The sequence below is a fragment of the Colletes gigas genome, unplaced genomic scaffold (genome assembly GCF_013123115.1).
Source record: "Colletes gigas isolate AHSC1104 unplaced genomic scaffold, ASM1312311v1 Colletes_gigas_Sc00012, whole genome shotgun sequence".
NCBI classification, from domain to species: domain Eukaryota; kingdom Metazoa; phylum Arthropoda; class Insecta; order Hymenoptera; family Colletidae; genus Colletes; species Colletes gigas.
In genome coordinates this window covers 1254784-1383880 of record NW_025106641.1, presented here as the reverse complement: position 1 = coordinate 1383880, position 129097 = coordinate 1254784, and the positions used below count along the sequence as shown (strand labels likewise).

At 36.1% G+C, this 129097-nt stretch overlaps 31 protein-coding genes and 2 long non-coding RNA genes across 51 annotated transcripts; 15 read left to right on the top strand and 18 right to left on the bottom strand.

Moving 5' to 3' along the window:
- Nucleotides 1–7789: 7789 nt before the first annotated feature.
- LOC122399194 lies at nucleotides 7790–9290 on the bottom strand. The gene is made up of 3 exons (XR_006259250.1): nucleotides 9167–9290; nucleotides 8313–8692; nucleotides 7790–8242 (listed from the first exon to the last, which is right to left on the bottom strand). It is a non-coding gene; the product is annotated as an uncharacterized LOC122399194 (long non-coding RNA).
- A 2691-nt stretch (nucleotides 9291–11981) lies between these two features.
- LOC122399192 (E3 ubiquitin-protein ligase RNF34) lies at nucleotides 11982–14917 on the bottom strand. Of its 4 annotated transcripts, none has more exons than XM_043399679.1 (7): nucleotides 14880–14917; nucleotides 14630–14748; nucleotides 14366–14558; nucleotides 14044–14140; nucleotides 13440–13770; nucleotides 13160–13340; nucleotides 11983–13076 (listed from the first exon to the last, which is right to left on the bottom strand). In XM_043399679.1, exons 2-7 carry the CDS (start codon nucleotides 14675–14677, stop codon nucleotides 12904–12906), a joined length of 1023 nt encoding a protein of 340 aa, XP_043255614.1. In that variant the 5' UTR covers nucleotides 14678–14748; nucleotides 14880–14917; the 3' UTR covers nucleotides 11983–12903. The 4 variants fall into 4 exon arrangements, with proteins under 4 accessions (XP_043255616.1, XP_043255617.1, XP_043255614.1 ...); XM_043399680.1 differs by having other exon boundaries at nucleotides 14630–14713; nucleotides 14880–14909; XM_043399681.1 differs by lacking the exon at nucleotides 14880–14917 and having other exon boundaries at nucleotides 11982–13076; nucleotides 13440–13764; nucleotides 14630–14865.
- Nucleotides 14918–15437: 520 nt separating this feature from the next.
- LOC122399193 lies at nucleotides 15438–18907 on the bottom strand. Its single transcript, XM_043399683.1, has 6 exons — nucleotides 18875–18907; nucleotides 18610–18803; nucleotides 16520–16840; nucleotides 16120–16456; nucleotides 15911–16048; nucleotides 15438–15853 (listed from the first exon to the last, which is right to left on the bottom strand). Exons 3-6 carry the CDS (start codon nucleotides 16782–16784, stop codon nucleotides 15709–15711), a joined length of 885 nt encoding a protein of 294 aa, XP_043255618.1. The 5' UTR covers nucleotides 16785–16840; nucleotides 18610–18803; nucleotides 18875–18907; the 3' UTR covers nucleotides 15438–15708.
- Nucleotides 18908–21715: 2808 nt separating this feature from the next.
- Nucleotides 21716–30495, bottom strand: LOC122399191 (homeobox protein MOX-2-like). The gene is made up of 5 exons (XM_043399678.1): nucleotides 29016–30495; nucleotides 25183–25451; nucleotides 24854–25095; nucleotides 24605–24778; nucleotides 21716–24483 (listed from the first exon to the last, which is right to left on the bottom strand). The coding sequence occupies exons 1-5, from the start codon at nucleotides 29437–29439 to the stop codon at nucleotides 24222–24224; spliced, it is 1371 nt and encodes a 456-aa protein (XP_043255613.1). The 5' UTR covers nucleotides 29440–30495; the 3' UTR covers nucleotides 21716–24221.
- An 8666-nt stretch (nucleotides 30496–39161) lies between these two features.
- On the bottom strand, nucleotides 39162–43080 carry LOC122398981 (cytoplasmic tRNA 2-thiolation protein 2). Of its 3 annotated transcripts, none has more exons than XM_043399255.1 (3): nucleotides 42848–43080; nucleotides 40639–40949; nucleotides 39162–40559 (listed from the first exon to the last, which is right to left on the bottom strand). In XM_043399255.1, exons 2-3 carry the CDS (start codon nucleotides 40820–40822, stop codon nucleotides 39484–39486), a joined length of 1260 nt encoding a protein of 419 aa, XP_043255190.1. In that variant the 5' UTR covers nucleotides 40823–40949; nucleotides 42848–43080; the 3' UTR covers nucleotides 39162–39483. The 3 variants fall into 3 exon arrangements, with proteins under 3 accessions (XP_043255190.1, XP_043255191.1, XP_043255189.1); XM_043399256.1 differs by lacking the exon at nucleotides 42848–43080 and adding an exon at nucleotides 41383–41481; XM_043399254.1 differs by lacking the exon at nucleotides 42848–43080 and adding an exon at nucleotides 41116–41334 and having other exon boundaries at nucleotides 39165–40559.
- Nucleotides 41528–43075, top strand: LOC122398984 (39S ribosomal protein L40, mitochondrial). 2 transcript variants are annotated; one of them, XM_043399258.1, is made up of 5 exons: nucleotides 41528–41739; nucleotides 42061–42163; nucleotides 42239–42322; nucleotides 42403–42835; nucleotides 42939–43075. In XM_043399258.1, exons 2-5 carry the CDS (start codon nucleotides 42126–42128, stop codon nucleotides 43059–43061), a joined length of 678 nt encoding a protein of 225 aa, XP_043255193.1. In that variant the 5' UTR covers nucleotides 41528–41739; nucleotides 42061–42125; the 3' UTR covers nucleotides 43062–43075. The 2 variants fall into 2 exon arrangements, with proteins under 2 accessions (XP_043255193.1, XP_043255194.1); XM_043399259.1 differs by lacking the exon at nucleotides 41528–41739 and having other exon boundaries at nucleotides 41781–42163; nucleotides 42403–42573; nucleotides 42637–42835.
- A 449-nt stretch (nucleotides 43081–43529) lies between the features above and the next one.
- Nucleotides 43530–50402, bottom strand: LOC122398982 (RING finger protein 145-like). The gene is made up of 3 exons (XM_043399257.1): nucleotides 49630–50402; nucleotides 44145–44556; nucleotides 43530–44042 (listed from the first exon to the last, which is right to left on the bottom strand). The coding sequence occupies exons 2-3, from the start codon at nucleotides 44543–44545 to the stop codon at nucleotides 43550–43552; spliced, it is 894 nt and encodes a 297-aa protein (XP_043255192.1). The 5' UTR covers nucleotides 44546–44556; nucleotides 49630–50402; the 3' UTR covers nucleotides 43530–43549.
- Nucleotides 46431–49965, top strand: LOC122398985 (neuroparsin-A-like). The gene is made up of 3 exons (XM_043399260.1): nucleotides 46431–47451; nucleotides 47524–47701; nucleotides 47770–49965. Exons 1-3 carry the CDS (start codon nucleotides 47399–47401, stop codon nucleotides 47950–47952), a joined length of 414 nt encoding a protein of 137 aa, XP_043255195.1. The 5' UTR covers nucleotides 46431–47398; the 3' UTR covers nucleotides 47953–49965.
- Nucleotide 50403: 1 nt separating the features above from the next.
- Nucleotides 50404–50784, bottom strand: LOC122398908 (neuromodulin). The gene has a single exon (XM_043399173.1). It carries the CDS (start codon nucleotides 50782–50784, stop codon nucleotides 50404–50406), a length of 381 nt encoding a protein of 126 aa, XP_043255108.1.
- A 431-nt stretch (nucleotides 50785–51215) lies between these two features.
- Nucleotides 51216–56416, bottom strand: LOC122398980 (dentin sialophosphoprotein-like). Its single transcript, XM_043399253.1, has 3 exons — nucleotides 52739–56416; nucleotides 52547–52674; nucleotides 51216–52463 (listed from the first exon to the last, which is right to left on the bottom strand). The coding sequence occupies exons 1-3, from the start codon at nucleotides 55941–55943 to the stop codon at nucleotides 51696–51698; spliced, it is 4101 nt and encodes a 1366-aa protein (XP_043255188.1). The 5' UTR covers nucleotides 55944–56416; the 3' UTR covers nucleotides 51216–51695.
- A 160-nt stretch (nucleotides 56417–56576) lies between these two features.
- Nucleotides 56577–58169, bottom strand: LOC122398977 (diphthine methyl ester synthase). Its single transcript, XM_043399251.1, has 4 exons — nucleotides 57898–58169; nucleotides 57582–57758; nucleotides 57163–57487; nucleotides 56577–57088 (listed from the first exon to the last, which is right to left on the bottom strand). Exons 1-4 carry the CDS (start codon nucleotides 58030–58032, stop codon nucleotides 56886–56888), a joined length of 840 nt encoding a protein of 279 aa, XP_043255186.1. The 5' UTR covers nucleotides 58033–58169; the 3' UTR covers nucleotides 56577–56885.
- Nucleotides 58170–58441: 272 nt separating this feature from the next.
- On the bottom strand, nucleotides 58442–75671 carry LOC122398979. Its single transcript, XR_006259233.1, has 3 exons — nucleotides 75659–75671; nucleotides 63051–63054; nucleotides 58442–58575 (listed from the first exon to the last, which is right to left on the bottom strand). It is a non-coding gene; the product is annotated as an uncharacterized LOC122398979 (long non-coding RNA).
- On the top strand, nucleotides 58569–59534 carry LOC122398978 (39S ribosomal protein L17, mitochondrial). Its single transcript, XM_043399252.1, has 4 exons — nucleotides 58569–58798; nucleotides 58856–59066; nucleotides 59160–59296; nucleotides 59394–59534. The coding sequence occupies exons 1-3, from the start codon at nucleotides 58601–58603 to the stop codon at nucleotides 59294–59296; spliced, it is 546 nt and encodes a 181-aa protein (XP_043255187.1). The 5' UTR covers nucleotides 58569–58600; the 3' UTR covers nucleotides 59394–59534.
- LOC122398973 (2-oxoisovalerate dehydrogenase subunit alpha, mitochondrial) lies at nucleotides 59320–61443 on the bottom strand. The gene is made up of 8 exons (XM_043399243.1): nucleotides 61251–61443; nucleotides 60986–61174; nucleotides 60692–60887; nucleotides 60456–60617; nucleotides 60215–60359; nucleotides 59944–60147; nucleotides 59571–59834; nucleotides 59320–59476 (listed from the first exon to the last, which is right to left on the bottom strand). Exons 1-8 carry the CDS (start codon nucleotides 61311–61313, stop codon nucleotides 59398–59400), a joined length of 1302 nt encoding a protein of 433 aa, XP_043255178.1. The 5' UTR covers nucleotides 61314–61443; the 3' UTR covers nucleotides 59320–59397.
- LOC122398976 (dnaJ homolog subfamily C member 17) lies at nucleotides 61516–63179 on the top strand. The gene is made up of 7 exons (XM_043399249.1): nucleotides 61516–61834; nucleotides 61897–62025; nucleotides 62122–62289; nucleotides 62372–62587; nucleotides 62646–62726; nucleotides 62798–62965; nucleotides 63039–63179. The coding sequence occupies exons 1-7, from the start codon at nucleotides 61766–61768 to the stop codon at nucleotides 63156–63158; spliced, it is 951 nt and encodes a 316-aa protein (XP_043255184.1). The 5' UTR covers nucleotides 61516–61765; the 3' UTR covers nucleotides 63159–63179.
- LOC122398972 (serine--tRNA ligase, cytoplasmic) lies at nucleotides 63515–65441 on the bottom strand. The gene is made up of 5 exons (XM_043399242.1): nucleotides 64871–65441; nucleotides 64523–64807; nucleotides 64231–64452; nucleotides 63899–64155; nucleotides 63515–63761 (listed from the first exon to the last, which is right to left on the bottom strand). The coding sequence occupies exons 1-5, from the start codon at nucleotides 65330–65332 to the stop codon at nucleotides 63515–63517; spliced, it is 1473 nt and encodes a 490-aa protein (XP_043255177.1). The 5' UTR covers nucleotides 65333–65441.
- LOC122398974 (SAP30-binding protein) lies at nucleotides 65816–68745 on the top strand. 4 transcript variants are annotated; one of them, XM_043399247.1, is made up of 3 exons: nucleotides 65816–66234; nucleotides 66620–67749; nucleotides 68332–68745. In XM_043399247.1, the coding sequence occupies exons 2-3, from the start codon at nucleotides 66802–66804 to the stop codon at nucleotides 68356–68358; spliced, it is 975 nt and encodes a 324-aa protein (XP_043255182.1). In that variant the 5' UTR covers nucleotides 65816–66234; nucleotides 66620–66801; the 3' UTR covers nucleotides 68359–68745. The 4 variants fall into 4 exon arrangements, with proteins under 4 accessions (XP_043255182.1, XP_043255179.1, XP_043255180.1 ...); XM_043399244.1 differs by having other exon boundaries at nucleotides 66620–68745; XM_043399245.1 differs by lacking the exon at nucleotides 65816–66234 and adding an exon at nucleotides 66243–66353 and having other exon boundaries at nucleotides 66620–68745.
- Nucleotides 69022–70957, top strand: LOC122398975 (target of rapamycin complex subunit lst8). Its single transcript, XM_043399248.1, has 7 exons — nucleotides 69022–69545; nucleotides 69628–69780; nucleotides 69866–69927; nucleotides 70013–70163; nucleotides 70276–70478; nucleotides 70609–70751; nucleotides 70818–70957. Exons 1-7 carry the CDS (start codon nucleotides 69420–69422, stop codon nucleotides 70940–70942), a joined length of 963 nt encoding a protein of 320 aa, XP_043255183.1. The 5' UTR covers nucleotides 69022–69419; the 3' UTR covers nucleotides 70943–70957.
- LOC122398971 (ADP-ribosylation factor-binding protein GGA3) lies at nucleotides 71366–75047 on the bottom strand. Its single transcript, XM_043399240.1, has 11 exons — nucleotides 74474–75047; nucleotides 74211–74374; nucleotides 73906–74139; nucleotides 73650–73823; nucleotides 73366–73585; nucleotides 72754–73101; nucleotides 72442–72577; nucleotides 72029–72333; nucleotides 71759–71925; nucleotides 71570–71680; nucleotides 71366–71499 (listed from the first exon to the last, which is right to left on the bottom strand). The coding sequence occupies exons 1-11, from the start codon at nucleotides 74508–74510 to the stop codon at nucleotides 71407–71409; spliced, it is 1989 nt and encodes a 662-aa protein (XP_043255175.1). The 5' UTR covers nucleotides 74511–75047; the 3' UTR covers nucleotides 71366–71406.
- Nucleotides 75672–75769: 98 nt separating the features above from the next.
- Nucleotides 75770–78768, bottom strand: LOC122398783. Of its 2 annotated transcripts, XM_043398969.1 has the most exons (5): nucleotides 78279–78768; nucleotides 76457–77914; nucleotides 76251–76373; nucleotides 76088–76155; nucleotides 75771–76027 (listed from the first exon to the last, which is right to left on the bottom strand). In XM_043398969.1, exons 1-5 carry the CDS (start codon nucleotides 78331–78333, stop codon nucleotides 76022–76024), a joined length of 1710 nt encoding a protein of 569 aa, XP_043254904.1. In that variant the 5' UTR covers nucleotides 78334–78768; the 3' UTR covers nucleotides 75771–76021. The 2 variants fall into 2 exon arrangements, with proteins under 2 accessions (XP_043254903.1, XP_043254904.1); XM_043398968.1 differs by having other exon boundaries at nucleotides 75770–76155.
- A 560-nt stretch (nucleotides 78769–79328) lies between these two features.
- LOC122398800 (uroporphyrinogen decarboxylase) lies at nucleotides 79329–81659 on the top strand. 2 transcript variants are annotated; one of them, XM_043399004.1, is made up of 7 exons: nucleotides 79329–79433; nucleotides 79823–80173; nucleotides 80246–80404; nucleotides 80537–80698; nucleotides 80864–81001; nucleotides 81149–81322; nucleotides 81399–81659. In XM_043399004.1, the coding sequence occupies exons 2-7, from the start codon at nucleotides 79877–79879 to the stop codon at nucleotides 81537–81539; spliced, it is 1071 nt and encodes a 356-aa protein (XP_043254939.1). In that variant the 5' UTR covers nucleotides 79329–79433; nucleotides 79823–79876; the 3' UTR covers nucleotides 81540–81659. The 2 variants fall into 2 exon arrangements, with proteins under 2 accessions (XP_043254939.1, XP_043254940.1); XM_043399005.1 differs by lacking the exon at nucleotides 79329–79433 and having other exon boundaries at nucleotides 79911–80016; nucleotides 80127–80173.
- Nucleotides 81660–82419: 760 nt separating this feature from the next.
- Nucleotides 82420–85270, top strand: LOC122398692 (eukaryotic translation initiation factor 5A). 2 transcript variants are annotated; one of them, XM_043398793.1, is made up of 4 exons: nucleotides 82420–82511; nucleotides 83946–84238; nucleotides 84541–84675; nucleotides 85035–85270. In XM_043398793.1, exons 2-4 carry the CDS (start codon nucleotides 83963–83965, stop codon nucleotides 85104–85106), a joined length of 483 nt encoding a protein of 160 aa, XP_043254728.1. In that variant the 5' UTR covers nucleotides 82420–82511; nucleotides 83946–83962; the 3' UTR covers nucleotides 85107–85270. The 2 variants fall into 2 exon arrangements, with proteins under 2 accessions (XP_043254728.1, XP_043254727.1); XM_043398792.1 differs by having other exon boundaries at nucleotides 82460–82769.
- A 3728-nt stretch (nucleotides 85271–88998) lies between these two features.
- LOC122398652 (F-actin-capping protein subunit beta) lies at nucleotides 88999–91115 on the bottom strand. Its single transcript, XM_043398725.1, has 4 exons — nucleotides 90977–91115; nucleotides 90082–90293; nucleotides 89587–89959; nucleotides 88999–89475 (listed from the first exon to the last, which is right to left on the bottom strand). The coding sequence occupies exons 1-4, from the start codon at nucleotides 90977–90979 to the stop codon at nucleotides 89242–89244; spliced, it is 822 nt and encodes a 273-aa protein (XP_043254660.1). The 5' UTR covers nucleotides 90980–91115; the 3' UTR covers nucleotides 88999–89241.
- Nucleotides 91116–91790: 675 nt separating this feature from the next.
- Nucleotides 91791–95212, top strand: LOC122399151 (GTP-binding protein 1). The gene is made up of 11 exons (XM_043399591.1): nucleotides 91791–91939; nucleotides 92155–92544; nucleotides 92625–92736; nucleotides 92805–92985; nucleotides 93086–93264; nucleotides 93359–93511; nucleotides 93596–93845; nucleotides 93917–94061; nucleotides 94130–94448; nucleotides 94524–94801; nucleotides 94888–95212. Exons 2-11 carry the CDS (start codon nucleotides 92443–92445, stop codon nucleotides 95071–95073), a joined length of 1905 nt encoding a protein of 634 aa, XP_043255526.1. The 5' UTR covers nucleotides 91791–91939; nucleotides 92155–92442; the 3' UTR covers nucleotides 95074–95212.
- Nucleotides 95213–96321: 1109 nt separating this feature from the next.
- LOC122399150 (mediator of RNA polymerase II transcription subunit 9) lies at nucleotides 96322–97273 on the bottom strand. Its single transcript, XM_043399590.1, has 3 exons — nucleotides 97079–97273; nucleotides 96654–96759; nucleotides 96322–96595 (listed from the first exon to the last, which is right to left on the bottom strand). The coding sequence occupies exons 1-3, from the start codon at nucleotides 97180–97182 to the stop codon at nucleotides 96455–96457; spliced, it is 351 nt and encodes a 116-aa protein (XP_043255525.1). The 5' UTR covers nucleotides 97183–97273; the 3' UTR covers nucleotides 96322–96454.
- LOC122399146 (60S ribosomal protein L10) lies at nucleotides 97254–98530 on the top strand. The gene is made up of 4 exons (XM_043399586.1): nucleotides 97254–97379; nucleotides 97527–97554; nucleotides 97721–98026; nucleotides 98146–98530. The coding sequence occupies exons 2-4, from the start codon at nucleotides 97532–97534 to the stop codon at nucleotides 98477–98479; spliced, it is 663 nt and encodes a 220-aa protein (XP_043255521.1). The 5' UTR covers nucleotides 97254–97379; nucleotides 97527–97531; the 3' UTR covers nucleotides 98480–98530.
- Nucleotides 98531–98745: 215 nt separating this feature from the next.
- Nucleotides 98746–101578, bottom strand: LOC122399144 (probable E3 ubiquitin-protein ligase MGRN1). 2 transcript variants are annotated; one of them, XM_043399581.1, is made up of 9 exons: nucleotides 101273–101578; nucleotides 100983–101101; nucleotides 100543–100808; nucleotides 100322–100463; nucleotides 100043–100246; nucleotides 99729–99971; nucleotides 99448–99608; nucleotides 99086–99356; nucleotides 98746–98988 (listed from the first exon to the last, which is right to left on the bottom strand). In XM_043399581.1, exons 1-9 carry the CDS (start codon nucleotides 101358–101360, stop codon nucleotides 98812–98814), a joined length of 1671 nt encoding a protein of 556 aa, XP_043255516.1. In that variant the 5' UTR covers nucleotides 101361–101578; the 3' UTR covers nucleotides 98746–98811. The 2 variants fall into 2 exon arrangements, with proteins under 2 accessions (XP_043255516.1, XP_043255517.1); XM_043399582.1 differs by having other exon boundaries at nucleotides 100983–101097; nucleotides 101273–101369.
- Nucleotides 101579–101901: 323 nt separating this feature from the next.
- Nucleotides 101902–103256, top strand: LOC122399147 (pleckstrin homology domain-containing family J member 1-like). Its single transcript, XM_043399587.1, has 2 exons — nucleotides 101902–102361; nucleotides 102585–103256. The coding sequence occupies exons 1-2, from the start codon at nucleotides 102232–102234 to the stop codon at nucleotides 103064–103066; spliced, it is 612 nt and encodes a 203-aa protein (XP_043255522.1). The 5' UTR covers nucleotides 101902–102231; the 3' UTR covers nucleotides 103067–103256.
- Nucleotides 103257–103758: 502 nt separating this feature from the next.
- LOC122399148 (translocon-associated protein subunit delta) lies at nucleotides 103759–104961 on the top strand. The gene is made up of 2 exons (XM_043399589.1): nucleotides 103759–104474; nucleotides 104570–104961. The coding sequence occupies exons 1-2, from the start codon at nucleotides 104223–104225 to the stop codon at nucleotides 104828–104830; spliced, it is 513 nt and encodes a 170-aa protein (XP_043255524.1). The 5' UTR covers nucleotides 103759–104222; the 3' UTR covers nucleotides 104831–104961.
- Nucleotides 104962–104982: 21 nt separating this feature from the next.
- On the bottom strand, nucleotides 104983–107346 carry LOC122399145 (proteasome assembly chaperone 2-like). 3 transcript variants are annotated; one of them, XM_043399585.1, is made up of 4 exons: nucleotides 107148–107346; nucleotides 106319–106384; nucleotides 105594–105944; nucleotides 104983–105525 (listed from the first exon to the last, which is right to left on the bottom strand). In XM_043399585.1, the coding sequence occupies exons 3-4, from the start codon at nucleotides 105924–105926 to the stop codon at nucleotides 105109–105111; spliced, it is 750 nt and encodes a 249-aa protein (XP_043255520.1). In that variant the 5' UTR covers nucleotides 105927–105944; nucleotides 106319–106384; nucleotides 107148–107346; the 3' UTR covers nucleotides 104983–105108. The 3 variants fall into 3 exon arrangements, with proteins under 3 accessions (XP_043255520.1, XP_043255519.1, XP_043255518.1); XM_043399584.1 differs by lacking the exons at nucleotides 106319–106384; nucleotides 107148–107346 and adding an exon at nucleotides 106902–106993; XM_043399583.1 differs by lacking the exons at nucleotides 106319–106384; nucleotides 107148–107346 and adding an exon at nucleotides 106032–106255 and having other exon boundaries at nucleotides 104984–105525.
- Nucleotides 106963–116305, top strand: LOC122399143 (SR-related and CTD-associated factor 4). Of its 2 annotated transcripts, XM_043399578.1 has the most exons (18): nucleotides 106963–107131; nucleotides 107951–108079; nucleotides 108181–108472; nucleotides 108598–108785; nucleotides 108871–109149; nucleotides 109219–109365; nucleotides 109476–109726; nucleotides 109842–110051; nucleotides 110203–110336; nucleotides 110468–110676; nucleotides 110767–110944; nucleotides 111043–111348; nucleotides 111442–111669; nucleotides 111831–112099; nucleotides 112361–112609; nucleotides 112854–113320; nucleotides 113426–113706; nucleotides 113967–116305. In XM_043399578.1, exons 1-18 carry the CDS (start codon nucleotides 107102–107104, stop codon nucleotides 114551–114553), a joined length of 4434 nt encoding a protein of 1477 aa, XP_043255513.1. In that variant the 5' UTR covers nucleotides 106963–107101; the 3' UTR covers nucleotides 114554–116305. The 2 variants fall into 2 exon arrangements, with proteins under 2 accessions (XP_043255513.1, XP_043255514.1); XM_043399579.1 differs by lacking the exon at nucleotides 112361–112609.
- A 3982-nt stretch (nucleotides 116306–120287) lies between these two features.
- On the top strand, nucleotides 120288–122244 carry LOC122398834 (AKT-interacting protein-like). 2 transcript variants are annotated; one of them, XM_043399061.1, is made up of 7 exons: nucleotides 120288–120524; nucleotides 120615–120796; nucleotides 120884–120948; nucleotides 121197–121297; nucleotides 121371–121558; nucleotides 121638–121806; nucleotides 121881–122244. In XM_043399061.1, the coding sequence occupies exons 1-7, from the start codon at nucleotides 120510–120512 to the stop codon at nucleotides 121962–121964; spliced, it is 804 nt and encodes a 267-aa protein (XP_043254996.1). In that variant the 5' UTR covers nucleotides 120288–120509; the 3' UTR covers nucleotides 121965–122244. The 2 variants fall into 2 exon arrangements, with proteins under 2 accessions (XP_043254996.1, XP_043254997.1); XM_043399062.1 differs by having other exon boundaries at nucleotides 120598–120796.
- Nucleotides 122245–122700: 456 nt separating this feature from the next.
- On the top strand, nucleotides 122701–125599 carry LOC122399205 (cdc42 homolog). Of its 2 annotated transcripts, none has more exons than XM_043399705.1 (5): nucleotides 122701–122935; nucleotides 123362–123561; nucleotides 123639–123748; nucleotides 123828–124025; nucleotides 124105–125599. In XM_043399705.1, the coding sequence occupies exons 2-5, from the start codon at nucleotides 123384–123386 to the stop codon at nucleotides 124192–124194; spliced, it is 576 nt and encodes a 191-aa protein (XP_043255640.1). In that variant the 5' UTR covers nucleotides 122701–122935; nucleotides 123362–123383; the 3' UTR covers nucleotides 124195–125599. The 2 variants fall into 2 exon arrangements, with proteins under 2 accessions (XP_043255640.1, XP_043255639.1); XM_043399704.1 differs by having other exon boundaries at nucleotides 122702–122935; nucleotides 123353–123561; nucleotides 124105–125597.
- Nucleotides 125600–129097: the final 3498 nt, after the last annotated feature.

Below are 129097 nucleotides of genomic sequence, written 5' to 3'. Positions count from 1 at the left end.
GTAATCGATTATTTGAGGTTGGGTCGGTGAATATTTCCTCATGCGTATATTTGATTTTATAGCAAAGAATGTTTATTTAATATCAATTCAATAAATTCAATTTGTATTTGTATATTTTTCGCCTATATAGGTAAATATACCATGTTCAGTTTTATTGCATAAGTTGTTCCCACAAATGAGATTTTCTTGGTCTTTAAAAAGACCGGTTTTGTCCCTTGGCCGCTGCTCGTGAAACATCTTCTTGGCCGCCAACTTCGATTTTGATCGAATGTAAATCTTCAATTAAATTCTTCATCTCGATACGGTCCGTCTTGCTTGGGGGTTGAATACGAAGAATATTCGAAAAGTTGTTCCTTAACGTCGTAAAGTGACAAATTGCTCAGAAAAATTGTCAATTTTCAAACGATCATAACTTTTACAATAGTAAAACTTATATCATTGAAATTTTTTCTAGAAGTTGAGCTCATGAATACCTAGAAAAAAGTATTAGACAACATTTCATTTTGATTTCGATTAAAACTGAAATTTATATTGTTTTAAATTCGCAGCCATTAGCTCGGTGTTACCCATAATGAAGAAGTTCTTCTTGAAAGGTAACACCGATTACCAGGTCTCACCACGAGGAGGTTGCTGCGATTGGAGACCCAAAGTGAGATCGATGGAACAAAGTTCGATCGACCTTCCTTTTTACACACTTAGAAACTAGATTACGCAAAAAAAAAGATGCCAAGTAATTACTTTTCTAAAACAAAGGAGGAAGGTAAATTGCGGGAGACGCGACACGACGAAACGCGACACAATACTGCGCAGTGCAGTAGGAACATGAGGTGCGACACGTACCGAATAGCGGGTCAAAAGGGGCAGCTCGTTACCTCTTAGCAAGTCCAATTGAAGGGGAGGAGAATCGACGCACCAGACACGGGTTCCCCATTTCTCCAACGCGTCCTGCTGGGAGCCCGTAGGACCCAACCCGGGACGTCTTACACAGGAGAGAGATCCTGAGTCGGGGCTACCGCAGACAGGAACAGGTCCCCTCTACGGCCGATGACTCTTTCCCTAGAATTGTCTCACCAGAGGACGGCAACCGACCCTTCGAACCATCTAAACGGCCGATCACTTGCTTTTTACATCAAAGCAGCGGTGACCGGAGCTAGAAACGGGGAAACGAGACTGGAAAATAAGCTATTAATTAATTCATTACTTGGCAATCTACGCAGTAAATAAAATAATATACAATGTAAATTGAAAATTAACGTCGTAGGTGGAATTGAGAATTAATGTGAATTAATGAAATATAGGAAACATCGGAAAAAACAAGGAAAAGAAGGAAAAAGAAAAATTCGACGTTAATTTTTACATTCGCGCTGCGCCTTAAAATTAATCGCTTACGTGTAAATCCCGATGAATCCGACGTCATCTATTGATCTCCTCCTCCTCCTAGAAATTGATCTGGTAAAAAACTGAAATAAAAATTAGTAGTTATGTGTACATGTAGACAAATAATAAAACCTAAATAACAAATTAGTTTGAAATAAGGAATTGGAACAATCCAACGAAGTAAATTAACGAAACGAATCATTCGAAAAAAAAGAAACCAACGATGTGTACTTTGAATTATAGATTAATTTTGAAAATTAAAAAACCAACGAAGCGCAAGACGAATAACAAAATAAATCGTAAAAGAACAAACCAACGATGAAAGCGAGACGAAGATAGAATAGAATAAATTGAAAAATATCAACCCAACGATGTAATGAATATAGATAAAACTAGATGAACGAAGAACCCAAATATGAAAATACCTATATACATAAAAATGCAGAAAAACACAATATTTTCATTAGTTATATTAATATTAATTGTATCTATACCAAAACCAAAGGGTGATCCTTCCTTCCTGGTCAGCATCGCAGAAGATATCTGAAACAGAAAACAAAAACGCGTGACAGTACCCCCGGCGGCTCCAGGAGTACTGAAAAGAGTTGCCCAGCTGTGTCCACTTTTATGCAGTCAAGCCAAAGAATCAACGAGCCAATCAGCAGCCAGTCCGCTGGGGGCGACCATCGTCCGTCCTCCTTGAAACGTTATAAGAGCCCCCTGAGGCCCTCGCGCGGGAGTTATCTCCCAACCACCAAGCAAGACAGACCGCATCGAGATGAAGAATTTAATTGAAGATTTACATTCGATCAAAATCGAAGATGGCGGCCAAGAAGATGTTTCAAGAGCAGCGGCCAAGGGACAAAACCGGTCTTTTTAAAGACCAAGAAAATCTCATTTGTGGGAACAACTTATGCAATGAACTGAACAACTTTTATATTTAACAACTCAGAGACACTTTACATCTCTGTTTTGTAACAACTTTTATATTTAACAATTCAGAGACACTTTACATCTCTGTTTTGTAAAAACTTTTATATTTAACAACTCAGAGACTCTTTACATCTCTGTTTTGTAACAACTTTTATATTTAACAACTCAGAGACTCTTTACATCTCTGTTTTGTAACAACTTTTATATTTAACAATTCAGAGACACTTTACATCTCTGTTTTGTAACAACTTTTATATTTAACAACTCAGAGACACTTTACATTTCTGTTTTGTAACGACTTTTATATTTAACAATTCACAGACACTTTACATCTCTGTTTTGTAACAACTTTTATATTTAACAACTCAGAGACACTTTACATCTCTGTTATGGAACAAGTTATGCAATAAAACTGAACATGGTATATTTGCCTATATGTATAGGAAGGAAATTCGTCGTTAGTATTGTCGCCCGTCAATGCACTTAATTATGCAAGATCAGTATACTATCTAATTTTATTTTTTATTATACCGGTTTGTAATATCGTAAAGATCAATGCAAAAACATTATGCACAGCTCTTGTATTTCTTTGATTTATCCAAGTAGTCAAAGTATAATATTTAACAAACTTTTGATTCAAATAAAACAACGAAAGACACAAAATTTGTGTAAGTATCTGTTACATGCAACCTATGTATAAATGCATAATAACTAATATTGATATACGCATAACGAACTTAGTTTGTGATATGAAACATTAAGAAAAGTGTAAATTAATAAATAGGTTTCAAAATGGGTATTCCAGGTTTAACAATTTTCATAAACAATCGTTCAGATCGTTATTTGGAATATTTCGAGCCACGTGATACGTATTTAGTTATTTAGCTGTCAAATATATAATTCGTACAAGTGCAACTGTGTGTTTGGCGGTGATTACGATAAGATAAATACGCTCAACGAGTATCGGATTTTTTTGACGTTTTGTTAAAGTGCAATGTAGTACCATTAGTTTTGATCGATGGCGGTTGCAAGGATAAGAAACTGCAAACAGTTATATCTAGAACTAAAGAAAAGATTCGTACAGCATCATCTTTTTCTCCGATCTGTCAACAGAAAATGAAATTTTTTCCTTTACATATTTAGGAAGTTTTCAAAGATGTTACGAGAAAGAAGAATATTCGTCATGTGCAATGCTTATTCGAAACTGATAATGCTATAGCTACTGTAGCAAGGATATTGAATTGTCCTGTATCGAGTTATGATTCAGATTTTTATGTGTTTAGGACATTGTACATACCATTTGATACATTGGACAATTACCATTAGCTGCAATATTACTAGGCAATGATTATGTAAAACGTGGTACATTTAGAAACATCTTTCATTATTTAAAGTTACGACGAATAACAAGAAAAAGGTAAAGTAATCGACAGTATTGTATAGAAGCAACTTTACAATGGTTGAGCGGATTTTACATCTTGGACAAAGCAGTCATTGGAATACTATGTAGATCACCTAGAACCGTAAGACAAAAAATGGCTATACAAATGCATCTACAGAAATACTTGCTTACTTCCATTGGGGTTTTCACAGGAATATGCAGCTCGTGCCACAACACATTCCATAAACAGAATTTTTAAATTTGATGCAGATGTTAATAGTCTAATGTACATGGAAGAAACTGATAAAAATGGAGACTGAATCATCCGAAGAGGAAGAAGAAGAGGAAGAAAACGAAGTTGAAATATTAGACATGCTTAAAGGGGTCAGAATCTGCTACCACTAATGCACTAGCTAATGTACCTAATTTGTTTGTAGATGAATTTCTTATGGGCAATATCCTGCATATTTTATGGACTTGTTGGTTCGACGTTTATATATTTGTCCTGTACAAATACAGGATTATTCCTATCCATTGAGCAATGTAATAAGTTTAAAAATTATTAGAGTTATATATGCATTTCTGCAATCAGGAATGAATAGAAGGAGAGGTTTTATGAAATACATGATGAGAGACTGTAATAAAAAGCTTAAATGTTACGAACCAGAAGGCACTGACACTAAATTTTCTTCCCCATTACTGTCCTTATCTAATCTTAGAGAAGTACCATTAACGAGTCCAGGATTAAAAAATAATGTACGAACATGCGTCATTGATTTTTCATTACCATTTGAATTTAAATTCATGTTATCTAGACACAAATATATAAGCAAAGCTCATAATGAATGAAAAATTGACACGTAAATACACGTTTCAAGACCCTCTGATCATGTTTGACTTAAAACAATACTTTGGAAATAAATCGTTTGAATATAGTTTATCGAGTAAGACCTTCGAAATTATTTTCAAACGATTTATTTTCTAATTGTTCTACTATTTCAAATAATAATTTTTTGATCTTATACCAAAGAACGTTTACTTAATATCAATTCAATAAATTCAATTTGTATTTGTATATTTTTCGCCTATACAGGCAAATATACCATGTTCAGTTTTATTACATAAGTTGTTCCAAAACAGAGATGTAAAAAGTCTCCGAGTTGTTAAATATAAAAGTTGTTCAGTTTAGCGGTTCCCACAAATGAGATTTTCTTGGTCTTTAAAAAGACCGATTTGTCCTTTGGCCGCTGCTCGTGAACCATCTTCTTTGGCCATCTTCGATTTTGATTGAATGGAAATCTTCAATTAAATTCTTCATCTCGATACGGTCCGTCTTGCTTGGTGGTTGGGAGATAACTCGCCGATGAACGCCTCAGGGGGCTCTTATATCCTAGGAGCACGGACCCTCACGAGTGACCGAGCGACATCTGTGCAATTTCGATACACGAATTTTTCACAAATTGTCCCTCAACATAAAATTAAAGAATCATTATTTCGATAATGAAATATTTATAGGTATATATAAAGCATTTCTACATATTCTCCATCGAAACACGCGTTGTTTGCAACTTGAAACATTAAGATCCTTCAATCCGTTCAAAAGTTATAAATGTTTTAAACATACGCATGAAATTTCAAGCGAACATTTCTGCATCTTTAAAATATTATAACTTTTGAACGAATTGAAGGATATGATGAGAATATGTAGAAATTGAATATTGAACAACTCAGAGACTGAACATCTCTGTTATGGAACAACTTTTATATTTAACAATTCACAGACACTTTACATCTCTGTTTTGTAACCACTTTTATATTTAACAATTCACAGACACTTTACATCTCTGTTTTGTAACAACTTTTATATTTAACAACTCAGAGACACTTTACATCTCTGTTTTGTAACCACTTTTATATTTAACAATTCACAGACACTTTACATCTCTGTTATGGCACAAGTTATGCAATAAAACTGAACATGGTATACATATTTGCCTATATGTATAGGAAGGAAATTCGTCGTTAGTTTGTCGCCAGACAATGCACTTAATTATGCAAGATCAGTATACTATCTAATTTTATTTTTTATTATACCGGTTTGTAATATCGTAAAGATCAATGCAAAAACATTATGCACGGCTCTTGTATTTCTTTGATTTATCCAAGTAGTCAAACGATAATATTTAACAAACTTTTGATTCAAATAAAACAACGAAAGACACAAAATTTGTGTAAGTACCTGTTACATGCAACCTATGTATAAATGCATAATAACTAATATTGATATGCGCATAACGAATTTAGTTTGTGCTATGAAACATTAAGAAAAGTGTAAATTAATAAATAGGTTTCAAAATGGGTATTCCAGGTTTAATAACTTTCATAAACAATCGTTCAGATCGTTATTTGGAATATTTCGAGCTACGTGATACGTATTTAGTTATTTAGCTGTCAAATATATATTTCGTACAAGTGCAATTGTGTTTTTGCCGGTGATTACGATAAATACGCTCAACGAGTATCGGATTTTTTTTACGATTTGATAAAGTGCAATGTAGTACCATTAGTTTTGATTAAATAAAATTAGATAGTATACTGATCTTGCATAATTAAGTGCATTGTCTGGCGACAATACTAACGACGAATTTCCTTCCTATACATATAGGCAAATATGTATACCATGTTCAGTTTTATTGCATAACTTGTGCCATAACAGAGATGTAAAGTGTCTGTGAATTGTTAAATATAAAAGTGGTTACAAAACAGAGATGTAAAGTGTCTCTGAGTTGTTAAATATAAAAGTGGTTACAAAACAGAGATGTAAAGTGTCTCTGAGTTGTTAAATATAAAAGTGGTTACAAAACAGAGATGTAAAGTGTCTCTGAGTTGTTAAATATAAAAGTTGTTACAAAACAGAGATGTAAAGTGCCTGTGAATTGTTAAATATAAAAGTTGTTCCATAACAGAGATGTTCAGTCTCTGAGTTGTTCAATATTCAATTTCTACATATTCTCATCATATCCTTCAATCCGTTCAAAAGTTATAATATTTTAAAGATGCAGAAATGTTCGCTTGAAATTTCATGCGTATGTTTAAAACATTTATAACTTTTGAACGGATTGAAGGATCTTAATGTTTCAAGTTGCAAACAACGCGTGTTTCGATGGAGAATATGTAGAAATGCTTTATATATACCTATAAATATTTCATTATCGAAATAATGATTCTTTAATTTTATGTTGAGGGACAATTTGTGAAAAATTCGTGTATCGAAATTGCACAGATGTCGCTCGGTCACTCGTGAGGGTCCGTGCTCCTAGGATATAAGAGCCCCCTGAGGCGTTCATCGGCGAGTTATCTCCCAACCACCAAGCAAGATGGACCGTATCGAGATGAAGAATTTAATTGAAGATTTCCATTCAATCAAAATCGAAGATGGCCAAAGAAGATGGTTCACGAGCAGCGGCCAAAGGACAAACCGGTCTTTTTAAAGACCAAGAAAATCTCATTTGTGGGAACCACTAAACTGAACAACTTTTCTATTTAACAACTCGGAGACTTTTTACATCTCTGTTTTGGAACAACTTTTCTATTTAACAACTCAGAGACTTTTTACATCTCTGTTTTGGAACAACTTATGTAATAAAACTGAACATGGTATATTTTTGCCTATATAGGCGAAAAATATACAAATACAAATTGAATTTATTGAATTGATATTACGTAAACGTTCTTTGCTATAAGATCAAAAAATTATTATTTGAAATAGTAGAACAATTAGAAAATAAATCGTTTGAAAATAATTTCGAAAGTCTTACTTGATAAACTATATTCAAACGATTTAATTTCAAAGTATTGTTTTATGTCAAACATGATCAGGGGGTCTTGAAACGTGTATTTACTTGTCAATTTTTCATTCATTATGAGCTTTGCTTATATATTTGTGTCTAGATAACTTGAATTTAAATTCAAATGGTAATGAAAAATCAATGACGCATGTTCGTACATTATTTTTTAATCCTGGACTCGTTAATGGTACTTCTCTAAGATTAGATAAGGACAGTAATGGGGAAGAAAATTTAGTATCAGTGCCTTCTGGTTCGTAACATTTAAGCTTTTTATTACAGTCTCTCATCATGTATTTCATAAAACCTCTCCTTCTATTCATTCCTGATTGCAGAAATGCATATATAACTCTAATAATTTTTAAACTTATTACATTGCTCAATGGATAGGAATAATTCTCTATTTGTACAGGACAAATATATAAACGTCGAGCCAACAAGTCCATAAAATATGCAGGATAATTGCCCATAAGAAATTCATCTACAAACAAATTAGGTACATTAGCTAGTGCATTAGTGGTAGCAGATTCTGACCCCTTTAAGCATGTCTAATATTTCAACTTCGTTTTCTTCCTCTTCTTCTTCCTCTTCGGATGATTCAGTCTCCATTTTTATCAGTTTCTTCCATGTACATTAGACTATTAACATCTGCATCAAATTTAAAAATTCTGTTTATGGAATGTGTTGTGGCACGAGCTGCATATTCCTGTGAAAACCCCAATGGAAGTAAGCAAGTATTTCTGTAGATGCATTTGTATAGCCATTTTTTGTCTTACGGTTCTAGGTGATCTACATAGTATTCCAATGACTGCTTTGTCCAAGATGTAAAATCCGCTCAACCATTGTAAAGTTGCTTCTATACAATACTGTCGATTACTTTACCTTTTTCTTGTTATTCGTCGTAACTTTAAATAATGAAAGATGTTTCTAAATGTACCACGTTTTACATAATCATTGCCTAGTAATATTGCAGCTAATGGTAATTGTCCAATGTATCAAATGGTATGTACAATGTCCTAAACACATAAAAATCTGAATCATAACTCGATACAGGACAATTCAATATCCTTGCTACAGTAGCTATAGCATTATCAGTTTCGAATAAGCATTGCACATGACGAATATTCTTCTTTCTCGTAACATCTTTGAAAACTTCCTAAATATGTAAAGGAAAAAATTTCATTTTCTGTTGACAGATCGGAGAAAAAGATGATGCTGTACGAATCTTTTCTTTAGTTCTAGATATAACTGTTTGCAGTTTCTTATCCTTGCAACCGCCATCGATCAAAACTAATGGTACTACATTGCACTTTAACAAAACGTCAAAAAAATCCGATACTCGTTGAGCGTATTTATCTTATCGTAATCACCGCCAAACACACAGTTGCACTTGTACGAATTATATATTTGACAGCTAAATAACTAAATACGTATCACGTGGCTCGAAATATTCCAAATAACGATCTGAACGATTGTTTATGAAAATTGTTAAACCTGGAATACCCATTTGAAACCTATTTATTAATTTACACTTTTCTTAATGTTTCATATCACAAACTAAGTTCGTTATGCGTATATCAATATTAGTTATTATGCATTTATACATAGGTTGCATGTAACAGATACTTACACAAATTTTGTGTCTTTCGTTGTTTTATTTGAATCAAAAGTTTGTTAAATATTATACTTTGACTACTTGGATAAATCAAAGAAATACAAGAGCTGTGCATAATGTTTTTGCATTGATCTTTACGATATTACAAACCGGTATAATAAAAAATAAAATTAGATAGTATACTGATCTTGCATAATTAAGTGCATTGACGGGCGACAATACTAACGACGAATTTCCTTCCTATACATATAGGCAAATATACCATGTTCAGTTTTATTGCATAACTTGTTCCATAACAGAGATGTAAAGTGTCTCTGAGTTGTTAAATATAAAAGTTGTTACAAAACAGAGATGTAAAGTGTCTCTGAGTTGTTAAATATAAAAGTTGTTACAAAACAGAGATGTAAAGTGTCTCTGAGTTGTTAAATATAAAAGTTGTTACAAAACAGAGATGTAAAGTGTCTCTGAGTTGTTAAATATAAAAGTTGTTACAAAACAGAGATGTAAAGTGTCTCTGAATTGTTAAATATAAAAGTTGTTACAAAACAGAGATGTAAAGTGTCTCTGAGTTGTTAAATATAAAAGTTGTTCAGTTCATTGCATAAGTTGTTCCCACAAATGAGATTTTCTTGGTCTTTAAAAAGACCGGTTTTGTCCCTTGGCCGCTGCTCTTGAAACATCTTCTTGGCCGCCATCTTCGATTTTGATCGAATGTAAATCTTCAATTAAATTCTTCATCTCGATGCGGTCTGTCTTGCTTGGTGGTTGGGAGATAACTCCCGCGCGAGGGCCTCAGGGGGCTCTTATAACGTTTCAAGGAGGACGGACGATGGTCGCCCCCAGCGGACTGGCTGCTGATTGGCTCGTTGATTCTTTGGCTTGACTGCATAAAAGTGGACACAGCTGGGCAACTCTTTTCAGTACTCCTGGAGCCGCCGGGGGTACTGTCACGCGTTTTTGTTTTCTGTTTCAGATATCTTCTGCGATGCTGACCAGGAAGGAAGGATCACCCTTTGGTTTTGGTATAGATACAATTAATATTAATATAACTAATGAAAATATTGTGTTTTTCTGCATTTTTATGTATATAGGTATTTTCATATTTGGGTTCTTCGTTCATCTAGTTTTATCTATATTCATTACATCGTTGGGTTGATATTTTTCAATTTATTCTATTCTATCTTCGTCTCGCTTTCATCGTTGGTTTGTTCTTTTACGATTTATTTTGTTATTCGTCTTGCGCTTCGTTGGTTTTTTTAATTTTCAAAATTAATCTATAATTCAAAGTACACATCGTTGGTTTCTTTTTTTTCGAATGATTCGTTTCGTTAATTTACTTCGTTGGATTGTTCCAATTCCTTATTTCAAACTAATTTGTTATTTAGGTTTTATTATTTGTCTACATGTACACATAACTACTAATTTTTATTTCAGTTTTTTACCAGATCAATTTCTAGGAGGAGGAGGAGATCAATAGATGACGTCGGATTCATCGGGATTTACACGTAAGCGATTAATTTTAAGGCGCAGCGCGAATGTAAAAATTAACGTCGAATTTTTCTTTTTCCTTCTTTTCCTTGTTTTTCCGATGTTTCCTATATTTCATTAATTCACATTAATTCTCAATTCCACCTACGACGTTAATTTTCAATTTACATTGTATATTATTTTATTTACTGCGTAGATTGCCAAGTAATGAATTAATTAATAGCTTATTTTCCAGTCTCGTTTCCCCGTTTCTAGCTCCGGTCACCGCTGCTTTGATGTAAAAAGCAAGTGATCGGCCGTTTAGATGGTTCGAAGGGTCGGTTGCCGTCCTCTGGTGAGACAATTCTAGGGAAAGAGTCATCGGCCGTAGAGGGGACCTGTTCCTGTCTGCGGTAGCCCCGACTCAGGATCTCTCTCCTGTGTAAGACGTCCCGGGTTGGGTCCTACGGGCTCCCAGCAGGACGCGTTGGAGAAATGGGGAACCCGTGTCTGGTGCGTCGATTCTCCTCCCCTTCAATTGGACTTGCTAAGAGGTAACGAGCTGCCCCTTTTGACCCGCTATTCGGTACGTGTCGCACCTCATGTTCCTACTGCACTGCGCAGTATTGTGTCGCGTTTCGTCGTGTCGCGTCTCCCGCAATTTACCTTCCTCCTTTGTTTTAGAAAAGTAATTACTTGGCATCTTTTTTTTTGCGTAATCTAGTTTCTAAGTGTGTAAAAAGGAAGGTCGATCGAACTTTGTTCCATCGATCTCACTTTGGGTCTCCAATCGCAGCAACCTCCTCGTGGTGAGACCTGGTAATCGGTGTTACCTTTCAAGAAGAACTTCTTCATTATGGGTAACACCGAGCTAATGGCTGCGAATTTAAAACAATATAAATTTCAGTTTTAATCGAAATCAAAATGAAATGTTGTCTAATACTTTTTTCTAGGTATTCATGAGCTCAACTTCTAGAAAAAATTTCAATGATATAAGTTTTACTATTGTAAAAGTTATGATCGTTTGAAAATTGACAATTTTTCTGAGCAATTTGTCACTTTACGACGTTAAGGAACAACTTTTCGAATATTCTTAGAATTTCTACATATTCTTCACCAAAATACGCGTTGTTTGCAATTTGAAACATTAAAATCCTCCAGTCCGTTCAGAAGTTATAATGTTTTAAAGATACAGAAATGTTCGCTTGAAATTTCATGCGTGTGTCGGCTTTCCCCTCCACTCCGTCGGACGCTGAGGAAGTTCATCTCGATTTTCATCTCGATCGAATAAAAATACCTAACTGCATTTTTCTTATTTATTATTTGTTCCATTATTGTTGTGAACTACTTAAGGCAATAAAATTATGTCTTTTTTTTTCTTGTTTTCTTTTATAAACATTCTTATTCACATGGAAGTTTACAGCTTTCTGCATAAAAATGAAAATTATACAGAAATTGTATACAGAATCGATTCAGTGTACTTGTATGGAAAATTTGAGACAACAAATTTTTTTTTAAGTGTCCAAAGACAGTTGAACATTTGGAGCGATTCAAGATGTTTCTTCATTTGCATATTATCTGCAGTACGCATCTGATTCACCTACCTACTCCATAAATGTTTAAACATCTTCTCTCCTTACTTTCCAAGTCACGATTGTCAATCTATTAATTGTGACTTATCAACAAATAGTTATTGTATTTACAAAAAATATGTTTACAGAATAAGATATTTGTGGCCTTCACAGCCCAAGTTTTGACAATCGATACTGGTTGAGGCTTATACCCATATGCTTTAACCAGTATCAATTACGTTTCCAAAATTTATAAATCACGTAACATCTATATTTATAGAATCAATAACAACATGAATATTCGTGACACGTTATAAACGACAAATAATATATCAAAGAACGTATAAGAAATTAATTAACGAGACGCAGTAACGAATTTAATCTTTCGCGTCATAATAGCACGTCACAATATAATTTTCTTAAACCGAATGTTGGATCCGTGAACCATTAAAATATACTCCGAACATCGATATTAATATTCAGTTCTTGAACTTATGTACTTCAATATTAAAAACTAGATATAGTTACGGTTGTTTTGAGACCGAAGAAATATACTGTAATCTATAGTTTAGATAAAATGTGCCAATCACACTTTTTTTATCGAAAGTATTTCGGCACAAGTACAATAAAATTAAAACTTGTGTTCGTTTCCCTTTTGATTTCTCGCTTGAAACACTGATTGGCATAACAATGTTATGAGTTCTTGAATTTTCGTTAAACTTTGAAAAATCGTACCACCCGCACTATGTATTGTTTACATATTGGACATTCGGACATTTGTTTGCCACAATTCAGACAGCATGCTATATGGCCGCATTCCAAAATCACACATTCGACCGGTTCATCCCAACAGATTTTGCAAAGATTTTCATCCAATATTTCCTTGGCTGTCAATAAAATATACAGTTACAATTTCTTCCTACTTAAATATCGAAATAAATAAATGTATTTTGTGTAAAACAGATCATACCTGTTTTCGACTGTTTATGTTCTTGCCATAATCTGGACGCTCTGTCCAACAGTTCGCGTCTTTCTACGCAACCTTTATAGTCTACACGATTTATACTTAACAAATTTTTTAATTGCTTTACAGATAAATATTCCAATTCCGATAAATTATTTATATCGGATAGCTTTACATGGTCTGACCACTGTATGGAAAAAAGAAAGCTGATATAGATACTTTTGTTTCATGAAATTATAATACCTCGTAGACAAATAGCCCGCATTCTAATTAGTTATTTTTTTACCATAGGAATATTTGTAAATGTATCAGAATGGTGCTGTGTGCTGGAAATTTCTGAAATTTCAACTTCTTCTGAGATAACAGGCTCTGGTTCCTCGTTTGGACTAGAAGTACTTTCAGAAATATCTATAATTTCATCTTGATCGATCCTCATACTACTAGTTTCTTGCCCTTGATCATAAGGTTCATGTTCTTGAGCATAAGGTTCAGGTTCCTGAACGCTAGGCTCATGTTCCTGAGCACAAGGTTCATGTTCATGCTCTCGAGTACAAGGTTCATAGGTGTGTTCGTCTTCTATGTCTACTAGTTGGCTCGAAGCAGAGCTACTACTGAAACTAAATCATTATAGAATGCTTTTACAGTTTCTATTTAAAATATACGTGTAAGGATTTTTTAACTGTAATTGTAACAACACGCTATATTAAACCACTGGCACAGAATTTACAATATTAACATTTCTAACCAGCTAAAACTTTACAACGTAACGTGCACCGTCCGTGTATATTTTCTTAATTCTCAAGAGTATCGAGATTAATCGAGAAAAAGTTTGCAAGTTTCTATTTGTAATATCTCTGCTTACATTTGCTACATAATAAAATACAACGTACATGTTCTGTGCCCTTGTGTTCTCTGGGATTTCTATATTTTTATAATCGCTATTACCATTAGCAAATATCATCACTAGTTCTATTAAATCTTCTTTTTCTGGAAGCAAAAGAGTTAAAAATATTTTCGAGGTCCTGCATTAATTAAACAATAATCTTTAACCCTTTTGAAGCGGGAATAGTAACGACGGATGGTTACAGGTCGCCAGTAGTATCAAAAGGGTTAAAAATTCTTTGTAGAACAAAACGATTACATTTTTACAGAGTACACAGATTATATTATAATGTTAGAACTCCAAAAACATGCTTAATATCGTATACATACCGATGCACCCTTTGATGGATACCTTGTTCCCCAACAGATATCTCAGCAAATCTTTAGAGCGCATTTGCATAATTTGGTTTCGCATCAAAGGTCTTTGCGATAATATACCACAACTGGTGCAGTTTAAGGTCTTATGCAGTCGTTTGATCACACATGCGGAACAAAAATACCTCGAACAATCTGTACATTGTTTCTGGATGGACAACACAATAGAAATAGAATAATTTTTGGCGACAAAGATACGTATTCTATCATGGTTCTCACCTTTCGTGTGAAAAAATTGAATTTTACGTTACATGCTTCGCAAGCCATGCCGTTTTGTACGAATAATGCGATAACGCAAACGGTCTTCGTTAAACAAAAGTTCAAAGGTTAGGTTTACACTGAATCATGAAAATACACACCGTACACGTTATAAATATTAATACAATGGTATATTATAAAAAGGAAAAGGCTGAGAAATATTAATTAGAATTGACGTATTTCGCTCTATTTAAATTATCTCACTACCCACCTAATACAATGACATTATAAACCAAAATGGAGATGAATACCCTCCCTAAAATTTTATCAGAGATGGCGCAACTATATGATTCACGACGAATTTAATCGCAAATTACTACACCGTAAAAATTAATCTCAATGTTAACGTAAGTTGTATGTACTTTATTTTTGCAATAATAGTCAACGGTTTTGTTCAATTAAAATATTATTCCTATTTGTATCCTACATATACGTATTATGAGTCTGATATAAGGGTAAATCATTAAAGTCGTACATGATTCGAGATTCTTTATCAACTATAGTTGTTACTTGTTACAAGATCGACTTAGCAACGTAATCTAAATTATATTTATACAAAACACCGTTGTTTACGTGTCGGAAGTGCGATACGCACACGCTTCAAGTTGAGCTAATAAATCGTAATTAGCGTAATCGTATTCACTGAAATGCACATCGGTGAATCGCATTATTAACTAAATAATCTGAACGGCTAAAGGATATTTATTGTTATCGTGTATAAGACGACGTCGAAGAATAATAAATTGCTAGAATTAATATGGCGATAAAAAGTCGGGCGCATATTTGCGCGCAACGTAGGCCAGAACAGGCCGTTAAAGCGTAAAACGCGTATTTGGTTTCCTATCAAGTCGAATGCGCAGTTTCTTTCCACTTTGTTTTTAAATTCAAAGGATAACGGGTAAACATTAACAATTGAATATGTTTCGAAGCCGCGCAAATAAATTTTGAAAGGAATCGGAAGCGCGAGCTGGCCGGTTAAAATATTTTCTTTTCGACTTGCGAATGGTTGGCATAGTTTCGAGCAAATGGTACAATTAGACCTACATCGAAGGGTGCATCGTGCGTTTCGTATTTTGAGAAAATTCAGTTTCGTCCCGTGTTCGTTCGGTAGATTCGGCCGAAAAAGAACGCTGAACTGTCTCGACTGTTTCGCCAGCCACGGTATTCTCGTGAAAAGAGTCCTTCCTGTAAAAAATGATACCACCAGTGTATAGAACTCGATACGTATTCGTTTATGCTTACGTGTATCTGTTCTCGGATGAACGAAACAATGATTTTGGACAATCTTTGAAGTATGGCCAACATTCTCCATGAAACTTTCCTCTGTTCTCAGCTTCGACGTAGTCCTTTAGGAGGTTCGAAAACGGTGATTTACTAGCGCTGAAAAAAAAATTTTTTTCTTTGTCTACATCCGTCTTTTTTTTAATAGCACACATCTACCGTAAGCTTACGTGAAAAAAAGCTTGAGCATTTCTCCGATCAGACCGAAATTGCTCAAAGGGTGTCCTTGAACTTCGCAGATCGCTCTTAATAGACACGCCTTTCCGTTCAAACCGAAATTGGCAAGCATATCCTCGGCGGTGCCGTACAAAAGCGCCCTTTCGCCACCGTAAAACGCGTTCTTCGGCGCATCCTCGATCGCTTCTCTCTTGCTAAGTCCGCGCTTCACGAAGGACGCGATAAACTCTGCCGTGGTCGAGCCTTGGTCCCTCGCGGTAGCATCAAATGCCGATGGCAAAACGCCGTAAGGGTTTTCATTGTCGGTGAGACCAAGCTTGTCGAAGTCAACTGCAACAAGAGGATGGGGATTAAATTAAAATTGAAAAAAAGAATTCGATATCGTTTACTCACTGGTAAAGGGGAGGCTGATGGTCATGTTGCTGAGAAAACCATGAGGTGGGTATCTAACGAACGGTAACGCCAACGTCGGTGTTATCGTCATTATCGTGCCTGGCGGCAGAGCTATCCGGCCGTCGTTGGTTATCCAAAAGAGCCTCTTCTGTCTATGATGAGAGTATCGCGGATACGAGTTTCCGTCGCCGCCGCTCTCGACATCCGACGACTTGAGGAACAGAATCAGTCCAAGCAATGCCACCATGCTCCTCCTCTTCTCCATGGTTTTTTTCTCCTCCGTCGATACGGAGAAGTTTTAAGGGCAAAATCGGCGCTCACCTGGAAGAAACGACTATAAGCTTCTGCCTCGCGCGCATTTATCTTTTCGCCGGGATAGAGAACGGTTAACTCGAAGATGCAAGGTATAACGAAGGCGTGCGTTTCATCGGTAGCTAGAATATGCAGGACAAAACGAAAGCGGGTTAAACATAGTACCATGGAAAGGATCGCGAATTAAGGAAATTTCCGTTAGGTGTGTACGTAGCCAGCGCTACGGGCATACAGTATGCGTGGTACGTATCGTTAGGGTTTCTTAACGCGACGGAGAGGATCGCCTCCCATTTCAAGGTCCCCGGTATATCAAACCACGAATACGAAGTATTTGAATTCAAAATCAGCGTGGTTCTGCTTTGCACGCATCTCGACTGACAATCCGTATTCGTAACAATACCATGAGTATCGTATTTGCGTCGCTTTTGTCGCGTTAAATTCTTTACGATTAGAGCACACTCGATCGTCGACAGGCAAAAACACGAGGAGAACGAAAAGGTAGGTCAACCGAGCGGCGTAACGTGGAATACAAATTCTGACCACCATATGTATCCACATGTAGTCCTGCCGACATTCCTTGATCACCGTCGACGCGTGCATTGAAATCAAAATCGAATCAGAGACCCACTTGAACGATCGAATCCGGTGCTCGATTTCCGTACATTTTTTTTTTTCTTTTCGTCCGAACCGTTAAGCCCGGGCGTGGAACCGGGTCGTGGCTAAAATCGTCCATCGTTAAGCTATCCTTGTTTTTTGGCTTCGATTATCGTCCATGCGTGTCCGAGAAGGATTTTTTAACTCTCCGATCCATCTTTTCGTAAGCTTCTCGGCGATTTCCTCATTTTTCTCGCGTTTCTTCGAACCGCTACGCCCTTCCGTTGTCTCCCGCTCCTTTCCACTCTCTGTTTCTCTCGCGAACACGTGCGTACATTTCACCCTCTTTTAAGTTTTCTTTCGTTAAAACGAAATTATATCGATTATCGTTCGAGAAAATAAAAATTCCTCGACCAATCGGGGAAACATCCCCTCTTCGTACCATACCGTGTTTAACGCTCGGGAACGTATGAAGGACTTAGATAAGAGTTGCACACTTACGATGTTAGTCTCACGTAGAGTTTAGTCCGTTCGAGTCTCGTTAACAATTCAGAGAAACAGTTATTTTATGAATTATTTCTTTTTTTCCGTTTTTCATTTACAACGTACGTAACACGTTTTGCTTGCTAAAAGGTCTTGACTGGTCGATGGATGAAACGAAATAAGTTTGTTTATAACGATGTGCGATTAAACTTAAAAAAAAAAACGACGTGGTCGGGGCTGTCGGCCCGAATACCGGCGGGAGTCGAACAAGCTCAGGGTCCAGGACTCGACTTCAAAAACCAGTCGCGAGTCTAACTTGTTTTTACATCTGTGTACGAGGAAACATTTAACTCGTATATAATCTTCGTTTCGAAAAGGCTGGTAATATTAATAATCGTACGTTGTGAGAAAGAAGTCGACACAAGTAAGCACTTTAAACTTACAACGTGTTGAAATATTGTTTACAATCGGAAGAACCCTACTACTTGTAAATAACGCTACTTTGATTAGGAATGCTGTAAAGTAATACACCATATTATCGAATCTTTTTATAGGCCAAAATCCCGGATAAAATCGGCAAGGCAGAGCCAATAATTAGGTAGTACGTTAGAAAGGTAAACATGGTTACGAGTGTAGTCTTCGTAGAAAATTCTGGAAAGTGTATAGAAACATTGAAAGCTGATCGTTGCACATGCAAGTACCTTAAATTTGTCGTGGATGCGGTATTTGTTTCGCGAAGACTATACCGCCAGAGAACGGTCGTTGTACGATAACTGGGCTAATTTTGATGCACGCTGATTAACAGGGCTACGGCATAATTGCACACACTACGGTTTCTTTGCCGTTGCTAGAACGAAAATCCAACAGCTCCACGTCCCACCTTCTTCCTCGGATCCTTTAACAATAAGTTTACGAACGATTATTGTACAATATCTATTTACGGTAAATAAATAAAAGCATACGAACGCGTACTCCGATGGGTGTGCGTCCGTTTCTTCGCGTAAACGTAATTCGTGGTTTGGCACACGTGCATGCGCGTACAGCGCGCACAAACCGTCACAATTTTACCGTCACCGTCGGCTTGTCGAGCCAATGGTTGGCTCCTTGCCTTCAACAATCGCAGAAGGACTGACTCTCGGTCTCGAACTGACCGAATAGTCCGCTCGACGACGACGTACCGCGTTTTACGAGCCACACGTTATCCGCCGTTACGTTACGTTACTTCCCACTCGCGCGTATTCCTTTCTTACTCTTGACTTTCATTCCCGCCATTTTAATATGCAACACGACCCCTTCGTCTCTTTACCCTCCGCTTCCTTTTTCCGTCACTTATCGAGTTCCGCTCCCTTGTTACAGTTCTCTATACCGATATATCGCAGATCAAAAACTAATATAATTAATTATTAAACGGAGACGAAACCTGAATGGACGATGAGTAGGAACTCACGTACACGCGACAGCGGCTGTCAACAGCTAGTAAAGTCATGTAGACCTGGGCTATTTTAGCGAACAGCACCGTACAAAGCAAAAGGACGAGGCTAATTCGAGCTAACCGGAAAGAACGGATGATCCCATGCCAAAGAATATTGCATACGTTAATAATAAAATTCACAACGTACTTTATTGTAAATCTGCGAATCGAACAATACAGTATTACTAATTCTAAATTACTCGGAGAACCCACGTGGGCGAGTGACCGTGCGTAATCCTGACTCAAGTCTATCGAACCAAGGAATCCATGGATAAACGGTGGTTAATCGAAACAGTCTGGATTCTATTAAGTTCGCGTAAACAGCAATCTCTCGTTTTCACAGTGAACAGAAACGAGAGGAATCGCTAGAAACGCGCTGCAAATAAAGTAGTGTCCAAGGGGCAAATGAGGACGTTGTGACGTTCATACGCGCGCGGGATACATACAATAAGGCCGCGTACGAAAGAGAAAAAAAAAAAAATGAGACAAAACAATGCGCACTTTTATCGCCAAAAATAATAACGTTACCATGAAACAGAATTACTCCCTAGTTAATACCCGGTGACATTAATGTTACGCTCTACATAGCGTCCTTTTTATGGCACCCGATATTCGCATGTGCGGTTCAACTTAAAAAATACTAAATTTTAATCAAACGTTGTATCACTCGTTTTCGAGTCCAAAGAATAATCGCAACTACAATTTCCTCACGGTGTGTTCGGCTTTAAATGAAAAACCCGTACATATATGTACACAAATGTATATAAACACATATGTATATTTGTGTACACATATGTATTTGTATTTGTACGTATACAGGATGTTAAAAAGAAGCTGTAACAAATTTAATATATATATGTATAGTAGTCGCTAAAATGAGTCAAGAATGTCCTAAGGAAATACAATAGTATTTTCTATAATAATAATTCTATTTTCACCCCAAAATGCTATAAGCAAAACAAGCACCTTGCACTACCGGCACATAAAAATCAGTAATTAGTTTGGCAAACTTTGTTTACGAAACTATCTTATCCTACGTTGAACATTCTTTAAGTTTTAATAAATTAATTGAATGCTTACGGCGTCAAATTCTTGAATTCTTCTTTTTATCACCCTGTGCATTAACATATATTTTTTTTGTTTTTACTTCCTTCTCCGTAAAAGCACGACCAGTGGAAAACAAAAATCGATACCAGAATGTCGTTTGATTTGATTAAAAAATTTTCACGGAATTTCGAACATGACCAGAAATATATAATGCCTTTCGATATTTGATGAACGATAGAAAGATGAAACGAGACGTGTCTGCTCGTGCTTTTTCTTTTCGTTTCCACCCTCTTTCACTCTTATAAACACACACACGCACGCACACACACACACACGCGCGCACGCACACGCTCCTCCCTCTTCTACTCTCGTAATAAATGCTGATTTGGAGGAATCGTTGTCTAATTCTTTCACAGAGGAGTTATTTTCCATTCTTAATCGGCGCTTTTACTCTCAATTTGCTCCGACGCAGTTAACGATACTCTTTCATCGAAACCTCTTCCAAACTTTCAAACAATACGACGCAGCATTAAATCAGCATTGTACGCATAATTTCACCCGATACAACTTTTACATTGCTTCTAAGATAGAAAAGAAAAAAAAAAACAAAGTTTACCAAAAACAAAGATGCGAAAGATATGTTTTTCCTCTTTAACTTTATTTTTTTTCGTTACCTTCCCTAAAGTTTTTTTTTTCCCCCTGAAGTAGTAAATACGTTAGAAATAATTCGACGAATTCGGCGAACGTTTTCGACGTTTAATTTCCGTTAAATTATTATTATCGGCACGCGTTAGAACGCCCGAACAAGGCACACTTATTGCTTTTTATAACATTGCGCCTCGGTAGCGATTAGCGGCTTTCGTATATGCGCTCGTCCATTTTCCGTTACCGTTCGTCTCTCCGATAGTGTAAAACATGTAAAAGATTTAGGAACTCTGAAGATTCGATGTTTCGATACGAATAATCTTGGTTCGCGGATGTGATTTCGGATTTTTTTTTTTTTCTTTCTTTTCCTCCATCATTGCGCCTGAAGGCAAGAGAACGCGAAATGGATCCGAAAATATTAGTGCGCTTTGGCTACGCTATACTCGTTCACGGAACAGAAGATTTGAACGTACTGAGAAAGATGGGATTCGCATAACAACGACGACTCGATCCTAACACGCTTTACTACGTATTCCTTTTGTTCAATCCTCGTCTTTTCGTTATCGCCGTTTTCGTCTTCGTCATCATCCTCGTTGTTAATCCACGTAGTTCTTCGCGCGATCGAGAAAGATCACTTTAGTGTGGTTTTCTTTATTTTTATCCGTCGGAGAGAGATCTATTCTTAACCTAATGCAAATTACGTCCCTAACAGTTTTTAACGAGACGGTCTGGCGGACCGCGAGGATTATCGCGATTTAAAAATAAATTTGAATCGTATTTTGTACATCGAAGAACTTTGTTTCGTTTGAACACGGTTTGAAATCCTAGCACGCGGTATCGATGCGTAAATGCGCACAGATTTACATTCAACGAACGTGTTTTGGTAGCACACGTGTACGTTCGCAGCAGCATCGATCCACGCTAGCATCTACATTCACACTTTCACCACGCGATATACACAACAAGGAACGTGGCAATACCACGCTCGATAGGCACGATTTTTCCAACACCTTCTCTGCTTCCTTCTTTTTCTCACTCTTCGTCCTTTCCCCCAACCTCCTCTTCAACATCTTTAATGAATGTTCGTTTTGTTTGCAAACGCTCGGGCACACAACAAACACATTTACTAACTATATTTCTCGGCAAAAGGACTCGTCTATTCGAATTTATTTAAAGAACTTAATTATCGATAGAGCTAACAGTTAAGTCTTTGGCGTTTGTACCAATGATTTTTTTTTTTTTTATTCGCGATCCGTGTTTTACGACGCTGATCCCCGATTAACGAATCTTTCACAATTCGAACTTTGTATATAACATATGTTCAACCGTCGATTAGGATGCATAATATAAATCTATGTATACGTACTTATTATCTATACACGTATCTTTTTGATAGGCACGCACGCGGTAATATTTCTCGCTCGGTTCCATATTCTTGATGCAACGGCTTACGTGTCTCATGATTTATCGTTTGTTAACGTAGATAACGATTGCTTCCTGTATTTTTTTTTTCTTTTTCGGAAGGAATAACGATCAATGCGCGATTAATGAACTGGTTTAACTGACTGGTAGCGTCGGGTTCGGCAGTACTGTACATTCGTTTCAGGGAGGAAAGAGAGAGAGAGATGCATCGATCGTACGCGAACGCGTCGAAAGGATGAACGAATCTCTACTCGAGCAGTCTTATTCGTCTAACGTAAATGCGAAGATAAACGCAATTAATGCCGTAATTGCTATCGATGCAGTGCATAATGCTGTAATAGTAACAACCGGGGATAAACTAAAAGCGACACGGCGTAACGTATTCGTCGCTTTAGGTACCGTGCGGTCTCAAAATATATGTAGAAGGAAGGCACTCGCAATTGTTAACATTATGCGCTCTAACCGCTAATCTTAGCGACATGGAAGAACAAAATAATAATAGTGATAGTAATAATAATAATTAATAATAATAAAAAAAAAAAACAAACACAGAACGCAACAAAATGCTTTCAATGTTCTTTGGCTAGTTCCTGCCTGACAAAAATATTTATCGTGGAAATGTACACGGAAACTGATTCGAAGTACACACGTTCGTTGCGAATGTTTGTGAATAGCGGGGGGGGGGGAAATATGGCAACATATAAAACTTTTTGAAAGACGTGAGCGATATTTGTAAATTCGCAAGTTCTTTCCGTTTCGTTCCACCTATCGTTCTCCCTTTCTTCCTTCGAATATTAACAAGAGACACGTATCCGCGGTTTAGTAACAAGTTACGAAGATGACGATTTTACCAATATTCCGAACTTACGGTAACACGGTGCGTAGAATTCGACGAATATTTGAAAATTGACATCCGATTTCAACATCTCTCCCCGTTACACTTGGTTTTTTCACTCGTAGTAGAAAATTTTGGCACTTGTTTGGCCGTCGATCTCGTACGGTATCGACAGAAAACACACATAAAAATCAAAAACGAGACAAGACGTCTTGTTGTTGGTCCGGTGGCGCCGTTCTACGCGAAGAATTCGTGCACGAGTAGCGAGTACTCCTCGATATATTTTATTTCATCGAAACCTGTAGCACTTCAGTCTCTTGAATGAATTCCCGGGAACGGTTCTATTCCCTTAAAACTTGTTCTCCGTTTGTAAGAACTTGTGCCATGAAAAACACGATTTAAATACTGAATGTTCAAACTATCTTTGAAAATGTTGAATTACGCACGCGTGCGTACGAAGAAAAAAGTCCACAACATTTCGAGAACATTGTCATATATATATATATATGTTGAGAAAACGTTTGGTTATTTTTAGCCAGTTATCTTTAGTTCTTCGCGTCTCGAGGGGTTCTTTATTTTTTTTTTTTTTTAAATTCTTCTCTTTTGTCAAACCGCGATTCCTGAGTTTTTTTGTCTCGAAAAGCTGAAACAACGATCGCGCGGTGAGAAACGATCGGCTTCGAATTGCGTATGCTTTCCGTTTTGATTCGCGCATTTCGAAATTGCGAGAAAGAGGAACAACGGAGGGAATATTAATATCGTATGAGACTCGAGAATCGTCGCGCCGACAATGCCAAAGCGAAAAAGGATTGTTCTTGTGTGTTTTCCACGGGATAATGGAATTGGAAGCTAAAGAAGGTTGGTGTAAACGAACAACAACACTGCTGCTCTTGTTAAACCGGTACGGCCCCCTCGCGTTCCTTTTCCTGTTGTCGCACGGCAACAGCTGCTTCGACCAGTAAGTAAAGACACTTGAACTTGTCTTTATCCTCTTCGGGTGGCGTCGGCGGCGGCGTCTCATCTGTATGCGGACTATGAGCGTTACGCGTACTGTACACTTCTGTTTCGTGTTGTACGTCGGGGGTTTGTATAAGATGCTGTCTAGGTGCGCTCCAGTACGCGGCTTCGTTTCCCATCGAAGACTCGTCTTCGTCCCTAGAAAAGAAAAGGGACAAAAATTAATTCGATAAGATTTCGATTACCCGTTCCCGCATTATCATCGTGCAAAGACGTAATGCGGAAACGGTGGTCGTGGTAGAGCCGTCGCTAGGCATACCCTCGCCGCGCAGGATGGGCAATCGTTTCTTCGTAAGCACCAAGTTGACCGACGTTTTGCTCAATCTTTGTCTCCGAGTAAGGATAAACTATCACGCTTGGCCACTGAGTCGTCGGACGTTCCTCCTCGCTGTGGGAACTGCTTTCGTAATCGTTTGGACTATCCTCCTCGCTTCTAAAAAAAAGAAACGACAAATAACCAGATACACGACGATAGTTTTTGCATATTTAATCAGAAATAGCAACGAACCGATACATTAATCCAGCAGGATCTTCGTAGTCGTGATCCCTGCTGCGTTTCGGGGCGCTCATACCAGCCAACGAGTCCCAATTCTGATTGGTTCTTGAGCCAAGACTGGACGATTGTTGGTGACTTCCGGCGGGCATCTTCTTACCGCGACGAGATATCGTGTATTGCAGAGGATCGTGGCCCTCCCTTCGAATCATTTCCGGCAAGATTCGTCGTCTGGCGTTTATGAACCAATTGCAAACCTACAACAGGCGCAACCGAAGGTTAGGTACAAATTCTACACGGCAATTAAACGTGTAAAATTAAAATATTAGCGAGGCATCACTAACCTGGAGCACCGTGAGATTTGCTTCCTGACTGAGCGTCAGCTTCTCGCTGTCGCTCGGATAGGCATTGTATCTGTGCTCGTAAAGCCATCGCTTTAGAATTTTCACCGAGTGCTTCGGTAAGTTTCCTCGACGTTTTCTCACGGAATGCTGGCCAGAGTGATGGAGTATTCCAGAGTGGACTTTACCACGTAACGCGTTCGAGTCGTGTTCCGTATCGGAACCGCTTTGGTCGTCGTCCGTGCTGCTCGACGAAGGAAAACGTTCCCTTGCTGGAACAAAAAAACACGAATCGGTTAATCGAGCTTGTAATTTCAGTTCTACCAACTGTCCCGTACTTCTTACGGGTGTAAGAATCCTCCCTCATGTTCCATTAGGTTCTATCGCGACTCAGCGAACACGATTATTTCGCCTTACGAATCAATTATTCGAATCTCACGGTCGAGCGAGGAAATGAAAACAACCTATACGTACTTGAACGTTGACCATTCATTTCTTTTTCTCGTCCTCATTTTCGTCATTCATAACCGATAACGAACGCATCGACGAAACAAGAGTCTCCTACCTGTGTATAAACATTTACCTCCAAAGGAACAAAATAACGTGTGCAAAGAATACAAAATATTATAAATATTAAGGTTCATTTGTCCTAAGCGTTTTAAAGTGATCAGCCAGTGACCACCACGACAGAAAACGTGTGTTCAGTATAATATTTCGTACGTCTGGCCGGCACAACGATATCAAATTTCGTTGAAAGATAATTTTTACAATAATTAACATGTGTTTTATGTACTTGTCAAGAGTATTGTATGATAAAATACGATGAAAACGAATACTCGTTATCGTTCTCTTATCGATAGAGTTGCTCGATCGAAAAATCCTATAATACTTTCTATCCAAGATACTGTTCGACATATTTTTACAAAATCCATAGTCGAAACAATATGTACCTTCGAAGGATTCGCAAGATTCAGTTTTTTTTAGGCATCTGGTTAACATAAAAATGATAGGCGACGGATTGTTGCTACGATCTTTTTCGGGTGTACAAAATAACGATCGAACAGCGACTTTTCTGCTTATTCGTGAAATTATATCTCCGTAGACTAAATCCGCGGGTCCTAGTTCGTTCTGGCGACTAATCTTAGCACTTGAGTTTGTAGTTACGTAAGGTCCAGTAACCCGACAGCACAAAATTAGGATCCAAGCTCCTCGCGGCTAGACGAAAACTATGTGTCACGATGGCGGTGGGCTGCGACGACGAGGGTGGTAGGAACATCGTACAGTAACAAAACTGTACGTAGGCATTATCGACTCGATAGTACGGACACCGGTTAGCTAGCCAAAAGAAAGAGACACGCAGCTACCTTAGTTTGGTCGGTACACGGAACGGCTTCCTCCATTGAGCTAAATATACAACGAGTTGCCAGCGAGTTCACGAATGCACCGTGTGCACTAATAGCGTTCCCTATCCGACAACCAGTCCTCACCTTCTCAGCATCTTAGAAAGCAGAAAAAAAAAACAATCCTGTACGACCACGGATGCAATGCTCGAAAAAAAAAAAGAAGAAAAAAAAAAATGTACATTTGTGTAATCGGACTCTTCACATTCCTCTGCGCCTATCGTCGTAACTCGTCGATCGATTAATCATTGACGCAATTATCGATACAGCTTCGATCTCCATAATGCGAAAATATAGCTTCGACTCGCGAATAACGCGAAAATCATCGAAACGCACGGTATGCAGAGAATTTTGAAATCTTATCGCGCAGCAATTACAGAAGAAAAATAATGAAATCGGCATTAGACGAAGGTGACATAACGTTACATCGTAATCGCACGTTCGGGTGCCACGATTTCGAAAGACTGCGAGAAATGACGTAATACGAAGATCGTAATTGTAATATAATAATTCTACATTCTCAGACTCGTGGTCTGGCTTCTCGAAGGTATTTTTTTTTGTTTTTTTATTTTTTTTTTTTTTTTTTTTCAAAAAACTTATTACTGAAACAGCATCGACGTTATTCCGTGAGCGATTGATCTCACCTAGTAGGATACCTGTCTCTAAAGGTGCACCGACGCAACGACAGTCGGTGACCCGTAACACGATTGGATGTTTTCCAAAAGATCATCGTAGCGCAACGGTACGTTAATTAGCAGTGCCCTCGCCATGTTCGAAAATACTACTATGTATAATACTATCGGGGCTTTTGACTCGATATTATTCACCATTCAACCTCAACCCCTGGCACCGATATTCCACCCCTTCCGATTAATACGTGGTCTTAAAATTTTAATCGTGCACGATAACCTATCCGTCCATTGGAAATCGATGAATCGTCGAATCGAACGGAAAAACTTGACGAAATCGTGTCGATTTTGCTTTTTGAATTTTTCCTAGCCAACGCGCGTACTGTTGAAGAGAAGTTTGAAACCGAAAGATGCCTGTCGGTTAACCTTCGTGACATCTACTCGCGTGCGCATGTCCTGTATATTTTGCATTGAATACACCGATTACGTGCGTTAAACGCAAATACATATGCAACATCCGTATGCCGAGCGTGAATTTTTTAAGTATTATTTATTCCAGTTTACTCGAATTAATAGGAAAAATTTTTAAAGTTACCAACATTTTAACGAGACCGTCGAACGTCGCTACTCCATCTTGTCATCACAGTTTCTGCGTATTCGAGTTTCTTTTCTCTGCGCTGTTTAACTCATTTATATCACAGGTGTATATACATATATATGTATACGCATTATAGCGCTGGCAAGAAAAAAATCTTTTCGAAATATTTGTATTTAAATATATCGAACGAACGAATCGAAAACCAATCGTTGGTTTTAGAGTTGATTGCGCCCCCCTCCGCAAACGAAATTGATAACACTTCGATGATCGAGCGACAAGAAATAATTTTCTTTAAGTTCGGAGAGCACGTGGTAAGTCGATCCCCGACGATTCGGGTTTCCAGTCGAATCATGCCACGGGGTTTACAGCCATGCTTACAAGGAGTCTCTTGACTGTATTGGCACACATGTAGCGGCGCGCGCGTACACGCACACATGCCTGCGCAATAGACTCTCTCTTTCGTTCTTCCTCGTGTTTTCTTGGCTCGTCGCGTTTAGAAAAATCAAGCTCGTAACGCGAGAGGCATACGCCCGAGGCGCGTGTGCGCACCACGTGGTAATTTATCCTTCATCATTTTTCCTCGATTTTAACCGATTCGATGACCTTTTCCTACTTTTTTTTTTTCTTTTCCGTTTTAGAAATCCTCCCCTTTAAACCCGCGTCCTCATACCACGTAACACAAAACTCGTTCCAAGAGGTTGATGTAACCTTCGTCGGATACTTACTTCTGTCGATAAAGAAACATTGGCAAATCGCATTAATGCCCGAGAGAATATATTCGCGAAAACTGTTCGCGATGACAAAAAATAACGATCAGAAGCGACGAAACGCATAATAAGTAAGCAAAGAAAGAGAGACACGTTTGCGTTGCCTCTTATGCTTCGCGAGAGAGAGAAAGAGAGAGAGAGAGAGAGAGACGTTAGGTGGGGGGGAGATGGGCGCCAGTTGCGCAACAGGCACGACTTTCCGTGCCAAGTCTACGCTGACGGTGGACGATTGATCTCAAAATCGATTATTCATTTTTAGCCTTAATGAAAAAGATACTGTTGCATAATTTTCTGTCTAATTTACCATTCAAACGACAACGCGTAAAAACGTTTCGTATATTTTTTCAGATTTTGTGAAATATTGCTCGATAAACGTCACTTTTTTGCCGAGGACATTTTTCATTCGTCGCGTCTACTTTGAAATCGCTATCGTCGGTCTTACCTGTCGCAAACATATTTGTATGCTGAGACGCAGACGAATTGTCGTTAGACGGAGGTATCGTCAACGACGACAATGGCGATACCGTGCGACGACGATCTAAATTTCGCGAACGACGTCGACGATGCTGTTGCTGCCCCTGTTGCAGTTGCTGTTGCTGCTCTGTCTGGCTGTTATTGTTATGCTGCCGATGATGTTTGTGACGATGATGATAGTGATGATGATGATGGTGATGATGATGATGATCGTTGTTCCGATGACGACGACGACGACAATGATATTCTTGCTGCTTCTGTGGATGTCGATGATGTTGACGTTGATCGTGATAATAATGGCTATGATACTGATGATGATATTGCTGTTGTGTACCTGTCAATTTTTCGGTACTGGCTTTTTGTTCCAAATGCATAGCCGCTGGCGGTAGCATGTCATAGAGTTGTATTGGCGAAGAAAGATGCGAGGAGGTTCAACCGTTGCGCGTGTAGTCTCAACCGAGCATCAAAGTCGACGGTCCGGATAACGGATTTCGTTACTTCAAGAAGTTTGGTTGGTATCCAAATTGTTTCCAGTCCTTGTACGTCGCATTTCGACCGATTCGTGACATCGTGTTCACCGTTTCACGACGATAATACGAGATGCCGTTTGCTTCGTATCATTCGGTTCCCTCGTACTCTTCTTTTTTTTCCTTTCTTTATTTATTTTCGTTTCGTAATCGACGGAAATTTAAACGATACGGGAGGACAGATTTTCACTCCGTTTCTTCGATACCATAGCAACGTACGACGTTTTAATAATCGCACGTCCCGCGACCTTACGCGCTACTATTTTCTCTTCTTTTATTGGACAACACCGTGTGGACGTTGACGATCGTAACGAAAACAACATCGATGACGACGAGGTGTCCCGACGCCGTTCCCAGCGCGGTTGCATTTGACGGACTCGCGAGGTAACTTTACGTCCCTCTGCTGCTCTTTGACACTCTCGCCCCTCCTTCCCCCCACCCTGCATACAGTCTTGTTTAAAATTCTAAATACGAACCAACTTTATTATTATTACCCTTTGTTGTACGTTCGAATTTCATCCCCGTTTTACGATTCGGACATTACTCGGTTCGCGATATTTTCTGCGCACGAACTATCCCGGTCGAGCAATAAAGACTCTCTTTCGTTTTATTTTCTTTTCCCCCCCCTTTTCTTTTTCTCACACTTGTATCACTTCTAGCTGTTTCATGATTACCAAAGAGCGACAGGATCAGAGGCAACCGAATAGAATCTCTTGTCATTCGCGTTCAATTTCGAGAACCGACCGAACCCCGTCACACGACGTTCAGAACGCGACTGGGCCAACCATGTTCGGAAGCCGGCTTGACAGAGGCCTGACAAGAAGACGAAGAGACAAACACGAGAACGAGTGCATGTGTTCACGCAGAGGGACGAGGAGAAAGAGAATGAGAGAGAGGGAGAGATATATTTGCGCGCGTGTGTACCCACTTCCCGCTTCTCGGCTAGCCATTGGACTCTCTCCGTCGTAGGCCCTTCCCTTCGCGTCTTTCCCGCCATGCAGACTTCATGATCATACGACGAGACCCGTTGGCCCGTTGTCCTAGTAACGATAGTGTATGCTATCCCCACCACTCTAAAATCTGCTCGTTGGCGGGAAACGCGTTCCGCGGCAGCTGTCTATCCGATCTTTGAGCTCCAAATACATAACACTTCGAGATTTCGAACCTTCAGAATCCAAATCGTGTCTCACAATTTTCTAGAATTTAAAGTAGTCAAAAATTACTCTTTTTCTTAGACATTACAAAACGTCCACTTTCAGGTTGTCGTTTAAAAAAGCTAGTGTCAATATTTCGATTAAACTTTCGTTTTCATAATTCGTAACCAGAATCGATCGCTTAAAAAGTTATTGTATCGCCTTTCTTCTTGAACTTTATCGAGAGGAACGATACTTGGTTGTAAATTATCGCGATAATGCATAGAACGATTCCTATGGCGTATGCTCGTATACGTGAACAAAAAAAGAGGAGAACATTGTAGACGTTTATCGTACGCGTCGGTAAAAAAAATGATACTCGTTCAACACCACCCGAAGACGAGGTGGAGATACGAGAAGCGATAAATGCGAGATAAGGTTAGGAGATAAAGCATGATCTATGATCAGAAAAAGCGTGACCATTTCCAAGGAGCGAGTAGTCGAGACATGGAATGTGCCACTTATAACATCTCGGGGGGGAAATTCAAAGTTGCTTTGCGATTCTTCGAGTTTGGTCTATCAGTGCGGAAATTGACTAATAATTTCCCCGTTTGTATATTGCACGAATCCCAGCCACACGATTACGTAGAATTTGATCAAACGTTTGTGAATATAACGATTTTTTTAAGGTCTCTTGCACAACCATCCAACCTTCCAATTGTTTACTTTTTACCTGTTATTCCGCCCACCGGCGACAGGAATACTCGGGCTTCGTTCCTTTAAGAAGAAATATTCAACTGTACAATCTTCCGTATGTTTATTTTTTTCTCCGACTCGGGAGTTTTGGATAAGGTAAAAGTATATTTTTATCTTATCGACACAACCTACATTTTATGTTCGTTTCGATCAACGATACTCCTAACGCGATAAGACGCTTACCATATTTCTTTCGATTTTTCTTCGTATTTTGCTCGGTCGGTAATAAATGTTCCCCCCATCCGTGACCAGAACTCTGACACTCTACGGTACAAACGCAATTATACAATTATAATTAAAACTTGTTCTATATTCTCCTCTCAGGTGAGTATCATAAAATCAACAATTTTTTAAATATCGAAACAAAGTATCGAAGGCGTTAACCGCGCGACTGCGCAAAAAGGGAGAACGAATTATCATTCGATCGAAAACAAACCTGAAGGCGACAATGTATACAGGGTGTTCGGCCACCCCTGGAAAAAATTGTAATGAGGGATTCTAGAGGCCAAAATAAGATGAAAATCAAGAATACCAATTTGTTGATAGAGGCTTCGTTAAAAAGTTATTAACAATTAAATTCAAAAATTTCAAATTGTTCTAAAAAAATTATTTTCGGTTGCGGGGGTCAATTACAATCATTTTTGGTGAATAGACATACCCCCGAAATCCTACCCACTTTCTAGGAAAAAATTCGAGAAGGTGTGAAATTTTTCGATGGAAAAAAAAATTTCAAATCGTTTTGGAAAAATTATTTTCGGTTACGGTGGTCAATTACAATCATTTTTGGTGAATAGACATACCCCCGAAATCCTACCCACTTTCTAGGAAAAAATTCGAGAAGATGTGAAATTTTTCGACGGAACAAAAAATTTCAAATCGTTTTGGAAAAATTATTTTCGGCTGTGGGGGTCAATTACAATCATTTTTGGTGAATAGATACACCTCCGAAATCCTGTGCATTTTCGAGAAAAAAATTCAGTACTGGCCGGAACTTTAAACGTTAATAACTTTTTAACAAAGCCTCCATCAACAAATTGGTATTCTTGATTTTCGTCTTATTTTGGCCTCTAGAATCCCCCATTAAAATTTTTCCCAGGGGTGACCGAACACCCTGTATATACCTAAATAGTATTTTCTTACAAATTGATCGCGGACGAATGTATAGTAGTCCACGTATACTCATTTCTCCGCCCGATCGGATCCGTCCAATGACTTTTGTTCGACCGCAACTCATAGAAGTCGTTTAGTGAACCGTCTCTAAATGCTTTGCGAGTATTCGTTAGATTCCTTAAACGGTTTAAGCGAATGCTGGATCGTGTGTGTGCAGCCAGTGAACGAATTTGTACCTCTTGTTAGCCATCCACCGCTAACGCAAACCAAGTCGAACCGTCGCCATTTTTTCTATTTTTTTTAAAAAAACCACGATCGTTCGGGGAAACTTAATCATTAATCTCGTCGAACAAACGCGAAAGAAAAAAAAGTAATTTGAACCGTGCTTGAATATTTTCAATTACAGAAGATCTTTGGTTATTATCGAGCTCGATAAGCCTACCAGAGAGATTATCGCCAACCGGCCTACAATCTTTTTTAAACCATCTTCGAATCGTTCTTCCGTTTACGATGCTATCGTAAATGTTTGTTAATTTTGTGGGGAAACGGGGTTCGAACGCATTTGATGCGACTCGTTGTATGAAATATTTCGTGAGCCAACGATCTGGAAATTGAAGAACCGACGAATCGGTTCGGTGAGGCCGCCAGGTCGCCACCTAGAGACCGGCCGGCCGGCCGGCATTCGTCGTCGACGGAATCTTTCGCAGGGGTGTTTCGAGAGCGAAAGACAGCCGTGCTTCGACTCGTCGACACGCAAAGAAACATCGAATTAAGAGGGGAGGAACATTCCTCGTAGGTCAGCGCATAGAACGATTTTAGCTACGGTCTTTGGGCTGCTCGTGCCTCGCGTCGCTTCGCGGCCAACTCGTGTCAAGAATCGTTTAATTTCGGCGAATGTCCATAGGCATTATCCATCGTGGATTTTCATTCCGACGGATTTTGTGCCCGAGGAACCGCGACTCCCCGACGAAACAGCGAAACGTAAAATTTTGTTCGATCCGCAACATCGTACATCCGGTTCCCGCGACGGACAATTTTTACATTTTCCAAGATCGTGTTAACGTTTTACCGGCGTCGCTGGAAATTTGTCTCGCGATGTATTCCACCTACGATAGCCTCTACGATCTCGCGACGTTCAACACCGATAACCTCGAACACTGAATAAATAACCCAAAGAAAGAAAGGGCTAAAGATAACGATGCTACCCAGATAATAGTCGCATCGCTAACGAACTCGTAGCCGAACCAGTTACACGCAATTAGATCGGAGCTGTACACGGAAGTTATGGAAAAGCATCGTAGACGGTGAACGTGTATCGCGATAATGCAACGTACGAAACACTCGAGTTCTGCTGATAAAAATCAATATTTACAGATTATTATTAATTTAATTCACCGACCAGTTATTCTTTTTCTTCGCTGCTAATTAATTGGTATGTCTCGATACATTCGAATCGGAATTAAATTATAATTATTAAGTATTAAATCATGCGCACGTACGCACGCGCATCGTGATTTCAAAATAAAAGACTTTCCTCTCTGCGATCTTTCTCGGCTTTCCGAGCGCGCCAGGCGGTATTTTAGTAGGTCGCGCAGTAGGTCAGATTTATATATAATATTATATATATTTCCGTTGTTAATAAAATTGGAAAACGATAAAATTGATTAGCAATCCGTACGGTTGTAAATCTAGACGGGTGAAATTCAATTCTGACCTACTGTGGATCGGTTCGTCGTGTCGGTCGGTAAAGAGGTGTATCGAAAACTCTCGCAAGCTATCGGGAACAACCGAGCAGCGACGGGGGCACAAGCAACTATGCTATCGGTTACGTAACGAGACGAAGATACGAAGACATAACGCTACGATCATTTTACGGAATACGTTTCGCTTAATGTCTTCACGCATTCTTTCCATCGTTCTATTTTGCACGCTTCCCTGTACACTCTTCGCGACGCTCTTTCGAGTTTGCTGACTATTTATCCTCGTAAATATAATAAACGGAAACAACGCGAATTAATAAACGATGTCGATTTAAAAGGCTAAGAACGACGACAATCGTGGTAAGCCTTCGTTCGTATCGCTCGTCTTTTTTTCCCAACCTAATCGTTTTAATCACCCTTGGTCGTTCCTTTTTCCCCCCCCACTGAATCGATCGCGAAGCATGATGCTAAGAAAATAGAAACAATGCAACTAACTTGTCGTTAGACGTGCATCAACGAATGCTACTATGTCGAACAAGGCCGATGCGTTTGATTTAAAAAATTACAGGCTCGACGTACACGAAGCAAGTAACAAATGTTTAAATAAATTTATTAATTTATAAATTTATTAATAAATTTATTTAAGTAAATTTCAACGATCGTTTCAAGAACTACGAGACGAGCAACTAATAAAATTAAATCGAGCGGACAACTCCGACCTATTTTGAACCAGCAGTCGATGGCATTTTCCAAGTATCGGATATATGTATATGTGCAAGCGCTGGCCAGTCGTAACTTTTTAATCGAGTCAATGAATTAATCTCTATACCGAGAGACAAGTGTTCCAATAATAATCAATATTGCATACTTATATTACTTGTCCCGTTACTAGTAGCACTATTATTACTATTATTAGGCGTGTTACACAATACTCTCGTGTCTTCTTAAACGAGTTTCACTGGCCATTGACCAAAGCTAGATAACGTCGTGTATCGCGACCCATTTACCGAGTTGCTAATCTTGGCCTCTAATCCGAACTTGATTTTCCCCTGTTTATACCAACTGAACATTTTCTCATTCATTCGATGTTCATGGACACCGAAACGTCGTTAAAACGTAACAGTAGATATAGTACAACGTGTATGTACCTTAGACGATTTCGTAAATTATCTTCAATGTCACTTTTTCGCGACTGGTAAGAATTTGTGACGTAACCCAACGGGTGCTTACAAGTAACGCGGTATCGTCTATTTTTTCCTAAACGAGAATGTTTATTCGCGACGTCTACCATGATTTGAAAAGAGAGAAATTAAAACAAAATAAATGATTTCAAACGAAGAACGAAGCACGCATTTGGATGTTTCCGTTAAACTTGCTCCATACCTTTATCTGATCTGTTACGCAAGAGTAACGCCAATAGCATGCTAGTATATTCGGCTTTTATTCGTATCTACGAATGCTTTCGCCGGAAGTACGACGGAAACCATTCATACACGCGAATTAAAAATTTTACGGCTACTTTAAAAATTCTTAGACATCAATCCCGTGCAACGCCGTGCTCCCTACCTTTTAGAAAAGACGTTTAAACACGTCGACTGTCATGCCAATTTTTCATATCTGGATATGTCCTTGACAATTTTCTGTTCGAATCGTAGTGTGGAAAAGTTAGAAACAATCGATAATATAATGTACCTGTTATTTAACGGGTATTAGAATTTCTCTATTGCAAGCAATTATGCAACACGTAAATTTAAAGCGCCGGTCACCGGTGACCACCGTAGCAACCAATGTCTCAATAACGTCAAAAACGTTAAAAACGTCAAAAAAAAGATCGAACGCGTGTCAACGATGTAAAAGAAAAATGAATATTCTTCTTTGCTACGAAACTATTGCACAGCAGTTTAAATTTTATTAATATGAAAATATTAACACTATTCGGATGAATAATTACTTCTGTTCGAACTAAAAATATTAACGGCAATGGTGGAAACAGAATAAGGCTTGAGAGTTTGCATCGTGTGCTTGATTTTGTTGCGTAATTGGTTGACAAGTTGAAAATTCCACCATGCATCGAATATTTCGCGAGAATAGAAAGAAATAGGATTAAGAACGTAGACGTACTATTTTGCAGATAGCCAACAGTAGTGGCGGGCGAGAAGCTTGGAAACGCGCGTAAACGTATATGCATGTATGATAGGTACGCGTGGACGCAAAGTGAACGAGCCAGGCAGGCAGGCAAGCAAGCATGGAAGGCACGACGGAAAAAGCAGAATGACAGTTGGTAATTATAACGAAGAGCGGATTCCGTGGAGCAAGGCTGGTGAGCCCCGTGGAAGTAACGAAGTCCGCGCCATGGCGCGCCACCACGTGCCTGACTAGCTAGCTGGTTCGCTGACTGCGTGTTGGCTAGGTAGCCACGCGCTGCAGCATCATAGACGATGGCGTCCCACGATATAATTTTCAACGTACTAAAAATAGTAAAATTTTACCCAAAAAAAAAATTGATACCTTTAAACAAAACCGTGGGATACGCGTCGCGGAACTACAACACAAGCACACCCGATTATTCGATCGATTTACACTCACCGATACGATGGTCCATAGCGAAGAAATCGAAGTAAATGTAACGCACACGCGGTGTAGTAATTGGTCCTCGTGGCCAAAAATTGTTTACTCGATGATTCCGATGAACTGTCAAACAGAAAAGAAGGCAGTCGATAAGACGATAGAAATGCACTGTCGGATTATGATCGTAAGTCACCTCGCACGTGTCGTAACCACGCAAACCGAACAAACTAAAAAGAAACAAAACAACCGAAAAAAAGAGCACGAAAGCCGAGCAAACAATACGCGGGGACGCTTGCACGAGCGCCGATGGAATCGCACGTACGCGAAATCTGCAACGTTCGCGCAAAACAAACTTTAACCACCTCGGTTTTCGTTGGTTACGAATTTCGATGTACGAACGGTAGCGATCGAAGAGTAGCACTGAAAAATACACACCGTGTCCACACCGTCGAACAGTTATCACACGGCGGAGTCTTCGCGGCTTCTTTCCTTCTCGCGTTTTCTTCTCAGACTAACTGATACGTCGTTCGACAACTCACCGGCGTATCTCTGTGTAATTTTTCTGCGTTTTGTTCCTTCACGGTGGCTTTTTCTATCCGATTCAATTTCCGTAACGTCTAATTTCGCGATTACCGTGACAGATAAACACTACGAATGCGGCGGGTCCTCGTGTCGTATGCGCCAGCGTCAGTAAGATTGACAGTCGGCGCTGATGACAGACAGGTGCGCCCGCCTTCCGGCCTAACAAGTCGGCAACCTACCGTCGTACTTGCGTATCTTTCTCTGTTCCCTCGCATACCCGCCTGCCCGCCAAACCGCTTCACATGTTACACCATTCATTCTCCCATTTAACATATTCCTGCCATCTAGCGACAGTATGCTCGAAATACACACGCGTCTAACTTGCATTAACACTAGATCTGCGCAACCTGTAAATATGCCGGATTTCACATTTCACACCTACGGTTACAGAAAACATAAATATCATTTTTTAGCCATTTGATCGATCTAATAACGCAAATACATATTCGAATTTTAAAGTAATACGTTTCGATGAACCGGCTAATACAACGGTTTCAATAGAAATACGTATGTTGGCAACGTTCATAAATTTAGTGTTAAATACTCTTTATACATTTTCCATTCGTTTCGAATTAGCATATTTCATTATTTTACAATTTTTCTTTCAATATTTAATGCTCTTTGTACATATGTAAACAAGGTACTGGAGGAAGAAACATGGAAATGACAAAAATGAGTACGTATAATATGCTTCATTTTCCTTTCCAGTCATACATTAGATTCTTTTTTACAATTTACTATGACACCTTGCATTATGCTTTCGTTGCAGAAATACATAATATATTAATGAAGTCTCCTATAAATTGTTTCAAAGAACGTATTACAAAGATACATCTTTGATATTCACAACAAATCAGAACGAGGATAGGGTAGATAACCTCGTTTTCCTTCGTTTATCTGGTGGTTACGTTCTTTAATCATCATATTCATTCGCATTCCTTGCTTTGTCTTGTAGAGACATTCCGCTAAATCTTCCAAGTGAAACAAACATTTTTTCCGTCCGTTGTAATATCCATAAGCGTCGACACAATCGGCATAACTATATTCAAAGTTTTTACAGTCGGGATTTCTTTGTAAGCTTACAAAGGCAAGGTCCACTGCACCAAAACTACGACATCTGAACATAGGCTCCATCAAGTCCACCATGGTGTATCTAAAAAACGAAGATTATAATTTTTACCATTTATAAGAAAATAACAGATCGAGGAAGTTGAATGTTATATGAATTTCATATATAGAATACAACATATTTTCACAATGTACTATTCTTCTTTAACCAAATTTTTACGTAACACAATTTATTGCTTTGTACAGAATGAAAATATTCTTTAAAAAGATTAAGCATCGGATGAACACACTATACTTAGTTAAAAATTTGATCTTACGGTATTGATTACTTTAATTCTGCGATAAAACGTTTTACTGTACACGTTAATGAACGTTCCACTCGATAGTACCAATGTCTATAACTGACGCAATGTCTATTACTGACGCCACCTGTCAGCAATTAAATTACTCTTGTTTCAAAACGAATCCATACCAACCGAAAAGACCGACTGCTTTATCCACAGGCGAGTGTAGAAACTTGCTATACCGACCAGAAAATTTTTGCGGCGAAATTGAAAAATTTCGAATCGTTTTTATTGAATTCATTTTTATTGAATAGACGTACCCCCGAAATCCTACGCATTTTCGAGAAAAAAATTCTTTTCCGAAAATATAATGCGAGGTTAGAAATATTACCCAAAATCTCATGCGTATGTTTAAAACATAACTTCTAAATGGATTGAAAGATTTTAATGTTTCAAAATGCAACAATGCGTATTAATGGGGCTTATAAAAAATACATTGAATGTAAGATCTACTCGTATACCTCGTCTGTGGTCATTGGATAGAATAGACTTATCATAGATTAGGTATGGTCATAGACGAAGTATAGAATAGACGTTGCTTGCATTTATTCATCAATAACATGATTCTCTCTAAAGTAATAATATATTATTTTAGTAATAATTTATTACTTTTGAGTAATAATATACTATTACTTTACATTTTATTATTTATAATAGAAAGTCTGTTATTTCTTTTCGTAGATGCGTAATTTGTAATTTTTCTTGAATTTTACGATGCAAGAAAGTAGGTAACGAACCGAATTTTTTATTTGAATTTAAAAAGATTAATCTGCAGCCGTAACAGAGATATTTTTCAATTATATCTGGTTGTAAAGGCTGCGCGTGAAGCGGTGTACAAGTAGTATTATCGCATCGACAGAGTTTCTTTTCCGAGTCATTTACTTCTTCCGTTCTTCCGGAATTTAAAGTCGTATTTGATGCAGAATCCGTTGAAACTAATTCAGAAAATATCCTTGCTTGTATGACAGAGAATTGCTCGTCACGCACGTAACACGAGTCCAGAGTCAATTCGCAAAGTAGACAGGTATCGTTAATATCAGCATTAGCAACAATGTCCCTATTAAGATTCATATTATGAAATTCCTCTACTTTTGTGCCCAATTTTTCACTCGTACGATATATCGTGGATACGGTACTGTGAAACTTAGAATCTAACTGGCAAATGAAATCTTTTGTAATGCTCCTTATGGAATTAGGGAAAGATTGATTATAATTTGTGGAACTAAAAATTGGAGTTAGCTCGCAGCACTCCAAGTAGCCAGTTACATCGTCTCTTGTGAAATCTCTAAGCGGTTTAAGTAAAGTTACATCTGTACATCTTGTATCGGAGAAACCAACATTTACAGATAATTGACAGCCTCTTCCCGTCGACACATCTGTAAGCACTTGTACTGCAAGATCAAGAGACGTATCAGCAACAAAAGCTTTATTACAATTAAGCTCGCGAGCCACGGACACAATCAATTTGCGCTTCAGTTGTCGCAATAATTCATCTTTCGCTGTATTGCTTTCCAAATTATTGAAAATCTTTTGCATTATCGCATCATTGCTCGTCGCAGTTGTTTCCATTACATTTATCGACCGTATCTCTTCGCAATGAACATTGGTTGTACATTCTGTTAAAGGTACAACATATGTTGGTAATTGCAAACTTTCCGCTTCTTCAGCCAATGCGTTCCAAATAAATTTTCGTTCTTCGAGCGTGCGTCCCATCACCATACCATCTGTTCGCAAAAACAAAAACGTACGGTAACGTGCCAGATTTACAGATGCTTTCTATTAGAAGATTAACTGTCCTCTTACCATCTATGTATAGTATTTTACATAGACACTTAAGTCTTTTGTTAACTGATTCGTTTGCATTTGCCTTGATAAGATGTACAAGTACTGTTGAATTTGCTTCTCCCGAATGTTCGACAAGTATTGTATCGGTTGGACGTATTGACTTTGATTTACCGAGCGTGGCTTTGAACTTATGCGTTACCATAGACAAGAAGCAAGTTTTACAATATCTATCTTTGTCTCTTAATAAGACTCTAACATTCTGGCTTCTACATTTTTTACATGTACTTGTATTGATTGCGTGGGAAGCAGCATCGGCAGTGGCAGCAATTCTACGAAACATTAAATAAAAATATGTATAAATATATAAGTATTGGTACAGCACATGATTTTCTATACGAACATTTATAACTACTCGAAAAATTGTTTATTAATAAACTAAAAACACTTCGTTGGAAAATAACACAAAATTATCTAGTGCCAGAACGAAATACTTACGTGTCCATCGTCGTTTCGCCTGTTTCAAAGGTGTTGCATTCGAGCATGTTTAACGTACACATTGTTTCCTTCTTTTTTAGTCACAGGTGTTTAACAATATCATGAGATGATGATTAATTTCGTAGCTATTAATGTAGTTTTTGTGTTCTTATAATCGTCATTGATTGAAACTTAGGTTAAAGGGACGTACACACTGTATAAATATTTGTATATTTGTAAATTTATACGATGCAGATTTTAGTATGCATTTGTAATATTTCCACATACCATAGGTATGCACATGTAAATTCACATTCGATTCACAGATACATACAATTTTATACAATATTACTAAATAATTGTCTACCGTTTCGTGCTCGAATGGTCTAGTAGGATTTTTCTAACATCATAGACAATAAAAAGTATCGTTTAACAAAACCTTCATTTTACGGGGTATATATGTACATATAATTTATGTAATAGATTTATTTCTATATTTTCTGTTCTATCATTACACAGAAATAGATCATAAATTCATTAACACGTAATAAAATTATTTTAGTTATTTCTCATAAAGTTATTTATTGCTGAAATTCTGTAATGGCTTATGACGAATTACTTCATGTAATGTGTACCACGTAACGCGTAAGTTAAAGAAATTTTATGCGATCAAATTTTTATATTTGTTCGATTTCGAGAAACATTCGCGCCAATTATCTTACGTAATACACAATTAACAATATTTATGTTCTTATGTCGAGTCGATGTTCTCGAATTATATATTGTTAATGATCATTATCATTACTGTTCTCAGATTATTTTGTTTTTATTTGCAATTACTACACACACATGTAGATAGTATTAAATATATTTTAAGCGGCATACTTCGCCAATTATTTCCAATTATTACTTTGTAACACTTTGTACAATGTTTTCATGCTTACAGTTAATAATCAAATGTTATAGGTAGGTTATAAAAGCTGGAAGTAACAAAACAATATTAAAGACTGAAATAGTTGGGATTCGTAGAAATGATAGGTGTATTAAACGTGGTGAATACTTTCTCCAGGTAACCATTTAGTAGATTTCTACTTTAAGATCCAAATGTATCGATAATCATAAATACAATTGCCTATTGATACAGGTTGTCCATGTCTTCGATCGTTAGTCCATGCAATGTTTCCACATGCGCATATCCATTGTATTTTCGAGTTACCGATATGCTTTTGTAAGTAATTTAAAATTTTCTTTTTTGTAAAACTATGTTAACGATATCGAACGCTGTGTTTATGTTTGCGTGTATTTTAGAGGAGAACCGCTTAAAAAGAAAAGAAGACTGGATCCTTCCATTATCAGAGCTAGGGAAGAGAGAAAGAAGAAGAAACTGGAGAAACAAATACGCCGTTTACAAAGACATGTCAAGCAGCTGAAACCACTGAACGAAATCAATGTACCGACCGAATTAATCGAACAGAAAGAGTACGTTATATATAGCTTTTTGCCATTTTATTTCCAGTATACGTATAACTCGATATTTTGTAGGGAACGATCCCGTCCTCTTACACCACTGTCCATACAAGAAATAGAAAGAAGAAGCTTGTTGATTAAAGAATGGTCCAAGTACAAACACAGAGAATGGAAGAAAGACGTGCATGTTATGGAATCTATCATGCTTTCGCAAGAAAAAGCATTAAACGAATTGAAAGCGGCATCAGAGGAACTCTACAAAAAAGCAATAGAAGTATATATATACTTTGAATACTAGAAAATAATCTCAAACGATTCTTGTTCTTATTAATAATTGCCAAATATTTCTTCCTTCAAAAATTATATTTTTCTTTCAGACCGACGATTCCTTTTTGCCATACAGTGCAGTTGGGCCAGTACATAATCCACCAATAAATGATTATGATAGTCCAGACGGTGTTTATATAAATATTACTACGAAATATGTTGGAGAAACATGAATAAGTACATGAATGGAGTAAATGTGTTTTAAATAAAGACCTACCGGACACAAAAAAGCTAGCGTTCTACAGAACCATTTATTTAGCTAATGGGAAAGCTATTAATTTTTATGTTTCTCGATATTTAAATTCACAACCTATTAAAAAAATTTAGTTAATACGATGGAAACATTTACGATCTCGAATTTATTAGAATACACGTTATTTTAGGATATATACTTTTGTATATGCACGTATAAATAGTACTGTGTACATCGTATAAATCTAGATGCAATAAAAACAAATTTTCATTCAATTCGTGTGCGAGCGTTTATAGATGGACGTAAATACATGTTTGGTTTTTAATGATATCGTAAATTTCTAACTTGTTGGAAAAGGAAGCAATGGTATTCCAATGTTAACTATTTAAATGATTCGGAGCGTCAAGAACAAGCGGATTTCAATCTTGTTTGCCATACAAAGAAGAAACAAAATCTATGTTGACGCGATCATGATGTCAGTTCCCTTTTGCACGTAGGGCATGTGTCGTTGGTCTTGAGGCATTGGCGCAAACAATCTGCATGGAAAAGATGATGACAAGGTGTCATCCTTGCCTTGGTCATACCGCAAAGGCAAATAGCGCAAACGTCGTCGAAATGTTCAATTTCTTCGCGCGTCGCTTTCCTATAACGATTCAATATTTCACGTTCGCGTTGCAGCGTGGCGCCAGATTGTTGCACGAGGTCTTTTAATCTCAAATAAACGTTCAAGTAGGTGGCGACGAACAAGAATCTCCAGGATGCTATCGGTACGAGTAGCAAGATGAACAAAGCCGAGATAGCTATAGTGAACGATCTTAATATCACCGGAGCATAAAGTTCCTCCATGTTTTCGAAAGCGTCCAATTGAAAATACTTGAGAATCGACGGAAACATCTCGACGAAAATTTTTTCCGTCGCTGAATAATAAATCCATGTTATCACCGTGTAAAATGTCGATGGTCTACAACAAGAACGCATATCGAACAATTGAGTGATTAGGTATTCAATTTCACCTTCTTTTTATATCCGTCTTCTTATTTGTTTCATTCATTATTTTACTTACTTGTAATTTTGGAGACCCTGTTCCAAACCGAATACGAGAAGCATAAATGTTATCGTTACGATAAAGGTAACGGCCTTGGTCCATTCGAGTACTATTTTAGTAGCGGACATAGCTAAATGCTTAATCCTGGATCTTTCAGTGAGGGTTACATACGGCGACCAATCTTCTTTCTCGATCAATTCTTTGATGTAACTAACGCAGTAAGTAATTACATTGTAAAACATCAACGTATAAAGGCACGTCGTTTTAGATTCTGGTACAAGGACTCGATCGGCCAGCACTAGGAATACAATTTGGTTTGTCATCAGAGAAATATTCTTCATTCGAAGAAAGAGGGTCTCCCCCCGATCGATCGGCTCGTAAAATCGCGCCAGAAATCTGCCCAAACGCCGCGGGATCATCTTGACAGAACCTTTGCAAAAGAACATGTAACAGAAAAGTGAAGAACATTCTCGTTCGAATTAATAAACTCCAGTAAACTGGATTTTTCATCGGGGTACGTTTGTAAGATGAAATTTAAATCTCTCTTCCTTCCTTTCTCTCTCATCACGGAGCGCGAATAATAGAAAACTTAATCTTGGTTCGCCGAGGCAACAATCTCATGGATACATTATGTTAATAGGGTTGACAACGTATTATAATTTGGCGAGATTGTTAATCGAACGTAACAAGTGCAAATAACGCATCGATGAATGATCATCTTCGTTTTTCGTAACATCTGAGCGAGAACATTTGCATATTAATAGACGCCCATCAAGAAAATGTGCGAAAATCGGAGAAGACGTGCCCAGAAGAATATTTATGATATAGGGGAGGGAGGGAACTCGAATGGAAAGCAAGGATTTCACATGGCAACCGGGATCGTCACTTGGGGAAAAACGATACAATACGTAGGTATATACAGTTTCTAGGATGAACAGATGCGCGCGCGTTCATGGCCTCTCTCTCTCTCCCTTTGTTCACGTCCCTATAAAACAAAGCGTACTTGGCTTCAATGGCACATTCAACGTCTCTTCGTCTTTCAATAATCGTGTCTTAGCGTTTTGATATTATCGTGAAACAGGTAGAGAGAGAACTAATCGTCGCTATTAAATTCTCCGTTACTGTTTAGGTACATTTGGAATATTTGCATAGGGTGAGCATCGAATGCATTGTATGCTTTTATAACGATTGTTCGTTACTGGTTGGTAAATCCAGCGGTTTGCTCTGTTGTGTATTCTTTTGCATTTATCATTTTTTTACCCCCCCCCCCACGAAAAGAAAAACAGAGGAAGAGGTCGAAGGGCGAGGGGATAAAATGCCCCGAAATTTTAGTAAAAATTTAAACGCAACTTTTAAACGCTATCGGCGAAATTAAAATAGAACAGGGTAGCGGTTCGGGTAAATAGAGGTGGAGTATTATTATTATGCTGGTGATAAAAAAAACGATATAACTTTACCCTCTCTAATTTTTTTCAAGACGTTTATCATTTTTCGTGAAAAACGCTGGCTAGTGTTCCCGCGAACACCTTGTATACCCTTCGGGTAAACGATAAACGATACGACTGTCGGGTGGCAACGGAAAAGCAAAGGAAATATGCAGATAGGCGGGTAGAGATAACGCGAAGAAGAAATTCTGAAAGAGAATCTGGCATCGATCACAACCAACGCAAATCCTTTTTGCTATTCTTAGTACACGAAACAGAGGGGGATGTCCTGCTTCGTCCGGCTTGACCGTCAAGCTCTAAGCAACCTACGACTTCTCGTTCTTAAATATCCGGTTCGTCCATAGATTAGCGCGTATGCGTCCAAGTTATATGTATACAATATACCAAGCGTTATGGAACGTTCCAAGATATTTCTCGAAAAGTGAAATCTAGAAGAACGGACGCTAGAATCGATAGGAAAGTACGCCGCTTATCCGAGGCAAACAGATTTAAAATCGCCAGAAATTTTGCCAGATCTTGATAAGCAAATAAGTTAGCAGCATGTTATTACACGAGAAATTCATACTTCGAGCTTCGATACCGTCGCCATTTTTTCCCCCCCCGGACGTCTGTAATTATTGTTGTCGGATTTCAGATATCCACAAGTTACGAATTTCATCCTGATACTATGCAATTATAACTGGTATAAGATTTGGTACATTCCTTAATTACAAATAATTATAAGAATTTTAACCCTTTGAACTTTACAGGCAACGCATACGATACGTATTGTAACTTAATTTAAATTTCATTTAGGAAATATAATAAATATAAAATCTATATCGCGAAGGATTAATAAAAGATTAAAACGACTGGCGGGCGCATCGTTGACCGGTGGTTAAGAATCGCTGTTCATGCGCGAATGAAGTGATTCACAAAAACGTCTTCGACTGATACGGGAAGACAGCGAGGCGGCGAAGCTGTGTAGCGACGAAAGGTCGAAGAGCAAGAGGAAAATTGTCTCCTCGCTTCTAGCTATCGATAAATCGCTCGGCAGCAATCTTTGCCCTCAGAATCGGTCCAAGAGCTCGTAAAACCGTTAATACGTCACGCAAACGTTAGGCCGCGGCCGAGGGATTTGTTGTTTCGTCCCGCCTTTTGCATTTCGTGTCTCTTGTTGTTACGCTATGCGCTACCATCCACAAAAGTAGATCCAAAGAATGAACGATTAGATAGATGGATCTTTCGAGCATCGGAATCTCTGTTTCAGCTTTCCACGAACTAGTACAAACCGGAAATCTGACAGTACCGGGCGGTGGTCCTATTGGCCGATTATCGAGGCTTCCTTCGTTCGATGCAACGTTATCGTTGCATTTGTTTCGATTCGTTGCATTACGGGTGTTAATTCCGCAGAAATGTTCGCATTAGGTATCGGATCGAACAGGAACGAGCAATAGAAATAGGTAGAGATAAGAGTCGCGATCACTATATCGTTAATAAGGGTACAGAAAGGTTTTTCGTTTCGTTTGGGTAATCTTCGGGTTCTATTGGTTGGCCGCTGCACCCGACGCCGCGGCGTAATCTTTGTAAAACGGGTGAAAATGACATTTGGCCAACACACCTGCTAGAAAACGAAAAAGTCTTGGTTGGTGAATTTTTTTTTTTTTTAGAAATGGTAAAAATCATTTTCGACCCGTCTACCTACGGTAGCGTGGACAATTTATACTAATTATATAAACTAAAAATCATTTTGTTCGCGTCGCGACGCTATACGCGTTCCTTTTTTTTTTTCTTTACCGATAGATCGACTGATTACGTTTGAATTCTGTTTCAGAACCAGCAACCGAAATGCCGGCCACCCAGACTGTTTGCATAGCGGTGCTACTAGTCGTTGCCCTTCTGTAAGAATTTCAAATTCTATAGTTCGAATCTTAACGCGTTGAAATTTAAAAAAAAATAATACGTTTTATTAGGTTCGACAAATGTTTCGGGTATCCACTGACCAGACTAAAAATAGAATCAGAGATACCCTGCGAGGAACGTGTCTGTGGAAACAAGTGCAACGATTGTCCAGCCGGTTTCACGTACTCATCTTTTTGCGGCGGGAAAGTGTGCAAAAAGGTCAGTAATCGAAAGGTCAGTAATCGAAAGGTCAGTCGCTATGTTATGGTTGTAAATTTCACGCATACCGAATCGAGATCTAATACATTTTGTTTCAGGGACTCGGTGAGATATGCGGAGGACTGGCGAATATGTACGGCATTTGCGGCGAAGGTATGTTTTGCAAATGCAACAGGTGCGCGGGGTGCAGCGTAATGGACCTAAACTGTATGCAAGAACAGCATGACTGTACGATCCACGAAAATCCATTCGACTATCGAGTACCGCCGATGGAATCGTAAAGTTCTGACTATGTCGTTAGCCGGACGGATTACCTGATTACCGAAACGAGATATTTAAATATTGTTAAATTAGGCAAGTTCGGGGGAGTACCCGAGGGCTTGAAAGTTTTATTTAATTATGGTTATCGAATACACGCGCGATCTAATGATAGAGAAACTATTACGACGATTATTACGATACGGATCGAAAGTCCGGATCAACGTCGGACGAAGACTGACACGAAAGAAGCGAAACAGGACGCGGATGACCAGAGATGATGGGAAGCGAACGAAAGCGGAACAGGGATGAACAGAAACCAAAGGCTGACAAAGAGAAAAAGACAGAAAGAGAGACGGTTAAAGGTGGAAACAAATTTTCGAAACAGCGCTTACCAATCGTCGAATTTACATTTATCCGAGCGATACATTTATTTGCATTTTTTACCAACTACAAGCTAAAAAACCCTGCAGCTTCGCTCGAAGAAATTTTTATTCGGTGTTGACATAATAAAAACCCAATTATGGAAAATAGTATATCTAATCGGACACGTATTCATTCTTATCTTTCACACGTTTCACCCCTTTAAGGGAGTGTTTCCACTGTAAAACGCATTGATTACGGTACAATGAACGATACGGTAGAAAACTTCCTTGAACCGACATAAAATATTTTCCAGGCAAACTTTTCTACGTTTGGACGTTTCGAAAAAGAAAGTAGTCGTACCATGTATCAACCCATACTCTGTATTACGTAAATAAAAAACGAGGCGAAAGATTCGACCTGGTTGCTTAAAAACTTCATTTCATACGTTTCACCCCCCCCCACGCTGTTGTCTTTTCTTTTCCCTCCGCTCTATCTTTATCGCGCATATACATTTCCATTCTTTCAAAGTAATTTTCATCATAATTTTACTTTCGTACAAACTTGAAGCAACTCGCCCCCCCCCTCATTCGATATAAAGGGGACTCTACGCGACGAGACATGCCTCGAAGCATTCGAGACAATTTAGAATTATTTTCTATGCTCCGGCGCATAATTTAGGCGACATCGTATACAACGGTCGCATACCGCGCCAGCTTATCGTTGTGTGTTTCTGTGTCGCTTGATAAATGGACCTTAACATTTTGCCGGCCACCGTCACGTGTACGTGATTTTACTGTTTCAGTCACCGTCGTCATCCATTCAATTTATTGCGTTTATTCAGGTTCAAGTTCTATCTCCTATGCTCGTTACGATATCTCTATATTTATAATTCCTTATAATAATATTCTCGGGTGTCCGCGTGCGCCTCACTTTGGCCTATCAATAGCCAAGCTCTTCGCGTTCGAATTGATCGACGATTCTTCAAAAAACGATCGATAGCGTATCGAGTTAAATTTATAAACGAGTCGATCGGAAATTTCACTTCCCATGAATCATAGTTCAGGAATAGTTTCCAAACGAAAGTCTACAGAAAATTAATATCTCTTTGCGATAAAACTTCCGAGTATTTATAAACTGTCGAATATGTCGGATCGAAAAATAGCTCGCGTCGCGTGAAACGCGCGACCGTACAAGTGTTAAGGATAAAACCGCGCGCACAAAGTACACCCCGAAAGCGGTATGGCAACGCTTCCTCTAAAATTGTTCGCGCGCGTAGCGATTTAGTTTTAGAAACGACGGAACTATTGTATATAGCCGGTTCTTTCTTTGCATACCTCAAAGATTCGCATCGAAGGCAGAAAGAATATCGAAGGGGACGGTCCTGTACGACGTCACTGCGGAATATTTGTATAAAAAGAGAAATGGGGGGGAAAAGAACGAGATATCACATTCCGAGCTTCGTCGGGACTCAACTGTCGGACGGTTTGAAATTAACTGGTTGCTCGACAAATATTTTCGCGCTTGCAATAGCAGTGTCAATGTCGTTGCCAACATCGTCGGTAGCTACCGATGCTATTTCGATTGTTCCCCAATAATTATGGATACCATTCGCCGCGAAGGGATCACTGGCGGTGCGAACGCGACGATATGGCGACAACGATCGACGTAAATGCTCGAAAAAAAAAAAAAACGCTCGTTAACGCGAAACACGCGTTAAAAAGTAACGATTCCGGGGTAGTTACTCCGACGTACACTCGCGCCGAAATTTCCTTTATTTTCGAGATACTCGTGATCTTGCTTGCTCGCGCAGAAATAGAACGTTTAATTTTGGCAATTATTTGGACACTGTAATTCCCAGCGAGCCAGCGAGAACCTTTCGTTTACAAAGACGCCGCGATACGCGAACGACAAAACAACACTCGTGACAACCTATTTTCTGCATAAACGGACGATCAATCGTCGACAAGCGGATCAAGCTACTATCTATTAACAACTAACGTGAACGCTTGGTTAAACACGCAACGAGTATACCGCGAATAACGTAGAAACGAGAGGGACGAAAAGTGAATAGAAACAGAGAGCACATGGGAGATGAGCACAGCAGTACGTCATTGTTCGTTTTGTTTCAACAGTTTCCTGGTTTTGAAGCCACGAAAGCCCGCTTGGATTCTGGTCGCGGCCTCGCGTGCAATTTGCTGTTTCTTCCGTACCAAGAATCCGCGTACACGGGCTTGAATTTTAGTCGCCGACTTATCCTCCAAGGATTCCGCGGCTGCGTCCCGTTTCTCCAAACTCGAGGAATCGTCATCGTCCGTGCGTCCATCCTCCCGTTGTTTCCGTTCACGATCGACTGCGCCCGACGACTCCGATCTCGCTTCATTGTTCGATTCTTTCATCCGTTTCCGTACTCGGTAACCCCGGAAATTAGCTTGGATCTTCGTCGCTGCCACGTTCGCTTTCGTCATATCTTGGTCGGAATTTTGCAGCATGACGTTCTCACGATACTCGACCGTTCACTGTTATCCTTTCTTTTATCTCATTCCCCGACAACGAAACAACCTTTCATTCTTGCGATCGTCTTCGCCGCCGTCTCTGAACGCAACTTATCCGAGTGTCAAGAAACAAGGATGTCTCGAAAGTAAATTCTAAATGTACTTTCGTCGTTGGGAAAGTTCCACATGTTGTAGCCGCGATTCGAAACGGAAATCGGTAGTAAAAATATCCGCCGTTGTACGATTTCTAAACGAATCGAACCAAGACGGTGCAACAGAGAACCGGTGGATGCTATTCCGTAGGAACGACTGCGAATATCCACGAACACGCGTACGATACTGTAGAACAATCGCGTAACTCGTCGAAAATACGTAACCCCTAGCGTTCGCGCATGCGTTTCCTTTTAAGCTCTTCGACTGACTACGGACTTTTCTTCCGCGATACAACCGCGTCGCAGTGTGGCTTTTTCGAGTTTCTTTTCCTTCCTCGCGGCTGAACGGCACCGCGTTATTCGCCTTGGCGAGCCGTTCTTGACATTTTCGTAGCTACGTTTTCGTAACGAGTGTGTAAGAATGTGCAGAAATAACGTGTCTAATTTCGTATCTAGATTCTAAGGAACGATCGTGTCGATTCGTTCAACTCCGTCGGCCGATCGGTTATTCCACCCACGCGTTGCACTTTTCAATCGAGGAGCATACTGTTCGCTCGAATAGTCTCGGTCAAGCCTGAACGAAACGGAAATCAAGAAGCCCTGAAAAATAATATATTTAAAAGATACGAGGCCATTTAAACGAACAGTACTATACGTATAAGATTATTTACGCTTTCGTATCTATAGAATAAAAAAAGCTCGTTTTGCCTAAAACAATATGTTTCAACACTGTTTCTATCAAAGGTGTCGAAAGACTTAGTTCTGCGTGCTCGGAGACTGGGTTTCCTCGACATTTTCCATCTTCTTGTTCGTCTCATCCTTTAGACTTTTGTCGCTCTCGATCGCAGAAGAGTCGGGAGACAAATTCTCGCACGGATTAGTGTTTTTGTCGATGTGTACCGTTTCATCGTCACCACTAGGGAAATCGATCACCGTCTTACATGAATCCGTCGACGCGCGTTGCTTCTCTTCGTCGATGTCCAAAATCTCTTCTATAAAAAGGGACTTTGGTGGTTCGTCGAGCGCCAATGGTTCACGAATATCGTCGGAATCGACAGGTTTTATCGTTGCATCGTCGAAGGACCGCTCGACACGTACGATACAGGGTGGAAAATTCAAGTAATATTTAGAATCGTCTGGCTTAGTTTCGACCGGTCGAAAGGCATTCGAAAAATCGAAGGCGAAGAAAACGCCCGCTCGTGGCGATTCGGAATCGAAACACGATGCACCGGGCTCGAGGGTGAACCAAGGGTTTCTGGTTTCGCGCATGTTGTTCATGCGCATGTCTTTGGTCGACAGTTGGCCCTTGGAGACTTCGAAAAGAGGTAACGGTAAAGAATCATGAAATTCCCCGGTATGCCTTAAATTGCTCGATGTACTTATCGTGTCTGTTTGTTGCGTTTCCGATTCCTTCTTTTCAGTTATCAACCATTCCTCGTTCTCTGCCTTTTCGGGAGTCTCGGGTATTTCGTTATCTTCGGATTTCCCTCGATCGTCCGAAACAGCCAACTCCTCGATTTGTTTCTAAAAAAGCAAAGGAGAAAATTAAAAAAATTATCGTTCATCTTTGCAATTTATCAAACTGTATACATATAAATGGAAAATACTTCGCTGTACTCTCGAGTCGAAGACAACGTTGCAGTTGGATCTTCCGCGGGGCTCGTGGAATCTTGTTGACTTTGTTGCCTATCGATGTCTCGTGGTCGACGCTTGCCAACTAGAAATCTTCGCGCCCCTTGTGGAGAGAAATTCACGCTTTATGATTCCCGATTAACTATTTCAAGCGTAGGAATACTCACAGTATTGAATTCTTCTAGCAGCCGCATCCAATGACTTGCTTTCTAAATCTGAAACAGTCGGAACTTCGGGATCTTGATCTTCTGCAAGACTATCGACCCGATCGGTTGCTACATCCTCGGCTGTCTCGAGGGACACCGAAGGAGAAACAGAAACATGTACGATTTCATCGACATCTTTGGTATCGATTCCTCCTTCTTCTTCATATTTTTCACAAACATCGCCGTTTGTCTTTTCTCGAGAACTTGTTCCGGTCGAAGGGCGATCGATAGATCCTGTTTCATCGACGCAAGGATCAAGTTCGATCGCAAGATTGCTATCGTCTGTCGGTCGATTCGTGCAATTCGAGCGCGACGAGTCGTTGATCGAGTCAAGAGCATTATTCTCAGTCTTGACTTCTTCTTGAGGGATCGGCGTTTCGAGAGTCAAGATCTCTATCAATTCCTTTGCGATCTCCTCTTCGACGTTAGGCGTATCTTTTCCATTGTTCTCGCTAACCGTACCTATGCACTTGTCTTCGAGCTCGATAAGACAGTCTTCTGTGCCATTCTCCTCGACCCTGACTTCGTGATCGGTGGAAAGTTTGCTCTTGGACGAGTCCTCGTCGGACGCTGCCTTCTTCCCCGAGTCCGGAGTATCCGACATGGACAAAGTTTTCTCGCCTTCGCGAAGAGTAATGTCGTCGTCGGTTTCCTTCTCCGATTGATTTTCAACATTCCTCGAATCGCTTCTATCTTCGATCGAGGATATCGTTGCGTCTCGAAGAGAATCCAAGTTCAGTTCGGGCACGTACGGTCCGGGTACATCGATCGAAGAAGACGTTTCTCGTTGTTCGTTCTGTCCCCCCGCATCTTCGACTCTCGGGGAATTCCCTTCGAACGTTCCCGAATGTACGTCCGTCGTACACGTGACTCGAGGCGACGTGCTTTCAACGTCGGTGCTGCTTCGATCCAAATTGCTCGAGCTTGCCTCGGTAATCGATTCCACTTCGTTTTTATTCCCGCCCGCCTCTAACGTTTCTCCCAACGAGTCGGATTCTACGGCAACAATGTCGCTGGATAACATCGTGGATCGTGTATTAAATTTATCCAATGCCTCTTTCTCGCTTTCCTCTTCCTCTTTGATGTTTCCAAGATCGTGACCGACGGCCATTTTATCGTCAGCAGCTTTTATGTCCCGTAAAAACTCGACGTTGTACGCATCCATGCCTCTCGAGTACTCGTACGTTTCCGGGCATATGTACTCTCCGAAAGGATTCGCGTCGTGATCAGATTCTTCTCGACGCGTTTCGTGATCTTGCTCGTGAACCGTATCATCGTCCCGAAGCGTTTTATCCGAGATGATCACGGTTGTTACCGATTCTGGTATCTCGCAGGGAGAACCTTCCGTGAGAACGTAACACGTAAGATCTATGTCTTTCGAGGGATTGCCGGATGTTCCTCCAACTTCCGATCGATCGACGTCCCCGTCTTTCGAGGACAAAGTTTCCGCGGCATCCGACTTTTCTTCGCTCGTTTCAGCTTCGATGCCTTCGTTGTCGTTTCCTGGTGTTTCCACCAGCCGCTGCTCTTCGACAGAGTCTTCCCTCGCTTCGTTCATCGCGTCGTTATGCGTTTCTTCCGATCCTGAACGCGACGAATGTTTCATCGGGGACGACACCGTTACGGAGGAAACCAGAGTATTCTCGATACTCCTCTCAACCATTTCTATCTCGATTAACTTCTTCTTAAGCTCGTTCGATTCAGGGAATTCCTCGTCCTCCGCGTGCTCCAACGAATCCGGCCTCTGGGGAAGTTCGATCGAATCTGGCGTGACGTTCAAGCTATCTTTAAAAATTTCATCGACTTCCAGCCCCCGTGAATCCGAGCGTCGCGTAATTTCCAATTCTTCCAAGATGTCCCTGTCGCTGGTCTCCGTTTCGATGCTACCACCGTCCTTTCCATCCCCGTGCTCGTTCTCCGCCGAATTACGATCAGAAATCTCCAAAGGCTTCTCGTTCTCGATGTTCGAGTCACGTTGAATCTCCGTGGCCGTCGCCAGAGCCGGTAACGTCAAGTTATTTTCTCTCTTGATCGGTTTCGTCGCGTCGCTCGAAATGGGCGGCAAAACGAAATTGTTCGGATCGTTTTGCTCGATTGATTCGTACGCGTCGTTTCGCGAGCCATTTCTCGAATATCTGCTGGAACTTTGCCTCGGCACGACCGACGGAAGAACGACGGACGTCTCCAACGTAGACTCCCGTCTTGCCGACGACTCGTCTTCGGAGACTTTTCGATCGGCGCCAAACATTTCCTCCATCTCGCTATTTCTCGCTTCCCTCTCGACGACGACTCCTGCGTTTCGAACTACAGCGCTCTCGAGCTTCTCCAACCGATCCAATCGATTTCGTCGCGTTCCTCTCTCCGCGTCCGATCCATTTCTTCTCGATCCAACATTCACGAGAGATTGACTTCGTCTCGAATCCCCGGACGAGCATATCCACTCGATCTGATCGGCGCTCTTCTGTCGTTTCAACTTTTTACAATCAGCCACGTACTCGATTTCCGTTTTAGACGTATTCGCCGCATCAGCGATACAGTCGCAGAACTTTTCCCGTCTCCCTTTATGCTGACGGTTAACAGATTTCGCGAGTATATCCCCGGCGGACGAAGACCGGAGAAATCGACACCGTGCGAGTTTCTTCGTAGAACGCGGCGAACATTGTTCGGGATGGCTGTGAATCTCTTTCTCGTTCGTTTTCTCATACATTCGCGTGTTCCCATGTTTCTTCTTTTTGGCATTGTTCTCGTGGTCGTGCCTTTTGATTACCTTGACGGTTTCATTTATAGACCAGCCGCTTCTATTCGTCGCCTCCTTTCTTCTTTTCGATAGTTTCGTCGGTCTTCTCAGCTCCTTTGCTGCCGTTTCTTCGATAAAATTTATGAGTCTCCGATCGCTACGATATTCGGAATCACGTGGATCGACGTTGCCACGACCGGTCCAGATACAATTTTTACCGTTGTACGATACGCGATCGGATATTTTCGAAACGCCTACGACACGCTCCTTTTCTCGTAATTTCACCAGCTGTTCGAAATGATGGGCCGCGAATGTATAAATATCGTGGGGTTGGTGTCGCAATATTTCCCTTGCGAGTCCTTCGACGGCAGGAGCCAAGCCTCGAGGTATTTGAGGAGCAATTACAAATCCCGTTTCCGGTAGCGCCATACTAGTTTCAAATTTTAAACAAATTAATAGCGTGCTCGAAACATTACTTGATTCTCGTTTACAGAAATTGCCCAAACAAAAGCACTTTACAGCGGTATAAACTACAAACTCGAAACTACGTACTCGCGAGCGTATAAGAAATCGATCGTACGCTTCTTTTCCACTGGCTTTTCCTCGTCACTTGCGTCACTGTAAACTTTTCAAACAGTTACGCATCGTCGGACCGAATTTACTACGATTTTATTGCTAAACTGTTAACCTTCCCGTTCATGAATCGAAGACATTCGACAACGATGTAACCTTGGTGCAAGCAAACGCGCAATACCTCGACAAATCGATCGTCCCTACCGCTGCCAACGACGTTATCATTTCTTTCCTCTGTTAGTATACGTACAACGACCGTCGCTTAAATTCGCACACCGAGCGTTTTAATCGATTTCTTTCTGTAAAACATAAAAATCGTACGAGTATGTAACTTGACGTAATATAAAATATTACACAAACTTTACTTGTAATTAGGTTTCTCCGAACCCGTTGATTTAACGGTTCCGCTAGAAAATATTAAATTTGATACGTAATGAATTACCTTCGTTGCTTAATCATTCATAGAAGATAACACGAGTCGATACCGGTAATTTTCACTTGCCTTGCGGTCCGTTCGAATGAAATTATGACTCTTACACCACGGTTGCCAAAACTAAGATAAAATCGATCAAATTAATTGCGAATTATACATTTCCGTGACCGATTTGTAGTTGTCTATTACTTACTACACAATCTCTCCTATTAAAAATTCTCTAAAGAAGCGATAGGTATTTTATACGACTTTAACAAAGGTTCGACGCGAACGATGACGGGGAAATTGTTGTTCGTGAAAAGGAAAGTAATGTTTCGTGAGAAGGAGGTCAAACGAAGGGTGCACGTCGTAGCAATACAATTTTATTATACTGTGCGTTGCTTCAACAATGCGTATCGCATCAAAAACTCCGATTCCAGAGGATGTAATTCCGTTGCAGGAATAATTAAACAATGAAGAGGCGGGCCTAGATCGATCGATGCCATTTCTCGAAGAGAACAGGCAACTATACGTTGGTTATCCCAGCCTACACGAGCTAACCCCACCACAATGGTAGACTCGTCGAGAACTGCAAAACCATAAAACTTTAAACATTCTGTACATTTTATATCGATTAGGAGACACATTTTCTTTGTAGCTCACCTAATTCTTCCGCAGGTTCTTTGGCTTTTTCCTGGAATGTCTCTATCAGTTGACCAGCGGCTTCAGAAACGCTCATAAATCGTGGCTGCATATATTCCTTTTTCTTTTTAGTTATAGTTTCTGGAGTAGGTTCCTTCACTTTAATATCTAACAAACAAAGTGTGTGCAAGTTCCTTTGTTTGTTAGATACAATTCTTTCGTAAAAACTGTCAGGTCGCCAATCTTTGCTCCAGTATGGAACGGAAATTGTTTCTCCGAAACGATACAGTTGGAGACCGCAACAACCAATCGCGGTCAAAATAGATGCATTGTGAATAACTTTTACCTAAATGACGCGATAAAACTTTTGGTCGGTGATTCTCAATAATCATTCGTAATTTTTAAAATTGTACCAATCACGGAAATAATTTTTCTCTTACCTCTATGTTTTCTTCTCGAGCACGTAATACCAAATCTGAGTGCGTAGTAGCACCAAACGGATCGCCGATTACAAGAAAAGCGACTGTTTCTTTCTCATGTTTCGGTAATATCTCGGCCGCATTAGACTCGACCAGTTCTCTGTCGGCTACTAATACCGAACGTCCATAGAATTGTTCCTAATTCGATAAAACATGCTATCGTTGGTTTCCTATCGTCACACGAAAAGTACGACACAACAAAGTCATTGTATCGTTTCGCACAATGTCGTCAAAGGCGTATTCAAGAAACTTGTATCTATTATTTTTGAATACCTACCAAATCTTTCAAATTAGTGTTTAAGATGGACGTGTACGATTCCAAATAAACACGATCACATTTTCGAATAATTTCAAGACCTTTAACAGTAACATCCGTTGCATCGCCAAGGCCCAAACCAATCACGTGCAACATTTTCCTCTAGTTTATCGAATTGTTACACGATACTTATTGTTTAATATGTAAATCAATAACGCGATATTAAAAGGTTAAGTCGTTGGTGTAAAAACACGTGTACTCGACAAAAACAAAGCACTTGTACCCAGTGATGCGCTGTGGCTAGTTAGTGCATCGAAATCGACAATAGTGACGACGAACTTCCTTAGCGTCTAACGGGGTGGTGGGGGAAACCGACATATTTTACCACACGAGCACACACGTTACGCCGGTCAGCATTTGATGCAACTTCGGGAATTCGATAAAGAACGTGAACGGCTGAAGTCTGTCCTCGTTTGCCTAATTTTTTACATATATTATGCCATTTGCTGTAAATAGTATTTTATCATATCAATTTATCCTTTCAGTTTACCGTTTGGATGTTAAATAAGAAGCGTACGTTTATTAGTTATGCAAACAATAAAACAACCAATAAAACTTCTACGTCAGTGAGAAACGAAAATTCTTCGTAATTGTTCAAGCAACGAAGAATACAATAACAAAACACAATTTATAATAGAGCTACGTGTACAGACAGATCGACAAAATGAATCAAGCAAATGTTGAGAAGTTAGTTTCTAGGTTAAGATACAAAGTGAGACCAACGCCGCGCAAATTAAAGAACGTACAAGGCCCAGAAGGAAGACTAAACAAAATTAAAAAAACGTTGACCGCTTTGGTTAAATATGAAAGAATCGAATTGAATTATCCCAGGGCGGACGAAACGAGAGGCTACGTCGAGCTAGTATGTATCGTGTAAATTACTTTTACTTTACAGTTTTATGATACTTTGTTTTTGCAGTTGATATCGGAAGCACTACGCCATGGGCCTGAACACAAAGAAACGATGGAACTTGCAAATTTTTGGATATTGGAAAAACAGCTCGTCCATAAACTTTTCAAGGTTCTTGTACCAAGATTTCAAGATTGCCCGACTTCCTTTACGAAGCTCCACAGAGCAGCAGTTATATATCCCGGATTTGGGTATAAAAGATCCGTGTTGGAATTAAAAGGTAAATTTTTATCAGAATTTTGTATACAGGGTGTTTCAAACATAATTAATTGTCAATAGCGTAAATATTTATAATTTAAACTTTTAATTTTAGGGAATGTGTATCCTAGTATAGAACAACATGATCCGTATCAGCATAATTTACTTCATAATGTATTACTCGAAGCAGCTAGAAAAGAATATCGAATGGAAAAATACAAAGAAATTGCTGCAAACATAGATTCATCATAGGTATGTGTCAAAATATTATTAACAAATGATAAAAAATATGCATAACATTAACATAGACCGGTAAAATTAATTGATGTGATTATTATTGCTATTGCAGATCGTTAAGTTGATTTGAAAAGATGTAATGGATAATGTTCTCGAAACTCTGTAACATGTTTTTCCATAGAACACGATTGCTTTCTAAAATAAAAAAAAAAAATACATTAATAACAGGAAAATCAATCGCGAATGTATATTATAATATATTATTTTAAAATGTAATTAATGAACATACCGTATATGCTTTGGCATTTTACAATATACATCCGTGAATAATTCTTTCCAACATGGTTTAAGTCGTTTTTCTGCATCTGCAAATGCAAGTAATATGGATCGTTTTATGGATTCTTTTGACTCTTGTTCTTGCCGGTTGCACCAAAGACCGACTGATTCCAAATATTCACGAAACCGTATTATTGGTGTGTACCGATTCCAACGACCAATTTCGTTGACCGACCGATACGCTGTGCTATCGTCAGAAGTACTGTGGTGTCCAATTCTAAAGTATATACGAACGGGTATGTAATCGAACGTTTAGCCAACCAAACGGATTAAATATTTATAATTAAAAATTTTAATCAATTCATATAAGAAGAATATTTTGTTACCGGTAACTCATAGCTTCGATCAAAACAGGTTTTCCTTCTTTGATACAAAATTCATGCGCAGCTTTTGTTGCATAATACATAGCAAGAATATCATTACCATCTACGCGAATTGTACTTATGCCATAAGCTGGTCCTCTTACAGCAATACCATCTCCTTTAAATTGTTCCAGAGAAGGGGTCGAGATGGCATAACCATTATTCCGACTTGAAATATTAAGAAAAAATTATATGAATATTTTACTGGCATTTGATATTGTTTTTTTATGCATACCATATAAAAATAACTGGACATTCCAAAGTTGCAGCAAAATTAAAAGCTGCATGAGCATCTCCTTCGCTGGCTGCCCCTTCGCCAAAATAACACGCAACGCATGCTTTTTTTTTTGATCGTTTGAGTGCGTATGCCGTACCTACAGCTAAAAATAACATTTAAAGTAAAGATTGCCGTATTAATGAATTACAAATTTTGTCTCCTAATAAAATTATTGCACGGTACTTGTTGATCTATCTACCTTGAGGTAATTGTGTCGTTAAAGGAGAAGAAATAGTGACAAAGTTTAATTTTTTTGAACCATAATGAACAGGCATTTGTCTTCCTTTTGCATTATCTTTGTAATTACCGTAACACTGGTTCATAAATTCTACTATAGAATAACCACGCCATAATAAGACACCTATACAATTGTTTTAAATTAAACTGAATTTTTCTATGGAACAAACTTATTGTTATTAATTGAAGAATATATACCAGCTTCACGATACTGTGCATATATAATATCTTCCAATGTAATAGCAGCCGCAGAACCAATTTGTATTGCTTCTTCGCCGGTATTAGTCATATAAAATGATATACGCCCTTGCCTTTGAGATTCGTAGAGGATTTTATCCATTATGTTCAAAGTAAGCATTTTATGGTACATTCTGATCAAAATTTGTTCATCTAACTTGAGTTAAATGTGAATTTATTATTGATATATTAAATAAAATTATAAAAACTAGTCGTGTATATACTATACACATTAATTAGTTCAACCTTGTATACCTTAGGTAACTGTACAGATTTAGATGAGTTTAAAATCCTAAATATTGGCAGAGGATCATAGTTTTCATTATTGATAAATTTTAGTTCATCTGTAAAATTAGTTTGTATCCCTATATAACTAGGTTCCTTTGTATCGATCATAGTATTTACTTCAGTGCTAGTGTTTACACTACTACAACGTCGTTTTGTCTAAATTCATAGTAAACAAGCATTAAACTTCTTTTTCTATTTGCGCTTCTTACCATTCTCTATTCCGCGTATTTACCTGTTGCAATACATTTCGAAAACATATTTGTTTTCCAAGTCCTAAACGAGCACGATTAATCATTCTTATATAAAAAGCTTTGATTGTAAATATTTTAATTCCTATACCGCGATAATTAATGACTCTTACTTTCTATTTTCACTTTAAAACTTTATGTAACACTTGTGTCCAATATGCGTGCATAAAATCTGTTCATGAATTATGTTTAATTTCATATATTTTGCATACATCAGCTGTGACGCAGTATCACTTTGTAATTGTATGATAACGTCGAGAAGAGGGCATAAAAATTGTATGCACAACGATTTGTAACGCGTATATATACTTTTTTATTTATAAGTTTTATTAATCGTGAAGTTTAAGCTTTTTACATAAAGTTTCTTTTGAATGCAAATTAAAATAAAACGAAACTGGAATGCGATCGAACAAAACAAAGTGTACACAAAAATATAACCTCTAAAAATTTGCAGTCGCTGGTAATTTTAGATAGAATTCTATAACCTAAGCAAAGAAAAATGGATTCTTTGGTGGATAAAGATCTATACGAATTAATCGGCGCAGTAACTACAGCTTCGATCCAAGAGGTATGAAATTCTTATAATATGTAACATGTATACTATCTTTTCAATTTTTATTATTACTCTAGATCAAAAAAGCATATCGAAAAAAAGCTTTATCTTGCCATCCAGACAAAAATCCAAATAATCCAAAAGCAGCGGAGTTATTTCATGAATTATCACGAGCATTAGAAATTCTTACGGATGCGTCTGCTCGGGTAAGCGCGTACAAAGATTATTGTTATTTCTAATTACTACTTACCCTTTACACAAAATTTTCTTATCGTTAATGATGTTTCGTTCTAACAATAAAGGCAGCCTATGATAAAGTAATTAATGCCAAACATCAAGCCGTACAACGAACTAAAGAATTTGACGCAAAACGTAAAAAATTAAAAGAGGATTTAGAAGCAAGGGAAGACGCCTACAAAAGGTCTTTAAATTCAGAATCTTCCACCAAAAGGGATGAAGATAAATTACAGGTATATTTTGTGTTTTACAGTTCGATTACGATCATTTATCCTTTATGGTATTATAATTTTAATAGCTCTATATATATTTTAGGTGGAAATAGAACGTCTACGAAAAACAGGATCAAAACAAGTGGAGGAAGAAATAGCATTTATGAAAAATAAGATTGCGGAACAATCAAGAGGATTTTACAAAGAATATGAAAACGATAGCGATTCTTATAAAATAAAAATAAAATGGAAACCTAATAAAGATAATTTTTATAACGATGGATATAATTACAATACATTGTATCAAATTTTTTCAAAGGTATAAAATCATAATATTTTCGTAAATTATATATGTTTAAAGATTAATTTGTTTTCAGTATGGGGATATAGCAGCCCTTCTTGTATCATCCACAAAAAACGGCAGTGCGTTAATAGAATATCAAAACAAAAGTGATGCTGTATGTTGAGTGACAATATTAAGTATCTTTTTTCTAAAAAGAAAAAATGATTAAATTATTTTCTTTGTCAGGAACTGGCTCTAAATACAGAAGTCGGTTTTGCCCAAAATCCATTAAAACTTCAAAAACTATGGGATATTTCGAAACAATCGAGTTTTTCCAAGGAAAAAACAGCTTGCGACATGAGTTTTAATGGACGAACATCATATTCAAGTGATAATAATTCGGAAAAGAACAAAGTTAGTTTAGAACAGTATCCTTTTCCACGGATTAATTTACTATTTAATATTGAATATTAACGTCATATTTCAGGCAAATGAAAACAATACTATGTCGGATGCAGATTTCGAGCGTTCTGTATTGAATAATCTAAGAAGGGCCGAGGAAAAGAAAAGGTCTGTGGACATGTCACATTTCGGAGACTGCACTTGATTGACGATAATTACAATGCTTCTATGGCTTTATTTATTACATATTTATGAGGACGTACCTGAATACCTTAATTACGTGATCATACAAATACGAAGAGAAAAGTAATTGGAGTATATTGTCTATGTCTGTACCGTTAGGATAATTAAGACTTGTTAGTTTGTGCATTAACATGCTTCGAACAAACATTCTGGCAAAGATATTTAACATTTGCATTGTTTACAAAAAAATCAAATATAAAAACTAATCACTCGATTTTGTGATTAAATTAAATTCGACCTTCGCAATTTATCGATCAATCGAATTCGTTATATTTATGTTACACTATTTTAAAGCGATTAGCACACGTTAGAAGTATTTTAACATTCCTTCGATTTTTTTGTTTTCTTCATTTCCACTTCTTTAATTGGAGCTGGCTTAACGAATGGAATTTCGTGTTCATATTCTGTTGGCATGTATTGTGCTAGAACTTTCGGTAATTTAATGCCAGTATCGGTTTGATGCACTTCCAGGATCGCGCATATGACGCGAGTGACCGCGCACATTGTTGCGTTTAACATATGGACGTAGTCTGTATTAGCATTCATTTTTTTAGTTTGACCATACCTATAACATCGAAATAGTAACTTCGTTAACGTAATATTTATAATGATAATAATAAAATAAATTCGAAGAGAGAATTAACGCTTATTAGATTCGCGATTACATGACAAGTGAATATGCGGCTTTACGCGACTTATTACCTGATTAATAAACTCCTTGCTTGATAATCTAGACAATTGCTACAGGATACTAGTTCACGGAAGGCACCCGATCCTGGAAACCATGCTTCCAAATCTAGTTTTTTTGAAGCAGCATTATTTAGTGCGCCAGATACTATATTTACTATACGGTAGGGAATCTCCAAAGCTTTATAAAATTCCTCCGCATTAGAAATCATTTCTTCCATCATTTGCCAAGACTTATTATCGTGCGGAGATGTCAAACAGAATTGTTCCACCTATTACCCATGCGCGTTTATATGTAAATGTGTATGTGCATCTCTTAAATCTATTACAAACGCAGTGACAGTTACTTTCTCAAATTGATGAACTCTAAAAATGCCTCCTGTATCGCGCCCATGAGATCCAACTTCTTGTCTGAAACACGTAGACAACCCGGCATATCTAATCGGTAATGCATTTTCAGGAATCCATTCGTTTCGATGAAATGCAGCTATCGGTTGTTCGGATGTAGCGATCAAATATTTTTCTTCAATTGCGCTACCCCAGGTATGTTCGTTAGCCCTACCGACCACCTAATCAGACAAATTTCTAAATGGAATAATTTATTGAAACGCTTGTTCATATTATTTATCAATTTTATACCTTATACAGTTCTTCGTCAAATTGAGATAATTGAGCAACTTCCTGCATAACATCTTTGTGCATGAAGAATGGTACATAGAGTGGTTTGTAACCTTTTGCAAACAGCTGTCTAAGAGCAAATTGTATCAGTGCATGTTGTAAAAACACTCCTGGCCCTACTAAAAAATAACCACGTCCGCCAGAAACATTAATACCTCGTTCCCTATCTATTCCATCAATCATATGTATTAAGTCGACGTGCGAGTATCTCTTCTTTTCCGTACAATCTCCATAAGTTCTCTCAACCTAAAATAAAAAATACCATCTTGTATAGTTCGTGGATAGAGAACCTCGAAGTCGATCGTATACCTTATTTTCTTCTTCGTCATTGCTAATCGGTACAGACTCGTGTAAAAAATTTCCTATTTCCTTCAGAGCACTATTTCTTGCAGATTCAGCCGAAGACATGTGCATCTCGTTTGCCGATATATCATGATCAATATTACTAGAAATAACTTTAATCTGAGATACTGTAAATGATTTTAAGTTGTCAGGTGTTAAACTTAATAAATTTTGCAAAATATCCTGCGGGACTTTGTCATCATCGCGTACAGCTTCCTTTCTTTTCATTCTCTCTCCAATTTCTTTGCTGCATACATTTTTTAATTTATTCAAAGTGTCAGCCGTATGTCGCAGCTGACGCCATACCGTATCCTTTTCAATTACAGTGTCCACTAAAGATAAATCTTTGAAACGGTTTTTTTGATTTTCCCGTATTCTATTCGGGTCGAAACCTTTACTTTCTCGAAAACGATCTAAATCGAGTACCATGATTAACAATATACACTGTCACAGATCGTTTCTCTGACTTCTACCGAATGACACGTTGTTCTTGCCACCTTTTATGTTTAAAGTAAAAAGCCTTCCAACTCACTACTTCTCATAGTTCTCATTAGAGGACCTGAAGTCAATAGAATTTTAGTAAGCGCGCGCAACAACAGAGGACTCGTATATCTAGGTCGGAAAAAGTCAGGCACATGGGAAAAAATGAAAAAATATCGATATATTTTAAATTTCTTTAAAATTAAAAGGTTTTCAATGAATTTTTTTAAATATTTGTTAGGTAAATTATTTCTGTGAAAAATCCAGTGTATCCGTGTAGGGATAATATCGGAGCAAATGCCACGGCCAATAAATAGAGATCAGTGGTCGGCGTACAACCATGCTTACAAAATAGTCATTGGCTATCCCTACTCTACAGTTTTAGAACCCTCCTAACTCCTAACGTTCAAAGTCTGTGTCCGAGTCTAATACTCGTACGACGATTACTTTCGTCGGATCCTGAATCTATTTTATACCATGTTTGTGGTAATACGTTCAGTCGGTTACGAGATTGATACCTTCAGCTTTTTGCGTAACAATCACAAACTTTCGTAAGATGCGGTATCTATTTTATAGTTCATCTGCGACGAAGTTTTAAAGTTTGGTAGCTTCATTCCGCTTCTTTCCAATCACTGTGTGCATTGCTTTGGAATGTACGCATGCGCATTCCAGAAACTCTTAAAGAAAAAAATCGAGTAAGTCAGAACAGGCTACAGTATGCGCTGATAATGTTGAACGTCTTCGATTAAAGAAAGCAAACTTAATCGGAGAGTAATGTGTCGCAAGTTTATCATAATGAACGGAAAATCAGGTATAGTGTAGACAGGAAGATCGTGGATTCGAACAGTCAGGTTAGTTACGTCTGTGACGTAGGGTTTGGTAACTATCGACATAACCTAGTATGCTTGTCAATTGATTACGCTGGAAATCGTGTAGAATACCTTTCATGAAAAATAACCGAGTGATTTATGTGAGTGTTATTCCAGCATCGATTAAATTTATCGAAGGTTGGCATCTTTTTAGCACATGCCCGTGTCACAAACTACTCGTTACTTTGCTTTTTATTTCTTGTGTCTGTTTTGATACTTACGTATGAAAGGTACGCTGAACACGACAGGCCCGTAAATTGGTTTGTCATTTAAACGTCTAATTTTCGAATTTTTTGCCCGCATTCGAATCGAGAATTAGATTAAAATTAAATGAGAAATCGTATATTTGTAATTCGTTTTGTTTCAGATACGGTATAGTAATAAACATTCCAAACAAATATTGGGGCATAGTTAAAGTTGATATACAAAGGCATATATTGCGTACATAATAGCCCTACAACTAAAAGGCATACAACTCGACGCTAGACCGGTGAGTTCCAACACAAAATATTGCTTGGTAGTACGGCGGACACTCAAAGCCAACTAACCATGTCTGTACAAAGTGTTGCTCTGGCATCTCTCACGGCCACCTATACCGACTCGGAGGGCGAAGACGGGGTGGAAGACGACCTTCAGGAGAATTCGAACACTCCCCAGGGGACCGCCCCGCATAATGCCCAAGTCGGTCAGCCCCAGGCTTTCACCAGTCCCAAATCTGGCAGATCAGCCTCAAATAGTCCCGTCGTTGCTCCCAGCGTCGGTGGCAAGTCTAGTAACGATTTGTCAAATGCGCCCACCTTAGTGACAGACGTGACGTCTAAGGTGCAGAGATTGGTTTCGTACTTTGATGACACAATAGTCTCCGACGACGAGGGAGTGTTGCAGACACTGGTCGACGGACAGCCTTCTGAGAATGGAAGGTTGTCCTCGATTACGGAACGCTCTCCCTCTTGTCAAGGAGAATTAGTTTCAGATAGCGAGGTGGATCCGTATGGCGTGACTATTCCACCGGAACCACTAGGCCAGTGTCCTGTGGAGTTACAGGAGAAGATAATGAAACTTTTTAGGAAAATGGAGAGTGGCGGTTTGGACATGAATAAAGTTATACAACAAAGAAAGGATTTCAGAAATCCGTCTATTTATGAGAAACTTATTCAGTTTTGTAGCATCAACGAATTGGGCACCAATTATCCCGTGGATAGATTTGATCCGTTCAAGTGGGGTAAAGATTCTTATTACGAGGAACTCGCCAAGGTTCAAAAGGCTGAAATGGATAAACTTGAGAAAGCTAGAAAAGAGAAAACAAAAATTGAGATTGTTTCCGGTACAGCCAAGCGACCCAATAGTTCTAGTGTGACCGAAGACGATGCCAAGAAAAGAAAAAGTAAATGGGATCAAGTGGCAACGGGAGCCACCGCCTCCGTAAAGCCTACCGTTTTGTTGTCACAACCGACTCTTACCACGTTAACGTCATCTGCGACTGGCACCAAAGCGACGGTAATATCGGCTTTCGGATCTTTACCAAAGAAAAGACTGTAACATATTTTGTAAATCATTTGTAAATATCACTTCTTTTAAAAAAAACATTTCATCCTTCATTTAAAGATTTATCATAAACACGGAAATAATAGCTCTTAGTTTTGCATAAATGCACGCGTACGCGCAATATGCGATCACATATATATGTATATATATATATATATATATGACCTGTAAGTCTGTTTTGTCAGATTTGATTGTTGATTTTACCGATTGTTTATTCGACACTCAATTTCATACGTGCGCGGTACGTTCTTGATATAAGATTGCATTAATCAGTAGCGTAATCATTGTCGGAGCAATGTACCTACGATAACACACTAGAGCGTTAATCGATGATTAAGTATATAAAATGTTTTAAAAAAATAAGAAACTGATAGAAATTAAAAAAAAAAAATAATGCAGTCCATGAAATGGAAAAGCAAGATTGCGATTAAATTGTAACGCGACGCTAACTTTTACCTTTATTTTATATTCTCTTTCTCTAGGCAACATTTCACATTTAAAATGTACGTCTCAAACCAATGTTCTTTTTTATAGTACTTCCATTTTTTGTTAATAATTTGAAGAAACTAGTAAAAACTAAAAAGATGACAAGCGATTAAATGTTGAAGGTACATACGTTACATGCTCACCAAAGAAGATCCTTGAAAATACTTTTCTATACCTCGATGAAACGTTGAAATATTGTAAAATACACTTATTGTAACATGTGCTGCCATTGCAACAAAACTTGAAAGATCAATCAAATTTTCTCTACTTGGACTAACGCGAAGAAAATAAAACACGATTTGTAATCATAATTTCCGAGGAATAATGTTAATGATCACTAACCTCGAATTAGGGTTTGTTTAATTTCTTATAAGTATAAATAAACAATTCCTAGTTATACTTTTATACAACAAATTTATTTTCTTAAGATATTTGTTTAATATCCTATAAGTGTACATAACAGCCCACGGAACAATGTTTCATGATAGTATTATAACAAAACTGATAAATTTCGAATAAATTGAGTACTTATTTACTTGATTTTGTTCATATTTACAAGAAATAGAATATTTTTAGTTTTAAATAAAGCACCAGATAATTTGATGAATCTACTATTATGACAAGAATTAATATTTTTAACGGTGATGATTTAATGAAATTACAATTATATTAGTAGTTTTAGATACATAATTAATGATCTGAAAAATATAATACAGACTTGATTTTTTTACGAGACTAGTGCAGTGTCAACACTGGCAGTTATAGGTCTTGTTTGAATACAAGTGTGCATTTTTACGGAATTGATATGTAATCGTTCACTGTTGACGACAGTGGACCAATAGCGCGAAACAGCTTTTTTTACACAGCACAATTTACGGTTAAAAACTTCCAAATTACAAGGAAATTCTTTGCCATGGAAATTAAATATTAATAGCGAAAGAAAATTTCTACTCGTGACATAACCTCTAATCTGGAATTACACGATTTACGCCGCGCATATTTAAAAGTACGCAAATATGAACATATCGTATCCAAATCGATAAAAGCCAGGCGAAACGAACCATACAAAAACAGTGCATAACAAAGGGAATACAAGGAGCTGTGGTTAAATTTCGATTGCTATTATATTTTTATCAATGACTGCTGATAGTACTTACAGCAACGAACAAGTTATTCTTGTAACAGGCGGTTACGATTTTGCTATCAAAATATGGCAGCCCCACACTGGAGTTTGTCAACGTACTGTAGAACACATGGATTCGGTATTTATCCGACAATAATATATTCTATCTTAAATCTTGACCTATCTTTGTTAAAAATTTGTATTCGATGTTTCGGTTTCAGCAAGTAAACGCTTTGAACATTACTCCAGAAAAATATGCGATAGCTGCAGCTGGATATCAGCATATAAGAATGTACGACCTAGCTTCTAACAATCCAAATCCAGTTATTAATTACGAAGGAGTATCGAAGAACATTACAGGCTTGGGGTTCCAGGTTTCTTACCAATTACGATTAATCTTTGCCAGACAGCACGGATAATACATTAAATTTCTATACTAATACATTTTAATATGTATAGGAAGATGGTAACTGGATGTATACCGGCGGCGAAGACTGTACAGCTCGTATCTGGGATCTCAGGTAAATATTCGACATCGAACATCGTGTAATTTTGGTTCTAATAACATGTTATAATAACACTAATAATAATAATAATAATAATTAGGTCGAACAGCTTGCATTGCCAAAGAGTATTTCAAGGTCCAGCACCTGTGAATTGCGTATGCTTGCATCCTAATCAAGCAGAACTTATTGTCGGCGACCAAAGCGGTGTCATACATTTGTGGGATCTACGTTCGGATCATAATGAACAGCTGGTAGAAACCTAGAAAGTTGCTTTAAATGTGGCTAGGAAGCAAATTATTAAACAGCAATCAATTATATTTTATTTAATAAAAGTATATGGATATATGTATGTCTTGTTCAAAGATACCAGAGGCTGAAGCATCTGTACAAGATATCGCGATCGATCAAGATGGAACTTATATGGCGGCTGTGAATAACAAAGGTAATTGTTACATTTGGACGCTTACGGGTGGTGTTGGCGAAGAACCGACACGCCTCAATCCTCGTCAAAAGCTTGCGGCGCATAAACGTTATGCTCTTCGATGCAAATTCAGTCCTGATTCTACGTAAGTAGCATATCGTGTCTGCTTTTTTGTGTACCATAACGTAAAATCAAATACAGTGACATTCCGATTATCCGGCATAATCGGAACTCTAGCGTATACCGTTCTTTGATTCATAATATATTTTACGTAGACTTTTAGTGACCACGTCCGCCGATCAAACTGCTCGTGTCTGGAAAACGACAGATTTTTCAGAAGTACAAGTGCTTCAACACGAGGCGAAACGATGGGTTTGGGATGCAGCGTTCAGCGCGGACTCGCAATACATATTTACCGGTAACAATAAATATTTCATTATTACGTGGTCAGCATATGTTTACTCTAACATTACGTTTAATTTAGCTTCCTCCGATGGCGTTGCAAGGTTGTGGAACGTATCAACGGGAGCCGTGGAACGAGAATATCAAGGCCATTATAGAGCACTTACTGCTCTTGCGTTTCGAGACGAAGTACTCTCCGTTTCCTAAATCAATCATAATCACTTATCCGAGTTTGCGTGCGGAAGTGTCGCACTTTCATCAATGCGCGATCAAGAATACCATGGGATTTTTCTATTTCTCAGGGCTCTTTATTTCGATTCCATTGCATACGATTTTGCAACATATTCTTTCACATTTTATCAAGGTTAAGATCCAGTCTTAAAATAGGTTTGCACATTTTTAAGCGTGTATATAGATCACAAAACGATTTATAAATAACCATGTAACGTTATTTTTGTTTTCGAAAATGCTAATAAACAGGAGAATGATTTGCAATCAAGATCCGATTAACAAAAACAAAAATAACTATTTGCTAACGGTGTAAGTTCATTAGGAACGATTTTAATGTTCCAATCTTGACAAATTATACATCTTTTATTTAAACTATTGGTACGCGCTTTCTTAAGCATACTTATTATAATGACTTTTAAGTAACAGGTTTAAAATGTCTTTCAGAGCAAAGGCAACGCTTCTACTTCTCCCATTTCTGTGAAGGTCTCGTCGTCCATTGTATAACTTAACATGAATTTTAAGGATACGGTTTTCTGCAAAAGAAATTCGTTGTCAAATTAATATTAATCCGAAACCGTGTAAAAAAAAGAGTTTGAAATTTACCTTATTAGGATTAGCAATCAACATAATTTGGGTGATTGCTGGTGGGGGAAGAAATGGATTATGACCTGGTAATTCAATTCCAGAAGGTGGCTGAAGTCTACATTTACATTTCTGTAAATTTTAATACAAAGAAATCATCATGTCCAAGCGTTACGCAGGTAATTATTAAAAACGAAAGAATTTACTTACTTTTGGCACCACTGCTTGAAACAAATAATTACTAAGTGGTTTCACATTTTTGCTCATTGTTGTAATTACCACGACATACACATCTTCTCTTGGATTGTCTCGAGCAAAATGAAGCACGACGGTTATACCATTTTTTTCTTCCATTACAGTTATAGGTGGATTAATACCTATCAAAAGAATACAAACGACGGTACATCAAGTCACGTTAAGTTTCCAATAAAACTATCTTTCTGATCTTAATAATAAAATAAATGCGCGAGTAGAGAGTACCTGGCGTAATATCTTGAAGGCTAACGTTAATATCCGTCAATGGTTTGATCTCGGATTCTATACAAGTAGCATTCTCTGTCGTCGATGGCTTTTCGTTTGTGTTGTGAGAAATAGGGAGAGACAAGGGGGGCAAAAGACTTTGACTGTCGAGCGAATCAGAATTGAAATTGGTCAATTTGTTGATTTTTGTGCTCGCAACGTCTAACGAACCAGAAAAATGTGAAGAATCGCCATGAGGAAGTATAGTTGAATCGCGACGTTCTATCGAGGGTTCTATGTGTAACGTACGACTTACAGTTTGCTTGCTATAAACGTAGAAGGAAAACATATTGTTAATAGATCAAAACGCTTTAAACGATAACGTATATAATAGAAAGGTTTATTAATATTATTATATATTTTATTTCACCGACCTTGCTGAATTGGAGCGAGCACTTGATATTGTACCTGATAAACTTTGTTTGAGCAAAGACTCTCCTAATTCGTTCAATTCCTCCAGTGCTCTTGTTTTACTGTCTATTTTCTTTTCAGGTGTGTTAATCGATTCACCTGGCAATTGAACAAAATTATTGGCCGTTTGTTGTGTTTCATTTATTGATATAATAATAATAATTCATTATGACTAGCGATTGCTCGAATCTGCTTTAAAAAATATTCGATCCGTTCGAAATCTCAATGCTATTTGTTTGATAAGGATACGTGTTAAACATATTAAATTCACGGACCTTTTTTATTTGTAGGCAAAACACTGATTGGTTGCATGATCATTGAATCAGGTATTAAGAGGTTTGCGTTCGAAACAGGCGAGATTTCTAGATTTTCAGATTTCCCTATTGAACTGAAGATATCCCCTAAAACTTCCATGTCTGATTGATGGTTTGTTGTTGTGGCATCGTAACTCGTATTTGTACCACTACTCTCAACAGTAATGTTCTCTGTTGGAGAAGATAAATCTAACAAATACGGGCCGGTGTTGGAATCCGTTTTAGGCTTTACGCATTCACCACGTACTATGATCGCAGTGTATTTTTCAAACACCTGTCCCAATTCATCGCTTGCGGCAAGCACGTCACCTAACGCAGATTATTTGAACATGATGCAATTGATCTTTCTGCGATCCTCTCAGTTTCACAGTTTTGAAATTCTAAGTTGCGACTACATGAGTTAATTAGAATTTCTTTAATTAACTTATTGACAATAATATGAACAATAAGAAACTCTGTGAACGATACTTTCATATTTAGCAAACCCGATCTCTCGCACAAGACTATCAGATAAGATTATCATTTTATTTGTTCAGGCTGTTTGAACAAATTTCACTATTTTAAGATATTTACCGAGCATTTCTTCATTATCTTGAGTTTCATTTGCTAATCTCAGTACAATTGGTTTTAATCGTTCACAGGCTTGACGCAATTCCTTCATCAATTCGAGATCTTCCCTACTAGTCTCATTACTATTATAAGAGTCCAACATCTCTGATAGTAACTTAGCATTGTTATGTACAGATTCTAATTCCATTATTCTACGCGAGTTCAATTGTACACGTCTTTCATCCTGCAAGACAACGGTTAATAATATTTGTTGAGGCTCTATAGCCTTTTAGATATTTTTTGCTCACCTCTCTCACCATAGTTTTAATCAGTCTGTTAGCAGCTTGCAAATCATCAGGATTTTTACTTTGAAGTAATTTCTGCAATAGTTTGGATTTCTCCTCGTCGTCGAATATCGTGTGTTTAGATTTTGATACTTTTGATCCATCTTCCGGGACGTTAATCGTGGATGTTGAATCATCCTGAATGTTTAGGTATTGCTTACTGGTTAATTTTACCTGACAAAAATATCAATAAACAAAGTAAACAGGACACAAAACTGACCTCAACGACACCTTGTTTTTTCAACATTTCGTACGCTTCTTTAATTTTTAATTCCCGTGGATATTCCTTTGTCCACGTTTGCAGCAATTGTAATACTTTTTGACGTACCATAATCGGCGTATCGCCACCTAAATACTTTGGCGAAACTAGTCTGATCATTTCATTTAAAAAACGAAATTTACCAATTTCAGCGTGAAAAGATGATCCACATCTTCGCATGCATGTATCCAATAGCTGTGGAATTATTAAAATCACTTAAAAATTTATGACAATAACATAATTTTACCAAGAGTAACAAAACTTACAGCAAGGGTTTGAAGCGCTTCAAATTCATCAGACGATTGGATATACAATGCTAATAACTTAGTCCCGACTTGAATGCTATCTGGTTCCTTAGTAAGTATTGCACAGAATGCTTCGGTTGCCTCTACTACATCGAGTTTCTGACTTTGCGGATTTGTTACCTTTTCTATGAAAAAAGAATATCACGTACAAAATGTTCATAGATCTTTAATGCAATAACGTAAACGTTTCAAGATTATACCATTAGCATCGAACTTTAACTTACGTATTATAGATTCTAATCTTATCATTGACACATCCATTTTTATAGTTTCACCCGTTATTTCCGAGTTTGAATGTTTGAATTATATCTAATTATTTGACAGCTACATGGGAAAAACACTGAAAGGTACCATTTTGATTGTTTTCCTCGGGATTCTCTCGATATTAAACGTAAGGAGTGTCGAAGTAATTCCAACATTTACGATTCGTAACCCATTTGTACTTGTTATTCTATTTCGATATTGTTAAAAACAAAATGGATTTTCTCAATCGTCTTTAAAATCTTTCGACGCAAACAGCTGTTGCGTTTTTCTTCGAACACTGATGGGCACTTCGATAAACGTGTGTCGTTACAGGTACTATATGCACGTAGATTAAAAAGAAGGCTTTTTACCGACAATCTTTATAATGATACGAGCGAAACATGATTAAATATATGTATACGCCCGATACAGAAATGCCGCTCCACCACACAAACGGTTCTCCGTACACCCGTGCGTTTTCACGGATAAATTTCGTGTACTGTGAGATCTACGATCAAACTCATTCTTTACGCCGTGTTTGTGTATAGATACAATCAAAGGCATTAATTCATCTGTTTCAGGACAATACGATACACCGAACGTACATTTTTTTTTCTACTTTAATAAACTTCTAGCGGCTAGAACCTAGCCGTCGCATGACTGGAAACACTATGCACTGGATGATATCGCTGCAACAACGTTCGGGGTTGTGGAGCGATCTTCTTGACGAAGTATGAAATAACCATAAGTCATAACATGTCGGTAATAATTTTTGTAACTGTAGGATTTTAAGAAATTTCAAGGTCATATCTGTTTTCTTTTTTTTAAACGATATACTATATTATTTCGTAAAATGACGAATATGCAGACAATTTCAACGGTATACATATAATTATAAGGCTGTCGAAGTAACGCCCGTTTGAATGATGAATTTGATCAAATTCAGGACGCGATAGCAACATTTTTTAAAACATATTTTTTGTAGAAGTGAATTCGAACATATTTGACAAAGAAAGGGAATGATTATAACGGGAGGAAACGAGATATATATAATATTTGAACAGCGACAATCGAAACCCAGTATTTGAAACAGATGCCGCGCACGACAAAAAATAATATAAAAAATGTTATTTTTCCATAATTTTGTTCACCGTAATTATTTAAACAAAAATAAAACTAACAAATTAAACATTTATTTTTATTGGGATGGTAAATATCTTCATGCACGTTACATAGAAAGTCAAAATAAATCTGTGTATATGAAGACAAGACATAAAAATTCACAAAGAAATAAGCGCCATGGAAAATGTGCATCTAGAAATCTCGAAGAATACAAAAATGTATGTAGTTTGTTACAGAACATGAAACATAAACAACATGAAATATATGATCGTACTTAAAAATACAGTTCATGTGACATCGGATAATTATATCGATTCTATAGTTTAATATTTCTAGACTTCGTTTGCAGTTCAAAACGTCGATTCATTCTTACACCCTTCAAAATCGTCCTATTCTGCTGCTTTTGTTTATTTCTGTAAAAGGAATAGAAGAAAATAGATATTACAATATTAATTTTTATAATATTACACTACATTACGTAAAATATTCCCGTCTTGAGAGTTGATTTCAGATTTCAGTGAACGTTTTACCCTTGGCGAGGCTAAAAAAAATAAGTACAACGTTTGAGAAATTAACAAAATATTGCTATACGTAAAAATAAATCAGAATAAATCTCGCAAGAATGCGATATATTACTTAATGCCACGTGTCTTTCCTTCAATCGTTTCTTTGCATCTATAATAGATTCCGATTTGGCAAATAATCTTTTATGTATTTGAGTAAAATTTGGGACCTCCTTTTTTGCAGAATACTTTGGATCTAAAAATAGATATAATCGAGAAACCATTACATATTTTCATAGTTAAAACAAAATATCTTCGATCGAGTTTAACAAAGATTACCTGATTTTTTAACAGAGTAATTGAGTGGCAATGACGAAGCAGCGTTTATATTAGTAATACGCTTTGATTTGTTATGAGACTGGTGCTTAGGGGTGAAACGTTCAGCGCTAGAAATGTTTTCATTGCTTACAAATTGCGATCTTCTATGGAAGACATTGACCGGCGATTTCCCTATGTTTCTTTTTGACTTTATTCTAATTGCTACTTTACGGGGATCCTTAATTTGTTCTTTCTGTTTGCGAAGTCTGTACATGGGATTTGTATCTGACGACGAACTCTTAAGGCTTCTAAGACTCTTAGAACTCGTAAAATGTACTTTGATATTTTTCTTTGCAGCTTTCTCGTTTAAATTTGCTGCAACTGCACTTCGTTTCTTTTGCTGTTTCTTACGTAAATTTGGAGTTTTAGGCTCTGTAAGTTCATACGTTTCATTTTTTCCTTTATCATTTTCTTGTTCGTATTCTACTTCGTGCTTATCGTTCATTTTGCAAAGTTGCTCTTTCTCTCTTGGCGTAGATGCTTTTAAGGGACTGACTGTTATGATTTTTTGCAATTTAGATGGCGATTCGGTGTTCCTTTTTTTACCTCTTCTTGTTTTAAAATGTCTTGTTATGTTGGATTTTGATTTTTCTAATGAACTATTAGCTGTAGAGTTCAATTCTTCTAGACTAACATTATCGTTACTATTATTCTGCAGATTTTTTACATACATTCCCACCAAGGATGATGAACATAGTATTGGAAGTCTTTGTAGCACCACTACAGGCTCTTTTAATGCAAATGCATCCTTCATGGAAATCAATCCCATAGACGTGGCTACATCTATGTTCTTTACAGCTGCATGCGCAAGTTTCGTTTTATCTGCGTTAGAGTTTCTTGTAGATGTGGTTTGTCTCTTTTTCAATTCTGATAGTTTCTTTTCATTACTGCGAGGAATCCATTGGTTACCAGGTACCTTTGACTTTGGTGACTTTTTTGATACCAATTTTGAGTTTGGAGACTTTAACATGATCTTTGGGGATTTGGAAAAGCTTCTTAGTCCTTGTTTCATGCTAAGTAAAGATGTCCTTTTACTTTTGTTCATTTTTTCAGGAGTAAATTTGTAAATTTCTGGCGTACTTATGCGAATATCAGATAGACGTGCCTTTCTCTGCAAGCTATTATTCTTAAACGATGATTTCTGTGACTTTATCGGAGATTTGATTCTCAGGCTCAACTTTTTCGGTGTTATTAACAGCTTTGAAGAATTAATGGAATGTTTTTTCGAAGGAGATACATTTCTCGGTGACTTTTTAGGTGCTTGAGTATGTGTTTTCTGTACATATTTTGTATTTGTTAATGGATTACATCTTGTACTTCGCCTCTGATTTTTTGAAACTTTACCAATCGTTGAATGCATATCTATATTATGGCCTGATTTTGTTCTTTTGCTTCTAATAGGTGTTTGTACATTGTATTCTAAAAATTACACATCGTCATAATAAATATTAAAGTAGATGTAAAATAATAGGTAAATAAATATAATAGTGTCTGCTTATATGACATTGAATCAGGACCGTGTTATGTCACTGCTATTAGACCTTGCTTCTTCTGAGTAGGAAGAACCAGCAAAGAGCACGAAGATAGATAATTTTTAGGCTTGTTTTGAACAAGCACTTGATGCCACATAAGAAGACAAATTTGGTGTCATATGAGCAGACATTACTGTAGATGCAAAAAAAATTATATATTAAATTGAATATACGATACAATAATTCCACAATATTTCAAAAATTAAAAGTCTGAGTAACTGTAGTAAAACTAAAGTTTTGTTTGTGCTTGCCTTGCCGTGCACGTTTTGTAGACATACTTCTGTTGATGTTATTAAAGAAACACATATAATAGATAATATACAAAAGATATTGTATAATATCGGATGTTTATGAAAAGAATTGGATATCTTCGTGCTTGTATGCCAATGTATTTAGTATTCGATGATCAATGGCAGTTAAAATTTACTGAAAAATATTATGCAGTATATTTGAATCTATTCGTAACTTAGTCAATACAATCTGTGGTACTAGCAAGCCGGGTATTTTCACGCCTGCGCGCCGAACGCAACGTCAATTAGATGCTTTATTTAAGTGAAAATGGGTATCACACGGACCCCTGTTGAAATATATGATTTATACATATACCAGTCACATAAAAAAGAAAGAGCAGAGCAGGGAGAGATATTAAAATAACTATATAGAACGTCAGGCTTGGCATAAATAATAATTATTTACTTAAAATTCACCGACAAGTTTCACTTGTTGCTGTCGTATGTACGAGTCCACCAAACATTTTCTGAACTATCTATGTTTCCCGACGTCCACTGTGTAGTTACGTTACTGTTTTTGCTGCACATGCGCAAAAAACTCGGACCCATCTAGCAACCATAGACTACAATGTACTTAACGTGCATAGGAGACACGAAACATCCAATAGGTAAAATAAGAGTGGTGATGTACATTTGACCAATTGGAAGTCGGAACGTGCTTGGTGCCTTAGGCAGAAAACGTATTGAAAGCATGCGATCCATTACTAACAAACAATGCCGACCGGCGCCGATAAATTTCGTTCGTTTTTAAACGAATATGTGTTTTTCATTATGGTACTTATGTGTACCTACATAGGCCGTAATGTAAAAATGCCTGGGCAGTCGAGATTTCAAATCGTATGCCGTTGACTCGAGGTACGGAGTTTTGTTATTCAAGAGCGAGAAGGCAAATGTGAGCCTTACTCTCTCGACTCCCACGAAGCGGTCCGAAATTACTTCGGGGAGCTTCGGAGAATCGAGAAAGAGGGGATGGTGTCAGTTTGTCTTTGTCGACTCTTCGAGTACAGAACTCTCATTCGCGCGGTAACTAACGGAGAGTGATGAGTGTGAATAACCGTCATTGGTTAAAACATAATAATTTCGATTAACGTATTATGTAGGGAAAGTGCAATTCATGTTAGTCTACTTTTATTATTTTATTTTTTGTGATATATCCACATAGAATAATATATATAGCTGAAAAGAAAGAAGTGCTTTTTAAATAGCAAATTTGAATTTAAATGTAGAATAGTTTTTAATGATTTTGTATATTAGAAGTAAAAAATTAATATACAATAAAACAAAAGAAAAGCAATTACTAATTCAACGCTTTTACAAATATGTATATTCTTATATGATTTTTAATTTTTTTTTTTATTTTAAGTAATGTAATGATAAATATAATTATCTGTCTTCCATTCGTAATAAAGATGTAATTTTACAAATTTTTCATTTTCTTTCTGATTCAGATTATATTTGCTTTTTCGTTACTGTGTTATTAAAAAAGTTAATATGTTTTCTTATAGGTATATGGAGTTTATCAGTTCCTTAGATATTTAAATTTTCATACAATAGTAATAATGGCAGAAAAAAATTTTCCACCATTAAAAAATGAGTTAATTTTAAAAGCTGCACGCGGAGATGTGGTGGAACGTATTCCAATTTGGGTAATGCGCCAAGCTGGAAGATATCTTCCAGAATTTCAAGAAGTTAGATCAAAGTATGATTTTTTTACTGTTTGTCAAACACCAGCCTTGGCGTGCGAAGTTACTTTGCAACCTATTAGACGTTTTGATTTTGATGCCAGCATTATTTTTTCTGATATCCTAGTCATCCCACAAGCGATGGGTTTAACTGTTGAAATGGTTCCTGGAACGGTACGAAAATTTAAAAGTCTTGAAAATAACAAAAATATTAAAATAATACTTTATGATAAATTATTATTATAGGGACCGGTATTACCCAGGCCTTTACGCGATCCATCAGATTTAGATAGACTGGTTCCTGTAAATGTGGAAAAGGATTTAAAATACGTAGGGGATGCTATAACTTTGACACGACATAAATTAGAAGGGAAAGTACCATTAATAGGTTTTACTGGGGCACCAGTGAGTAAAACAAATCTCAAATTTATTATTATTTTCGTACTATAAAACAAATATCCTATGAAGATTTTTTATGTTTATGTGTACACGTACGTAGATTTTATAACAACGATATTCATATTTATGTATTATTAGTGGACGTTAATGAGCTACATGATCCAAGGTGGAGGTAGTTCAACAATGCCTAAGGCACGCTCTTGGCTATACAAATATCCCGAAGATTCTCACAAACTTTTACAGCTTATTACAAATGTTATAGTGGACTACCTTGTGATGCAAGTTAAAGCTGGAGCACAGGTATAGATCATGCCCTTGATACTAAATATAAATTTTTATATACGAATAAAAATCACGATCAACGCGACTTTTTTTTCAAAGTTAAGTTTATTAATATCAATACCATCTGATGCGTGCTAAATATATTTTTGACAACTTCTTTCATATTTTGTTTCTCTTTTACAGTTGTTACAAGTATTCGAAAGTCATAGTGATTTTCTTAACGATGAATTATTCTTGAATTATTCATTCAAATATTTAAAGGAAATTAGTCAAAAGGTCAGACAACAGCTTAAAGAAGAAAATATTCCCGATGTACCGATGGTAAGTTTAAAAATAAATATTATTCATAATGTAGTTTATTTTTCATTTCTTTAAGCATTTATAACTTTAAGTTTTAGACATTGCAATATTGTATTGAATTGGGTAATATATGTACAATCGATATAGAAGTTATTAAATGAATTTTAGATAGCCTTTCCTAAAGGCGCAACAATGAATTCTTTAGAAATGCTAGCCAGATCGAAAACTTACGAAGTATTAGGTTTAGATTGGACCGTAGACCCTATAGAAGCAAGAAAAAGATTGGGTCCCGATGTTACTTTACAAGGAAATTTGGATCCATCTGCATTATATGCTTCCGAGGTTTATATTATTATACCGATACATATATACATATTTCATTTTTATCAACAATGTGTATAATAATTTTTTTATACAGCAAGAAATAATGAAACGAGGACGAGATATGGCTATGAAATTTGGTAAAACTCGATATATTGCGAATTTGGGACATGGTATTTTCCCAGACACACAAGTTACATCTGTTGAAGCTTTTATTAAAGGAATTCATTCAGTATGATTTGTCAAACTGATTTTCTTTTCATATTTTATAATATAGATTTACTATAAATTATTATTGTTGGCATTCTTTGTTTGAATTTAAATTATATGCGCCCAATGACTATTGTGAATAACGTAAAAATAAACAGGAATAAAACAAGGTTACTTAAAAAATTTTATTTTTTTTAGTACATTTTTAAATGAAAAAAGTTTACTAAATATTAAAATACTTTTAATCGCGATGACGCATTTGAATTGCTTAAAGAACTAGTTTTCGTATCTAATCGTAAATAACTAATGTTAATTTATTTCACAAATTTTACTTTTGAGTAACAATTAAAACTGAAATATTTATTTACAAATAAATAAATTTTTGCAATTTTAAACCCTTATTCCAGTAATCCTAAGGGTGACTTATAATTTTATCCAGTAATGTAATACGTACAATTGAAGAACCTCGAGAAAACAAAACCACGTGACCCAAACGGATCTCATTCGTCCGCTATATCTTTGGTCAAAAAGTTTATTGTAAGTAGTAGATCGAAACATGAAAAGATTAGAATTACGACGATCAGGTGGTATTTTTTTCATTAAAAATTTACATAAAATTAGAGTATTCAAAAAGGATGAATAATATTATTATTATATACATAAATGATAACTTATATAAATTTTATTCTGTTTGTATCTATAGAAAACATAGTTCCTTGTTGTTTTGTTACTATCCAGTATTGTGGTTTTTGCTTACAAAGAAACGGCTCTTTGACTGAAACATAGTATAGTTTCAACCACAGAAAATTACAGTACAGAAAACAGCGCTTGCGTATTACACGAAACTTCTGACTTACAATAAAATTTCACGTCCAACTCTACCCCCACGTAGACTTTCAGCCGGAATCCGTGGATCTATTCGGGTGGCCCCCTGTTGCCGTTTAGCGGTTCGCGCAAGCGCAACCAATTCTTCTGGTTAGAGTGTCCATTTTGATCACATGTGAGTATCTCCAGTCTGTTCTCCTTTTTTCACGGTGAGTCTGGGCGATCGGCTTGTGATCGCTTGAACAAGTTTGTAAAACGTGTGCTGAAAGATCCAGAAAATAAAGGGCGACGTTATTAGAAACCAGTTAACATCCGTGATTCGTTGAATCTTCTTCGAGAGTCGGCATCCTCGACGACAAACCGCACGCAATCCTTTTCGCGCCATCTTCTCGAAGAAAACGGTCAAAAAACCGCAGTAAACCCGTCTTCGAAGGTAATTCGAGTTTCGCGAGACTTTCCGGTTAATTTTTCCTATAAAGGCTTCAATAACCAAGGAACTGTCAGCCGGGTTGAATCTTTGGTTAACTCGTGTTTCCGCAACGTGTTCATCCACTTTTCGACCGTTTTCCTGTAAAGTTTTTAAAGCTATTTGCGTCTCAAACTTTTCTGAGATCAATATTGCATAGTGTTTCAATTCATTCTGTTTTCTTTTCCCTTGTTTGCTGTACTTCGGAAACATTTGAACTTTTTTAAAAGTAGCTCTCATTCCATACCATAAGAAGATGTAGTAGTGCTTTTATTATTCAAAACAATTTCGTATATACTTGATTAGTCAATTTTTTATTCATAATTCGACATTAGAACTAGATCATGAAATAAAATTATGTTATATATTTTTAATCCAAAGAAGTAACGTTCAAAGCATATATACTGTTATGTTTCAAAACATATTGTGCTGTATAAAATAATTCCAAATTTCTCATGCATATTTCAAGTTTATATAATAATTTCATTGTTATTTCAATGATTTGTGAAGTTATACAAAGTTAGACTAACGAAGTCTTATTTTGTTAGAAGTATTCTTAATTTTATTTCTATTAAGCCATGTTCAAATTAGTAATTTCAATGTAATACTGTAGTTAGTAGCATTTATAACATTTGTAAAATTTTAAAGGTATATTAATTCTAAATAAACCTACGAAATTCAGCGGGCATAATTCTATTATAATACTTTTTATTTACATGGAAAAAATATGTAACATTTAACGAAATAGTTTAATTTTTCATGAGATTGTTAAAAATATTTACATTACTTTTTTATACTATATTGTAATTTGTAAGGTAGCTTAAAATCCTGTTATTTATTACTTATTACTATCTTTAAAATTGATTCTTAAATTATTTATGTATTTAATATATACTTTGTTATTTTTTCAAATATCGTCATTATAACTAACTTTAAAAGAAGAATGTTGTTTACAATTATTCCAACAGATGATATATTCAATTTTATTTTTTATAAAATTGTTTTTGTACATGCTTCGCTTTTAAATTTGCAAAATTGCCAACAAGTTATTATAATAGCGAACTTTTAATTTTTTACATACATCATTATGAATCTCTGCTGTGGTAACTATTATATTTCATTTGATTTTAACGATAATTTTAGATTAATATAAATCAACGATGGCAGACATAGAGGATACTCACTTTGAGACTGGAGACTCCGGTGCTTCTGTAACATACCCTATGCAGTGTTCAGCACTGCGTAAAAATGGGTTTGTAATGCTCAAATCTCGGCCATGTAAAATTGTAGAAATGTCAACTTCTAAGACAGGAAAGCATGGTCATGCCAAAGTACATCTTGTAGGCATTGACATTTTTACTTCAAAGAAATATGAAGATATTTGTCCCTCTACGCACAACATGGACGTGCCATTCGTGAAACGGGAAGATTACCAGGTATTTAGAAATATTTTTATTTAATTAATTGACATTATAGTTCTCTTGTATTTAAATCATTATGGCCCTGCCGGTGCAATTTTAATAAACTTCTAGAATATTTAGCGAATGTTCTAACCGATATTGATATTTAATTTTAGTTTCTTTTATGCTTTAAGGATGAAAATAAATAGGCCCTCTATTTTCTTTGTTATTTGCATTTGTCTTTCTATTGCCTGTTAGAAATTGATTTTTTATAATGATATTATTTATTAGCATTAAACAATGATGTAACAAAACATTTATGTGTATACCTGTTACAGCTAGCAGACATATCTGATGATGGCTATTTATGCTTGATGGCTGATAATGGTGAACTTCGTGAGGATTTAAAAATTCCTGATGGTGAACTTGGTGCTCAGTTGCATGCTGATCATGAGGCTGGAAAAGAGCTTCTTGTAAGTATCAGTATAGTTTTATGTGTATATAAAATATTTGTTCTCTGTAGAAAAATCATAATTCAATTGGATGAAAGTTCAGTTTATAGTGCGTATAGAATAGATAAAACAAAAGAGCAATAAAAACAAATACATTTGTTAAATATATAATCTGTTATTTGGTTTTTGAAGAATATAAATGTCACGTGGATTTCTGTGTACTATCTTGTGTTGTTTAACAAAAATATCAGAAAATTTCAGTATCTCGGTATCTATACATGAAAATTTCATAGCACCTTCATTGTCGTTTGATTAAAACAGCAAATAAACTTATATTTGGTGCAACAGAAAACACGGAAAAACAAATATTTTCTTTTCAGTGCACCGTACTGAAAGCCTGTGGTGAGGAAGTTGTGATTGCCATCAAAACCAACACTGCCATCGATAAATAATTGTGTTCAGTCCAAACTCCACCATCACATTAAAGAAAAAAACAAAACACACACAGCTAATATATTATTAAGCGAAACCTAAGATACAATACAAGATGATCAGTGGTTAAAATAAGAACTACCAACACAAACAGAGCAGAAAAGAGTGGAGGTTACTTGAAAAAGAATAAAATGATGGAAAACGAAACAAGGGGAAGTAAAGAGACAAACATATAATTAAAAAAAGAAGGGAAGAGAAAGCAAATGTGCGTGAGCGTGTAAGTGTGACGGAGGGGAGGATTACAAATAATGAAATAATTGCAAAAAATAAATAAATAAAAAGAGAATAAACCAAGAAACAGCATCAGCTTAGAGTTTGAGGGAGGAAGAATGTTTTTGGCTGCTTAAACTGTTGAGATTAAAAGGCAATTTTGACAGTCGAAAAATTTCAAAGAGAAATAACTATTTTGCCTTCATTTGTGATTTCTAAAATTTCAGCATGATTAGAATTCTATTTCTATTGGAATTTCGATTACTTTTGTATCAGCAATTACACAAACTTATTAAAATTATAATTTTTATTGAAATTTCGATATACCTAGAATTCTAGTTATCTAAAAGTTTTGTTCCCTTATAATAACCCTTTCTTCGATCGAAGTCTCAATTCCTCTAAATTTGATTTTTCAAAATTTGATGTCATAATCAAATTGCAATTCTAGTGGATTTAGATAGTTCCAATGTTATAATTCTAATTCCTACAGCACCCTCATTTTGCTGAAATCTTAGTTTTTCTTCATTCAAGTTCATGAATCATTTTTTATTAAAATTCTTTGTTTTAGAATAACTGTCCTAATTCAGAATTCCTATCCTATTGTAATGTTGAACTTCTTTTATTATATAATGTTAATTTAATTTTGTCCAATCTTCATTAGAATTCCTGCTGTATTAGAATTCTATACTAATGAAGTTTCGTTAAAAAAAACGTATGCCTTATTAGAAAATCGTAAAAGTTTTTATTTATCCAAAATCTTCTTATTTGGAGTTTGTTCTTATAGAGCCTTTTAATCTATAATTCTGATTCTATTCAAGTTTGGATAGTTTGGATATTCAAAATTTTAGACTTTTCTTTTTTTCTTTTTTATGTTTACAATTCTGATTTATCGAAAATTAGTGAAATTTGTTTTCCTAATTTTTCAAATTTATATTTATGTTTCTCGTCTGATACTTACGTATAGTTATTTACTCAAAATTCCAAAACTTAATATGCAATTTGAAATTCTGGAACTTTGAACATAGATCTGAAAAGGTTTTATTAACTTTCGTGTGAATTTCGGAAGTTTCGTTTTTAATTCATATTTTGTACTGCTGTTTTGTATTTAAAAACTTATAATGTGATCTTTTGCCATTTTTGTATTAAAATCAAAACTTTCGTAAACGTTAACTTCTTAAATTCTAACTAAAAAACTTAGGAATTTAATTTGAATTTCAGACTGCGATCATCTAATTTCAAAGATAAAGACTTCAAAGTTAAATTCTGAAATTTTTAGTTTAACTTCTAATTTTGGTTTTCGATTTGAAATTTGAGTTTTATGTAAGAATTTGTGGTCTTACATTCAAATCTCTGTTTCAAATCGGACGACCCATCTACGCGAAAACTAAGGAAGTTTAAAAAATTATTAAAAAAATGAATAATAAGAAACGACTAAGCTATGTAATCTAAGCAGGCTAATCTAAGATTAACACGACCTAGATAAATGAATTTAATCGATTCAAAAAGAAAAAAAAAAACAAACGAATCAATCAATGGCCGAATTTCAGCTACGAGAGACAGAAATCATTTTTTCTGCTTCTCGATATTCGGTTTAATTAATTATACACCATTGCTGGTAAATTCTTTCGAATTCTAACGGTATTTACTTAAGATTCCAAATACAGGCAAAATTGTAAGAGTAATTATATAAGCACAGAGGTGAAAATGAAATTTCGAGAACACTATTTTTGAAATATATTTAGCATTTCAAATGTTAATTCTTTGTTGCGAGTCATCAATTTATAAATAAATTGATAAGTGATTATTAGTATTTATGTAGATAATAATGCAATACATATTACAAAATAGAACTTAAATTATTAATATACTTCTTTCAACTAGCGAAGTAAACTAGCATTCCAAATTATAATTAACTTGTTTGACTCGGAAATGTTCTCGAAATATTATTTTTTAATTCGATGTGCACACGATAAACCAATTCTTGATATATTTATTAAACGATAACAACATGAAATACTGTAGCATACGATGGTATATAGGTATTTATAAAAATATAACCAGCATTGGCGTATATAGGCAGGCAAAGATACATAACATACATACACGTATACAAACACGCAGCGGAAAAGTATATGACAAAAATACACAAGTATATGTGAAAGTACATGATTATGGAATTTCAAACAAAAAAACACAAACGTAAAATATATAAATAAACGGATATCAACGAGCATTTGTTTATACGACAGAAGTCAATGGAGGATAAATAAAGGAAACAAAAAGCCATTTGTGCTTTTGTGTCACCTTTCGGATATTATTAATGAACTCATTTCATAAGTAATTTAGGTTGTGGCGATTTTGTTACTTTTTTCTTATTGCTTCACTCATCATATGCTTTTTACGTTGATTAATGCTACCAAAACTGTATTGGAATATTTCTATTAAGAATTATAGATTAGAAGTATACATAATATAGATTGATAAAACTCACGATTCTAACTAGAATTTTGTTATGTTTAAAATATCCTACTATATATTAATATTATTTGAGTATTTACAACTTTTATCACTCTACCAAAGTGATATAAACATTATTAATGCAAAAATTAACGACGATAACCATGATGAGAAAGTAAATTTCAGTTATATTAAATTGAATAAAAATTTATTCATTTTAAAACATTGATTAGAAATGTATGTTCAATTCTTCGTCAATTTGAAGTTAAATATATTGAATTGGGAAATCATTATTTTTTAAATATTTTCTTTTAGTTCAATGTTAATCTGACCCAAATATGTATTTTAAGTTTTTTGGGGGGGGATATCGATTGACAAATTATTACAATTTTAGTCGCAAATATTCTCTTTAATATTCCTACATTTTCAAACATTAATACATTTTGTATTATTTATAATTATTAATGATTAAAAAAACATTACGAGTGCCATTACATATATATTTCTGTGCTTACGCTTATACGAGCGCTGCACACACGCGCGTCACACATACATACATTACATACATACACACGCACTTAGGTATGTCAAAAGATATATAACACAAAAATGAAAATGTGTCTAAACGTGTGATGACTTTTTTTTTTTTTTTTTATTTATTCGTTGTAAAAATTAGACGCATTTAGACAAGTACAAGAACATGTTTTTGTATAACTTATAGCTATACATCCTAGATATCGCGTGTAGCACCAGATGATCGAAATCATATATACTTTGATAAAAAAAAATTCATTAAGCACTATTATGAAGGCTTTGTACGTTCGCATAGGTGAAATTTCTATGAAAATAGCAACAAACATAGTGATTTATACGATTAATAATAAACAATAGATCAAACTATGAAAATGTACGGAAACATCATAACAATGCTTTATAAATTAATACTTGATACGTGCATGTTTAAATTAATAAAAATAATATAAAAAAAAATTGCACAACGGGATGAAGTATAAGTACGTAAATTTGTTATACCTGTATTTAAGAACAAAGATCTTCAAACATAAATTATGCATTCTATGAAATATCGTAAACTGATTATTTTTTTAAACGAACTACATTGATTTAAGGTGTTACATACCTTTAAACACATCCTATATATAAAACTCAGCACTCGTAATGTCTCTTAATATTTTATTCAAAATCTTGATATAATCGATAATCAATTATTCATTTTTTAAATTCTTTAATACTTCAGGAAAAATTCATTTTTACCGTTGCACCCTGCGTATCACAGGAAACTGTCCGAAATTCCCGTCATAATAACGGCAATAAATCGAATCTTAATTTCAATCATTTACGATTATCTGTTCCATTTTTCTTTTATTGACACTCTTCAAAATCGGAGGAAAGCTGATGTTCCTCGTAAGATCAATTATTAGCGTTTCTCCTTTGAAGAGCGGCCGCGAGATCCTGTCTAAGGGCAGCTTGTTGTCTTTGATCGGCTAAAGATTGAACAGACCTTAATCCATTTACAATATCTTTTGTTTTGCCGAAATAAATCTGGTTTAAGGTATTTCGTATTTTATTTTCCATATCTTCAACCATGCGTCCAATATTGGCAATATGCGGAGAGTTCTCGCTTGTTTGAGCATCTTGTTCGACCTAAAAGTACATTTTTTATTAAATTCAACTGCATTTAATTTAGATTTAATTGAAGCGAATATTTAATAAGAATATTAATTGTAGTAAAATTGAAAACAATTACAAACATACTTGTCTAGTAAGACTGCCTCCAAGATTCATTGTTCCGGATCCATGCTTGTTAGTCTGTAACCAAAGCATCGCGGTAGAAGTTAATTTATAATGAGCTGTCCTTCCTTTAGGCTTCTCTTGTACTTCCACCACATGGATCGAATCCCAACAACCCTTTATCTTTTTCGAACCGTCTCCAGCCTTCTTTATAAGAATCACTGCTGCAAAACCATGATCCAAATCCCAAAGATAAACGGAGGAAACTCCACCCTCAAAATAGAGTTCTCTATATTGATCGAATGCATGATTTGCATCGATTTCTATCTTTCTGAGTCTTTCCGAAGGCATTGAACCATCTTCTAATGGTGGGTCATACGTATTGCTCCAGGGAGACCTGAACAAAATATATTAACCAGTTAATTTTCACTATACTACAATATCAAGTAAAATAATATAATTGTAATGGACAAAAGAAAAGAATTCTAAATGATTATAGTATATTTTAAAATCAATTACCTATAGGAATCTCCATCTCTGTTATAATCGCACAATAAATAATCTCTTCCGGATTCTTTGTCTTTTGCAATTTTTAAAGGTTGATCAACGGAAGACAGAAGATCTTCGCATAGAGATGGCACTAAATCTATTAAATCACTTAAATTCTTTTCAATTTGCTGTGGTGGCAATCTTCTCATCAAATCTAATGCACAATCCATCTGCTGCTCCGTCTTTGAAAGTAAAGCATACTAATCGGTTCAATTTTACTCTTAACATTTTGTAAGTAGGAAAATGAAATCTCAAAATAATTTTTATACTTAATTTTTATTAACTACTAATTTTATGTATTTAAAATTAAACGCAAATAAAACAAACCGCTTTATATATAAATTCAATTAAATGAAATTCAGGAAATTTTAGTTAATTCTAAATTTCTACAATATTATGGTAATTCAATACAGAATAGAAATTAATTAATAAAAATTAACAGTTTAGCTCTCCATTTAAAAGGCGGAAGCAAAAATAATATAAAAAAGATCAATTATTTACAATGTCATGTTTATATAGACAATTATTAACATGAAAAAATATACATATAATCATTGTTCTCAATATTTTTTTTAGAAATGATCGAATAATCAAAATTTTAATATATGTCAATGGGCGCCGCCATTTTGACGTTTATATCGTTATAGGTTAGAAACAATTTTCTTTATATGCTTTTAAAATCGTAAAAAAATAATAATTTTCACAGCAAGCAGTGATTAAAAATTTGTCTGTGTTCAGAAATTAAAAAAAAATCAAATTTTATCGTATAAAATATTATTTATTAATAGTTCTGGCAACAATTTGAATTAACATTATTAATAAAGAGATATAGCATTATAATTATTAACTGGGAGTGTTAACTCACCATTTTAAACAATTGACAAATTTTGTGAACGTCGATCAGAGCATCAATCAATAAAAATTACAAAATCAATGAAAAATTTATCGAAACTGTTTATCCTCTGACCCGCATTCGGTCACCGAAAACGAATATTCAAGGGGCGTGTCAAGACTAGCTCTGATTGGCTAATACGTCACACAATGCTATCAACTTGATACAAATAAAAATTAAATACTAAATTAACAAACAAAATGATAATTAACTCTTCTCTATTAGAACATACATGCACAAATATTAAAATAAAGTACTAATGTTACCGAAAACTAAAATTTCTTGTATTTCTTGTTCGAAATCTTATACGTAATCGAATTAATACAACTTTTCGCATATCTTCTAATTAGCAGAATGCAAGATTTAAATTGGAATCCATTTTACTGTTAGAAAATATTTTCCTCTATCGATCATTTTTTTTAAATGCTTTTTAAATCGCATAGGGATTTTAACTATTTTTAAACATTGCCTAAACTTTACACGCGTAATATTTCCAATAAATTTTAATTATAAATATATTTTGTGAAATACATTTACCTTATTCGTTACTAGTACAAATGAATTTACGCGTTCTTTATATAATTTTATTATTTTTCAAAAGTGTTCGTTTTTTTTGCTGATAGACGAGAGATAATTTTGCGACGTAAAAAGTAATTTGAGAATTAAAAATTTGAATTATCAGAAGGATCGATCACGATAAACTATCGAGAATGTCACTTCGCTCGAATTATCGATATGTATAGTCGATAGTTCGCAGTTCCTTATTTATCTCTAATATACGCACAACAGTGTTATAGATATAGATCATCATCTTGTATGGAATGAGATCGTGCAATCATGACAGCTTTTTCGTAAGTGCAGTGGTGTTTTCTTACGTGTAAAGTTTTGCTGCGCTCACGCAAAAGAATAGTGCACAACATAAATCTACCGTAACAGGTAAACAAGCATGATTACATTTACATAAACGAACTATCAGCTTTCATATTGTTAGTTTATTTTACGTTCGAAATGTGTATATGCTATTTCATTTGCAGTATGTTAGCAATATACTCTTTCAAAGATAAACAATAAGTTCTTGAATACGATGTTAAAATAAAGTTAATTTTTCTGTGTAACGTTTAATCTGAGAATAGTCTTTTGTAATATTTCAGATTTGTAAAAAAGAATGTGCATAAAATACATATGTATATGTTGTACATTTTTTATAAGTTAATATATATTAACATAAAAATCATTATATGACAGTTATGCATATGTTAATACCAAGAATCTATAGAAGACGATTTGGATTCAAATATTGGAAGATGTTCATCGCACCGATGCGTGTACAAACAGTTTAAATTTTTATATGAATTACTGTATAGAAATCATTGACAGACAAAATTGATTAAACTATTAAAACCTATATATATATATATATATATATATATACATAAATCATGGCAGGAAGTGGATCCATTATCATACCAACCATAAAACAATTATATGAGAAAGATCATGCGCCTACGTCTAATATAGATTATTCTAGTATAAGAGGAAAGGTATGACATCTTAATCTATATATTTAATTTTAATATAAAATATCTTACATTTACATTGACCAACAAATTATATATTCCAGAGTGTTTTAGTTAGTCCGTCAGAAGATCAATATGAATTATTACTTAGACGCTTAAAAGAGAGAATTCAAGACGGTGGTAGTGAAACAATTTTTGATATTGGTATTGGCGAAGGTTTGTATCTAACGTTTAATAATAATCACGATCTTTACAACAACGTTACGATCTGTGTATTATTTCAGATGGCTCGGAAGATGGTTTAAAAGAAGACGAGTACGAAGCATCTGTTGCTACTTTGCAGTCTCTTGCTGCTACGTTAGAAGCAGACTGTGTGCTTCTGCGTCAAAATAAAGTAGACCAAGGCCTTGTAGGACAATATCTAGTGCGACAACGTCTAGATAGACAAGATTTCTTAGAAATTAGGTTTTTATTTTAGACGATATGGATAATGTTGTAACATTTGTTTAAAGTGGCATAATGAATTAATATATGAAAAAAACAGTTGATTGAAGTTTATTTACAGGGTGGCTGTTGTTGGTAATGTAGACGCTGGAAAGTCAACACTTTTAGGTGTATTAACGCATGGGGAACTCGATAACGGTCGAGGATTGGCTCGTCAAAAATTATTCCGTCATAAACACGAGGCTGAGACAGGCCGTACCAGTTCGGTTGGAAATGATATTCTCGGATTTGACAGCGTTGGTACGATAATGATATTAATTAATTAAATATTACATTTTTTCATTTGTGTATTATTTATAGAGGCATATATACATGTATCGTATTCTGTACTTAGGAAATGTTGTAAATAAGCCGGAGCATGGATCCTTGGATTGGGTAAAAATATGTGAGAAATCTTCTAAAGTTATAACATTCATTGACCTTGCTGGACACGAAAGGTACTTAAAAACAACTGTTTTTGGAATGACAGGGCATGCGCCTGACTTTGGTAAAATCAATTAATAATTTTATTTATAAAAAATATATTTATTTATTTACCTTTCAAGATTTATAAATCTTAAATGTATTTTAGGTATGTTAATGGTTGGAGCAAATGCTGGTATTGTTGGAATGACAAAAGAACACTTGGGCTTAGCTTTAGCTTTATCGGTACCAGTATTTGTTGTAGTTACAAAAATTGATATGTGCCCGCCAAACATATTGCAAGAAAATTTAAGACTGTTAATAAGGATTTTGAAATCTCCCGGCTGTAGGAAGGTACCAGTTACCGTGAAAACACCTGACGATGTTGTCGTCAGTGCTACTAATTTTGTATCAGAACGGTCAGCATTCATTTCTATATTTTATTACTTATAATAGACGAGCACTTTACACTATTAATGCATTTACATAGGTTATGCCCAATTTTTCAAGTATCGAACGTAACTGGTGAGAATTTAAATCTCCTTAAAATGTTTTTGAATTTATTAACGGCAAGAATAACTAGTCATGACGATGAACCAGCAGAGTTTCAAATAGACGATACATATTCAGTACCAGTAAGTGTTTCATTACATATTGGCAAATTTTGTCCTGTACGAAAACTTTTATTCCTATATCGTTTTAGGGCGTTGGTACTGTAATTTCTGGAACAACTCTGAAAGGTGTTATAAAACTAAACGACATATTATTATTAGGACCTGATCCTTTGGGTCGTTTTATTCCAATCGCAGTAAAGAGCATACATAGAAAAAGAATGCCTGTTCGTGAAGTGAGAGGCGGTCAAACTGCTAGTTTTGCATTAAAGAAAATAAAAAGATCACAAATTCGAAAGGGTATGGTAATGGTTGCACCGGCGTTAAATCCACAGGCATGTTGGGAATTTGAAGGGGAAATTCTTGTACTGCATCATCCGACAACAATTAGTTCCTGTTATCAAGCAATGGGTAATTTTCGTTTTCGATCCAAACTTTAATTTCTGATCTATTTTGACGCTTATGGTTACATAAAATCATTTTCAGTGCATTGTGGAAGTATAAGGCAAACAGCATCCATTATTTCTATGTCGCAAGATTGTTTAAGAACCGGAGACAAAGCTTTAGTACGCTTTAGATTTATAAAACATCCCGAATACATAAAACCAGGACAAAGAATGGTGTTTAGAGAAGGACGTACTAAAGCAGTAGGCAATGTATTAAAACTTATTCCATATTCTAGTACTACAACAATGCAAACGAGTAGGTCCAATAAACCAAATAAAACATCTCAAAATCGTCAAAGTTCTTCATCCATGATGCAAGTATGACATCAAAATATTTACATTTCATAAGAGTATATTTACTATATTTATGTAAGGATGAATTCTGATTTATTTAATTGTACTAGTCGTTAGATGCAACGGAAACAAGTTCTTCGTTTGAAGGACAGTCATCCAAACAAGAAAATATGCTTCAAAAGTCTGGCATGAACCAAAATAAGAAAAATAGGGGAAGAAAAGGAGGGAGATCTCATAATACTGTGAATAATATTATTCAACCTTTATCGGAACAAAATCCTCCTAAGAAAGTATAACCGACATTTATGTACAAAATTAATATACATACGCGCGCGCACGGGTGTGCTAGGCTTCATACATGAAACGTTTTCAATTCTTGAGTTATTTCTAAACAGATTTTATTTTAATTTTCTTTTTCTTCCTAAAAAGTATTACAAATTGTAATGAAAACTTAAAGAAATTTACAAATATCATTTTAATTTAATTTCAGAAAAATTTAAAGTACCTTGTTTATATATAAATAAATGTATTATTTTAATAGTTATCAATATTAAACAAATATATTAAACTATCCTCTATAATAGTGGAAATTTCATCTAAGTAGGGGGTCACTTATGTTCTTCAGAAATATCTTTCTCCTACGCAACATAGAAAGAACCCCTGAATTATTATTATGTAACGCACATCGTGCTTTCGATCCAATTAGAGTACAAATTGTCTTTCACATAAATAACTAAATTATTGAAATTAAAAACATGACGTTTATGAAACGTCCAAATAAGTGTACGTTGTTATTCATAAAGTGTTTTATTTTTATAAGTATGAATGTATCTTATAATAATACTTAGTAAAATATAATCTATATAAAAATAATAAATATACGTTGCCTTCAAGACATTCGTTTATCATTTTTATAACATGTATTAATATCTGGTGGAAATACTGTTATGAAAAATATATTCAGATGTTCTTTCATTGTGGTACCGCATATTTATTTTATTTAAAAGAAAATTTAAAAGAAAATCCCTAATTTGTAACGTATAACGAAATACATTTTTCAATCGCTTATAAGGTATACGGTATAAGTTTGTGTTATAATGCACTTATTATATTATACTTATACTGTACTATAAACTATAAAATAAAAATTTTCATACAAATACGTATACTATACATCATATAATACATTCTTTACGTTAAACTATAGGAAGGTATTTCACAGAAATGTGAAATTTACAAATTTATTTTCACGTTGAACTAAATAACAAAATTAAAAATATTTAATATTATTATTTTTTATTATTTACCATACAATTATTACAAAACTACTTGTCCTTTAACTCCTAACTCCAATTTTTAATAAATAATGAAACATTTCTGTGGAGATTATTTCGGTGGTTTCTTCATATCGTCTTTCACTTTTTTCAAATCTTCTTTGAACGATTGAGCAATATCTTTTAATTGTTTAATAAATGCTTTACGATCAGAAATTGTACGAGGCATGCCATGCAACGTGCCCGTTCGAATTAAAATATGCACTACAAACTGAGCAGCTTGCCTGACCGGTTTCGAATCTGCTAATTTGTTAATCAAACGTTCGTTATTCATTAAATATAAAAACAACGTACGAAAAATACGCATCATGATATGATCCTTTATCAGCAATTGAATAAATGATTATACTTTTGGGACTTCAAATGTGCACATATTACGATACTTTAATAATAGTTCTCGTTTAAGTCTCAGCTGTTTGCGAAGAGTTTCAAGCTTTTGTAATTGTTCTTCTCTACTGTATTCTATTCCTGGTAATCTTTTGATCTATAAAATATGAACAATTTCACATAAACGATACATCCGTTATATTGCATTATCTTACCTGTGCTCTTACAGAATCTATTTTTTTTTGAAGCTCTAGTATCTTATGACTCGTATCTTGAGATTCTTTGGCCTTTTGCATAGTATCATGTGGGTCTTTTTCGATGCTAAAAATAAATTAAATGAATTGTATAAAAACAACTTATTGCATCATAAGATTCTTAAAGTCTAATTATATCTTATTAGAAGGTTTGGTTAAACTATGTTTAATTTTAATATTTAAATATATACATACACATTTCTTATGTAACTTGTGAGAATATTCGTCTTTATACATAATCGATCAAAATTATTTTTAACTATTCGTGTACACTAATAAGAGTACATGCTGTTTATACATATACAAAAACTTTGTTATCGCAATAACTCGAGTAATATTTAAACGGTACAAGTACCCTAGTTGTCAACATATCAAACCAGACAAACCTTCGTATTATTTCATAAATAACTGGTAATATTTCAATGTCCAAATCATCGACTGTGAATTGTGTACGCGAGGGAACCTCTTCCGACAATTCTGCTGACTCCATTATGATATTGTCATATTAAAATTATATTTCTTGTATTCAACGTGCGATTTTATTCATGTTTTAAGTCGTCAATTGAAAATTCTCCTTAACCAGTAACATTCTAGTTACTTCTAAGTCAGCTAACTTTACAGTCTTGGATGTGCGGCTAAGTTCATACCACTATTTCTTTTCTTGTTAACATCGTTAGAAAGCGCAAGGTAGGTGTTTGGTTCATCTATCTTAATCCAAACGAATCTCAATATATATTAGACATCCGTCGACGTTATACAATTTTAAATTTGTAGATAATATTTTATAAGTGTTATATTAGTATCTAACTAATAATTTGTATTTATTATTAACAGCCAATATGGGGCGACGACCAGCTAGATGGTATGTAATAAAATTTTTCATTTTCTAGATTTTATTCAAATTTTAATCAATACAGGATAATTAATTTCTCTTTGTTTAATATAATCTCACATAAATTGAAACATTTTAAATTACATATGTAAGGTTAGAATTTTCTAACTAACCGTAGTTAACGTTTTATTTGCAGCTATCGATATTGTAAGAACAAACCTTACCCAAAATCAAGATTTTGTCGTGGTGTGCCTGATCCAAAGATACGTATTTTCGATCTTGGAAAAAAGAAAGCCTCTGTAGAGGATTTCCCATTATGTGTACATTTAGTGTCAGATGAATACGAGCAGCTCAGTTCAGAAGCACTTGAAGCTGGACGTATTTGTGCAAATAAATACATGGTGAAAAATGCTGGAAAAGATCAATTCCACATTCGTATGAGACTTCATCCATTCCATGTTATTCGCATTAATAAGATGTTGTCGTGTGCTGGAGCTGATAGGTAAATATAAGTAATTTGTAAAACGATCAAAATAGGTGGTAAAGTATTTATTATTCGATTACATTAAATAATAGTATTCTAAATACTTTTTGTAACATTATCTCCGTTTTGTTTTTAAGACTCCAAACTGGAATGCGAGGAGCTTTTGGTAAACCGCAGGGAACCGTAGCTAGAGTACATATTGGACAACCTATTATGAGTGTACGTTCATCGGATCGTCATAAGGCTGCTGTTATTGAAGCATTACGTCGTGCAAAATTTAAGTTCCCCGGTCGTCAGAAAATTTACGTTTCAAAGAAGTGGGGATTTACCAAGTATGACCGTACCGAATACGAAGATCTAAAAACAGCAGGTCGTCTTGCTCCAGACGGTTGCAATGTCAAGTATTTGCCTGAACACGGCCCTCTCGATGAGTGGAAGAAGTTCAGAAAAATTCTTAATACTACTGTCTAAATAAAAAATAATCTTTTGGTCCTTAATTTGATTAAACCAATTATAAACAAATGTACGTGTTATTTATTTTATTTTAACACTATTTTAACACTACTGTTAATTGTTTTATTAAAAAAAAAAACAGATAAATTTCATTCTTTGCTAATAATAACGATTCGAGTCAATAATTTTAATAAAATGATATTTTGTTGTAATTTATTATAAGATAACAATATATTATTTACAATTTTTGAGGAATGTAAGCAATTTTATATTACAAAAGGTAATTAGATCGAATATACATTTTAAAACTGATATTATGATCGAATGTTTTTAGATGGTGTATGATTATTTTAATGAGAATGGCACGTTATGTCAACATCATTCTCATTTTCCGTATTTTGAATCTCATCGTCAATATCTATGTCGCACATCCCATGACTATGCGCGTCGAGTGCTTCTGTACTAGTTGCTGCATCCAGTAAGGGTGATAATTTTTCTGCTTCGCTATCTTCGTCTTGTCCTTGTCCCTGTAAATATAGCTTTATTTAGATGATGTAGTATAAATTCATGTTTCTGATATTTTGTTCAAATAAAAAATATAATTGATAGAAATCAACAGATTACCTCATAAAGGGAAACGGGTTGTTTTTCGTTAACGAGTCTAAGAGTATCTCGTGATCTTAAAACAGATTTTTCACGCAAATGTCCAGAGGTTTTCATTCTCATTGCAGGAGACCGGCTATGAAGATCTTTTTGCGATCCTGAATGTTCGTCTCTAGCTAATAAAACTGACATACGAAACTCTGGAATAGGACATGCAGTACTACTTGTCCTTGCAGAGATATCTGCTTCTTTCGAAGATACATGTTTTGATACAGGAGTACGTTCTACAGACCTGTTGAATTATACATTTATCACAATGCAAGTGAATTATTGAACAAAGAATGTAACTTGTAATATTTTAAATGATTAATAAAGTATTTTGCCTATTTAATGCTTCAGCTGCTTGAATTGCGCTAGCTGTGTCTGTATCGGGCGTGTCTGGAGATTCTGGTGCAAGAACAGCAGCTCTTGGAATGTATGGGCCGTTCAAAGCTTCTATCAATGAAACAGCTTCATATCCGGATGGAATATTTTCACAGCTTCCCTAAATATTTAATACTTCGTCAGTTGAATATTGCCAAATTTATTACCTTAAATCAAACGTTACAAAAAACCATTACATTGACAAACTTATTATTAATTACTTATATAAATAAATATTGACCTCTGGTAATGGTGGATTTGATATAATAGCTCCAGTTGCTTTTTGTAGTGCTTTAATTTGAAGAAGTGCTCTAAAAGGGGCACGACATATCGGACAATTGTTAGCCTGATACCGAAGAGAATCTGCACAGCCGTTACATAGACATAAATGTCTGCACGGTAATATTAAAGTATCCCGTACGTCACACATACAGATGACACATTCTGATCCATTATCATCTGTATCTTCGTCGCTACTTTGTTGCTACGTAAAAAATTGTTATTAGTTAAACGATATCAATTAAACATGGAATTAAAAATGAACCCACGATATACCTTTGCATTTTCAGCATTTTTATTTTCAATACCATATATTTCTTGAAGCAAATAACAAAGACCATCGACGTAAAGTTTTTGCTTAAGCGCCTTTAATACATATGTTCCATCCGAATGTTTTTCGATAACTGCAATCGTTGTATGAGACTGTTTAGGTTCGTCCGAGCCTTCTTCTGCCACACAATGTATCGCTATTGGTATTATCTATGAATAATCAAAACGATTGATAGAAAACAGTTGCAATGGAATGAAAATCAACTGCATATTAAATTCAAATACTTCTCTATCAGCATGGTACGTTAAATCTTCTTCGTTACAGACCGTTGGATCGAATATATGTGACGTTTGTGAAAATAATTGATTCGCACCTTTTTTATAATAGTATATTTCAGAATTCATCGAAGGGTCCCTTGGCACATAACTGTAAATAAGATTGTGTCTTATACTAGATATAAGTGTTTTATACTAAAAGTTACTTTATTAATATATATAATACATACGTAACCCCCTTTGTTGTAACCTCTTCGGTGCAAAAATAATATATTGTAATTGCACATCTTACATCGCAGTCAAATGTAAACTCAATATTATAACGATTTGGCTTCTTATCGATATCACCATCCCCGTAATGTTTTACACCATGACATTGGGGCGATGTAGAAGTTTGATCAACGTTACGAACTAGTCTCAAGGATTCTCTCCTTATATTTACTAAACTTTTTAATGTTTTGGTAGGATCATTAGCTTGCGGCGGAGGATATGGAAACTAAAATAATAATGATATTTTTAAACGTTACACGTAATATTAACGCTTATGTATATTCCATTGTTTATACACATTACACTTATACCATTCAATTAATGACATATGTATGTTAAACTGAATGTTATAAATGTCCCGTATATATTTAATATAACGTTATATCACATATTAACTTACAGGTGTTGGTCTACTTCCAAGAAAATTTAAGTCCGCATTTTCTCCAAAAAGATACGCTTCTGGCTGAGACGTATCGAATCTTTCACCGCCCATTATAAAATGACTACCAAAATAGCTTCCTAGTAAATAAAATGCGATAAACAAGGTCCAGACTTCGACAAATAATAAAACACGTTTAATGTACAATGATATTTAAAAATGAAAATTTGTTTATTAAGTAGTTTACAATATATTTTAGAAATGCATTTATTTAATGGTATAAAAATATCTATAGATTACTAAAAACAAACCAGAACGAGGTGGATATTTGTATGCATGATTTGAAACAATATCAACTTCTTCTACACCAGCGTTTTGTCGACTCGTCAGCGATCCCATCGCTCAATTATATTAAAAACAATTGTGAATTGTCACTAGAAGATAAACTTCACTACCTCGTATAAATTAATCATATGTTCTTTTTCTCTAACAAATTCACAAATTATAGATAGAAAACTTAAATCATAATCATTAGCGAACAAAGAACTCACAATGGCATTGTGACAATGCCAGTAATTTTGACAGACAATTTGTCCAGTGACACTTTCGATACTTTATATGTGGTTGTGAACAGTATGAAATATATTGCATATGCATCCTACAGGATGGCCAATCTTATTAACATAGTTTGTTGTTTCTTTCATAAATCTTAACCGATGTATTTATCAGAATCGGTATTAACATGCATTTTATTTACGGAAGTCTTCACAAAATAGAATTTTCTGTTTGCATATTGAGAGGAAAATTTTGAACAATTACAATAAATTATTAAAAATCGCAATGAATGTATATATGCACGTGTTTCTCAGACTGTTATGCACCGATCTCTATAATACAGTGATGTATACATCGGTGCTACTATGGTAAAACGCGCTATGTATTTTAAAACTTTAGTTTTGTATTTTACAAACATTGTAGTTGACATTTCAGTAACGCTTCAACCGTCACTTTATCGATACATGTATTCGATCTTAGGAGGCAAAGTTCCTTTGACGATTGTCATAAATGTAATTATTAGAAATAGTTAATTGAAATTAAGAGAAATCATTGAAATTGATAGAGGATCATAAATAAAAATAATGAAATACATAATACCAGAGCACAACATTAACAAATGGCAGTAGGGATCGTAGCCAAACTTTTTAATGGGTTGAAGCAACCAATAATATGTATTATATACATATTATAACTATGGAATAGCATTTATATTATGCAGGAATGCTCGCAGTATAAATTATTATTTATCATCATGAAATTTAACGAAAAAGAGCTTGCAGAAGCAAGTAATGGCCCCGCTGATCTCGAAGGTCGTTTAAATCATAAACGAGCCCATAAGTCAGGTTAGTTTAGTCAGAAATTACTGAAATCCATTCGAGTGATTTTATACACATTAACCTATTAATTATTACAAACATCGTTGCTTCAGTATCTTAAAAATGATTTTCTCGTGTTAAAAACTGATATCATAAATTTAATAATTTATTAAATTACATTATTATATTGAATAGATTATTCTATTATATATAATGCTGTTTCCTAATAATTTTATTGTTTCTTTTTCAGTATTTAAAGAAAGGTGGTTTAAATTGAGATGCAATTTATTATTTTATTTTAATATTAACGAATTAGGACAAATTGATAAAAAGCAACCAGCTGGTGTGATCATTTTAGAAAATTATAATATTAATATTGACTGTGCGTCCGGAGGTGTATTTGCATTTAGTATAGCATTTCGCGATGAACACGAAAAGAGACATGTTTTGAGCGGTCGTTCTGAATCTCATGTAGAACAATGGGTCAACGCTCTTAAGCAAGCTAGTTACGAATATTGGAGGTCACGCTTAATAACGCTTCAAGAAAATTTGTCAAAAAGAACAGGAAAGGACCCCTTGCTTATGTATCCAAGAAATCAAGGGATCATTAGGGACGAAGCATGGGAACCTAAGTCAACATTTCGATCTCATGTACGTTCCTTTACTACATCAGTTGTAACGTCAACGGCATTAAATACAGTAACAAAAGAAGTGAATTTAATTGAATTTTGAATAATTTAATTGTAATTTTATGTTGTACCGTGGAACTGAAGTAATATTCAATTTTAGAAAGATTACATAGAAGTAGATAGGTTTGCAGCAAATCATTACAACGAAAGTGATAAGTTTCAGAATTTATTTATTGTAGGTAATATAATTTATACAATCTACGTTTTATTTGTAAGGTTAGATAAGAATTCAATACCGCTATAAATGATTTACATATAATGTTAAATATAATTCTTGTACTGTTTATTAACATGACAAAAATTTTATATATACTTGATAAAATTTTAAGAGAACCAAAAAATCTATTATGTAATAGTTTAATTCTTAAAGTATGTTGCGTGGTATTTACTGTATGTTATTAATTTATTATAATCAAGGTATTTTTTATTAAGAAAATAACAATTGTGCCTTTTAAATAATTTGTATCATAAACAGAGAAATGCGCAATTGTTCATATTCTCTACCTTGGGTACAAATTTGACAAGTATTCAAATACCAAATATTCTTTATTACGTATGTAGAATGATCATATATACTATTAATTTTTACTAATCAATAATGTCTGCTTGTAATATTGGAACAAATAAAACATATTTTTTTAAACGATAATCACGTTTTGATAACACGTGCGCTCTTGTTACATAGTAAGAATGCATTCTATTATCGCGTAATATGCGACGAATGGTCCTATCAGTTATGTCATACCAACGAGACAGTGATGTTGCGTTAAGTAATTGTAGGATCGTTGTCAATGTTATACAAAATATTATCTTCGAGAAACATTGATACAAAAGTACAAAAGATCTATGTTCTAAGATGTTTCATTCTACTTTTTAAGTCGTTCTTTGATTTAGAATACGCTTATTAGAATATATACGATCTCTTTTGCGATTTGAATACATTCTAAATAATATAGAAGCCATTTTAAAACTAAAGAGTTGGTATCATTGTCTCCAACATTTTACCACGTGTAACCACGCATTTCCACGCATTCTCGAAAAGGCCGCCATCAGCAGATTGTAAATGTAATCATCATTTAACCTAATATGGTTTAAGCTACCGGTAGTAGTTACAGTTTTACAGATAGAAAACCAATAATATAGTATAGTTTTTAACGTATAAAATAATATATCGATTAAAATAAACACATAAAGGAAACATGAACCGATTCGCAATTCTTTGTATTTTAATAATTAGTGCAGTTTCCAGAATTTCTGGGGAAACTTGCCAAAAGCCCGAGGTTGTCGCGTCTGCATATGTCACGGAGGATGCAACAATTCTGACAAATGTTGCATTTACAACTCAATTTGTGTTGAAGTGTAGTAACGGTGTGAAAGGTGTTACATTGTATGCAGAAGTTGAAGGAAAAGCGTTACCTGCTGCTAGGTTAAGTTCCGATAACAAGTATCAGGTATTAATATTTTAACGAATTAAACAAATTCTATATGGAATTATTTTGTATAAAGAAGAGTGTAACTATAGTTTAAATAAAACTAAATTTTTTAGGTTTCTTGGACGGAAGACATAAAGAAAGCACATTCTGGTGATTACAGAATAAACTTGTACGACGAAGAAAGATACGCAGCTATACGTAAAGCATATAGAAATGGAGAGGATCCAAGCTCTGTGAAACCTTTGGTTGTAGTTGTACTTAATAATCCGGGTGTCTATCTTGGACCTTGGGTCAATTCGGAACTCTTCGCTGCTCTCTTAGCAGCTTTAGTCTCTTACTCTGCTTTCTCTTCCAAGTTCAAGCTTCTTGCTTGAATGTTTTGTTTATAATAGTTTTTCGAAATAAATTATAAAACACATTTCAACTGAAATATTAACACAGTATGTAATTATTATGATAGATTGTAATTTTAATTTTGTATTAAATACAATTTTTTAATTTAATGACAATTTAATTTTAATCAACATTGCTTTATGTTTAAATTCTTCCTAATGCAACTTCATTTCTGTACAATATCAATTGTTGTTACGCGTAATTGATTTTGTTACGTTTGAAATTTTCCAAATAACACAAACGGTTAATGGCTCCAAGCTTAATATATTTCGGACGAAGGTGGATTACCAAAAAAGAATTCCCAAGATGGTGGATACGTAACATTAATATTACCATCCGTATTAATTTCTAATAAATTTAACCATCGATTCAAACCCTTAACTAATATTAATGCATCGTGAACATTGTCACCTTCGGAACAATAACAAAAAAGTACTGTACAAGGAATTTCTGTTGATTTGAGATACTCGTAAAAGCCATTTGCAAATCCTCCGCCAGGAATGTAATAGCATTCTGTGCATTCCATTAACTGTTTTCTTGTATGTCTCTTCCAACAGAACTGATTTTCAAGAAACTTTTCAGTGTTCAGTAATGAATTATCCGAAGTAAGATACCTCAAGCTGGTATCCGATCTATCGGAACATTCGTAATCGTAACTGCTAGTTAAAATTATTATCTGTAACATAGATCTTGTATTAATATAAAAGAAAACACATAAGTAAATATTTATCAAAGCGTGCTCACCTTGCTAAGTTTTCTTTGACGAACAAATTGTGTTATTTCGTCGAAAAAATCAGTACAATTACCAACATAAAGTGAACGTAATTGTAAAAGAATTATTTTACAAGTAGTTCCAAGATAAAAGTCAGCAGCAGTACAAAGAGAGACCGAATTAGTATTATAAGGATCTAGGCCGGAAATTGGAAGGAATATAGGATTCCACATAGATCCAATTTTGCATAGATTTAAATTAGAGATTAACAGATCGATCGATAACTGTCCAACATTTCCAACAGCCACTGACGGAATTATCAAAATATAATCTTTAAGATCAATTTCTCCTGGTACCTTTATCATTTTTCTTTTGATAAGTATCTGTTTTATAAACATGATAATTACATTTAAGTGAGGTTTTCATTTGTATAAATCTATATAATAAAAGTGTTTAAATGAGATATATACTTAATTTAAAACTCTGGCCCGTTTAAATGTTATGAATTTGAAATTTGCAAGTCACAATAAAACAATGACTATCAAATATTAAATATTTTCTTTTTTGTAACTGCTCATTTATATTTTTATTTATATAATTGAAATTTCACGTAATTGGTTAAACATAAATGTTAAATTTAAATAATAACATAACCCAAACAATGTATCATCAATAAAATTACACAAACATGCATGTGTTCACACGAATTCAAAACATAAAATGCGTAATAATGGTTTGACAATTATTCGTAGTTTACCTAAAGATTAAAAAGCGAAGTTGGCACTTCTGTTTCTGCAACTTCAACTCGGTGATGAATTATTATCTAAGCAGGACCATACATACGATTATTTGAATAAATGTGTTCATTATATTATTAGTAGATGCGTTTGAATAATACATGACATAGAGATTTACGTGGATCCATGTAGAAAAATTATTAAAAATTATTTCAAACTTTCGTTAATAAACATTTCCTATTTATTTATACTTTTAAATTAATTTATACCAATCGGTCGGCATTAAAATTTTCTTCTCCGTTAACGAAACATATTGAAATAAAATTAATAGTTTGCTTGTAATTAAATAAAATTAAAGTAAAAGGTCAGCTAGGACACATACAGCGTCTACGTGTGTTAACTTACAATTCCTATGGTATTCAATCTAATCAAAAACTTTTGTTATATCATAGAACGCTTTGATATAATTTAAATAATTATCGAAAGAGTGATTACGGTAAAAGGAAAGATTTAGATAATTTTCAAAAAATTATTTATCGTAGCAGCATTCTGATTGGTGAGAACCAAACTGTATTAACACGTAAATTGTTACCGATTGCGCACCGCGGCGGTATGTGACGTCACGCATCACCGCCCCGCGATGCCTTTCGGGAAATAGCGTCGCCATCTTGAGTGGCATGGCCCAGCTAGACAGTGCGCTCTGAGCAAAGACATGCAATTTATCGCGAAAACATTGAACGTCCCGAGAATCACGGATTTCTGTGAAACATAGCAAATTCTTGGTGCTTCGCACCTTCATCGAAATGGAGGTGGTTAAGGCATTTAACGCGGAGGTGAGCTGATTCTTACCCTCGATTCTTCCTCTAGTCCCGCCGACTCTCCCTTGTTCCTTTTTTCTTCGTTTCCCTTTTCCCTTCTCTCTTTTCTATCTTCTCGTCCCGTCGTTGAAAGCGACACGTACGTGAAACACAGCTCCAGAAGATACAATCCTCTCGACGTCCCCGAGTGATCGTGATACGAGAAATCCGAGTGATTTTGTACTCTACGAATGCTTTGATTTCTAGTCTCTGTGCAAGAGAGAGGGAGAAACTATCTCTATATGCAAGAAAGAGGGAGATCAGTGAAAGAAAAGCTTTATTGTGACTTAGAATGTTTCTCGTGATATACAAAACAATTGTTGCTAATTATTATTTCAGATCTTTTTAATTTATGGAATGAAAAGCAAAATAATATAAATATTTGTCTGTATTTGAAACTGTAAAGAAAGTCGATCAAGGCAGGGAGGGTTGAGAAAGAGCAGTAAAAGGAAGACTTAATAAATAGAGTACATAGTGCGAAGTAATCATAGAAAAAAACAGACAATAAACTTTTACGATCGATAATTTATTATTTACATGCATTTTTATGTCTTGGGGTAGTGAATTACAAACAACAATGAAACATTAACGAAAGTCTGGTGTCTTGTGTCTTGAAGTATATAAATAAAATAAAATAATTTCCGATAAAATCCAAATGTATTTAACGAACGGTACTTTAAATGTATGCATTGCCAGTTTTTCTAATCGTTTGTTGACATCGAGTTTGTATTTATTATTTGAATTGTTGCTGGAAAGGATTAATTTTAAAAACTGTTATACGTTTACTGTTTTCAGCTTTCAGCTCTATACGATGTCAAACCACCTATTTCCAAGGCTAAAATGAACTCTCTAACCAAGGGTGCAATTAAGGCAATCAAATACTATAAGCATGTTGTGCAAAGCGTTGAGAAATTCATTCAAAAGGTAATTTATTCTGAAAATTACATTACTAAAATAAAACCATGAAATATACGATAAGAATACTCTTGTATCGGATGTAATTTGTTGATATTTGTTTGTTACAGTGTAAGCCAGAGTACAAAGTGCCTGGATTGTACGTTATAGATTCAGTTGTACGCCAATCCAGACACCAGTTTGGAGTAGAGAAAGATGTCTTTGCTCCACGCTTTGCTAAAAACATGCAAACCACCTTCTTAAACCTTTTGAAATGTCCTCAGGAAGACAAAAGCAAGGTGATACGAGTCTTAAACCTTTGGCAAAAGAATGCAGTCTTTCCATCCGAGGTTATACAACCTTTGTTTGATCTTGCGGACCCAAATCATCCGATACACAAGGAACAAGCAGTTAATGCTAACGGTAAAAAAAAATATTTACTTTTAATTGCATTACAAGATTTATGTAACTGATTCAAAATGGAGAGTGAAAATCAATTTCCATTTATTAGAATATATAGTGAAATAAAATCCAATTATCGTTTTTAGGTACACTGAACATTTCCTCAACGAATAACACAAGCAATACTGGTACTGCTGTAAAGACTCCTCCTTTAACTACAAAAAACGCAGTAAAAGATCAGAAATTATTTTCTTCTACAAAGACGATCGATCCCGTTTGGCTAGCGCAAACAAAAATGGAAGCAGCAAATATAGTTAATGCCAATAAACTCCTGGTATGTTATGTTTATAATTTTGTTATATTTCTTGATATTATAACAATATCTTATCATTGTATTAAATTTTAATTTTCGTTTTTAGGGACAGTCTAATGCAACTCAAATGGATGCTTCTTTTCTTGATCAACTGCAACATTTACAGCAGTTGTTGTTAAAAAAACAGGAAGCAGCGAATGAACAGAAATGTTCTGTAAAGTTTGATAAAAAACTTTTAGACTTTGATTATGGGGAGGAAGAGGATGACGATGTTGTTGTTGCAAGTTCGCCAGCAGCGACATCGGCAGCAAATGCTGCTCAACACAATGCTGTTGCCACAGGAAACAGTTTGGAAAGTCTTGGGCTACTATTAACAAATCCAGAGGTATTCGTCGTATACACTTGATATTTAAGTATTGCTCGAATAAAGTAAGTTAATCGTTAAATTAAATAGGTTTTGAGGCAGCTCCAAACATTGCAACAAACAATGCAAGGAAATGCTTCTTCGTCGCAACACGAAATGGAAGAAAAAATGCGAAAACTCCAACAAATGAAGCAGCAGGAAGAGGAGTTTGATAAGCATCTAGCCCAAACTGTTCCTGTACGTTATTGATATAACGAATAGTATGCTTTTACATATAAAGTTTGAAACATAATTAATCGCGATAATGTGTTACAATTTACATTAACAAAATTATTTTTTTCCTACAGAATTTACCATTTGCATCGGAATGTGAATTAAAACCATCGGATATCTTAAAACCAAGCCAACAAAATACGTATACAACAAATGTAAGTAGCGGAGTTATACAAGACCTGAGTCAACCACCTCCTGGTTACCCACCGGCTTTGCCATATGCCTCTCAACCTTTGTCGAATATTAGACAGATCAATCAGCAGGCGCATCAGAATCAAAAGAGTCCGCTTCACGATGATCGACAAGATACGCAAGATTATTCTGGGTAATAATTTATTTTTAATTTAATTCCAATCTATAAATTGGTTTGAGCTTTTTTCACAATTGTAGCAACTTGTTCGAACATAAAAATTAATTGTTGATAAATGTACTCTTTATAGAAATGGTGCAAGGCGAGATAGCAGCAGCGTAGAAATTGTAAATTGCGAGAGTACAAGATCACAAAGTAGATCGCCCGATCGATACAGACACCACAGTCGATCCAGATCACCACGGCACAGGGATAGAGATAGAGACAGAGACAGAGATCGGGATCGAGATCGAGACAGAGACAGAAAATCTCGGTCAAGAAGTAGATCCAGAAGAAGGAGGTAATTATAAGTTTCTTTACTTTTTTTTTTTTTTTTTTTTTGCATGTACAACTTTTCTCTAGTCGTTTCAAACAATCCTTTTATCAAATACCTTAACTCACTATTGCAGTTAATTATTTGATTTATAACTAATTGTGTTGTTACATTGCAGATCTCGCTCGAGAGATAGAGGGCGTGACAGAAAACGCGAAGACAGCCGAGAAAAGATGACCGAAGAAGAACGGGAAAAAGAAAGAGAAAGACGCAAACGAGGATTACCGCCAATTGTAAGGGATAAATTAAGCGGTAAGTTAAATATTTTGTTATAATTACTATTGATCGTGTTTTAATAGTGTATGTTTTGGAGTAACAATAAAGAATGATTGATATTTTCTTCTTTGATATCATTGTATTTATAAAGTTCAATATTCTTGCAGTTTGCAGCACTACACTTTGGGTAGGACATCTATCAAAATTAGTACATCAAGAAGAACTTTCAGATACTTTTGGAGAATTTGGTGATATTGTCAGCATAGATCTGATTTCGCCTAGAGGTTGCGCCTTCATATGCATGAATAGAAGACAAGACGCTTATCGGGCACTTACTAAACTTAAGAATCATAAAATGCAAGGAAAAGCAATTACTGTAAGTTATTTCATACGTAATTCATATTTTATTTAAACTACAGAAAATATAGTTCATTTTTAGAATGATAGAATTTTTGATATATTTCAGTTAGCCTGGGCACCAGGAAAAGGTGTGAAAGGAAAAGAATGGAAAGATTATTGGGAAGTCGAATTGGGAGTTAGTTATATTCCCTGGAATAAATTAATTAATGTTACTGACCAGGATCTAGAGTTACTCGAAGAAGGTGGAATGATCGACGAAGATACTCTGCCACCTCATTTAAAAGGTAAATAACGCTATATATTTACGCGCGTTTAAATGCAAATTCGTTTACTGTAAATCATCTGAAAAAATTTAATAACGTTGCGTTGATATACTTTGTAGGTAAATTAAAGCATTCCGGAACAAATGCAGACATGCTTCAACAGCAGTTGCAGTTGCAGCAGCAAGCTTTAGCTGCCGCGATTCCAAGTTTGACAGATGGGATTGTTAATGTAATGCAGCCTTCGACCAGCGCTCAACAGCAACAATCTCAATCGCAGTCTCAGCAACAGGGTCAACAGCAACAGCAAGTGATCGATACAAGTCAGCCACCGCCGATCAGACCTCCCACGTCAGCTGCACTTTTACCACCGCCAAACACACAATTACAGATGATGCCACCTGCTTTTACAATGCCAGGAGTTCCTCGTAAATAATTTTTTTTTTTTTAAATTCCAACTTAGAAGTTACGACGCAAACGAGAGTTTAGAAAGTAATTTGTATTTTTCCTTTGCCGTTCAGGTATGCTCGGACCAATGGGATTACCAATGGCGCACAGTTTAATGCCTAACGTTCCAATAGGTGTACCACCCCCAAATATGCAGAGTTTATTAGGACCACCAGGAATGATGCAAACTATGCTAAGGCCTCCAGTAAATCCACCGTTTGGAACTGGTGTCGGTGTTGGTTTATTAACGCAGATTCCTTTACCAGCACCTGCTGCACCCTCCGATAAACCCAATTCCACCGGTACGTACAATTCTATTAAAGTTAGAATTGTCTTATACATTTGTGTGGTAGCGATTATTTTGTTTCTTAATTTTTGTTAGTAAGCGTGTATATGACGAAAGCTTTAGAAAGCTTAAATTGGAAATGGAACGGATAAAACGTAACCAAAATTGTTGTTTTAGGTATGCCACACAATGTTCCTCCAATAGGAGTCCCGCCGCCAACGACGGAGACGGGAATGCCAAATTTGCCAATGTTACGTCAACCTTACGGTGTAGGTCCTTCTGCTCCGTTACAAATGCAACTACCTCAGCAACATTCTGCAGATGACATGGACGTAGAAATGGAGGACGTGATGCCGCAAAGTTCAAACGGGACTAAAAATAAAGGCAATCTAATTGAACAACTTTCACAAAATGAGGATAGAACAGAGGGCGATCAACAGCTAGAGGTAAAATATATATGGAGTATTTTTTTCGTTGTTGAAGCGATAACTTTTATGTAGCTTTCTTTTTATACGTTGTCTTTTATTTATACAGCTCAAAATTTATTGTTGTAAAAATATTGCTTTTATCAATGTATCGGATATGAAAACTTTCAATATTTAAATTAACAACATCCATGGCATTTTGCTGTTTAATATAAATTTTATATTAATTTTTATATGAATCACTGTGTTCTACGGAATTATTTCAATATAATTTAAATTTAGCAACATCGAGACTATAAAGAAAGAGATAGGGAACGAGAGAACAGAGAAAGAAGAGATAGAGAAACACATTTATCTCATAGAGATAGGGAAAGCAATGATTCCAGAATGGAACGTGGAAGGGAAAGAGGTAGAGGACGAGAACGAGGACGCGATCGGAGGAGAGATATTAGAGATAGAGACAGAGATGATAGAAGAGAAAGAGAGAATAGAGAGAATCGAGAAGGAAATCCACAAAATCAAAGTCTTCAGGTAATAACATGTTAACTTTTTATAATAATAAAGAATGAAGAACTAAATAAAGGACAACGAAGCAAATGTTTTACTGATCCAGTTCTACCAAAGATAACAAGTTCAAATAGTTAAAAGTAAGAGAACAAATGTAAATAATTCATATAATTTGAGTTGTATAAAATGTTCATCCTCCAGCAGTAATATTAATCTATTGTGTTTTATCGTTTGCAATAATTTCAACCTCGATCTGTTACATTTTTAGGAAAACGATTCCACCCTAAAAAAAGACGGTAAACCGAGCTTAGCCGATCGGTTACGTCAATTGGCCGATGGCACGCTACCCCTTGAAGATCGAGTCGACCGGATACCTCCACCTCGTAATCGACCGGACCGAGACAGATCGGACAGAAGTTTTGAAGATTCTCGCTCAGCGCGCGGTGAACCCCTTTCCTCTCTTATGGACTTGCCAAAGTTCGGTTTGCCTCAGGAAAGGGGTGACTTTCCAGCTCGTCCGCCAGACTTTCGAAATCCTCAAGATCCAAGAGAATTTCAACAGCAAAGGGAAAGGCAGAATTTCGGACGAGGTCACAGAGGATCACAAATGCATGAGGAATATATGGACGCCCCGAGGATACAAGGGGGCATGTATCAAGAAGAATTTGACAATAGGATACATGGACAACAAAGAATAGAAGATTTTGGAAGACTCGGACCCCCTAGGGAGCAAAGGTAAAGCATTTTATCTAATGCTGTATTGAATCCAATTATTCTATATTTAGGGAGAATATATAAATAAATGTAATTATTTAATCATCGATTAATTTCTTATTAAAGGGAGGAATTTGATAGATCCGAAGTACGTGGAAGAAGACCGCTCGACGATCGAGATCGTTTCGATTACGAAATTAGACGAGACGGTTTTGATCCACGACTTCAGGATGGTTTTGATCCAAGGGGACATCACGATCGAGGAGACTTTGAACCTAGGAGACGAGAATTCTTTGGGATTGAACCTATGTTTGGAATGCCACCTATAATGGGACCCAGAGGGCCTAGACCTGGACATCCTGATGGGTTTGGACCTCGTCCTGCTCCTCTAGGGGCTCGTGGGCCAGGTAAAATAATTTTGTCTATTTTTTGTTTAAACAATATTTTTAATCTTAAGATCCCTATTCGTGTTTTCACATTTTTACAACTTAACAGAAATTTTATATCGCTATGGATAATCCGACCGTAATATTATGTCTCTAAATTAACCCTTCCGTAGATCATATTCACTTTTGATCTGCAAAAGGGTTATCCAGAGTGTAAAACTCATATATAATCGTTTATTAAAGATTATTAAACAAACTGTTACTGAATATTTGTTCTCTAGGTCCTTTAATGTTCCATCCACGGGGCCTAGGACCCCGTCCTCTTCGCCCTGGAATGAGGCCTTTCGGTCCTCGCGGTCCACCTTTCGATCCTCGAGAACCAGACACCTTCTTCAGACCTCCTTTCGATGACATTCGTCCTCATGTGAGACCACCTTTTGGTCCTATGGGCCCACCATCTATTCTTCCTCCAGAATCTGCTGCTCCGTGGAGGAATCAAGAACATCCTCCTCCTGGCTCCTGGTCTTCTGATACCGAGCACTCGCAAAGAGACAAGAAAGGGGGCAAACATGCAAACCAAAACATGGAGAGAGAGAGTCGAAACAGAGGACGGAAATCCAGGTGGACTAATGTAAGCCCATCCGGTGAAGAAACAGAGGAATCCAAAGAGCAGGAGCCATCTACCGGAAATGTTGAAATGAAAGAAGAACCTGTAAAAGAAGAGGTATTTGGGAAAAGGGAGGAACAAGGAGGTGAAATAAAGGAGGCGATTCCCATTGAAAAAACAGAAAATTTCGAAGAAACAGTTGAGACGAAACAAGAAGGCTTTGAAGTAAAGGAAGAGGAAGAGGACCGCAGGGATTCTTAGACCAAAGTAAAGAGCGATTTTTCTCTTTAAGATTATTTCTTACTCTGTGGAGTGGTGTGAGGGAGGACTCGTTGCTTCGAGCCGATATACGGTCGAAATGGAAAAAGCTTATTTTGGAAAATGAAACGCTGAATATAAGATTAATTATTTTGTTCGATCAATGATATTTTAATAATGGTGAAGTAATGATGCGTTGTTTTTAAATATGATTTTAGAAATGTCGGTAAAGTTATTTCTTGTAACTAGAGCTAAATATCAAAAACTAAGCAGAATGAAGAAATTAGAATGGATATAGTTAAAGAAATATAAGATATTAATGTCACTTTAAGTTAATAATTCATATAAAAAGATTACTATAATCTTTCAACAAGATCAACACGCAAATTGCATACTTTTAGTAATTTGTAAAATTGAATAAATGACCTTTGTATTATTTTAAGATACAGGCACATGAAATAGAATTAGCTAAAAGTATATCATCGGTCGAACGGAAAGATAGTTTTTCTTTAAGTCAGCGTTTCAAATTTCAAAGAAACCAATTTTTCTAATCGGCTTAACATGTGAGGCGCTGTGATTTGTAAACACAGGACCTATGACCCGTGGATACTCCAAGTGGCGACTTATTTATTGAATTGTAAATACTTTTGTATTTTCGTAGTAAACAAATATATAGTAAATCCGATTTGAATGTGTACATGTAATTAATTTTTAAGTTACTAAAGATACAAGAAAAGTGTTTTTATCATATTTAACTTTTAAAGGAATATTATGTTTCTGTTAAACTCATATTTACCTTGTTAAGTTTATCTTGAAACGTACGATAAAATTAGTGTAAACAATATATATATATATAGCTTTAAAAAAGAAGAAGGATAAACTTGAATCTCTGCAAATTTAAAAAAAAAAAAATTGAATCCAATTGTTTCCTTTTCAAAATAGAACAACTTCTGTACAAACATCTTTCTTGTATTTTCAATAGCTTAAGAAATAATTGAATGCATGCATTTAAACCGAACGTACTGTATAGATAGATGAATCTTAACAGTAGAATCTTGATTAACCGTATATCCTACAAACTTCAAAGTTTTATTACATAAGACATTTTCGTTGATTGAACTCTACATTCGATGCAATTATTATAAATCTTACGAATGTGTGTGTCGAACACTTTGTATGAGGTAAATTTTAGTTTAATAATTATATCATTTTAAATGAATATTCATTTTATATGAATTATTTTTAATTTAATATTTTGATCGTATACCAATACGATTTGTTTAAATATTTTCCCCATGTACTAAACTCTATCAAAGAATTGAAAGAAACAACCCCATTAAATTTACAATGAATGAATGTTCGATCAACAGAAATAGTTAGCCATTGAAATGTGTAATTGTTAATTCGGATAATCAAGATTCTACCACCGTAAATATTTAAATAGATAGAGAGAGAGATTATATATATAAATATATATACGTGTATGGAAGAAAATGTAAGCCAACAAAGAATGGTAGAAAGAGAGAGTGAGAGGGAGAGAGCGCGAGAATAAGTGAAATACAGAGCGAGAATATATATAGTGCCGATGTTCGGCGCGGCTCAATCAAACGAACGAAAAATAAATATTTTCTATATAACGTCTTTCTTCGTAAGCAGAATTATAGCCTCTCATTCCGCTTGGCTCCCGGAATTGACTTACTTTTTTTAAAGAGAAACTCCAGCCATTGGAAACTCAGGATAATTAATTAAACAATTTCCCGATTATAAAGAATATTTTAAAACATTTTTCTAAAAGATTTTGTCTGGGAGTCTTTATAGAAGATACACACAGATCGTGTACGAACAATTTGAACAACTTTTTTAAAAAAAATAATTTTATCCAGTTTTGTTTGTGTCGCGATATCGATCTTTTAACTAGCTTTTTTTGGAAAAGAAATTGCGTATTTTAAGTTAAGTGAAACATAGCGAGCCAAATGACATTAGGTGAAAAAGTATTTTAAAATATTTGGTTGATATAATAACGTTCATATTACGCGTAACGTGTCGTCGATGACATTGTTTTTGAATAAATACTTTATGTAATTAATTAGAGGTCGAGCTTTGAGAAAAAAAAAAACATATTTCTTTATCGAATAATTTACTTGATACAGTCGATGCAATTATTATTTAATTATAAGTATTAAATGTAGTTCACGTTCATCTTTGTTTCAACCGCAGAAAGTATTTTTATACCATCAAAGTGCTATATTTTGTATACGTTGTCGAGTTGATTTTTAATTTCATTTGAAGCATTTCATTTCAGTTAAATGTTTTAACTACGCATTTTTTTGTCTGAAAAATTTTTCCTCCGAATATCGAATTACACATTGAGAATCGACATTGAGGTGAAATAGTTTGTAATCGATTAAAAACCGATATATTTTGGTTAAAGAGAGAAAAGCAAAAAAAGAAAAAAAAAAAAAAGAAAACTATTGATATTCGGATCGGAATGAAATCTTTTCAGAGCAGCTTTGGATACTTGTTCAGTACTCGTACTCGTGTGTTCACATGCGTGAGTCTCTCTCTCTGTCGCCACACGACGATGGAACACCAGCCACCAGGTCGCTTGCGCTCAAACTGAGCGACAAGTGCAAGGTACTGTTGTGTTTATAACTCATTATATTTATATACTGAATGCTATTTTTCTTTCTGGACGAACAACAAAGAAAGTAAGCCGGAACGTATTGATTTGTTATGCAAACCATTTGAAAATTGAAGCGCAACAAGTTTACTAAAACAACATCGGTTAAACTCTTTCCCCCTTTTTTTTTTTTTATTATATTCCAGCGAGTCGAGTCACGCACTAGATTCGATTTGCGTAAACTTTCTAGTAAATCTTTACCCATTAAAAAATTAAGAGTTTAATTCGACTTCTGCCATTAGTAAAGTTTTAATCCTCATTTTGTAAATGTATTTAATATTTAGCACGTAATGTTATTGATGTGCAATAATCTACGATTAATAATTACACATCGGGAGGATATTATTTAACGAGAGTAAAACTTATCGAATAAAAAACAAAAGTTTTTGTATGTTTATAATTAACGCGTAGATTAGATAGTCGAGTTTATTAATGAACTTTTAATCGGTTTTGTTTTCAATTTAATATGGCAATTAACGATACAATGATCACTAATTGTAATGCGATTTATCTTAAAGAAGAGTTATGACTTGCAAACAATTATGATATTGTGGGCTTGAAAATCATGACTCAAAAATTTATATAGATACATGTTCGTCCAGAATGTAATATTTTTTTACCGTACTGTCATATTATAAACATCCTTCTAAAAAAAAAAAAAAGCAACAAAAAAGTAAGAAAAACGTAATATAGATTAGCGTTAAAGAGCCCGTGCACCACTCCGGAGCAGAGTTTAAGAAAGAAAATTCTATCTTCTTTTTTTTTTTTTTCTCATTTCTAAGGGAATAAATTGAGCAAAAGGGTAGAAAGACGCGCAATTAATTTATTTGCATAAACAAGATAATCGTTTATGCGAATATTTGTTTACTTATTTATATACAAATGGCGAGCAATAACAGGATTAAACACAATCGAAAGAACAACGAAAAATCATATCAGGCTGCAGAGCACTGTAAATAGTTGATTCTTTTTTTTTTATTTTATTTATTTATTTATTTTTTTTTTTTAAAGCAGAAACGATCGATTTCAATGCCCTTGCAAGAAATATAAAATTCTTTCTGTACAAATCGTGTTCGAGTTAATTTTTTTTTTAAAGTAATTTTAACACTTTTGTGATATATGCATTTTGTGAGCCTGTTATTGACGTCGATTTGATCGTTAGAAAAAAATTGGAACGCACATGCGCCGAAAGTTCGTGGTCAATATCAGATTTAGCCGCAGCCGACTTCGGTACTAGCCATTGTCGAATGAGAAACAGTAAAACCACGGTAGTCTGATTTTACACTCGATGGAAATAATACACAGCATTTGTCTATCTCTATTTGTCGAGTGCAAAATTGGACACTTGCAGCTTTATTGTCTCTCGTTCCCATGGCTTGTACCAGAGTCTGCTGTGATTTAGCATTCTTGCATATATGGGGTGTCTCACGTACAGTGTTGTAAACTGTTTTCATTTCCTTTTCGAAAATTGTTAGAGATAGTTATTAAATTCTTTATATATAAATAAATAAATAAATAAATAAATAAATAAATGAATACATACATACATATGTATATATGTGTGCGTGTGTAACACAATTTTAAAGCTGATGTTAACGGTCAGTGAGTGGGTGAAATGGTAACTTCACCATTAAAAAAAAAATGATATATCACAGATATATATATATTCCTGATTAGTTCATTAAAAAACAAATACCATTTATTTGAAACATTCTTTCATATTTTGCATATTTAACGAAATACATTCACTAGAAAAACTTTAAAGCAGGGTGAGAAACCATTCTTATCGAACGTTTATTATAATGTGCATGTATCTGTAAATGTTTGTCAAGTTTTTCCATTGATGTTATTCCGAGCATCTGATAAAATTATGAAAACTCCTGTTGCCTGGCGAATCGGTGAAAAGAATTTTTATTTTCATGTCTTCCATTATATTTTCATTCATATTTCTTTAATTACGCAAAATATGAACGACGTATTACGTAAATGTTATTCCCCTTTGACAGAGCTGTCGGAAAATAAAGATTTGCACTCGCAAGAGAGAGCCCTCTTTTCTTTGAATAAAACTATGAAAATTTTTGCACTTTAAATAACTCGTTAAGAACTAAACTTAAGTTTATTTGAGATATCGTTCATATCTTGCATAGTTAAAGAAAAAGATATGCATGTACAAACTAAAAGAAGATATGAAACCAAAAATATTCGTTCCGATTATGCGCTAACATTTAATTTCAACGATATTATAGAATGTTTGAGACAACGCCGAGAAAAGTATCGATAAATATTTACAAACACATGTACAGAATTTTAAACATTTAATAAAGTGAGTTTTAATTCACGAAATGTGGGTTTTAATTTACCCCCGGTTAAATGTTATTCGTCTAAGAAATTAATTATATAAGTCGTATGAACATAATACTTATATGGGCATGGAAGAATCCTTGATTTTTAAATTTCAGTATAATGTGTGCTAAATATATTTATTATTATCTGTTCCAGACACATTGCATCCTGGAATGTCGAACGGATCATTGCGCGATTTTTCCTCAATTCTGTGTATGTATTGTAAACATGAGCATTTTAATAAAATTGAGATATAAATGTATACGATAAAAATCTTTTTCCTTGTAGTTTTATTTGTACTAGCAGGTGCGTGTAGAAAGTCACCGTAAAGCTGCGCGCGCAGTGGCAGCACGACGGGAGCGCGCCCTTCCCTGTTCTTCTCGCCATTTGCTCGGTAAGACTCGTCGAGTCAAGACGCATGAGAAGACCGAGTATATTTAAACCAAAGACTATACGCATTTGCGTTGCAAAATATATTTATATTTCGTTATTGTTCTTTGTAAACGGGAGTGTGATCGTTTATTTACATCCATCCAGTAACAAGTAGGAGTGGGCCAACTACACACAGCGTAACTCGTGGCGGAACTTGGCCATGTGATTCGTAAACAGCATATACCCAACATATTCGCACCAACAATTTACACCTAGCGTATGGATCGTGAATTATTTCTCTATAAATTTAGTATCGAGGTCGCTACAGTGCTATTCGCGCGTTATGCGTGTACAGTGCAGAGTAAACGATTTCAGTTTTTATGATAAAAACATTCGCACGATGTAGGCTTACCTAATGCTTCGTTTGCATCAATGCGTTACTTGTATAGTTAGTGTTACTTAGTACCTGTCAAAAAATTGTGACAGAATGGAACGTATTCGTGTTTTTTAAGATTGTCACACCGATTACAGTTGATAAACTACCCTTTTATCAGTAATACCATTATGTCGGGAATAAAGGTAATAGGTGAAAGACAGTAACGAAATAATTTTCACGATCGAAAGGTTTAAATGAAAGATTGAAAAATAACAGACTCTTGTTGATGTTAGGCTGATACTAATAAAGATGATGATTTAAAGAGGCAAGGCTCGTTTAGGAAACTATTACCTTTGAATACTAATGGAGATTCTCAACTGAGTATGTCAGTAAAAATGATCGACAGGCCAACTGTTTCGCAAACCAATAAGGAATATGCGCTTTACTTGCAAGAATATAATATTTTATCCGAATAGTAAGCCACTTCAATAAATAATTTATTACGAAAGCATTTGAATCGAATAAAAATATGATTTCTTTATTATTTTTTTTTTCTTCGTAGCAACATGTTATGTTCTCAAGACCTAAAAGGCATTTATGTTATACCGTCTGCACAAAATTCTATGTGTAAGTAATTATAAGATTAATAGAAATTAACGTTTCTTTTTAATGAACTTTATATCTGTAAACGGTTATGCGTTTGAATTGTTTAAGCCAAATAACAATTGATTCTTAGGTCTTGCTTATCCTGACTTCGTCTTATATAACGGTTTCCATGTAAATATGTGCTTGATTTATTGTTTGCCACATTTCTTTTGTATACACAATCATAACGAGCACTTATCGAATTAAATAGTGTATTTATTTTGTGTTAGTGTGGTTCGGCGTGCAATTTGTTCGACAAGGAATCTATCAAGGGGGTATCTTCAGATTTACTATTACATTACCGCAAGGTTTCCCGGATGCAGGGTGTCCAGTAAGACTTTCCTTTTCAATGCGCAGTACTTTTGTTATAAAATTAGTTTTAATATGGGTGAACAAAATTTTAGAAAGTCATGTTTCAAACGTCTGTTTTTCATCCTTTGATCGATCCCGAGTCTGGAGAGCTGTGCACATCATGGGGATTCCCAGAATGGAGGAAAAGCAATAGAATTTGGCAATTGATACAATTTATAACAAAAGTATTCGCTAAAGTAGATATTAAAATGAATTCTATAAACCAAGAGGCATCCATGTTGTAAGTGAATGTTATTATGAATTATATTTGAAAGTTTGAATTCGATCCGCTCGTACGATACACTGTTTTTGTATTATAGATTAGAAAACAATTTCGAAGAATTTCGAAATCGCGTGAAAAAATGTGTGAGAGACAGCTTAAACAATGTTTATAATCCACCTACCATGGACGATCCCCATTACATAGCTTTTGGCCCATATATTAGCGAGCTTCATGATTCCATTAAACGCGAAATTTATGAACCCAAGGTATATAATTACATATATTTCGTTTCATGATGCTACATTATTGAAAACGTTTGTTATATTTTTACGTGATTCAGGAGGAAGAAGAAAACAAAGCTTTGGGTTTATCTTGGGTACAACCAGGCTCTGTACAACCATTTTCAAAGCCAGAAGCGAGATAGTAAGGATCTGTAATACATAAAATTGCAATAACGAAACTTCATACGTCCCTACGAGATAAAGGGACTGTACATTTTACCGATGCAGGGGATAAATTTACTGTATTTTTTTATTAGCCGAAAAGGACAAATTTTACATTACTTCCAGTTACCGTGATCTTAAAGTTATGTGTAGGGAAATGTTGCAATAACTGGAGTCTTTGGAAATGTTCCAGAACCACCTATAATACTCTTATATTTAATTAATTTAAAAATATATACATTAATTAATTAGTTCTTATATACGCAGGGTGACATAATTTCTCCACCTCACATAACTTTTATAGCATGTATTATACAAAAAGGTGTTTTTATATCAATATTATACAGTATTTAAAAGCACTTATGATGTCTGGAGTTGTTTTTTTTCTAAAGAACCTATCTGTTTATCAGATGCTTGGATGAGCAGTGAGCTTGAACTTTTTTACAAAAATAATGAAAATCTCTATATGTGAAAAAAATCTGTTCTATTTTTAACTAGATTAAACCGGTTCGAACCAGTTTGAATCTGCTCAATATAAATTGAACGAATTAAGATAATCGTAATTCTAGTCTGAACGGTTATTTGGGGTGGATAAGTCATTTAATACATCCTGTACAATATATTTTGTAAAAATAATATGGTAATAATACACGACTGGATAATGTTGGTAGCACTGCTGAATAAGGTGTCTCGAACACTAGTTGTTTCTCGTAACATTCGTTAACATGTGTATTGGGTTTAAGTGTGTACAAGCTTAGTGAATCAGTATCCGTCAAGGGAAATGTATATTTCGAGATAAATGTGAAGTGCCAAGAAATATATTGTACCGGAGTGTTAGATGTTGTTTACTGTCATTTTTATTTTCTTTCCAAATACCTTAAACTATTCGTTCGCTTGATTTTAAGATTATGAGCTACGATTTTAACCTTTAATGACAGCCACACAGTTGTAGGTAATTATCTTATTTACACGTTAAAGAGATTAGCGTGTTTTCCATTTTTAAATGATAATTCCAACTTTCAAAGAAATATGAGAAATAATACGAAACACGCACTTATAGACGAAACGATAAATCTTACATATTGTAATCTCCCTATGCGAAGAATTTGGTTACGTCTTTTGAGGTTAAGGGTGGAGTAAGGTCACGTATAATTCATAAAACAAAACGATTTCAAATTAAATATTGTATTGAAAGTAAAGCTATCAAGAGTGTTAATCGATGCTTCGACTATTTACAAAATATTCAAGTAATTGAATAATTGTATTCGTATTGTTTATCGTTACAAGGCTATATCGACATATTGTGTATGTTATATGAAACTTTCATTTGTTTAGCTTCAGAGATCAGAGTTATATATATTTTATATAGTTATTTCAGATAAAATATATAGAATATCAATATGCAGACAATAAAGTGCGTCGTAGTAGGAGACGGAGCTGTGGGTAAAACGTGTCTGTTAATTTCGTATACTACGAACAAATTTCCCTCTGAATATGTACCTACAGTTTTTGATAATTATGCGGTCACTGTAATGATAGGCGGTGATCCATATACATTGGGATTATTCGATACTGCTGGTAAGAATCAAGATTCTTGTTAATATTTAATTTTTTGCTGCGAGACTTTAATATCGATATTATGTTACGTATTATAGGTCAGGAGGATTACGACAGACTGAGACCTTTAAGTTATCCGCAAACGGATGTATTTCTCGTATGTTTCTCCGTAGTTTCGCCGTCGTCGTTTGAGAATGTTAAAGAAAAGGTTACGGCGTTGTCTAAAACATTTGTTATCGGAAGAAAGTGTGTAATAGTAAAGCTTATACGTATTAATTTCATTTTAGTGGGTGCCTGAAATAACGCATCATTGTCAAAGGACTCCGTTTCTACTCGTTGGCACTCAAATCGATTTGAGAGACGACGTTGCTACAATCGAGAAGTTGGCGAAAAACAAGCAAAAACCGATATCAGCGGAACAGGGGGAGAAGCTAGCCAAAGAGCTGAAAGCAGTGAAATACGTCGAGTGTAGTGCTCTTACGCAGGTAACGCGCCACAAGTTATAACACATAACCATTCCTCGTTACGTTTATAGACAACTATGTGGAATTTTTAACATTGCAGAAAGGTTTAAAGAATGTATTCGACGAGGCTATTTTAGCTGCACTCGAACCTCCCGAGCCAGTGAAGAAAAGGAAGTGTACGCTGTTGTAAAATGAGTATTTATTTTGGAAGCGATATATGTCCGAAAGGGAAACAGAGTTTATGCGTAACAATAGCGAGCGGCAAGTTTAACACAGTAGTTTAAAGCACCGTTAGAGGATTTCAAACCGAGCTTACATGGTTCCTTTTTGAAAAAAAAGAAATATTCATTTTCGGAGACACGTTAAAAGCCGCTAGTATCAGCGCGACAATTTCGTTCAATTTACTTTCTCTATTACCACGTAACGATCATGATCACATTCCACGCGACGTGAATTCTGATTTAAACTTTCGTATTGCACAATTTAAACAATTTTTTTATCTTCGCTTAACGTGAAATTACGCGCATCGCGGGGTTTATTATTTTTTTTTTACAAACGTTATCCAAGAGATTTGTATCGTTTAAAATTTGTTTCACATTTTTGTTAGAACAATTGGTGCTATTCGATTAATAGTACTTCTCGTGGTTCGTGTATTTATCGACGAAGAGCTACGATGTAAAGTATCCCTTTGAACGTTTAAAGAATCGATGCTTTCGGGGAAAAGGAACGAAAGTGTTCTCTTTTCGAACATACTGAATTAACGAAACGAATGAAAACGATATTAAGATCTCTTTTCATCGGATAAAGTTGCAAATATACTATATAAAACGTGCACTACCAACAGGGGGGTTGTAAAGTTCTAGGATTGGCAGCTATGTCACGCAGAATGTTTCCACAGAAGCGCGTTGGTTTCAAAGACTTTTTACATCTGATTTTGTACATATCAGCGTTTGTCACGGTATACACACAAGATACGACGAATTTGAAACGGGACAGAAGCGTGGGCGAGAGTAACAAGCATTTATACTTTGTAAGATTTCAACAAACGGATTCGTTGGTGGGGTCGATCCCGTTGCTCGTAGGATAGAAAATATTCTCGTTCGAGCAACGAGCAACGAGTTTGCTCCCCACTACCCGAACGATCACGTATTATTTATTAAGCGATAATTGTATAATTCGAAAAGAAACGAAAATTTAAACGCCTAATATTTTCCATAAACTTACATTAACGTTATGTAAACTGGATGAAACGTAGGGTGAATATTCGAAGCGCAACGATCGAATGGTTCCGTTCGTGTTCGATCGACGTTTCGTTGAATGGCGGAGAGCGTGTATCGCGGAACGACGAACGATCGACCGGGTACGTCTTGTATTCGGTCTAAAGAGGGTGGCATTTAGTAGCATTGTACGTGTTACGATATGTAGACGCAACCGTGTAACGAAATATTCACATAAATATATTTATACTATGCATAAAGAATGGATCGTTCTTTGGTTGTTGGTTCGCGAGTGAAGAAATTTGTAAATTCGATCGGTTAAGCTTTACGTTGGCGTTCGTTCTCACGTCCGGTGCATTGTTTTGTATCGCGTTTAGAAAGTAATGGGAGGATCTCGTAAGTGCAAGGAACTCGGGTACGTTCGGTATTCTCTGGTCGAATCGGTACGTGAGAACGGAAATGCCAGGGTGCCGAGAGACAGAAACAGGAGGTAGTCATTTGACGATCCAATGGAGCATCGTCGACGTAGTTTGCTCACCGTGGTTCGTGCGTTCCCCTCTCTCCCTTCTTGTTCCCCTCTGTTCCGTTTCCCTCGTCTCGCTTCGTCCAACGTTGCTCGCCTGTTCGGTTCTTATTCCCCTGGCTGTTCCTCTCCCGTTCTCCATTCCGTTTCTTCGATTGCATCGGCCGTGCAGCGTACCGGGTTGCGCCTTGTGATTACTTCAATTAGGTGGATTCGTGGTTACGTATCGGCGTACTGGAGCGGTTTAACCACGCCGACACAGAAGGTACGCCGGTCACGGACTCATCACGAACGTGCCTCTGGACTCCCTTGACATTATCGCTAATCATCTCGAATCGATTCTCGCATCCACGAGAAACAGAACTCGTGGTATGCGCCGGACGTGAGCTTTCCTTTTAATTCCACCGAATAATTTGTACATTCCTCGAAATCAAAGTGAAAAGTAGAACGGTTTTCGTCTTCCTCGAAAACATCGAAGAGATACATAATTTAACATTTCCAAATTTTGTTCATCTTTTCCTATTCCTGTAATTTGCTTTTCCATTCTTTTCATTTGCATAGTAAGGGGGTCCAGAGTATCGTTCCCTTTGCTACAGCAATATGAATCCAAATCTTTCGAATACAATTTTTTGGTTGGCCAAGTTTATTAAACAACAGTTTCTATTCCTGTCGTTATTCCCGACAAAGTTGTACGTTCGGCTCGCAGATGGCGGTCATATTTTCGGTCGCACATACTCGACCCGCCATCTAGCGTCCAAAACTTCGAGCTACATCTCGACGAACTTGGACGTTCCGCCGTAGATGGCGGTACAGTCTTCCGTAAAATAATACATTTTTTTTATTATCATAGAAACAATCTTCGAACCAAGTTTATTAAATAGATCGACGTGTACAGTTTCGAGTTAATATATATCAGGCTTGACGCGATGCAGAACTATGTTAATACACAGAGAGAAATAGAAATTACGAATACGGTGCCGCGAAGCAAACGTCGGGAATAGGTACTATTCCTTGACAAACTTGGCAAGCTTTTCTAAATAAATTAGAATCGACGAGCTCGGCCTGCGAGGCTGCTCTCTTGTCGCGGTACGTGTAATTCCGAAGCACGTGGAAAAGGATGGGCAACGTAGAAGCCCCGTATACGAAGGAGTCGCGTATTATAAAACAAGTTGACCACCTGGTGGCAACCGCGCGGGGGGGCCACGGAGCCGCACGTTGACACAACTCATTTTTACGCGGTGTCCCACGCACGATGGGCGGCCGTGCTCGTCCGTGGCCCGTCCCGTGCTCGTCCGCGCCAGCACCGTTTCTCCGCTGCGTTTATGCTGTTTTATGCCGTGGCTTCTCGGGTACCAACACCGCCACGGCTGACTAATGGCGCGAGATCTGTGTCGTAGTCATCGAGGGGGTATGCTCCCTGGCACCGGGGCATTGCCGGACCTCCAGAGATACTATCGATTCTTGGAGATTCTATTTTGCCAGATCTCCCCCTCCCTCCCTAACCTCACAGTCCTTTTTCTGTTCGTTGTTTCGACGACACTCTCTAGAAGCATCCTTCGAATCTACAAAGTATAAAAACCTTGTTACTCCAAAGCGCCCCCCAAACACGCTTCCACGGCCAGAATCACGTATACGTGACATAGTGTATCTTGAGATAAGAGTACTCGAACCACCACCAACCATCCCTCTCGCCACGAATCGGTGGGGCGCGTTTCGGGTATTTTGCGGTGAATGTTGTTGTTAGCTGCGAGAACGTGCGCCGGGCTCGGTAATAATAATTCTCGCGAAAGGTAAATGACGGTGCGTGGCCGCCGGTCGTAATTACTCGTCCGCACGCAAATACTCAATTGCGTGCAAATTTGTCGAGAGAGGAGACGATATGCACACACCGGGGCCACAGGCCACTTCTTGTGGTCTGCTGAAACACGTTATCGCGTGGAAGGTGTTACAAGAGAGGGAGGGGGGGCTCTTAAAATTTTCGGCGCGTCTTTACAAATTCAAGGTGGTGGGTATCTTCCCCCCGGTTTATATTGAGTCGTGCCACGGTTAAATTTCTATTAACCGCGAACATTAATAAAAAGCAGCGACGAGAAGGAGGCTTCATAATTTATTCAACGAATTACGAATAAAGCGATCCTAGCGGGCTCTGGGTCAGCCACCACACGTATGCGTCGAGCGTATATGTAGAAATAGAAGGTCGCCGGATCGCTAGCGAGAAAGAAAGGTCGAGCGTGGCCATCTGGCGGCGAGTAGAGGAAGTAACTTCTCTCAGGTCGACCATAAAAAGTTTGTCTACGTTGAAAATGTTCTTTCGTTGCACGGTAAATCATCCTGTCGGGTTTCGACGATTTCTCGAGACCCCCTTTCGGATGTTTGTGCTCGCGTAAACGTTTGGGACTTATCGTTCGAGTGCTCGGAGTTCTGGTATCTGGCCAGCCATGGGCCACGGGGGGCGATAACACGCCGGATAAGTGGGCACGCGTCGACTTTTACCTTTCTTTCGAACCGGCGGCGCGCGGGGGGACAAACTTGCCCCCGTAAAGAATCGCCGCTCGGGATCTAGTTTTAAAACTAAACCAGACGCGCCAGCGCCGGCTGATACTCGGATCGGGACAGCACTCAAGCCTGTCGCTCGCGACGTGAAATTATGCAGAGCCCGAATATTTATACGCACGATCGCGACAAGCGTTCGTAACCAGGCGTCGTGTCGAGATTACGCCGTAATCTTACCGTAGTCGTGTTCGTTGCCAGTTTAAGAGAGCTCGAGCTACCGATTACCTTAACGTTCCCCTTTTTTTAGTCGATCAACCGAAAGCGATAGCAAATCGTTATCACCGATATTAAATCCTCCGTTCAACGCGTTAATATTTCCATTTAACTCCGACTTATTTCTGACAAATAAAACTGTAGCAAGGGGACCAATTTTAAGATTGAAGATAAGAGCTTCCGGGGTTTTACGATGTCCATTCTCGTCGTTCGAAACTGACCCGGGAACCTTTAAAATTCGTCTCGAAGGGATATCCCTCCACTATCGGGCAGAGAAAGGTGGAACTCCCGCGGGAACGTTCTCCACATATTTATACCGCCTTATACAAACTTTGGATTTCGGGATCGGCCATCGCGCCGATTTACGGCGATCGTGTCCGGGGTTTGCGAACGATTTCGAACGTCGGGAGCACGCCTCGTAATACGAAACGACAAATCATCGATGGAAGAGTCGATCGGGAAAAATGGCGGACGACGAACATATTATACAGGGTGGGTTGGTAACTGGCGGTACAAGCGAAAAGGGGCTGACTCTACGCGAAAAAATAAGTCGAAAATATAGAGTAAAAATTGTTCGTTCGAGGCTT

What these genes read in the sequence shown, in the direction of transcription:
- LOC122398973 (XM_043399243.1), bottom strand. Translation starts at nt 61,313, where the DNA reads ATGATTAATCGTGCTCGTTTAGGACTTGGAAAACAAATATGTTTTCGA. An exon ending in ATCGAAGCTATGAGTTACCG is followed by an intron (nt 59,835 to 59,943) that starts GTAACAAAATAT and finishes TATATACTTTAG; the next exon opens with AATTGGACACCACAGTACTT. An exon ending in AAAATGCCAAAGCATATACG is followed by an intron (nt 59,477 to 59,570) that starts GTATGTTCATTA and finishes TTTTTATTTTAG; the next exon opens with AAAGCAATCGTGTTCTATGG.
- LOC122398978 (XM_043399252.1), top strand. Translation starts at nt 58,601, where the DNA reads ATGAATCAAGCAAATGTTGAGAAGTTAGTTTCTAGGTTAAGATACAAA. An exon ending in CGAGAGGCTACGTCGAGCTA is followed by an intron (nt 58,799 to 58,855) that starts GTATGTATCGTG and finishes TTGTTTTTGCAG; the next exon opens with TTGATATCGGAAGCACTACG. An exon ending in ATCCGTGTTGGAATTAAAAG is followed by an intron (nt 59,067 to 59,159) that starts GTAAATTTTTAT and finishes TTTTAATTTTAG; the next exon opens with GGAATGTGTATCCTAGTATA.
- LOC122398834 (XM_043399061.1), top strand. An exon ending in TATAATATTTTATCCGAATA is followed by an intron (nt 120,797 to 120,883) that starts GTAAGCCACTTC and finishes TTTTCTTCGTAG; the next exon opens with CAACATGTTATGTTCTCAAG. An exon ending in GTCTGCACAAAATTCTATGT is followed by an intron (nt 120,949 to 121,196) that starts GTAAGTAATTAT and finishes ATTTTGTGTTAG; the next exon opens with TGTGGTTCGGCGTGCAATTT.
- LOC122398971 (XM_043399240.1), bottom strand. Translation starts at nt 74,510, where the DNA reads ATGGATGTGTCAATGATAAGATTAGAATCTATAATAC. An exon ending in AAGATTAGAATCTATAATAC is followed by an intron (nt 74,375 to 74,473) that starts GTAAGTTAAAGT and finishes CTTTTTTCATAG; the next exon opens with AAAAGGTAACAAATCCGCAA. An exon ending in TTTGCCTACAAATAAAAAAG is followed by an intron (nt 72,578 to 72,753) that starts GTCCGTGAATTT and finishes TTCAATTGCCAG; the next exon opens with GTGAATCGATTAACACACCT.
- LOC122399143 (XM_043399578.1), top strand. Translation starts at nt 107,102, where the DNA reads ATGGAGGTGGTTAAGGCATTTAACGCGGAG. An exon ending in TCTGCCACCTCATTTAAAAG is followed by an intron (nt 110,945 to 111,042) that starts GTAAATAACGCT and finishes TATACTTTGTAG; the next exon opens with GTAAATTAAAGCATTCCGGA. An exon ending in TCTAGGGGCTCGTGGGCCAG is followed by an intron (nt 113,707 to 113,966) that starts GTAAAATAATTT and finishes TTTGTTCTCTAG; the next exon opens with GTCCTTTAATGTTCCATCCA.
- LOC122399192 (XM_043399679.1), bottom strand. Translation starts at nt 14,677, where the DNA reads ATGGCTTGCGAAGCATGTAACGTAAAATTCAATTTTTTCACACGAAAG. An exon ending in AACACAAGGGCACAGAACAT is followed by an intron (nt 13,771 to 14,043) that starts GTACGTTGTATT and finishes ATAATGATTTAG; the next exon opens with TTTCAGTAGTAGCTCTGCTT. An exon ending in CATTTACAAATATTCCTATG is followed by an intron (nt 13,341 to 13,439) that starts GTAAAAAAATAA and finishes TTTTCCATACAG; the next exon opens with TGGTCAGACCATGTAAAGCT.
- LOC122398783 (XM_043398968.1), bottom strand. Translation starts at nt 78,333, where the DNA reads ATGTGTTTCTTTAATAACATCAACAGAAGTATGTCTACAAAACGTGCA. An exon ending in TTACTCTGTTAAAAAATCAG is followed by an intron (nt 76,374 to 76,456) that starts GTAATCTTTGTT and finishes ATCTATTTTTAG; the next exon opens with ATCCAAAGTATTCTGCAAAA. An exon ending in GGAAAGACACGTGGCATTAA is followed by an intron (nt 76,156 to 76,250) that starts GTAATATATCGC and finishes TATTTTTTTTAG; the next exon opens with CCTCGCCAAGGGTAAAACGT.
- LOC122399205 (XM_043399705.1), top strand. Translation starts at nt 123,384, where the DNA reads ATGCAGACAATAAAGTGCGTCGTAGTAGGAGACGGAGCTGTGGGTAAA. An exon ending in GGGATTATTCGATACTGCTG is followed by an intron (nt 123,562 to 123,638) that starts GTAAGAATCAAG and finishes TACGTATTATAG; the next exon opens with GTCAGGAGGATTACGACAGA. An exon ending in TTGAGAATGTTAAAGAAAAG is followed by an intron (nt 123,749 to 123,827) that starts GTTACGGCGTTG and finishes ATTTCATTTTAG; the next exon opens with TGGGTGCCTGAAATAACGCA.
- LOC122398980 (XM_043399253.1), bottom strand. Translation starts at nt 55,943, where the DNA reads ATGGCGCTACCGGAAACGGGATTTGTAATTGCTCCTCAAATACCTCGA. An exon ending in TGCTAGAAGAATTCAATACT is followed by an intron (nt 52,675 to 52,738) that starts GTGAGTATTCCT and finishes TCTCTCCACAAG; the next exon opens with GGGCGCGAAGATTTCTAGTT. An exon ending in CGACTCGAGAGTACAGCGAA is followed by an intron (nt 52,464 to 52,546) that starts GTATTTTCCATT and finishes TTGCTTTTTTAG; the next exon opens with AAACAAATCGAGGAGTTGGC.
- LOC122398974 (XM_043399244.1), top strand. Translation starts at nt 66,802, where the DNA reads ATGTCTGTACAAAGTGTTGCTCTGGCATCTCTCACGGCCACCTATACC.
- LOC122398800 (XM_043399004.1), top strand. Translation starts at nt 79,877, where the DNA reads ATGGCAGAAAAAAATTTTCCACCATTAAAAAATGAGTTAATTTTAAAA. An exon ending in TAGGTTTTACTGGGGCACCA is followed by an intron (nt 80,405 to 80,536) that starts GTGAGTAAAACA and finishes ATGTATTATTAG; the next exon opens with TGGACGTTAATGAGCTACAT. An exon ending in AAGTTAAAGCTGGAGCACAG is followed by an intron (nt 80,699 to 80,863) that starts GTATAGATCATG and finishes TCTCTTTTACAG; the next exon opens with TTGTTACAAGTATTCGAAAG.
- LOC122399147 (XM_043399587.1), top strand. Translation starts at nt 102,232, where the DNA reads ATGCAGGAATGCTCGCAGTATAAATTATTATTTATCATCATGAAATTT. An exon ending in TAAACGAGCCCATAAGTCAG is followed by an intron (nt 102,362 to 102,584) that starts GTTAGTTTAGTC and finishes TTTCTTTTTCAG; the next exon opens with TATTTAAAGAAAGGTGGTTT.
- LOC122399144 (XM_043399581.1), bottom strand. Translation starts at nt 101,360, where the DNA reads ATGGGATCGCTGACGAGTCGACAAAACGCTGGTGTAGAAGAAGTTGAT. An exon ending in CAAATCCACCATTACCAGAG is followed by an intron (nt 99,609 to 99,728) that starts GTCAATATTTAT and finishes TTAAATATTTAG; the next exon opens with GGAAGCTGTGAAAATATTCC. An exon ending in AACCCGTTTCCCTTTATGAG is followed by an intron (nt 98,989 to 99,085) that starts GTAATCTGTTGA and finishes CTATATTTACAG; the next exon opens with GGACAAGGACAAGACGAAGA.
- LOC122398981 (XM_043399254.1), bottom strand. Translation starts at nt 41,177, where the DNA reads ATGTGTACGTTAAACATGCTCGAATGCAACACCTTTGAAACAGGCGAA. An exon ending in GGCGAAACGACGATGGACAC is followed by an intron (nt 40,950 to 41,115) that starts GTAAGTATTTCG and finishes AATGTTTCGTAG; the next exon opens with AATTGCTGCCACTGCCGATG. An exon ending in TAAAATACTATACATAGATG is followed by an intron (nt 40,560 to 40,638) that starts GTAAGAGGACAG and finishes TTTTGCGAACAG; the next exon opens with ATGGTATGGTGATGGGACGC.
- LOC122398972 (XM_043399242.1), bottom strand. Translation starts at nt 65,332, where the DNA reads ATGGTACTCGATTTAGATCGTTTTCGAGAAAGTAAAGGTTTCGACCCG. An exon ending in GAGTTCATCAATTTGAGAAA is followed by an intron (nt 64,156 to 64,230) that starts GTAACTGTCACT and finishes CATGGGTAATAG; the next exon opens with GTGGAACAATTCTGTTTGAC. An exon ending in GCAAGGAGTTTATTAATCAG is followed by an intron (nt 63,762 to 63,898) that starts GTAATAAGTCGC and finishes TCGATGTTATAG; the next exon opens with GTATGGTCAAACTAAAAAAA.
- LOC122399145 (XM_043399585.1), bottom strand. Translation starts at nt 105,926, where the DNA reads ATGATAAAGGTACCAGGAGAAATTGATCTTAAAGATTATATTTTGATA. An exon ending in GTCAAAGAAAACTTAGCAAG is followed by an intron (nt 105,526 to 105,593) that starts GTGAGCACGCTT and finishes TCTATGTTACAG; the next exon opens with ATAATAATTTTAACTAGCAG.
- LOC122399193 (XM_043399683.1), bottom strand. Translation starts at nt 16,784, where the DNA reads ATGGAGAAGAGGAGGAGCATGGTGGCATTGCTTGGACTGATTCTGTTC. An exon ending in ATGCTCAAGCTTTTTTTCAC is followed by an intron (nt 16,049 to 16,119) that starts GTAAGCTTACGG and finishes TTTTTTTTTCAG; the next exon opens with CGCTAGTAAATCACCGTTTT. An exon ending in TCATCCGAGAACAGATACAC is followed by an intron (nt 15,854 to 15,910) that starts GTAAGCATAAAC and finishes CATTTTTTACAG; the next exon opens with GAAGGACTCTTTTCACGAGA.
- LOC122399191 (XM_043399678.1), bottom strand. Translation starts at nt 29,439, where the DNA reads ATGCTACCGCCAGCGGCTATGCATTTGGAACAAAAAGCCAGTACCGAA. An exon ending in CAAATCTCACGGTGCTCCAG is followed by an intron (nt 25,096 to 25,182) that starts GTTAGTGATGCC and finishes CGCCTGTTGTAG; the next exon opens with GTTTGCAATTGGTTCATAAA. An exon ending in GCCCATCCTGCGCGGCGAGG is followed by an intron (nt 24,484 to 24,604) that starts GTATGCCTAGCG and finishes TTTCTTTTCTAG; the next exon opens with GGACGAAGACGAGTCTTCGA.
- LOC122398652 (XM_043398725.1), bottom strand. An exon ending in AGAGATGGAGATTCCTATAG is followed by an intron (nt 89,960 to 90,081) that starts GTAATTGATTTT and finishes TATTTTGTTCAG; the next exon opens with GTCTCCCTGGAGCAATACGT. An exon ending in GAGGCAGTCTTACTAGACAA is followed by an intron (nt 89,476 to 89,586) that starts GTATGTTTGTAA and finishes ATGTACTTTTAG; the next exon opens with GTCGAACAAGATGCTCAAAC.
- LOC122399150 (XM_043399590.1), bottom strand. Translation starts at nt 97,182, where the DNA reads ATGGAGTCAGCAGAATTGTCGGAAGAGGTTCCCTCGCGTACACAATTC. An exon ending in ATTTATGAAATAATACGAAG is followed by an intron (nt 96,760 to 97,078) that starts GTTTGTCTGGTT and finishes ATTTATTTTTAG; the next exon opens with CATCGAAAAAGACCCACATG. An exon ending in TAGATTCTGTAAGAGCACAG is followed by an intron (nt 96,596 to 96,653) that starts GTAAGATAATGC and finishes CATATTTTATAG; the next exon opens with ATCAAAAGATTACCAGGAAT.
- LOC122399151 (XM_043399591.1), top strand. Translation starts at nt 92,443, where the DNA reads ATGGCAGGAAGTGGATCCATTATCATACCAACCATAAAACAATTATAT. An exon ending in TCTCGGATTTGACAGCGTTG is followed by an intron (nt 93,265 to 93,358) that starts GTACGATAATGA and finishes TTCTGTACTTAG; the next exon opens with GAAATGTTGTAAATAAGCCG. An exon ending in AGGGCATGCGCCTGACTTTG is followed by an intron (nt 93,512 to 93,595) that starts GTAAAATCAATT and finishes AATGTATTTTAG; the next exon opens with GTATGTTAATGGTTGGAGCA.
- LOC122398692 (XM_043398793.1), top strand. Translation starts at nt 83,963, where the DNA reads ATGGCAGACATAGAGGATACTCACTTTGAGACTGGAGACTCCGGTGCT. An exon ending in TGAAACGGGAAGATTACCAG is followed by an intron (nt 84,239 to 84,540) that starts GTATTTAGAAAT and finishes TACCTGTTACAG; the next exon opens with CTAGCAGACATATCTGATGA. An exon ending in AGGCTGGAAAAGAGCTTCTT is followed by an intron (nt 84,676 to 85,034) that starts GTAAGTATCAGT and finishes TTTTCTTTTCAG; the next exon opens with TGCACCGTACTGAAAGCCTG.
- LOC122398976 (XM_043399249.1), top strand. Translation starts at nt 61,766, where the DNA reads ATGGATTCTTTGGTGGATAAAGATCTATACGAATTAATCGGCGCAGTA. An exon ending in CTACAGCTTCGATCCAAGAG is followed by an intron (nt 61,835 to 61,896) that starts GTATGAAATTCT and finishes TTATTACTCTAG; the next exon opens with ATCAAAAAAGCATATCGAAA. An exon ending in TGTATCAAATTTTTTCAAAG is followed by an intron (nt 62,588 to 62,645) that starts GTATAAAATCAT and finishes ATTTGTTTTCAG; the next exon opens with TATGGGGATATAGCAGCCCT.
- LOC122398982 (XM_043399257.1), bottom strand. Translation starts at nt 44,545, where the DNA reads ATGATCCCGCGGCGTTTGGGCAGATTTCTGGCGCGATTTTACGAGCCG. An exon ending in CAGGGTCTCCAAAATTACAA is followed by an intron (nt 44,043 to 44,144) that starts GTAAGTAAAATA and finishes TTCTTGTTGTAG; the next exon opens with ACCATCGACATTTTACACGG.
- LOC122399148 (XM_043399589.1), top strand. Translation starts at nt 104,223, where the DNA reads ATGAACCGATTCGCAATTCTTTGTATTTTAATAATTAGTGCAGTTTCC. An exon ending in GTTCCGATAACAAGTATCAG is followed by an intron (nt 104,475 to 104,569) that starts GTATTAATATTT and finishes TAAATTTTTTAG; the next exon opens with GTTTCTTGGACGGAAGACAT.
- LOC122398908 (XM_043399173.1), bottom strand. Translation starts at nt 50,784, where the DNA reads ATGCTGCAAAATTCCGACCAAGATATGACGAAAGCGAACGTGGCAGCG.
- LOC122398985 (XM_043399260.1), top strand. Translation starts at nt 47,399, where the DNA reads ATGCCGGCCACCCAGACTGTTTGCATAGCGGTGCTACTAGTCGTTGCC. An exon ending in CTACTAGTCGTTGCCCTTCT is followed by an intron (nt 47,452 to 47,523) that starts GTAAGAATTTCA and finishes ACGTTTTATTAG; the next exon opens with GTTCGACAAATGTTTCGGGT. An exon ending in GAAAGGTCAGTAATCGAAAG is followed by an intron (nt 47,702 to 47,769) that starts GTCAGTCGCTAT and finishes ATTTTGTTTCAG; the next exon opens with GGACTCGGTGAGATATGCGG.
- LOC122399146 (XM_043399586.1), top strand. Translation starts at nt 97,532, where the DNA reads ATGGGGCGACGACCAGCTAGATG. An exon ending in GGGCGACGACCAGCTAGATG is followed by an intron (nt 97,555 to 97,720) that starts GTATGTAATAAA and finishes TTTTATTTGCAG; the next exon opens with CTATCGATATTGTAAGAACA. An exon ending in TCGTGTGCTGGAGCTGATAG is followed by an intron (nt 98,027 to 98,145) that starts GTAAATATAAGT and finishes TTTGTTTTTAAG; the next exon opens with ACTCCAAACTGGAATGCGAG.
- LOC122398975 (XM_043399248.1), top strand. Translation starts at nt 69,420, where the DNA reads ATGACTGCTGATAGTACTTACAGCAACGAACAAGTTATTCTTGTAACA. An exon ending in TTACAGGCTTGGGGTTCCAG is followed by an intron (nt 69,781 to 69,865) that starts GTTTCTTACCAA and finishes TAATATGTATAG; the next exon opens with GAAGATGGTAACTGGATGTA. An exon ending in CTCGCAATACATATTTACCG is followed by an intron (nt 70,752 to 70,817) that starts GTAACAATAAAT and finishes CGTTTAATTTAG; the next exon opens with CTTCCTCCGATGGCGTTGCA.
- LOC122398984 (XM_043399258.1), top strand. Translation starts at nt 42,126, where the DNA reads ATGATAGGTGTATTAAACGTGGTGAATACTTTCTCCAG. An exon ending in GTGGTGAATACTTTCTCCAG is followed by an intron (nt 42,164 to 42,238) that starts GTAACCATTTAG and finishes CTATTGATACAG; the next exon opens with GTTGTCCATGTCTTCGATCG. An exon ending in CGAGTTACCGATATGCTTTT is followed by an intron (nt 42,323 to 42,402) that starts GTAAGTAATTTA and finishes CGTGTATTTTAG; the next exon opens with AGGAGAACCGCTTAAAAAGA.
- LOC122398977 (XM_043399251.1), bottom strand. Translation starts at nt 58,032, where the DNA reads ATGTTGCACGTGATTGGTTTGGGCCTTGGCGATGCAACGGATGTTACT. An exon ending in ACACTAATTTGAAAGATTTG is followed by an intron (nt 57,759 to 57,897) that starts GTAGGTATTCAA and finishes TTATCGAATTAG; the next exon opens with GAACAATTCTATGGACGTTC. An exon ending in CTCGAGAAGAAAACATAGAG is followed by an intron (nt 57,488 to 57,581) that starts GTAAGAGAAAAA and finishes CGCGTCATTTAG; the next exon opens with GTAAAAGTTATTCACAATGC.